Source organism: Myxine glutinosa, chromosome 9 (assembly GCF_964187855.1).
Source record: "Myxine glutinosa chromosome 9, kmMyxGlut1.1, whole genome shotgun sequence".
Taxonomy (NCBI): Eukaryota; Metazoa; Chordata; class Myxini; order Myxiniformes; family Myxinidae; genus Myxine; species Myxine glutinosa.
This window is the reverse complement of record NC_136269.1, coordinates 24402744-24546922: the sequence shown is the minus strand read 5'-3', so window position 1 is coordinate 24546922 and position 144179 is coordinate 24402744. Positions and strand designations below refer to the sequence as shown.

The window sequence follows — 144179 nt, the reverse complement described above, 5'->3', positions numbered from 1 at the left end:
CTATGCAGAGAGAGGGGAAAGATACCACCACTTTTTGTATGGATGGAGAGGGGAAGATACCACCACTTTTTCTATGCAGAGAGAGGGGAAAGATACCACCACTTTTTGTATGGATGGAGAGGGGAAGATACCACCACTTTTTCTATGCAGAGAGAGGGGAAAGATACCACCACTTTTTGTATGGATGGAGAGGGGAAGATACCACCACTTTTTCTATGCAGAGAGAGGGGAAAGATACCACCACTTTTTCTATGGAGAGAGAGAGGGGGAAGATACCACCACTTTTTCTATGCAGAGAGAGGGAAAGATACCACCACTTTTTCTATGGAGAGAGAGAGGGGGAAGATACCACCACTTTTAGTATGGAGAGAGAGGGGAAAGATACCACCACTTTTTGTATGGATGGAGAGGGGAAGATACCACCACTTTTTCTATGCAGAGAGAGGGGAAAGATACCACCACTTTTTCTATGGAGAGAGAGAGGGGGAAGATACCACCACTTTTTGTATGGAGGGAGAGGGGGAAGATACCACCACTTTTTGTATGGATGGAGAGGGGGAAGATACCACCACTTTTTCTATGGAGAGAGAGGGGGAAGATACCACCACTTTTAGTATGGAGGGAGAGGGGAAGATACCACCACTTTTTCTATGCAGAGAGAGGGGAAAGATACCACCACTTTTTCTATGGAGAGAGAGAGGGGAAGATACCACCACTTTTTGTATGGAGGGAGAGGGGAAGATACCACCACTTTTTCTATGGAGAGAGAGAGGGGGAAGATACCACCACTTTTTGTATGGAGGGAGAGGGGAAGATACCACCACTTTTTCTATGGAGAGAGAGAGGGGGAAGATACCACCACTTTTTGTATGGAGGGAGAGGGGAAGATACCACCACTTTTTCTATGGAGAGAGAGGGGAAAGATACCACCACTTTTTCTATGGAGAGAGAGGGGGAATATACCACCACTTTTTGTATGGAGGGAGAGGGGGAATATACCACCACTTTTTGTATGGAGGGAGAGGGGGAAGATACCACCACTTTTTGTATGAGGGGAGATGGCGAAGATATCACCACTTTTTGTATGGGAGAGGGGGAAAATACCACAACTTTTTCTATGGAGAGAGCGGGGGAAGATACCACCACTTTTGGTATGGAGGGAGAGGGGGAAGATTCCACCACTTTTAGTATGGAGGGAGAGGGGAAGATACCACCACTTTTTCTATGGAGAGAGAGGGGGAATATACCACCACTTTTTGTATGGAGGGAGAGGGGGAATATACCACCACTTTTTGTATGGAGGGAGAGGGGGAAGATACCACCACTTTTTGTATGAGGGGAGATGGCGAAGATATCACCACTTTTTGTATGGGAGAGGGGGAAAATACCACAACTTTTTCTATGGAGAGAGCGGGGGAAGATACCACCACTTTTAGTATGGAGGGAGAGGGGGAAGATTCCACCACTTTTAGTATGGAGGGAGAGGGGAAGATACCACCACTTTTAGTATGGAGGGAGAGGGGGGAAGATACCACCACTTTTAGTGTGAAGTGAGAGGGGGAAAATACCACCACTTTTTCTCTGGAGAGAGAGGGGGAAGATACCACCACTTTTTGTGTGGAGGGAGAGGGGGGGAAATACCACCACTTTTTCTATGGAGAGAGAAGGGGAAGATACCACTACTTTTAGTATGGATGGAGAGGGGGAAGATACCACCACTTTTAGTATGGAGGGAGAGGGGGAAGATACCACCACTTTTAGTATGGAGGGAAAGGGGGAAAGATACCACCACTTTTAGTGTGAAGGGAGAGGGGGAAGATACCACCACTTTTTGTATGGAGGGAGAGAGGAAAGATACCACCACTTTTTCTATGGAGAGAGAGGGGGAAGATACCACCACTTTTTGTGTGAAGGGAGAGGGGGGAAAATACCACCACTTTTCATATGGAGAGAAAAGGGGAAGATACCACCACTTTTTGTTTGGAGGGAGAGGGGAAACATACCACCACTTTTTTATGGAGGGAGAGGGGGAAAACACCACCACTTTTTATATGGAGAGAGAGGGGGAAAATACCACCACTTTTTCCCTACGTAATTTATTTTTGTGGAAATGGCTCCGAGGAGTTAATAATGTTTATTATAGAGCAGTTATTTCCTTATCGTAGTATATGTCTCAGCAAGGCACAAAGTAATTAATTGTGATATCATATATGTATTGCTCATGTAATAGTTAGACATTGTCCACCCATCCCAATGTCTGTCTCCAGAATTATCAACCCTTTGAACCCATTTTCACTGTTTAAACCCACGTACTCAAAAAGCGGGATTAAGCAAGCGGTTCATGTTTGTCCATCTGTCTTACCAGTTTATGATCGAGGAACAACTTATTAGCCCGTCCCCCACACCACGACGGAGAAGGGGGGTTGCCCTCACTTCTGTGGGTCTTGTATGTCTGTGTATCTGATCTATCCAGACCATGAGTTTCTTTTACCATTTGAGCTATTGTCATCAAAATTTCAACAAGGCAGGATTATTAGGTCATCTCATCTCGATGATCAAAGAGATGAACTTATAAAATGGGTCGTGATGTCGGATGTCTGTCCGTCCAGGCGTTCGTCCGTCCATGAAGTTTCTGCTATTTTTGCTACTCCTCCCTTGCCATCTGGCTGATTGTTCTGAAACTTGAAAGATGAATACAAGACAGTATCCGGTATCCCGCACAATCGCTTAGGCTTCAATTTTTCAATTTCAGATCATGGGGGCTCCCAGGAAGGAGGGGGTTACCCCCTGAAATTTCAGATCCCTACTCATCCCATATTTACCAACCAATTGCTCTAAAACCCGATACAGCCCTTCTACTTGATTGTCCGCATGTTCACCCAGTCTTAGATTTTTAAATTTCGTATCAGGGGGCGTCCCAGGGGATATAGGATGCTCCCAGGGGGGCCCCCTCTGAACTACAACCTCAAGGGATAACTGCCAGGGGCTATTTTGATAATATGGAGAAGACAAATTCAGAATTTGATTGAAAGGTCAAAGGTCAATTTTGAAAATTTTGGAAATAATTTTGGAAATCAGCCAACATGGCCGCTTTACACAAAAAGGTGCAAAAACAGATCCTTGCAACTACAGACCAATCAGCCTGCTCCCAATAATCAGCAAGAACATGGAATCAATCATCGCTTCTGACATTAAATCCTTCCTCTTCTCTAATGGCTTGATCTCAGATCATCAATTTCGATTCAGACCAAGTGCCTGACCGCCAAGTGAAGCCCGAGCAACTCGCGGTCGAAGGTACTGTAACGGCGTTCGGGTGGGCGAAGCTAAAGAACGCCAGCGGTTGCCAAGCTCCACGCACCCATTGCTCGTGCACCGCGCCCACCGCGTAGTCCGAGGCGTCGGTGGTGAGGGCTATCGGTGCATCGGGCGCCGGGTGCGCGAGCAGGGTGGCGTTAGCCAAGGCGAGCTTCGCGCCCGTGAACGCCGTGTCCATCTGCTCGGTCCAGGTAACGTCGCCTTTGCCCGGCTTACCTCGGAGAGCTTCGTGCAGGGGGCGCAGGAGCTGGGCGATACGGGGCAGGAACCGATGGTAAAAGTTCACCATGCCCAGGAACTCCTGCAGCCCTCTGATCGTGCGGGGGCGCGGAAACCCCTTCACCGCCTCCACCTTGGCCGGCAGGGGGACGGCTCCATGCCTGGTGACACGGTGCCCCAGAAAATCGATTACGGCGACGCCGAACCAGCACTTTGCGGGGTTCACAATCAGGCCATGCTGGCCCAGGCGTTCGAAGAGCGTGCGGAGGTGGCGTAGGTGCTCTTCGCGGGACGCGCTGGCAACGAGGATATCGTCCAGGTAGACGTAGACAAAATCCAAGTCGCGCAGGACGCTGTCCATCAGTCACTGGAACGCCTCAGCCGCATTCTTCAGACCGAAGGGCATCCGCAGGAACTCGAAGAGTCCGAATGGCGTGATGACCGCCGTCTTCGGGACGTCCTCCGGCCTGTCGGGGACCTGATGGTAGCCGCGTATGAGGTCCACCTTCGAGAAGAAGGACATGCCCGCCAAACGGGCGGAAAAGTCCTGAATGTGGGGGACGGGGTAGCGGTCGGGAGTGGTGGCGTCATTGAGACGGCGATAGTCCCCGCACGGTCGCCATCCCCTGCCGGGCTTTGGCACGATGTGCAGCGGCGACGCCCAAGCACTCTCCAAGCGCCGAACGATGCCGAGTCGCTCCAGGGTAGCGAACCCCGCTTTTGCCACTGCCAGCTTCGTCGGCTCGAGGCAGCGTGCCCGGGCGTAGACCGGTGGCCCGACGTTGGGGATGTGATGGGCCACCCCGTGCTTGACGGCCCCCGCCAAGAAGGTGGGCCGCGTGAGGGCCAGGAAGCCGGCGAGGAGGCGGGTGAATTCGTCCGCTGCCGGAAGCGTACAGATCAACGTGGCCGGAACCGAACCGTTCGGCAAGCCGCTTGGCAAGCCACTCGGCGAACCGCTCGTTGAGCTGCTCGACGAGCTGGGCAGTGCACAAGCGAGCGAGCTGAACGTCTCGGCCTGGACAAGACGTCTGCGCTTTACGCCGACCAGGAGCCCATTAGCGCACAGGAAGTCCGCGCCAAGCAGTGCCATGGGCACGTCGGCGGTGACGAACGTCCATCGGAAAACCTGCCCTCCAAACCGCAGAGAGAGGCAGCGTTTTCCGTACGTACGGATGGGCGTCCCGTTCGCGGCAAGCAGCGCGGGGCCCCCGCCCGCGGCGTGCTTGTCTGATGTACCGGCGGGAACGACACTCACCTGCGCTCCCGTGTCGCACAGGTAACGGCGCCCGGATAAGGTGTCCGTTATGAACAGCAGGCTGCTCGAACGGCCGGCGCTCATCGCCACTATTGAGCGCCGGCCCGGGCGTTTCCCGACCTGTTGAAGGAGCATGGCGGATGACACTGCCGAGCCTCATGGCCAAACTTGGCGTGGAACCAGCACCAGGTGGTGGAGCTGGAGGAGTGCGGCTGGCTCCGCCAGGCCGGTGGAGTTGGCGGTTTTCCCCACGGTGGCGGTTTTCGCCGCGGCGGTGGGCGGGGCGTGGCGGCGGTCACGAGGTGCGTATCAGCATGCTGCGTATGCTGTGTAAGCTGATGCTGTGGATCAGCATCATCAGCAGCATCAGCCTTGAGGTCCGTGACGGCCGCACCGTCTCTCGCCCGCATGTCCGAAGCCGCGATGTACCTGTCCGCCTCGACTGCCAATGCTCGGGGTTCCGTTAGCACGGTCCCGGCCAACGCGAGGCGAACCTGCGCTGGAAGTTGGCGACGGAAAAGCGCCCGGAATAGAGGACCGGGGGCTTCGTCGCCCAACAGTGACAGCATATGGTCCATTCGGACCGACGGGCGCGTGTCGCCAAGCTCGGGGAGATCCAGGAGGCGGTCGGCCCGGGCGTCGTCCGTGAGGCCGAACGTGGCTAGGAGTAGCCGCTTGAGTGCCTCGTACATTTGGCCGTCCGGTGGGTGGCGAAGGACGGACACAACTCGAGCAGCCGTGCCGGGTCCGAGGGAGGCGACGACGTGGCATTAGCGCGTGTCGTCGCCGGTGAGGCGCCGAAGCTGAAATTGGGCTTCAGCTTGGACGAACCAGACTTCGGCCTGGGCCTCCAAAAATTCGGGAAGTTTAATCGACATTGCATTGTTGGCAATGGCGTCGTGTATGGAAGGATCGCTCCGGCAGATCCAACGTCGAGGGTCACCAGTAAAGCGCGGCGTTACACGCGCTGCTTGCGAGCAAGGAGGAAGCGGACAAGCGGTAACTTATAAGCGTCTTTATTTCAGGAGCTCACTGTAACACTAGCGCGCTCCGGGCTGCGCGCCCCGTGTATATCCTCAGGCCACGCCTACCCCTCGGGCGTGGCCGCCGCCCACTTGGTGCGCGGAATGATGTCACCACGCCAGTGGGCTTTCGTGTCCGCCACAATACTTACTCTCGCCAAAGGAGAGGGTATTGCATTTGAGTCCGTTTGTCTGTCTGCCTGTCTGTTTGTTTGTCCACACAGAACATGAGTATGCTTTTCTCTGCAACTGTTGGTCCGATAGACACAAATTTTCCACCACAGTAGAAGCGCCTCCTCCTGTATAATTGTTCTGCACGTCTTTCGGTGGGGGTGCTTGTGACACCGCAACAAAATGAGCAGGGTCAGGTTTCAGTCCTGCGTGTGACACCACATGACCTAAAAATGACAACTCCGTCTGTCTGAAGTGGCATTTTGAAAGGTTCGGTTTCAGCCCAACTGCATCGATACGTTGTAGTACCTCTCTGAGGTTTTTATCATGTGCTTCGGGAGTCCATCCAAAAACAATTACATCGTCTAGGTAACACCGAGCTCCGGGCTGATTTTTTTAAATGGCAGACATCATCCTCTGGAAACAACTGGGTGCTGAAGCGAGCCCGTAAGGGATTCGTTTGTAGCGAAACAGTCCCGCATGCGTAATGAAGGCAGTGAGGTCCCTGCTGTGCTCATGCAATACAACCTGGTGGTACGCACTTTGCAGATCCAGTGTGGAGAAAAGTGTGCTGCCTCGCAGCTCAGCAAACATCTCCTCCATATGCGGAAGAGGATCCGTCAATCACCACCGATGTATTTGGTTCTCTTAAATCCACACACAGGCGAATCCCTCCGTTTTTCTTCATTGTCACTACAATTGGTGAAACCCACTCTGAAGATTCAATTGGCTCAATTACATCCAATTTAACGAGCTTTTTCAACTCCCGAGAAACAGCATCTCTCACAGAAAAAGGCAAGCGGTGCAGCTTTTGCTGGACTGGAGTCACAATTGGGTCGTATTTTAACGACATGAATAAACCCCTTTGCACAGCCCAGGGTGTCCTCCTTGCTGTCACCTGTAACATTTGCGACTGGAGTTCGATTTGCCCTGTTTTGGGTGGTAGAAGTGATGCTACCATTCGGCAATTGCATGTCGAGTGCAGCAACCAGGTCTCTGAGAGATGGAAGAGAGGGGAGGAGTAATGGAGGGGAAGAGTAAGGGAGGGGAGGAGGAAGGGAGGGGAGAAGGAAGGGAGGGGATGAGAAAGGGATGGGAGAGGCAAGGGATGGGAGGAGTAATGGAGGGGAGGAGTAAAGGAGGGGAGGAGTAAGGGAGAGGAGGAGATGAGGAAGGGATGGGAGGAGTAAGGGATGGGAGGAGTAAGGGAGGGGAGGAGTAAGGGAGGTGATCAGGAAGGGGTGGGAGGAGTAAGGGAGTGGAGGAGGAAGGGAGGGGAGGAGGAAGGGAGGGGAGGAGTAAGGGAAGGGTGGAGGAAGGGAGGGGAGGAGTAAGGGAGTAGAGGAGGCAGGGAGGGAGGAGTAAGAGAGTGGAGGAGGAAGGGAGGGGAGGAGTAAGGGAGTGGAGGAGGAAGGGAGGGGAGAAGTAAGGGAGGAGGATGGCAATGGAAGGCATCGTGGGAGAAGACGAATGGAAGGCAGCGTGAGAGAAGGGGAATGAAAGGCAGCGTGAGAGAAGGGGAATGGAATGCAGCGTGAGAGAAGAAGAATGGAAGATAGCGTGAGAGAAGGGGAATGGAATGCAGCGTGAGAGAAGAAGAATGGAAGGCAGCGTGAGAGAAGAGGAATGGAAGATAGCATGAGAGAAGGGGAATGGAAGATAGCGTGAGAGAAGGGGAATGGAAGATAGCGTGAGAGAAGGGGAATGGAAGGCAGCATGAGAGAAGGGGAATGGAAGATAGCGTGAGAGAAGAGGAATGGAAGGCAGCGTGAGAGAAGGGGGATGGAAGCCATCGTGAGAGAAGGGGAATGGAAGGCAGCGTGAGAGAACGGGAAGGGAAGGCAGCGTGAGAGAAGGGGAATGGAAGCCATCGTGAGAGAAGGGGCATGGAAGGCAGCGTGAGAGAACGGGAAGGGAAGGCAGCGTGAGAGAAGGGGCATGGAAGATGGCGTGAGAGAAGGGGAATGGAAGGCAGCGTGAGAGAACGGGAAGGGAAGGCAGCGTGAGAGAAGGGGAATGGAAGACAGCGTGAGAGAAGGGGAATGGAAGATAGCGTGAGAGAAGGGGAATGGAAGGCAGCATGAGAGAAGGGGAATGGAAGATAGCGTGAGAGAAGAGGAATGGAAGGCAGCGTGAGAGAAGGGGGATGGAAGATAGCGTGAGAGAAGGGGAATGGAAGATAGCGTGAGAGAAGGGGAATGGAAGATAGCGTGAGAGAAGGGGAATGGAAGGCAGCATGAGAGAAGGGGAATGGAAGATAGCGTGAGAGAAGAGGAATGGAAGGCAGCGTGAGAGAAGGGGGATGGAAGCCATCGTGAGAGAAGGGGAATGGAAGGCAGCGTGAGAGAACGGGAAGGGAAGGCAGCGTGAGAGAAGGGGAATGGAAGCCATCGTGAGAGAAGGGGCATGGAAGGCAGCGTGAGAGAACGGGAAGGGAAGGCAGCGTGAGAGAAGGGGCATGGAAGATGGCGTGAGAGAAGGGGAATGGAAGGCAGCGTGAGAGAACGGGAAGGGAAGGCAGCGTGAGAGAAGGGGAATGGAAGACAGCGTGAGAGAAGGGGAATGGAAGCCATCGTGAGAGAAGGGGAATGGAAGGCAGCGTGAGAGAACGGGAAGGGAAGGCAGCATGAGAGAAGGGGAATGGAAGCCATCGTGAGAGAAGGGGAATGGAAGGCAGCGTGAGAGAACGGGAAGGGAAGGCAGCGTGAGAGAAGGGGCATGGAAGATAGCGTGAGAGAAGGGGAATGGAAGGCAGCATGAGAGAAGGGGAATGGAAGATAGCGTGAGAGAAGGGGAATGGAGGATAGCGTGAGAGAAGGGGAATGGAAGATAGCGTGAGAGAAGGGGAATGGAAGATAGCGTGAGAGAAGGGGAATGGAAGATAGCGTGAGAGAAGGGGAATGAAAGGCAGCGTGAGAGAAGGGGAATGGAAGATAGCGTGAGAGAAGGGGAATGGAAGATAGCGTGAGAGAAGGGGAATGAAAGGCAGCGTGAGAGAAGGGGAATGGAAGATAGCGTGAGAGAAGGGGAATGGAAGATAGCGTGAGAGAAGAGGAATGAAAGGCAGCGTGAGAGAAGGGGAATGGAAGGCAGCATGAGAGAAGGGGAATGGAAGATAGCGTGAGAGAAGGGGAATGGAAGATAGCGTGAGAGAAGGGGAATGGAAGGCAGCATGAGTGAAGGGGAATGGAAGATAGCGTGAGAGAAGGGGAATGGAAGACAGCGTGAGAGAAGGGGAATGGAAGGCAGCGTGAGAGAACGGGAAGGGAAGGCAGCGTGAGAGAAGGGGCATGGAAGGCAGCGTGAGAGAAGGGGAATGGAAGGCAGCGTGAGAGAAGGGGAATGGAAGGCAGCGTGAGAGAAGGGGAATGGAAGGCAGCGTGAGAGAAGGGGAATGGAATGCAGCGTGAGAGAAGGGGAATGGAAGGCAGCGTGAGAGAAGGGGAATGGAAGGCAGCGTGAGAGAAGGGGAATGGAAGGCAGCGTGAGAGAAGGGGAATGGAATGCAGCGTGAGAGAAGGGGAATGGAAGCCATCGTGAGAGAAGGGGAATGGAAGGCAGCGTGAGAGAAGGGGAATGGAAGGCAGCGTGAGAGAAGGGGAATGGAATGCAGCGTGAGAGAAGGGGAATGGAAGGCAGCGTGAGAGAAGGGGAATGGAAGGCAGCGTGAGAGAAGGGGAATGGAAGGCAGCGTGAGAGAAGGGGAATGGAAGGCAGCATGAGAGAAGGGGAATGGAAGGCAGCGTGAGAGAAGGGGAATGGAAGCCATCGTGAGAGAAGGGGAATGGAAGGCAGCATGAGAGAAGGGGAATGGAAGCCATCGTGAGAGAAGGGGAATGGAATGCAGCGTGAGAGAAGGGGAATGGAAGACAGCGTGAGAGAACGGGAAGAGAAGGCAGCGTGAGAGAAGGGGAATGGAAGACAGCGTGAGATAAGGGGAATGGAAGGCAGTGTGAGAGAACGGGAAGAGAAGGCAGCGTGAGAGAAGGGGAATGGAAGACAGCGTGAGAGACCCGGAACGGAAGGCAGCGTGAGAGAATGGGAATGGAAGACCGTGTGAGGAAGGGGAATGGAAGGCAGCGTGAGAGAACTGGAAGGGAAGGCAGTGCCATAGAATACGATGTAGAAGGGTTTGGCAAACTTTACAACAGGTGCAAAAGAACAAAACAAGAAGACGTCATGCGGAGCACGATACGTGCAAAATACGCCCCCACCCCCCCTCCCCTTCCCCAAGAAAAAATATTCCATTGATACAACAAATTGTCCATTTCATCAAGATTAAAATCGACAATCCTGATCAAAGCTCGGGTCAATAGGAAGAAAAGTGACGATTTTCCAGATGAAAAATGATGATTTTGGAAGGTTGACCTTGAGTTGACCTTTTGACCTCAAAAATAGTTAGTTTCCCTATTTGGTGACTCAATGTGCAAATGCTGTTCAATTTTCAAGTCAATCGGATGAAAATTGAGGATTTTAAAAACTTGGCCAATGTTGACCTTTTGGCCCATGTTGACCTCAAAAATAGTTGGTGGTTGAATTCAGTGGCCATATATGTAAATCCTCTTAGAACTTCAAGTCAATCAAATGAAAATTGGTGATTTTAGAAATTTCTCCTCTGTTGACCTTTTGGCCTATGTTGACCAAAAATATTTGGTGGTTGAATTCAGTGACTATATATATATATATATATATATTGTTGTGGATACGAGAATTGTGTTTTTTTTATTGTGTAATGAATTGTAAAGACCACCCTCCTTCCTCCAGTTGTTGTGTATAAAGGTCAAAGGGCGTCCCTTAGTTAGGTCATATACAATCACATAGCCAAATCATAGATTTCCTCCTTGTTGGTAGTTATCTCCTTATTGTGTGTATTAGATTAAGGCTGTGTCTTCCATTAATTGACACTCCATTGCACCGAATTCAGACAAGGTAGATTCCCTGCACATTCCCCTTTCCTCAATTGCCAACTGCATTGAGCGGTCCGCTGAATTCTGCTGCAGCTGTGGGTTGTTGTTTTCGCTGCAAGACTCCATTAGCCACGAGGTCGTCTCGGAGCCAAAGGTGGGAGGAGTCGGCCCAGCGCCGGGAACAAGGCGTGGCCTTGCCAACGCCTCCTCTAGGGGCGGGGTCGGTGAGCCCTCGCGACCAATCAGGGCCGAGGCGAGCTCACCGATGGGCGTGTCCTAGCGGCCGGCGGCTTGATCGCCCGAGGGAGATATAAGCACGCGGCTATATATATATATATATATATATATATATACGTATATATATATTGTCGCGATCCCGGCTGTTAAATGCTTCCAGCCCGGAATACGGACGTTAATGTCCGGGCTTCAAGTAGTCCACGGGGTGGACAAAGAGAACTCAATAAACACAACTGTGTTTTAACCGGCCTCTAGGGGTAGGCACGATGATTTATTGGCTCGATCTCAAAAACAATGGATGGTAACAGAGTGGAATACACAGCACAAAGCCTGCAGGAACTGTCGGCACCAGAAGCTCCAAACACGACACAGGCAATATGACTCACAGTTCCAATCTACGATATCCGGGAATCACTCGTTCTCTTCCGGAGTTACTCACTCTTAAAATACAGAACTATAAACGATCAGCACAACTCGGCTGTCGTGAGGCTTAAAAAATCCCCGTTTTTCTATTTTCCACTCGACGCCTTCGAGCCACGTCCGTCGCACAAGATGGCGGCCGGCTCTCTCACCGTCCACCAATCGCGTGCCGAATCGCCACCCAATCGCGTGAGGCTGAAAGGAGGTCACGTGACATGGTGGGCGGGGCACTAATTTGGTGAGAACAAGGTTGTTTCTCACAGTCCTCCCCACCTAAGTAAAAAACCCGTCGGATAGACGGCGTTTTGAAACCAGTATTTGTAGTAGGTGCAAATCACATGGCAATATGATGGCGGTAATTGTTAACAGGCTTATACAATGAACAAGGTTTATCCACAACACAATATTAAACACAATACACCACATTAATATCTACCCCACAAGAGTTACACTTCACACAAAGCACAATAGAGAGACAAGGGGGCCAAACTCAAGTTGGGGAAAGCGTTTACAGGAGGGAAAACGGACCGAGGAGCAAGTCTCGCGACATGGCGGCCATATGAACTGATTCTTGACCTTGGCTAAGGTCTTGGCAGCTCCGACATGACCCGAGGAAATATTGTCATGGGCCAATTGCATGACTGACTGACGATGCCTCCCCGGTACGACAACTCGGTGTCGAACCTTCCACGTCTGGGTGGAGGACATGTTCTTTGGGGAATACTTATGCATCAGCACACCTGCACCATTCACATAGTAGCCTGTTCGTCCCGGCTCGGAGTCGTCTCCCATTTCCCAGAGGATGGCAAGGGTGGGATCGAAGTGCTGATCCTCCACTAAACTGGTTACCGCAGACAATGCGGGAGTGACTTCCGGCCCAAAACTGAGGTCGCTAACCGCCTCGGAGGACTGATCCTCCTCCCCGGATTCGCCGACCGGCGAACACGTAGCTGGGGTCCCCGTGTTACAGGCGGGAGCGGTCCCTGAGGAGCACGGCACCTGAGGTTGGCTTGACGGGAGGCTCGGGTGGACTTCAACTGACGCAACGTCACCGTCGGGAACTGGAGTCGAGGCGCTAGGCTCCTCGGGCCAAAGTGAAGATATGTCTGACTCCGCCACTCTCTCCGCCTGTTTACTCTGGGATCTAGTGACCACCCCACAGGTCAGAGTCAATGACTCCTCCCTGGCCATGGCATCATTGCCAATCAGCAAGGAGACCCCGGGTACCGGGTAGTAGGGTACCACCGCACAGGTCATTGGACCCGTAAAAATGTCACTCCGGACCTCGAGGAGGGCAAGGGGATACCGGCCAGGAACCTGGTTAATGCCCCGAAGGATGATATACTCGCCGGTATAACGCATCTGAGAGGCCGGAACTACCCCCGCCCGGAGAACACACAGTGTCGCCCCAGTATCCCGAAGGTATTGGGCCTCAAACTTCAGCACCGAATCAGGGCCACCCACTAAGGCTGTCCCTGAATAATCCTGATACAGAGGATGAATGGAATTAGCCTCGGTGGCAGTGACCTCTGTCACCGATGCCACCGTCGTGTGCGAGGGCCCAGTTGATGACCTCCACTGACCTCCCTCCGATTTAACAGCAGGGTTGCCTCGGTAGGCCGGACTAGCGGGGTTAGAGAAGCAGCGGTCTCCACCGTGCCCCACGCGTTTGCAGAAATCGCACCAGGGCCGTGCCCTGGCCTGCAGCTCGCGACCGCCACCAGTGGAGGGCATCGGAGAACCCTTCCCCTCGATCCAGCTGCCGGGCAGACGGGGGGCGGTCTCGATCGCAGAATCCTCCGTCTTACGACGCGACTGCGTGACTTGCAACATTTTGCACGCCAAAACATGTTTATCAATAAGGTTGACGCAGTCTGACAAGGAAACAGTGTCTTTGTCGACAAGAAACAACGCTAAGTCAGGCGGAAGCTGTTGATTGATACGGTAACGCACCAGGAGTTCCGCAACCGCTTGAGGTAACTCAACCTTGCTCCCCTTGAACCATCTCTGCAGCTGTTCCAACAAGACCCGCGAATGTTCCTCATAGGTTTGACTGGACTGACGAGTCCAACTGAAAAAATTACGCCTATAAATACACGCGGACATCGCATAGGCGTTCAAAATCTCGGCCTTCAATTTCCTGTATTTGTTTGCGTCCTCGGTTGCCATCCTCGCATATACCTCCCTCGCCTTCTCAGATAGATGGCTAACAAGATGGCCGACCCACAAGCTCTCATCAATGCCACCGGAAGCCAACAACTTCTCCGCCATCTCCAGATACGCTTCTGGCTTCGTGTCTCCCGTCCAGTCCGGCAAACGAACATGAACAGTTTCCGGGACGCTTGCAGCAGACACCTCTGCCCGCAGTCGTTCAGTCAACATTCGCAACTCATGCTCTCTGACGCATTCAGCTTCTGCTGCCGCATGCTCTCTCTCTGCTGCCGCATGCTCTCTCTCTGCTGCCGCCTGCTCTCGGTCTTCTCGCTTAATACGCTCTGCCTCTGCCCTGTCATTCTCCCTGTTATACATGTCGAGTTGTTGAACCGGAGTCAGCCCGGTCCAGAAGGTCGAACGCATGCATTTAGTCATGATGGGATCGCTTCCTAACATATCGGGTTTAGTGACCGGGTCAAGGCTGATTGCGTCGCTCACATCGCCACCCACGTGACTGTCAACATGATCAGGTTGAACTCTCACTTCTCTGGTCGACATAGCTTGGCTACGAGTTATCATAAGACAAGGCACAAAACACTGAGTCTAAAAGGAGGCTGGATCGAAATATTTCAGCAATATCTTTCACCACATGGGACGGCAATTCACCCAGGGGAGGCAAACAATATTGGGGTGGTACACGTAATTCAAACACAACGCTCTGTTGGGGAAATACGACACGAACTACACAATATCACCAACGCACATCAAATTGCCAATGAGAAAAATGCAACGTACAAATAACTCACGTTTTTTTTTTTTTTTTTTTATGTCGGTTTGTTTGGAGGGATCCGGAAACTATTCACTTATCCGGTAGTGAAGTACCACACAAGATAGCGTCCTATGGTGAGAAAGTTCCTCCAAGATGGCGTCTGCTGGTGAGAAGGTTCCTCCAAGATGGCGTCTGCTGGTGAGAAGGTTCCTCCAAGATGGCGTCTGCTGGTGAGAAGGTTCCTCCAAGATGGCGTCTGCTGGTGAGAAGGTTCCTCCAAGATGGCGTCTGCTGGTGAGAAGGTTCCTCCAAGATGGCGTCTGCTGGTGAGAAGGTTCCTCCAAGATGGCGTCTGCTGGTGAGAAGGTTCCTCCAAGATGGCATCTGCTGGTGAGAAAGTTCCTCCAAGATGGCGTCTGCTGGTGAGGAAACGATGAGCAGATGCAGGAAGATGTCGTCCACTGCAGAATTCCCGTCTCAGTTCGAATGTCTCTTACTTGAATGATCCTTGGACGAGCAACCCATTTGTCGCGATCCCGGCTGTTAAATGCTTCCAGCCCGGAATACGGACGTTAATGTCCGGGCTTCAAGTAGTCCACGGGGTGGACAAAGAGAACTCAATAAACACAACTGTGTTTTAACCGGCCTCTAGGGGTAGGCACGATGATTTATTGGCTCGATCTCAAAAACAATGGATGGTAACAGAGTGGAATACACAGCACAAAGCCTGCAGGAACTGTCGGCACCAGAAGCTCCAAACACGACACAGGCAATATGACTCACAGTTCCAATCTACGATATCCGGGAATCACTCGTTCTCTTCCGGAGTTACTCACTCTTAAAATACAGAACTATAAACGATCAGCACAACTCGGCTGTCGTGAGGCTTAAAAAATCCCCGTTTTTCTATTTTCCACTCGACGCCTTCGAGCCACGTCCGTCGCACAAGATGGCGGCCGGCTCTCTCACCGTCCACCAATCGCGTGCCGAATCGCCACCCAATCGCGTGAGGCTGAAAGGAGGTCACGTGACGTGGTGGGCGGGGCACTAATTTGGTGAGAACAAGGTTGTTTCTCACAATATATATATATATATATATATATATATATATATATATATATATATATATATATATATATATATATATATATATATATGTTAGCCATTAGGGTTTAAACCCCATGACTCAATTGATCATAACATCTGAAATTATATATTGTGCTTCTGAAAACTGATTTGAACTCAGCTGCAGAGGCGGGTGAACAAAATGTGGTTTCTAGGCTCGAGGTGCAGGATACAGGAAAAACCTGTGGATCCTTAGCCCAGTAAACAAGTCCTTGAATGTATGTGCCAGACAGAAGAGAAATAGCCCACAACCCACGTACAGGGAAAAACATGTTGCCAAACGCCTTCTTCACAAAGGGAATAATTAATTATATATCTTTGTAGTTTCCAGTGTGTCTCCTAAATCAAGGACGTAACCAACCTTGGAAAAGAAATATAGACATTACATATCCTTTGATTGTTATGTATTCAGCATGTGTATTCAATCATTAATCTACTATTATGCCTAGTGTCAAGAAAACCATTGAAGGTATTATGAGAACATTTCCTTCGGCCTGCGCTCGGGTCTGATGTGTTTAGATAAAGAGCCAAAAAAGGTCACCCTATCCTATGCTTACATCTTTTCAGTCTAAGTTTGGCCTTCTGCAGGAAGGGACGATGGTAGGTGGGTCTTTACGGCCCAGTTTCCTTTGTCTTTAGCGCAGACTCTTATCTGATATTTTTGCTATATATGAAATGCCTATTTGCTGATTTTGCAGCGAGTGTCTTGAAAATGCCCGCTGCGTGTCAGGCGGTGCATTCTTGAGCCTTGCTCCACACTGTGTGTTTGTAATCGATTTTATTTAAACATTGCTGCTCTGATCCTTGTCCTCCTTCCTTCCCTTGAGGTCATTGACCCCCACAAACCTGGTGGCAGCGGTGGGATCATCCAGGTGTGCAGACGAGGTGGTCCCTCACGTTCCAGGTCGGGAAGGAGGCCCTGCCGGCCGGCATCTAATTTGGGTAAGCTGCCTTTGCACATCGAAATTGAAAGCCTCCTACCTTACTTTGGATGTGTGGACCTCTGTCGGCTGTACTACCTGGCTTGTATTCCGAACCATATTTCGTTTAACCAGAGCAGTAGTGGGTAACGAATCGATTATACAGGGCGCCCGAGATAAGGAGGGATACCCCTCAGGTAAGCTCCCTGCGTGGGAAGCAGGTAGACCCCTATGTGGGTGATAGATATAATAGGTGTTAAGTTTACTCCGGCGTGAGAACTGTGTTTAAGGTTAGAGATCGGGGGGCGACCCGATCTTAGGACTACCAGGAGGGATTAACCCAAGAAGGTAGAAAGATGGGTAATAAGGTAGGAAAGGAGGGAGAGCCTTTGAAGAACACTCCAGCATTTTACATGAAAAGAGAACATGGGTATGCTGCTTTGCAGCCGGGCAAAGCATGGGCTGTATTGACCAAGGGTCTGAGTACGCCTTGGCCAGAGGAAGGGTCATTTGCAATAGACAAGTTGGATGTGCTATATGGGGTTTTAGATGCCCTAGAGAAGAAGAAGAAGAGACTCCCACCTGATTCATGGAAGGTCTATAGTTGGTGGAAGGTGGAGGCCTTGAAGAGACAGGCAGCCTCCAGAGAAGCGAGTTTGCGAGGAGAGTTGGGGAAATACCAGGATGAGCGCAAACAGGGTCGAAAGAAGCAGGATAAACAGATGAAGGCGCTCGCAGCGCAGACAAGCCAGAGGCTAATGGTAGCCCGGATTAATTCCGATGAGGAGGAACAGGATGAGGAAGATGAAATCCCTGTTTCCTATTCCCCCCATGGTCCAGTCCCAGGATCTAAGGCACGTACCCGACACCAGGGCGCTGTAGGGGAAACAAATGGGAGACCCCCTCGAGTTCAAAAGACCCCACAACCATCAGCCCCTCAGGTCGAGGACGATGGAGATAGTGGCACAGACACCCCGGGGTTTCCACCCCCGATAGGTCCAGGTCAGAAAGTATACCCTTCACTAGTGGAGTATCAGGCACCAGTGGAACGTGCGATAGAAATAAAGGGGGTGTTCCCCATGCGATGTGCGGGACTAAATGCAAACGGCGTGGTAGTGAGGGTACGGATGCCTTGGAAGGAATCTGATTTAACGGCCATGCAAAGGAGGGTTCAGGAAATGTTAATCGACCAACCCATGGAGATAATACACTTGCTTCGCGATTGGGTTACAGATGATGCCCCGGATTGGAGAGATATTTGTCATTTGGGAGCATCCGTCTTACCACCAAGGGTATGGGAGAAGGCCAAAACTCTTTCATTATGGCCAGCAGACGACCCCATAGCTCGAGTGCCACCCCTGGGAGGACCCGAGTGGGTCACCCTGAAAAATCTTCTCCTGACTAGCATTGGTCAGGCGCTAGCGCCACCTGGAGGACCAGATTGGGGAAAAATTGGCAACATAAAGCAAAAGGCAGGAGAATCAATCGGCGATTACCGAGAGAGAATAGAAAAAGCAATAGCTCGATGGGGCGGATTAGGGTTAATCCAAATCGGGGACCTACCCGCTCCCCTGGTGAACAATTACCTAGTAGAAGGGCTTCGGCCCGCACTAAAGAAACAAGTGCACGCCGTCCTTTTCGGTTGGAAAGGAATGGGGACCAATGAATTATGTACGAAACTTGAACAATGTCCGGGCTCCGCCTCGGAGGAAAAGAAGGAAATTAAGGAGGAAATGTTGCAGATGTTGGTAAGGGAAAAATTGGCCCAGCAACAAGCAACAAGAACAACGGGGAGCAAGAAGAAGAAACAAAAGGGGGCAGAAATAATGGGAAGTGACAGTGAGAGTGGGTCAAGTGATGACGAGACACTCGGTCCGGCACTGCAGGCAGCAGTGATGCAAGTACCCCGGGGACCACAAGGACCTAGTGGGCCAGGGAATCAGACGTGGGGACAACCCCAACAACCCCAACAACCCCAATGGGCCGCTCCACCATGTTCTGTGCTAGGTCCCCCGCCGGCCTATTGGCCACCACAAACACCCATGCCAGGATGGGCACCGCAATGGGGACCCTCCAATATGGGCCCCACCCCATGGGTTACCCCCAATTCGGGCATGCCATACGGGCCTTGTGCCCCAGGCCAACAGATGCCGAGGGGAGGGCAAGGGCGCCCACCTCCCTACAAAGGGGGGCGAAGGCCAAACCAACAAAACCAACAGGGGGTTCCAGGACAGGGACCCCCAGGGAGAGGGGCATGCTTTGAATGTGGACAAATGGGCCACTGGAGACGGGATTGTCCAAATTGTCCAAGGGGACCACGAGGGCCCCAGGGACAACAAGGGCCGTCATATGGAAACGCCTATTGACGGGACGAATGCGGGCCGCCAAAGGAATGTCCATTGATAACGATGACCCCAGATGAGGAACCGACCTTGACGTTAGATGTAAATGGACAGCCACTAGAATTCTTAGTGGATACTGGTGCGACTCGCAGTTCTATCAATAAGGGACAACTACCTACCTTGAAACCCACACACAAGAGCGTCCAAATCCAGGGCGTTTCGGGAAAATTAGAAGCTCTCCCCGTATCAAAAGAGGCCCGAGTAATGTTCGGACCGCTAGAAGCTAAGCATGCATTTCTCATGACCACTACTGCCCCAACTAATTTACTAGGACGGGATTTGCTGTGTCGATTAGGTTGTAACATTGCGTGCACCAAAGAAGGTGTATACGTCGACGTCGGAGAATCGAACCGCGATTTGTTAATGATGGCATTACAGCGAGCCAGCCCCACCGTGTATTGGTGGCGGTTGGAGGAAGGGGCTCTAGCAACATGGACCCATGTGATCAACATGATTGGCGCGCAGACGCAAGAAATTCGCGATTGGCTAGAAGAACACCACATAGCCACAAAATTGAAATACAACCCGCCGCACTGCACCGCATGTTATGACGCGACTGGGAGCGATGATTATTATTTAGACATGGTTGCGGCAGCCTTAGGGGAAACCTCTGATCTTCAATTATCACACATATGGATTGGCCGAGAGGGAATTGGGATTACGGTAACCTTGTCGCCGCGCCAGAGATCGAAGGCTAAGTACCCCGAGGGGATGGAAGCGCATGTTACCCTTAGCACCGCCAGAGGATGGCCACCCGAGAGCATTGGATGGATGATGGACCGACTGCGGAAAACGCCAGTAAGTCGTCGATACGATGTTGAACACCGAACGGTCCATGTGTTGGACAACAATGAAGGGTTCATAATTAATTTGGCACCTCAGGACAGACGAGTTAGATTTGAAATGGTGGAACTACCACCCAAAGCGGCACACATAGTTAGAGTGGTCCCCACGACCCCAGGGGACTCCGATGGGTTGCTCGACACCGTCACCCCGTCACTATGGGCGCAACACGAGAATGAAGTAGGGCGCATTAGGGATCTTCCATTAGGAAGGGCATCCGGCCGTAAAACATTGCTTCAAAAAGGGGACCGAAAAACAACAACAACCACGGTCCCCGAAAAAGGCCAACCCCCGCTTTGCGGGGAAAAATTGCCTCTAAAGGTGGTTTTAATGCCAGAAATGCTTGAGATCTTAGGGTCTTAAGTTTGAGTCCCTATCATGTCGTTGAATTAACACTAGGTGGGTTGACTCAGCCTGTCATCCTTCCAAGGTCGGCAAAATGAGTACCGGTGGACTGGTAATGGGGCACTGTGTCAATGGCACAACCGTTCCCCCAGAAAATGATGCAGCCAAGCGGCCTCAGGCTGCATATGAACCACGACCACCACCGTAAATCCAAAACGATCTCGTTCAGATCAAAATAATCTCGGTTCAGAGCACATTGCGTGGTACCAGCAACATCCTCGCTCTTCCCTTTGTCTACTTTCTTTACATCATTTTTTTAAACAATCCTCTGCATCTTTTGTCAACTGCATACAAACTACCCAGGGCAATGCATGGTATTGTCGCGTCTACGGGGTCCGCTAATGGGCCCCACAGTAAACATCAGGTCTCGCCCGATGATGCCAAACGGTTATAATCTCCTTAGGAAGCGTGACTTTATAAAGCCAATCCCGGTGATCCAAATGACACGAGCAAACAGGACGATGAAGGTGAGTGGCACGTGTTCGTTTACTATATCGTGGATTCCAGCAAAGGCAAACCCCCTCAGGCACCACACATACATACACACACACAACAGCAATTCATTCCCCCTTTTCTATAAGAAGTGCACCACAGGATAGAGAGAGCGCGGTATTGTGTCGTGCTGGACATGGACAGCCTTTAATCCAACCACCCGTGATAGTCCAGCACATTCACTCTCCTCACATTCCAAACCCGGGCACACTCCATCACTCGTCTCTCTTTCCTCCCTCTCTCTCTCATTAGTCAGGGCCCTTAGGGATATTTTGGGGCCGTTTGGTTCAAATTCTTCCAAAAGCACCAAATCTGGCCCAGATGTTGCCCATGCCATACTCTTTCGATTTTTGACGGGCGCCAAGACGGGCGCCCACCCCCCCCCCCCCCGGGGGCCCCATATTGGCGAAATACGAAATGGCCGCCACCCGGATTAGAGGAAAATCAGTTAAATAACCAAAAGGGTTGGAATCATGTATGATACTGAAGGAGCTGGGGCTCCCACGTCGATCGGAAGAATGGACGCGACAAAAAGCTGGAATTCATCCGAGTTGCTTTAATCAAACCAAACACTCAGGCACTCTGAAAAGCCCGTTTATCGGGCAGCAATATATATACATATTATCCCAGAGCGTTTGCCCAGGAAAGGCGAGAGGGGGCGTGGCCCAGCGTCCTGGCTGCGGCCTGGCAAGTTGAGGGCGAGCCTGCCCGGCGGGCGTCCCGACCGAGGCCTGGCAAGTTGAGCGCGGGCCTGCCCGGGCGTCCTGGACGAGCCCGGCATGGTGGTCGCTCCGCGTCCTTGATAGGTGTGTGGAAGTGTAACTCAGTGTAACTTATTAATTGGCACTGGTAACTTATTAATTAACACTGGTAACGAAGCAGATACATTTTACCTGCAAACTCTGTGAAAGGCGAGTTCGTAAATGAGTGTCAGGAATGTGCCCGAACACGATAATCTCTTGTCCACCTGGTCACAGCCCCTGGCTGAAGCACCCCCCTATCGTTTGGTAAACGGAACTCACAGCAGGAGGGGAGCGAGCTGATGCCAGGACTTGGTACATGCATGACCTCGGGGCATTAGCGGAGAAAGGATTAACGTTCAGCGGACAGGGGATTAAGTTCAGTTTGTCCATATAAACGAGAGCAAACATTGAGTCGACAGGACTTGTCACGAGGAGCTCTGACCGACGGGAGTGGCGGAGGAACATCGGCCGAACGAGAAGGACCATGGAAAAGAGTTAACCTGGTCCATTGAATTAAGCGGTATTATTTGGTAAATGGAATGAAGTGAATAACCAGTTAATAAACCAGACCTTTTGTAAAACCTGTGTCCGGTCATTGGAGTCTTGAGTCTCAGCTACAAATTCCCCTACAATCTGGAGGCACCGCTGGGATTTCGAGTGGACGTCGTCAAGGTAAGCATGACGTCTTGGGGATCTGTCCATTATGAAATATGAATTCTGAAGATGGTGGATTTGGTGTGTGGGACTTGCGATTGTCCATAGGTAATACAAGGATGAAACGTTTTAAATGATGCTATTCGTGTGCTTGCGAGGATATGATTTATTATACGCTGGGTATTAAAAGCCTTACTCTGGTCTGCAGGCAAATCGGCTCATGAAGTGCACCATGAGACGATTTGTTTGCCGGTTCGGTAAGGTTCGGTAAGGTCCGTACACGTGTACAATCGTGTACACCCGTTTTAAATAGAGAATTTTTTTTTTCAGTTTTCCCGCCATGTCTAAAACTCGTTCGATCAACAAATAAATTCATGACAGACAATCCCACCTCATGCCGGTCCAGAATTATTGTGAAAGATGGCGATTGGATAAAAATTGCATACCAACACTCCCTCACTGTTCCTCATTGTCCCTCATGTCCATTCCGGCACCCTGTCTCTTGCTCCCGCTCCTTCTCCCTCCCCTCCCTTTACTTCCCATTGGCGGACGTTTTGCGAGAAGCAAAGCGTTTTGCAGGAAGCTTCCAGGAAACAAAACCAGTGCTGTTGTTTTTTTTGACGAAATTTGCCAGATAGATAGCATGGGTGACACGGACGAAATGATTGGATTTTGGTGAAGACCCAGGTGCGAATCCGGCTACGAGAATTGTTTAAAGTGATTCTTCACCATCAAGAGATCGGGTGAAAAGCGATATACATTATATTTAACATAATATACTTAATGTTATTATTTTAATATTATTCATATATTAAAAAAAGTTATGGATGAGTGAATGAACCTGGTGGATGAGTTGGGGAGGTGACAAAAACACGCCGATTCCATTTTGGTTCAGGTCCGAATCCAGATCCGGCCTATCAGTGGGATACAAAACATAAACTGTTCACCAAGGCGGAGATATGCTCTCTACTGAGCGTCGTTCTAGTTGTGTGTGTGTCGGTCTGTCTGTATGCGACCGCTGTTTCTCGACAACTACCGGTCCGATATACTTGAAACTTGCCAGGTATATTGCTGGGGACCCGAGGATGTGCCTTTTCAAGGTTTGAAATTAATCGGACAAGTGGGTCCCAAGGTATGGTCACCGTACTCGCAAGCCGTTCGCTTTGGCTTTGCGAATGGACCAAACCATTTCATGTAAATAGAAGGGGGGGTTCTGTGGTCGTTCGCTTTGGCTTTGCGAATAGACCAAACCATTTCATGTAAATAGAAGGGGGGGTTCTGTGGTCGTTCGCTTTGGCTTTGCGAATGGACCAAACCATTTCATGTAAATAGAGGGGGGGGGGTTCTGTGGTCGTTCGCTTTGGCTTTGCGAATGGACCAAACCATTTCATGTAAATAGAGGGGGGGTTCTGTGGTCGTTACTGCCACGTGGTTTCAAAGAAAATTTGTTGTTGTTGTTTGCACGCATGTTTTTTGCAAGCACGTACGGGCAAGCACGTACGTGCGGGCACGCCCTAGTATATATAAATTGAGGTAATATTGAGTTATGGAATTAATTGCTTTCAACAATGCAAAGGGTGACAAGATATGGGATTTTAATGGGATTTAATGGGATTTTAATGGGATAAATTGGGAACATTCAAATGTTGGGTTGTGCTAACGTTTCCACAACGTCACTACAACGTTTCACTTTCGTTGTTGCAACGTTTTGCTCCAACGTTTTGGGAACATTTAAATGTTGGGTTTTGCTGACGTTTCCACAACGTCGCCACAACGTTTCACTTTCGTTGTTGCAACGTTTTGCTCCGTTTTGTGAACATTTAAATGTTGGGTTTTGCTGACGTTTCCACAACGTCGCCACAACGTTTCACTTTCGTTGTTGCAACGTTTTGCTCCAACGTTTTGTGAACATTTAAATGTTGGGTTTTGCTGACGTTTCCACAACGTCGCTACAACGTTTCACTTTCGTTGTTGCAACGTTTTGCTCCAACGTTTTGGGAACATTTAAATGTTGGGTTTTGCTGACGTTTCCACAACGTCGCCACAACGTTTCACTTTCGTTGTTGCAACGTTTTGCTCCAACGTTTTGTGAACATTTAAATGTTGGGTTTTGCTGACGTTTCCACAACGTCGCCACAACGTTTCACTTTCGTTGTTGCAACGTTTTGCTCCAACGTTTTGTGAACATTTAAATGTTGGGTTTTGCTGACGTTTCCACAACGTCGCCACAACGTTTCACTTTCGTTGTTGCAACGTTTTGCTCCAACGTTTTGTGAACATTTAAATGTTGGGTTTTGCTAACGTTTCCACAACGTCACTACAACGTTTCACTTTCGTTGCTGCAACGTTTTGCTCCAACGTTTTGGGGACACTCAAATGTTAAGTAAATCGGATAAGAATTCACGACTTATTTAATTATGAGCGATTAATGAAGTACTTATTTAATTAATTACATTTCTTATTAAATTACAGTAATTACATTACAGTAATTGCCTGAGGTAATTACAGTAATTACAGTTCCGGTAATTACAGTAATTACAGTAATCATTACAGTAATTGCAGTAATCTTATTACAGTAATTACATTACATTAACTCAGGCACCTTTTGAGTAAGGAAGCTGATATTTGGACATGACACTGACCAAGTGATGTGGCTGTCAAGGAAAATATTGATTTATTGATTAATCATTTAATAAATTAACTCGTTGATTTATAAATGACTTATTTAATTAAAAGTCCTCAGAGATACATCTTCGGATGAAATACTTACAGATTGATTATGCTATGAGCCAATTGATTAAGGAAAATATTTTGTGATGGCCATATTGGCAATTTCGTGGCCATATTCGTGGCAACTCAGTTAGTGCCACTGCACCTTTAAAATGCATCCCTGCGTTCATTTTTCGATCGATTGAGTTGAAATTTTGAACAATCGGATCTGGACTGTCGTCGTTAACGACTCTAGCACGCACTCGTCCAATCAGGATGGAGCGGTATGGTCCCCGGATCATCACTGCCCGCAGTGTTAATTCGTTTTACTTTTTTTCTCTTGGTCATATAATTTTGAAGACATGCATGTCATGATAGAGGAAATGTTTGTTCTGTTGAACGGAATAAATGTTGTTTATTTGTGTGGGTGTGTATTTTTGTGTATTTTGGATATATTTTTCACGACTAATTCCAGTTAACATCCTGCAAAATTTGCTCGTTTGCTGGCCGAGTCGAAATTGCGTTGAGGTCCTATGGCATGCGCCATTAAAAGCGCTGTGTAATGGTTGAGCTCCCTTTATTTCGTTTTGGTCATGCGGATGAGCAAACAAAGTGACAAATGCTGCGGCTGGAGCAGTAGAAGCGATGTTTTTTTAAATGGAAACGATGTAATGAGTAATTAAAAGTGGGAGGGGGCAACACCACGCATACCTCTTTTAAGGTGTGTATAAACCCTGGAATAAACGTGGGAGGGGGCAACACCACGCATACCTCTTTTAAGGTGTGTATAAACCCTGGAATATTTCAGCAATCAATACAATGCTGAAACTATGTAAGTTAAGTTAATGAGTAATTTAATGAGTAACTTAATGAGTAATTTAATGAGTAATTTAATAAGTAACTTAATGAGTAATTTAATGAGTAACTTAATGAGTAATTTAATGAGTAATTTAATAAGTAACTTAATGAGTAATTTAATGAGTAATTTAATAAGTAATTTAATGAGTAATTTAATGAGTAATTTAATAAGTAATTTAATAAGTAATTTAATGAGGAATTTAATGAGGAATTAAAAGTGGGAGGGGGCAACACCACGCATACCTCTTTTAAGGTGTGTATAAACCCTGGAATATTTCAGCAATCAATGCGATGCTGAAATGATGTAATTTACTGTGTAAGAGGGTCGACCTTGGGTTTGTTTGGGTTTGTTGTTTATTTTTGTGGGTGTGTATTTTTTGTGTATTTTGGATATATTTTCACGACTAATTCCAGTTAACATCCTGCAAAATTTGCTCGTTTTCTGGCCGAGTCGAAATTGCGTTGAGGTCCTATGGCATGCGCCATTAAAAGCGCTGTGTAATGGTTGAGCTCCCTTTATTTCGTTTTGGTCATGCGGACGAGCAGACAAAATGACGAATGCTGCGGCTGGAGCAGTGGAAGCGATTTTTGAATTGTTCAATGATTATTCGATGTTGTTATGACTTATTGTCAATAGGTATACTAAGTGGCCATGAGGTAGCCTGTTGCTATGTACAGTTTTATTCTATTGTTGATTATACCACATAGCTGTGGTGATAAAGGAAATGTTCGTTTTAAATAGATGATTATGATAGGACCATGACGATAAAATCATGATGATTATTATGAATGATATCATAGGGTTCAAATGCAGAATGCTGCATGAACTTGGGAAAGAACTTTCAAGCCCTATGGGATAAATTGGGTGTTACAAGCGATGGAGTTTTAAAATTTAGCATGATTGAAGGAATTTTACAGTCTTATTTCAGGAGTTTTACGAAATTTATATTGCCAAGAGATTTGGGTACTATTAAAAGAAAAATGATGAGATATTTTTCCCAAAGAACTTTAATATCTGCCATCCATTTTGGCTGTCTCACGATTGAAGGATGAGTTGCCTTTAGTGGTTGCAAAGAAAATTTGTGGAGACCAGGCAAAATGGGGAAATATGTCAGATATGACCCTAGGACAGGACGGTGATTCATCAATTAACATGAGGTACGAACCAGAGGTGACGACCGATGAGATTCGATCTCAGTCAATGGATGGACCTGTCCTGACATCATTGGGGAAAGGGCTTATGCAAGGAGTCATCCAAAATGATTAATTTGATTTATTGATGAATATTGATGAATTAATTGAAATTGAATAATTGATTGAATTGTTAATTGATTGAATCTAATTGATTGAATTTAATTGAATAAATTTAACTGAATAAATTGAACTGAATAAATTGAATTGAATATATTGATTGTTTGATTGATGAAAATGCGGTCTCAAGAAAGAAGCTTTGATATCTTTGCGAGATATTATCAATGTGGAGACAACCTGGGAAAATTGAGCAAGGTGGTGAGTTTATATACAGATATATATGTGCGGTTACCATTGTGTGATTTCCCCGTCAACAGAGCGGACACCTGAGGATTCACCCATTTCATACTGACCCTCCGGCTCATCTGCAAATACTGATCTGTGAGATTGGATTGTGCAAAAGCCACAGCTGAGGGAGATTCTCTGGAAATCACCGTGTGAACAGGTGAAGAGACCCTTCCTGGAGGTACGAGTGAAGCTTTAGAGGAACAAACTACAACGCATCCAACGCTACTTTGATAAAAGGTGGAACAAACTCCAGTAGATTTTATTTATAGGACATATAGTACAGGTGTGTACAGGTGCATTCAAAAGCGCAGATCCTAGTAATCTACCTGGTACATTGAGTGAATATTGAGTGTTATTCACATACAGGCAAAATGGGAAATGGAGTCTGCAAGGGTAAACAAGGTCAGCTGGACTTGTCCCAAAGAGGTGCTTGCGTCAACCACATGTATCAGCAATATGGTCCACATTCACTTAAAGATTTGGAATCTTGGCATGAATGGACAAAAGGGAGAAAGAAGGAATTCCCCAAGGATGGCACGTTTGACAGGAACACATTGGAAACACTCAGAGAAGAATTAGAAGCAAGAGACAGACAGAAGTTGAAGGTGGATTGGAAACCATTTTATTACTGGGACATCGAGTCTAGAGACAGGGAGACCAAAACGAAAATGGGGGGTGTGAAGAAAGAAATGAAGCAGATACAACATAGGTTGGAAAAGGTATCCACTCAAATGCCTCTTGAAGTTAGCAATGGAAAGCGATCCCAGTCCAGATTGTACCCAGACGCAAGGTCATATGAGATAAATGAACTAGAAGAGGAAACTCCTCCACCCTATCGGCGACATATTGTATATCAGCCACAGGAAGTACAGGCACCCGTACCTCTACCTGCCGAAGGGCCAGTACAGAGTGAAACGATTGGCTCTAGCCGACAGAAGACAGGTGAAAGCAGTGCCCCAGTTGAGGTAACTACCCCAGAGGGTGCAACTGGAGGACAGGAACCGACTCAAAGTGGGCAAGCAATACAACCAGCTGCAACAACTTCAACATACGTCCCATACCACCATACAAGGAGTAAGGGTTCTGTGATGAATGCCAATCTATCCAACGATCAATATGATCTGCCAATGAACATTCAAAACTTGACTCTCCCACAGGGAGGTTTTGAACAATGTGGCGTTATGAATTTCCCGCAACGGCAATTTCCAGGGGCAAATGAGGAACGCCCAGATTTGATGTATAGACCTTGGCAAATACACCAATTGAAGGCATTACAGAGCGGTATGCCATCAATCAAAACAGATCCACTTCAATTCGCAGAAGAGCTACGATTGATTGTGGAGACGCAATTGCCGACTATAAGAGACATGGAAATACTCTTAAAGTGGGTAATTCCTAATACCACCACTTTGAAGACATTAATGAGTGAGGCAAACTGGGTACATGCAGTAAATGGACAATTAGACATACCCGCGGAGGCTAAAATGGCACAGATAAATAAATTAATAGAGGCCATACAAAAATTGCCGCCTGTGACTGATTGGAATAAAGTGGTTACGTGCAAACAGAAAACAAGAGAGGATGCTAGTGATTATTTAGACAGATTGCGAGATGTTTTTCGACTATATTCGGGAATAGACCGGGCACAAATCGACAATGCACTAAAACCCCTTTTTATTAATGGTCTGTTGCCGAAATTGAAGAGTGAAGTGGAAAGACAGTGCATTGCTTGGGAAGGCAAGCCGATGCAAGAAATATTGAATTATGCTTTGCATCATCAGCGAATTCAGGCCAGGAACAGTGCTATAAATGCCGAAAAATTGATGCAACTACAGACACAAGCCCTGATGACTACGAACCAACGCAATAGGTTTTCTATGCAACAACGCAACAATGCAACTGACAACAACTGTGTTTTAGGAGACAACGAGAGATTGCAGTGGCAACCCAGGGATGTAGAGATGCAGCCCAGCAATACAAGTGCACAGGTGCACAGCCCAGGCAACGACAGAAACCGGTGTTTCAAGTGTGGACGGATGGGACATTGGAAAAGAGGATGTCCGTATACCAAAAGGAAGACAAGTTAATAGGGTAAACCAAGATCAAGGGTACCAGTGCTGACCGATACCTCAGACAATGATTAGGCCTTCATTGCGACAAATCCCAAATGACGATTGGCCTCAACAAATTAGATTACTGGACAAACATGAATAACCGTCGATGATTCTTGGGTCTGAAAAGTTTTCGGAGCAAGAATTATTCATTCTTTCTTTTGCTTGTAAGCAAATTAGTAATTAATTGATCAAATGCCGAAATTGGATCTTTTATGTTGGGCACACAATTTTAAATTTACAAAGTTGGAACAATTGCTTTGCAAATTTTTGAAACTAAGTGACAAGAGTCACATGATGATCAGGTGGGAATTTCGGACTAGTGTTCCGCATGATTGATAGGTCAGTGGTCGACTGACATGCAAATGGGTGTGTAGTCAAATTTGGATAAATTATGATGGGAACTGAAAGGGTAATTTCAATGTGACATTATAGGGGTTTTCTAAGAATAAACTTTTTGGTCTATTTGTGTATTAGCATTTATAAAATTGAAGGACAAATTTTATGAAATTGAAATAAAATTGACACCCATCTTGATCTGTAAATAATGGTTCCAACGCAAACAAATACGCATAATGCATGTGTGTGTGGTTTATGTGTGTCAATGTTAGTGTTTTTGTTTTTGTTGTTTTGTATATCAATCTTACAAGATTGTTGACACCGACAGTGTGCCTGTCTGGAAATGGATAGTTTTATGTGGATGGGATTGAATATCCAGAGAATCCGTAAAATAAAATAGAAATATAATTTGATTATGAACATTATCTCTTTTGTCAAGGGAAATGGAATATAAAGATTTGATGTGCTGGGTTATGAGCAGCCATTAATTAATAGTAAAATTGTAAGTAATTTTGGGATTCCATTTTTGATAGAATTTATATGAGAATAACATCTATTTATGGATATGAGCTTCATAAAAAGAAATGAGGGAGTACAAAATTATCCAAATTTGGGAGAGGTCTTACACTGACTTCCCAGAATACTCTGCTCATGGATTTATATATACTAGGGCATTGCCCGTACTATATCCATATCTAAAATTATATCCCCCCCCTCTATTTACATGAAATGGTTTGGTCCAAAGCGAACGGCTTGCGAGTACGGTGACAATCCCCCCCCCTCTATTTACATGCAATGGTTTGGTCCAAAGCGAACGGCTTCCGGAGTTTGGTAAAGAAATCGCCATCGCGTGCACAAACGCGCAGGAAAGCGAATGAATCGCAAATTCGGTTTTATTAGTTTTAAAACATAGTTTAACGCCAACATAGTTTGCAAACGTGAAATAAATGAATACGCTCTCAAATGTGCCATCCGAGGCAGAGTGTGTCCTCCACGTTCGGCACACGCGATCGTTCGCTGCTCTCTGATTGGTTGAATCGTTTTTTGGACATAGCTCGGTAAGTAATTGTCCGATTAATATGAAACCTTGAAAAGGCACATCCTCGGGTCCCCAGCAATATACCTGGCAAGTTAAAAGTATATCGGACCCGTGGTTGTCGAGAAACAGCGGTCACAGACAAACAGACGTACAGACGTACAGACGTACAAACGTACAAACGTACAAACAGAGATTACTGGAATTATAGATAGATATATATAAACTTGAATTTTATCAGCATATAAATTGTGCTGCATGTATGGATGTGTATTAGGCATAGATGATATGGGAAAATAGTAAAGAAAATCTTGCTGATTTGAACTATTGTGAGTTTTAAAACGGAATGCATTGTGAATCTTAAACCAAGGGGCAGCCATGAACGCGCTGTTACGTTATTTATACTCAGAACGCGATGTCACGTGTACCTGCAACATATTTGTTAAACTCGCACACCTATATTGGCATACTGGTGTCAGTAGTACTCACTGGGTGCATAGAAATGGATGAGCAACAGTTAAGGGGGTTTAAAATAAAAACACTTACTTGGATATTTTCTACAAAAGTATGGGTTTCAATAAGTGGTAGCTGTACACATGGGATTCATCAAATTAAGTTTTGGAGTTCAAACAAAGCCACTGGTTAACAGATGGGAATGGATAGTAAATAAATTCTTCGATGCTGGGTAAATGAAGTGAGATATTACAAAGACTTATTCGAGCTATTGTTCTTCCTTGCAGCAGTGGGAGAAAATTTAGATCCAACATAATGAATCTATAAATGAATGTGATAGGGATAATATCCTCAATTTGTACTAATTATTTGATTGTGGGTAAAGGAATTAATTTATCGTAGTGGATTGTTAACAAGCAGCCTGAAATGTCCTGAGAATGTGCATCCATGTAATCAGAAATCCCAGATTTGTTTTTTACAAACAACATTTTGGTAGAGATCTTATGTGGACGAATACTTGCTTGGTAGATAAAAACGGTACTGCATGTTGGCAGCCACTTCGGTGGCCATTTAGGCCGAACAAATAGGAAAAAAAAACTGTAATTGAATATGTAATTTACAGATGAGTATTTGGGAAGTAAAAAGGGAATTTATTGATTTGGGAGACATTTTTAGAAGGTTTATTAAAGTGTTGCAATATGACATTTGGCAAGGAAAATTATTGGATGGGAAAATTAGATCTGTTTATAAAATGAATTTGTTGACCCATTGAAGTTAATTCTTTGAATTGTTGTTTAATTAGCATTTTGAGTTCAAATTGGAAATAGTTTGGTAGAGCTTTGGTTAAAACCTTTGGTTGCAGTGTTTTGGAACAAATTGATAAACCGAAGGAGGTTGATAAGAATAGAAACAAATATGGACCTAAAATAGAAAGATTGTTATGATGATATGAATAATACCGAGATTAAAAGAATGAATCAAGTGATGTTGCAAATGAATAGTGAATACAGTAGAATTAAGATAATGGCATAATGACAATGTTATGAGTTGTGTCAATTACAATATCAGTGAACTCATATCACCACGAGTGACACACTGTTAGAAAAAAGGAGGGAAAAGAAAAAGTGGAGAGGAATTATGGTAATAATACATTATGTTTAATTTGTTGATTTGGGGAAATTGTTGTTGGGAATTAGGTATTCCCGTTTGTGATTGTAATCATATACAATTTATTTTCTTAGAGTAGTGCTAAAATACCTGCATGAGTTAATTTTTGAACTATATTAACCTGAAAGCAATTGTGGATGCTATTCTTAGTTTAGTAATAAAATACATACCTGATTGAATATTATTTGTGTGACGCATATAAATGAATATAACTTTTGTGTTAAGGAAAAACAACAAATTGTTGAATGTGAAACTGTCGGAAGATATACATGATTATGCTGATTTCATGGTAAGATGTACCCTATCTGATTCAGTGTGTGCGGAAAGCAGATTCAGATGTGACTGAGCATAAGGATAAGACGAGATCACATTTTGAAGGGAGTGCTAACGGAATTGGGAAGAAGTTCGAGAAAGAAAATTTGTGGCTAAAAAATGAAGTTAATCATGGCATACACCCTCTTTCTCAAAGAATGATGAAGACATTCTCCCGTGTAACTTGGAGATGAATGCTTACCTTCACCAAGGAAATTAATGTGACCATTTGCCTGGATCACACTGCAACATATGAAAGAAAGGCGATCACTTACTCTTGTTCGAAGGCTTCGAACATTCACCACATCAGAAGTTGCAGGATAACGACATTTTACCTGCAACCTCTGTGAAATGCGGGGACATATGTTATTACTTCACCAACGTCCGGGGAACCAGCATGGAGCTGCAAAAAACGGCTGTGCCCTTGTCACAACAGCTGTGCACGATTCTGCTGGTTGCTCCTGGTAAGGACCATGAATGACCTGAACACCATGGTCCCAACATCATTGTGGATGCATCCGGCATCCCTGTTCCACATCTTGCTGGCCAATCAACGTCACACCAATACTTGCTGCCCACTCACAATGAGGGAGGAGGCAAGTCGACTACAACTGGGTGAAGGCCTTGTTCAGGAATTACTATGGTTTACAGCAAAAAGTGGCAAGAATGCTACAAGGAGAGCAGGGTCAGTCTATGACTCCGCAATGTTACCACAACAGCGAAATCCTACACGAAGTAGTGCAGGAGCTATGAAGACATTAGGAGAAAATGTTTCATACCAGGATTCAAACACAAGTGATCAGCCCTTCCTTTCAAACAAAGTCAACATTTGTGTGGAGCAAACGTTTTTTGCCAGATGGTGCAGATGCTTTACAAAACTTGAAAATGAAGTGAAATTGTTGTATCTTGGTGATGGTGAAGTGTTGTTTTGAAAATATATTTGTGATGCAAATGCAATAGATTGAACGATATGGAAGGAGTCAATGACCAACGAAATGTTTTGTGATTCTTGCAGGATGACGGTGTATGCCCAAGGGAATTTGATTACCAAAGTGATTGATTATTTACTTATACTTGTAATGATGTTTACTTGTAGTGATTGATTATTTACTTATACTTGTAATGATGTTTACTTGTAGTGATTGATTGTTTACTTATATTGATGTTTAGATTAATGGTTAATATAAACAAAAACAAAAAGATGAGGGAATTGTGGAAGTGTAACTCAGTGTAACTTATTAATTGGCACTGGTAACTTATTAATTAACACTGGTAACGAAGCAGATACATTTTACCTGCAAACTCTGTGAAAGGCGAGTTCGTAAATGAGTGTCAGGAATGTGCCCGAACACGATAATCTCTTGTCCACCTGGTCACAGCCCCTGGCTGAAGCACCCCCCTATCGTTTGGTAAACGGAACTCACAGCAGGAGGGGAGCGAGCTGATGCCAGGACTTGGTACATGCATGACCTCGGGGCATTAGCGGAGAAAGGATTAACGTTCAGCGGACAGGGGATTAAGTTCAGTTTGTCCATATAAACGAGAGCAAACATTGAGTCGACAGGACTTGTCACGAGGAGCTCTGACCGACGGGAGTGGCGGAGGAACATCGGCCGAACGAGAAGGACCATGGAAAAGAGTTAACCTGGTCCATTGAATTAAGCGGTATTATTTGGTAAATGGAATGAAGTGAATAACCAGTTAATAAACCAGACCTTTTGTAAAACCTGTGTCCGGTCATTGGAGTCTTGAGTCTCAGCTACAAATTCCCCTACAGGTGCAAGGCGATTGTGAAAACCCAGCGGTAGCCGCTACAATACCACTTTTCAGGGGTTTTCGAGGTCGAGGAATCCAATTATGATGTTATTTTGATGATTCGAGGTCAAGGTCAACCCTCAAGGTCATCTTAAAGGTCATTTTTGAGTCAAACATGTCGGTTTTTGAGTTTTTTGTTAAGATTTACGCGAGGTTGACCATTTTATGTTTCTGGGTTGGGTAATCGAACACTGACCTTATTTTTGACAATTAGTGGAAATATTTACATGTCTATTTCCTAATTTTCAGGCATATGCAGTTCATCAGTCTAATTACAAAGGTACGGATTTTGATGTTTTATGAACTGTATGCCATATCCTTGTGTTTAATTTTTGTGCGATCATGATCCAGGTTCATGTATACATGATTGTATACATGTCATAAATATGACGTCATATGTCATGTGACCTGGTGGCCATATTGGTTTTTATGAAAACCTTAAAAATGGATCCCTGCCTTTATTTTTCGATCGATTCATTTTGAACTTTGACCACTTATAGTACGCCATGTGATTGGATGCATATCCTAATTATGACGTCATAGGTCAGGTGACATGGCGGGATGGACCGGTATGGTCCCCGGATCATACCGCCCTTGGCGCCCGTCAAAAATCGAAAGAGTATGGCATGGGCAACATCTGCGCCAAATTTGATGCTTTTGGAAGAATTTGAACCAAAATATCCCTAAGGGCCCTGACTACATCCTCAGAGTCTTGCTGCGTCCGTGGCCGTCGCTCATTGGCCGAAGCTCCCCTCCCTGGCCAACCAGCCGAGCTCATGCTGGGGAGGTCGCCGGCCCCTGTATCCCAGCGCCCCATTGGCTGAAGCTCGCCGTCTATGGTCAATAGAGCACCGAGATGGCCTTGTGTTGAGACAGCATGCCGCCATTAACCACAGAGCAGTGTAAACTGGTCCTGCCTCCTTTGGGTCTTTCTACCCATCTCTATTTTAGCTTGCTATGCTCCTATTTAAGGAGAAACTCCATAAAACAACTTACTCAATCCCTTTCGATAGCTCCTAACAATTAAACATTTACCCCTTATAGAAATGCACATTTACCAAACAGATTAGCACTTCTATGTTCCTAACTTAATACAATGAGATGCCACCAGCTCCAACGAATGGCATTCCCTAACTACACATTCTAACTCCCCTTTGAATACATAAGGCCCCCCGCTCCACTTAAACACAACAGTACGAATGGGTGTACGTCGAGCTTTGGTGGAATAAAGGACCCGGGTTTTCTTGGAGTGATGAGAGCCAGACAGGGATAGCGGCTAGTATAGAAAAAAGACTGAAAAAAACGCCTACGGCCTTCACTCTATTAAACGCCCCGACTAACGACTCCTCAAGGCCAAATTTTAACACAAACCTAGTACCCCACTCACATAGTAACGACAAACGTTTAATAGTACCCTAGTAACCTAATGAGCTTTTCACACTAACCTAGTAACTAAAACTTTTTAGACAAATAATCATGCAGACGTGATTAAACACATGAAGAGAAACACCTTTGCCATTGTTTTCTTCAATACTGTAATTAAATTGAATTAAGGTAAAACTAGATGGTATTCATAGAATACTTACCCTGTGCAGTCAACTTGGTGAGAGCCAACCCTTCTGTTTTCTCAGGGGTTTTTTAATTTGATCCAATATGGCTACCAGAACACGTGATCAATGACATCATAAATTTATATTCTCTAATATAATTTTTGTCTAGCTCACGCTAAAGAGATTTCAAACCAATCAAACAAAGCGTTGTGCCTGTCGAATTATGACGTCATATTTATGACACCAATGACGTCATCGTCAGCAACACCTATTTCTCTCCCCCAAATCCCACCCCCCTCCAACCCCCATATGGAGTTCTTTACAATGAGCCACATTTAAAAAAAAATCCATGGAGCCGTTTTGGAGACATAGAGGTGTAACGTTTTTCGGTTTTTCCAATATGGTGCCTGTACCACATGACCTATGACATCGGGATTATCATTAAAATATTCTACAGGAGGAGGCGCTCCTATGGTGAAAATTTCACGTCCATCAGACTAATAGTTGCTGAGAAAAAAAAGTCATAATGATCAGATGTGTTGTACTTGTGGAATTATGATGTCATAACGAAAACACCAATTACGTCATCATTAACATATATTATTCCCCATGGGGAGTACTTTACAATTAACCATGTTTCAATTTTTTCCATGGAGCAGTTTCGGAGATATAGAGGTGCAACTTTTTTCGATTTTCCAAGATGGCGCCTGTGCCGCGTGTCCCATGACGTCATAATTATCATTTTAAAAATTATACAGAAGCCGTTAATATTCTGAAAATTTGGTGTCCATCGGACTAACAGTTGCAGAGGGAAAAAAAAAATTCATACTGATCAGATCAAGCGTTGTACTTGTCGAATTATGACATCATAATTAAGGCACCGGTGACATCATTAACATATCTTATTCCCCATTGCGAGTACTTGACAATGGCCATGTTTCACATTTTTCCCATTGAGCAGTTTGGGAGATTATAGAGTTGTAACGTTTTTCCAAGATGGCGTCCGTACCACGCGACCTATGACGTCATAATTATGAATAAAAAATTAACAGGAGGAGCCACTCCTATGGTAAGATTTCGTGCCAATCTGACCAATGGTTGCCGAGAAAATGAATTTATAAAATGCAGACACGCCACACGTACGGACGCAACAGAATGTTTAACCCTGCTTTTCGCTTCGCAAGCGCAGGGTAATAAGAAAAAGCAAAAATTATTTAAAACACAAAATGTAAGCAGTAAATGGAATCAAGTGCAAAGCAAATCTTTTTTTTCCCAATGTCAAAGTCCTTTGGAACAATTTTACTTAGAATATATTACACGAAATATAAGGAATCTTGGTGCATCGTACACTTGTATGTATAGTGCTCACACATAATATCTGTCTTCTAATTTATTGGCAATATGAAACAGACATCATCACAGTATTTGGCATTTGAAGTAGAGTTACAGCATCTGGAGGTGCAAGTGCTCAGATGGGAACAACAAAGAAGCCAAAGTAGCACTGTTAAGAGAAAAACTGAAATCAGATGCAAGACCTGCTGCAAAAAAAGCACAGAAAAATCTTCTGAAAGGAAAATTGCCGATTTTTGCAATTTGGGTTCCAATATAATATAACTTTATCAGGAAGTTCAATGCAGGAGGTGGCCATTAGGCCTTTCAAGGCCTGCACTATGATTTCAAACTTATCATTGTTTGTCCGTGCTCTATCATTTTCAAATACTGAGCATCAAACAAGGAAGCAGCAAGTACCATTTTTAAAGTATTTGGTATGACTCGGCAAGGGTTCAAGCTGCTGACCTTACAGACTTAGAGTGTCACCATTATGCTACCAAGTCTGGTATGTCTAATTATTTGTTATATTCAGCAAATCCATCCACCAATCTTGTCCCAGACCTGTAAGGCCGTAGGGTCCAACAATTAAAAATGTGTTCGTTATGTCTAAGTACAAAGACTAGGTCACCACTCTGCTTGTTTTCAGGATGGGGGCATGATTTTGCCCAAGTAGATAACTCACCAACTCTTTTTTTTAAAATCCAGATTCATGGAAGAGCAAGAACATTGAACGGATCAGGATGAAACAACACAAAAGGAACAGGAGAGAGAGAGAGAGAGAGAGAGGGGGGGTTGACACCAACAGCAGGGTTGAAGTACAAAATAGAGGGAGATGTGGACAAATAATTAATTAGTGTGGGGAGGAATGAGGGATAGGGGAGGACACACAGGGTGGACAAGATGGATACAGAAGTAAATTTCAATGGACGTGGGCCTAGGGGTTAGGGTGGAGGGTTAACAAGGATGGAAAAGATAATGGTTTTGGACGTGGGGTGATCTGAAATAGTGGCGAATAGCCATCTTGAAGACTTGGAGGGAAGAGTGAGATTGAAGAGAGTGTTGGAGTTGGTTCCACAGGTGGGAAAAAAGAGGAAAAAATGAGTGGAGGTGAGCAATGATCCTGTATTTTGGGAGTTTTAGCAGAAGGGGGTTGATGGAGGACCGCATGCGGTCTACAGAATCCTGGAGACAAAGCATGAAAAGAGCAGAGGGTGCAAGACCAGAAAGGAGGCAGAAGAAGACAGCGACCACTGACCTGACTGCAATTGGAAAGTGCTATCCATAGAATCAGCTTCATTGAGGGAGATTCCAATAAAGATTCCACGGGAAGCTCTTCACTAAAGGCACTGGGATATTTAACGTCTACCAAGAACCAGTGCTGGCAGACGAATCCTCCAGTTTAATGTCCATTCGATGGACAACACACACCTTGTTATCTCACCCGGCCTGCAAAACACCATGGTTCGAGTTTGTATTTAGGCTGAGATTTTTAACTCGGGCTACAACTCAAAGGTGAGTGCGCATTCCTCGGTTATCCCGCCAGCCCCGAGACCATTGGCAGGATGGTTCAAATACTGAAAGCCAAAGGTTGAATTTCTACAAGCAATTGACTCCTGATTCAAATCCTGTCTCTCCACCACCACAAGGTGGATTAAAGATTGAGAAGGACACGTACGAAGGCCATAAGCAGTTTCTGCCAAGAAGTACCTTCTGCCTTAACAAGCTAACATACTACCCAAAGGTTGCAGTGTAAGGAAACTTTAACCAACGGTTTATGTCATGGTTCATGAAGTTAAAGACTGCAACAAAAACTGGACAGTTTATAACACTCATCCCTCCCATGGAGGTGTTCTGTCCCGATCGCAGGTACAATAGGGGAACGTTCCACAACACATCTGTAACCAGGGCTTCCACAATATGTTATTGAGAGACAGCTGTGAAGGAACAGGAAAAAGACTCTCCTTATGCTTCTCCACAGCCTTGTTCACAGCATCCAGCACTCTTTTCTGAGTTAAAAAGTCCTTGGGCTCCAGAGGATGAGATTCCTCAGGGTCTTGAATTAAATCAAACACAAGGGGAGGCTCGTGCTGCTCCACAAAGTCACCATAGCAATAGCACACATGGGTGTGGTAACAAGCATTGCTGCCCGGTGGATAGAAGATCGGTGAGAAGTAAATGACCTTCCACACGGATTTACCTGGAAATGAAAAACGTATCCGTTGTTCATTATGGACCGCATATCAACAAGTCGACACAACGCAAAACTTAGCATTCGATGCAATGTAACATCTTTCACAGCAGCACTTGAGATTCTGCATTGATTAATATATCAGGTGCACTAAATTAAGCATGACAATGTGACCAGAACAATTAATCACAAAGGCACTGAAATTGCAACACCTGCTGATTTATTAATTGAGCATGAATGGTATACTGATATGGAAGTTGGAGATCTCGCGAGATCTTGGAGACGGCGGCAGGGATTTTCGAAGCTCCACACGGTCTCCACGTTTTTCGAAGTTAAGTCTGTTCACAATTGTATTTTGTCGAAACTGTATTTATCTTTCGGTGTGTGAAGTTATTGTGTGCAACTTTGGTTGTTTCTCGGTGTTTATCTTTCATAAATTGATCGTCTGTTTGCCGTGTCGCGAGCAAGGCCTTGTACAGTGTGCACTGTACAACCTTGAGGCTTTGTTTTTCTCTCAGTGGTCCGTCGTTTGTGATCCAATAACTTTCGTTCTCTGTATTCCCAGGCTTTTCACCCATAGCCTACCTACTTCCTTGTGTAAATCTCAACTCAAAAAAAAAAAAAAAAAAAAAAAAAAAAAAATTTCCTTCTCTGTTCTCATTCGTTTATTCATTCTTATTCGTTCGTTCGTTCTTCGACCACGTGTTTCTCCCCCATTTCCCCAGATAGTTTTCACTCATTAACCTTCAATGTTTACACTTTCCCCTCAAGTTATGTATTCCGTCATATTTTATAACACCTTTTTCTTCTTCTTCTTTAAAAGGCTGCTTTCGACTTGCTCACCAAATCAATTCATCCCCAAAAAAATATCCATCTCCTATAGTGCCTTTGTTCTACATTCCCTAAACTCTCCTGCACTCCATCCTCCATCCAGCGTCCTTAAACGTATTTTTAACTCGAAGGTCACAAGAAACTCATTTTGCAATAAATGTTCGTTTCCCATAAATCGTACACTTTCAAAAATCCAATCTCACCCCTCCCCTCCAAATCTTCCCCATAACCCCTCCCCTCCAAATCTTCCCCATCACCCCTCCCCTCCAAATCTTCCCCATCACCCATCCCTTTCAAATCTCCCCCCTTGCCCCCTCCCTCCTAAACTACTCCCTCACCCCTCCCCGCCAAGACGCCCCCTCGCCCCTCCCCTCCTAGACTCCTGCCTCACCCCTCCCCTCCAAATCTCCCCCATATCCCATCCCTTTCAAATCCCTCCCCTTGTCCCTTCCCTCCCAAACTCCCCCCTCACCCCTCCCCTTCAAATCTCCCCACCCTCATTGCTTCTCAATTTCCCCCCGCTCACTCCCCCTCCTCAAAGCGTCCTCCCCGCTTCTTCCCCCTTCAAACTCTCACCTCCATCTCCCCCAACCTTCTGCCTCGCTCTTCCCCCTCCTCAAATAACACCTCATTGTGGCTCACCCAATCACCATCAAACCTTTTGTCCGCCCCATCCTTCCCTTTCTCCGAGCTATTCTGAAATCTCTGACACACCTTCAACAGCTCTCCCTACCTCTTCCACCTCTTCCACATCTTACCCTACCCCTCCTCCCCCCTGTTCTGTATCTGATGCTCCCCCTTCCTCTTCATTAACGGTATGGACCTCAAACATCCGGGGCCTTCGTTCAAACTTAACTGATCTCTCCATACAGGTTGCTTCTGTCAAACCAGACGTGATCTGCTTAACAGAAACTTTCCTCCTTTATGATGTCTCTGATTCCATAGTATCTCTCCCAGGCTACTCCCTCCTCCGGTATGATAGACCTGAGCCTCGTCCTGGAGGCGGGGTTGCTATCTTTATCAAAAACTCTCTTCCTCACTCGCCCTGCACTGCACTCTCTCCACCTCACCCCCAGGAATACCTCTGGCTACGGCTTCCCCTTCGCTCCCACCTCTTGTTCATATGTGTGTTGTACCGTCCACCAAACAGTGATGACTCCATCTACATCTCGCTGTCTGATGATATGGACCAACTTCTATCTACTCATCCCAACTCTCTCTTCCTCATATGTGGTGATTTCAACTGTCATCATGCCAGTTGGCTGGGTGTGGGTACCTCTCTCACCAGCCATGGCTCCTCAGCAAAGGACTTCTGCGACTCACTGGGACTGACACAATCTGTCAATTTCCCGACCCGGATCTCAGTCAACGGAACATCTTCTCTTCTGGACTTGGTTATGACTAACTTCCCTGAAAATGTCTGCTGCTCTTCTTCTGCTCCGATCGGATCATCTGATCATGTCCTTGTTAAAGTGGACATCTCTCTGACCATCCTCAGGGAGCCTGCTCAGCGTCGACGAGTCTGGCATTTCACTCAGGCCAACTGGCACGGTCTTCAAGCAGCCATCAATCATCTGGACTGGTCTCCCATCTCTACCACCTCTGACATCAACTCATCCTGGGAATTCTTCCAAAGTAAATTGCTCTCTCTCATGCACAGATTTATCCCATCTCGTCTTCAGTTGTCATACCCTTCCTCCCGTCCATGGTACACGGAATCTTGTGGTGAGGCTGTTGCCCAGAAACAACTTGCCTTTGTCTCCTGGAAAGCAAATCCAACGGAAGGAAATCTCATTTCCTTTCACAAAGCCCGAAACAAGTGTGTGTCCACCCTCAGGAGAGCCAGGAAACAATATCTCTCCGTTCTCAAGACCGAACTCTCTTATCTGTCTCCCTCTTCCAAATCCTGGTGGCGTCTGGTCAAATCCGTTTCTGGTGTTTGTTCCCCCTCCATCCCCTCCCTTACCTCAAACGGCTACACAGCTGACTCCACACGTGAAAAAGCTGAATGCCTCAACTCTGTGTTTGCCTCTAAATCTTGTGTCCCAAACCCATCCCTCTCTGTACCCACCATACCCAGTCGTACCCTGCTGCTCCTGGACTCCGTGTCCTTTCCTCCTGACAAGGTGGAAAAGTTTCTGTCAACCCTCAACTCTGATTCTGCAACTGGACCCGACGGCATCAGCCCACGGGTCCTAAAATCCTGCTCTGCTGCTCTATCTCACCCTCTCTCTGTTCTCTTCACCCTCTCTTTTGCTCAAGGTCAACTGCCATCTGCTTGGAAATCAGCCAACATCACCGCTTTGCACAAAAAAGGTGCAAAAACAGATCCTAGCAACTACAGACCAATCAGCCTTCTCCCAATTATCAGCAAAGTCATGGAATCCATCATTGCTTCTGATATGAAATCTTTCCTCTTCTCCAATGGCTTGATCTCTGATCATCAATTTGGTTTCAGACCAGGTCACTCTACTCTGGACATGCTGCTTCTGCTGTCTCAACAATGGATGGAGGTCCTCAATGCCAAACAGGAAATTAGAGCTGTCTCCCTCGACATATCACGTGCCTTCGACACGGTCTGGCACCCCGCTCTGCTCACCAAACTCTCCTCCTTTGGTATCCATGGAAATCTCCACGCATGGCTGGCGGACTTCCTCTCTAGTCGTCGTCAACGTGTGGCCCTGAATGGGTTTCTCTCATCTCCTCTTCCTGTTCAGGCTGGAGTTCCCCAAGGCAGTGTTCTGGGCCCCGTGCTTTTTCTGGTCTTCATCAATGATCTCTCTGACTCTCTCGAAAATCCTCTCTATCTCTTTGCTGATGACTCCACTCTCTGCCGCTCCATTCCTCTTCCCTCAGATCGGCAGTCTGCTGCCTCCTCACTCTCTGAAGACCTGGACAAAATCACAGACTGGTCAAACAAGTGGAACATGTCTTTCAATCCTGACAAATCTCACACTCTTACTATGTCTCTCCGAAAAGATCGACTGGACAACCCTCCCATCTACTTTCTCAACAATCCTCTCCAAGAAGTTCTGTCGCTCAAGATTTTGGGTCTCACTATCTGCCATGATCTTTCTTGGGAAAACCACATTTCCAAGCTGGCCTCCAAAGCCAGTCGCCGACTGGGCATCCTCCGTCGTGCGAAGTCCTTCCTCGGCACACCTGAGCTCCTCACCACATACAAGGCTTTCATCCGCAGCTCAATGGAATACTGTTCTCCCCTATGGGCCGGTGCTCCTGCCTCACACCTAGCTCGGCTTCACGCTGTTGAAACCAAAGCTTTCAGAATTATTGGAATCTCCCGCGATGAAGCTATCTCTGAGGGCCTTTCACTCACTCACCGCAGGCAGGTAGGTGGTCTTTCTGTCTTCTACCGACTCCTCTCCGGCCTTGCACCCCCAGCTCTCTCTGTGCTCTGTCCCCCAAATATTCCTACAGGTCGCACAAGATCTGCCAGCAACCCTCTGATGGTTAAACTGCCGAAATCTCGGCTCTCCGCTCACCTTCACTCTTTCATTCCTCTTTTCTCCCGCCTCTGGAACAAACTCCCTCACTCCCTTCAATCCCACTCCTCCCTCCAGGTCTTTAAAACAGCTGTTCACCACCATCTCTTATCTTCCCCCATCCAAAACCTTGATCTTTTCTACCCCCGCTAATTCACCCCAGATCCACCTTGTTTGAAATTCCAACTTCTTTCCTGGAAGTCCTGGCAGTGTCCATATGTTTTATACCTCTCCCACTGCCCCCTTCCCACGCGCCCCCCCCCCCCAAAGCCCTCGCCCTCTCTCAGATCTCTCGATGTCTCCATGTCTCTCGGTCCCTGCTCTCAAATGTTGTGTTTGTGTCCTTCCCCCTCTCTCCCCATCTTGTCTACCGCTCCCTATGTTATATGTTTTATGTGTCGGTTTGTCTTTCTGTGTGATTAATGTTCGCTCTTTCACGAGCCTCGATATTGTATCCACAAAAAAAAAAAAAAAAAAAAAAAAAAAAAAAAAAGTGGAACATAAGCATGATGGACATGATTATCTTTTTTCTGCATCTTCATGTTACTTGCATTTCTTTACAACAAGGAGCCAGTATTTACTCCACAAATCAAGATATTATCCAAAAATCACGATATTAGTCGCAAAAGGAAAAAAGACAATCGTAAATGCTCCAAGAAAAGAAAAACCTGTGACAAAATCCGGTAACGGGCCGATTGGGAAACGGGTATTTAAAGCACCCTTAAAAGATGAACAGTGCGATTGGGAAACACACATTGAATAAAAAAAATTAAAAAACACCTTTAGAGGCCATTTTTCCCCGCAATGCGGGGGTTGGCCTTTTTCGAGCACCGTGGTTGTTGTTGTTTTTGTTGGTCCCCTTTTTGAAGCAATGTTTTATGGCCGGATGCCCTTCCTGCCGCCAACCCTTTTTGTCGCCTTTTTTACGACAAACATTGAATGCGCTATTAAATAATTAATTTGACAACTCATCCATGTCAGCCTCCCCACAGTTATATCAGAACGAACTGATTCGTCACACGGTCACAGATTTCTTAACTGCAATATGGGGCCGTTCAAAAATTACATAACGCTATTTTTTTTTTAGGGAGGAACGTACCGTGCGTGCTGACAGACTTGATTAAACCTTACTGATTATTAATTTTTATTCGACATTGATTAGATTTTTCAGGGCCCCTCATCGTGAGTAACACTCGACCCAAAACAAAGCTCATGGAAATCTGATGCAACAAACCCGGGCAGTTAATAATCTGCAGAACCCTACAGGCTTGATGTCTTCGGCCGACCAGAAAACCAAGATGGCGGCCATATTATTTTGTCTGGGAGCCATGGTAGGTAGAGTCAGTGACAACACATGGGTGAGGTCTGGCAGTTGTCTAACCAATGGGTGCACATTTCAAAAATCGACCCCCAACAATAACAGCAACTCGGAGATCTTGTAAACCTGCTATTCTCTTGTATACATGACGTGCCCATCTGTATCTTGGCCAAATTCCTGCTCCAATTTCCTGGGGGCACTGAATCAGCAGCACACCTGCACCTCAGTAACTATGCAACTAGCAGAGAAAATTAATATTTGAATCCCACTGAAATAGGCATTTGACAGACGAAATGAGAAGGAATGAATATCATTATTTCCACACGAAAATATCAAAAATAATAATGATGTAAACTTACTATTTGGTGGAGTCCATCGTACAGCATTTAAATATAAGCTGCAGTAATGGAAAAGAAATTCATGCTGAGATGCATTCGTTTCTCCTTGAAGTAAAGGGAATAGATCTTTTCCATCAATTATTCTGTGAAAAGAGTAAGAGACAGTACCTGTAAAAATGATTTGATTAAAAACTCTCAGGATTATCGAGAGAAAAAAAACTCTTGTCTAGATTTTTCGCCCAACCAGAGTTTGTACTTCTATTACAATATTCCAAAATAACCATTTCTATCATTTCTTCTTCATAACAACCACCCGACTAATGGTTATTCTCTCCATGATTATTATCAGAAAATATGGTATGATTTCCTTTATCAAGAACTTTCTTCGACTTTGCAAGTTAGTTTTCGTATCGTGTATTATGGCTGGTCAGGTGTAACACCTGTTCTATAACGAAATTATACAGTACAACTTCACTTGTTTGCTAAACCTTGCATTATTTGAAAATTTAAAATCCATCTTCATAGCATGGTCAAAAAATTATTGAGAACTTTTTACCTCGTCACCAAAGGTGAGTGGAGGTTATGCTTTCATCCCTGTTTGTCTGTCTATGAACAGGATATCTCAAAACTGTTGTGGACGGATTCAAACGAAACTTTGTGGGAAGCTTTGGTGTGTGACAAGGTTTAATATTCATTAGATTCTGATAGACTAGATGGATTTCTGAGAAATGTGAATGTTAGGTGCATTTTTGGGTAGAAGTTGGGAACCTCACTTTTTAACATAATTAGCGTATGCTGAATTCGATTAATCCGGTTCCCAAGCCGAATTTTGAGTTTTTGACCTTTTAATTAGCATAAACAAAATGGCCGCCAAATTGCCATTTTTGGACAATTTCTTTGAACAAGCATTTATATATCATGTATATACATGCAGCTCGTTTACTTTAACTTTACAACTTTTACCCCAAAATGCACCTAGAAGCTTATACATGGCCTTTTTTCATAAATCCGTCTAGTCTATATTATGGTTGGCGACATATTTTCCCATAAAATGGGAAATGGTTTTAATAAGACAATGTTTCATACAACCATTTATTCTAAAATTAAGTATACATGGCCATGAAGCACAAACATTCAGGGATGTCACACATGTTGTTTTGCCAAACTACATCAAATTCACACAAGGGGTCTGATCATCACTCTGTTGCTGACAGGCACACATTGACGTGCACCTCAACTCTGAAGAGGAGCTATTCAATCATCATGAATAGCGACATTTGCAGCATCGAGTCTTGCATTGCTTCTGGCATGCACAACAACTCATCTCGAGGCAACTTTCTGGGATTGGACTCGGTGATATCAGAATAGGTTCTCGTCCTGAATCACCACGTTTCCATCCCATTTCCAAAGGTGCAGGAAGGTCAGGTATGGCACAATGAGCATTTCTCCATACCATGGCTTGATAGTGTACTCGCATCAAATGGAAATGAAGAGCATCACTTGTCGGTGACATTGCTTCTGGTTTACCAGTCTTGGAGAACAACATGTCGTGCTGAATCAACAGAGGTTGTTCTGTGCACATGAACGCTTCTGCAGATTTGATTGACTCCTCTGTGAGTTCACCAATGCCCAAGTTCTTCAGCAGTTTATTCAAAACTCAAACAAAAAAAACTCAAAATTCGGCTTGGGAACCGGGTTAATCGAATTCAGCATTTTAGCTCTTTCACGAGCCTCGATTCAGTATACAAAAATACCCTAATTATGTTAAAAAGTGAGGCTCCCAACGTTTACCCAAAAATACACCTAGAAGCTTATACATGGCCTTTTCCCATAAATCCATCTAGTCTATGATGAAAATCTGGATCTGGATACGAGAATTTCTTTAATTCTCAAAATGATTCTTCACCATTGAGAGATGGGGCCAAAAGTATATATAGCACGATATTTCAAAAAGTTGTGGACGGATTATGACAAAACTAGGTGGACGAGTTGGTTAGGTGACAAGAACAAGCTGATTGGATTTTGGTTCAGGTACGGATGCAGAACCGGCCTATCAGTGGGATACAAAACATAAACTGTTACGCCTGGTGGAATTATGTTCTCTCCTGAGTGCCGTTCCAGTTTTTATTGAAACAACACCAATTGTTCTTCATTCTTTACCGGAAATGGAGGCATCCCCTTTACAGTAACCATGAGGCCGAGTTTCCAGCTGTGATTGTGAAGATGGCAGCATTTCTGAAGTTTGCAGTATGGAAGACTATGATTAAAGCAACTCGCTCTTTATTCGACTGAAGCCGAGTGAAGCGAAGTCAAGGCCGTTTATTTTATTCCTGATACGTGAAACACCTTGCAACCCATGCCTGCAGAAAACAGATGTTTTGGAACGCCGGCTGCATTTTCCATCCAATCATCATGTAACTTCTTTTTTTTTTTTATATCGATGGGTATGCGCTCCTATCTATGTTGAAAGTTTTGTATCAATCGCTCAAGCGGTTGTGGAGAAGACCAATTTAAAAGCGAATAAAGTTTGAAAAGTGAGGGCGGAAGAAAAAAAGGTGAGGGTCTCCGCCGACGTTCCATGACATGGTCAAGGATGCCTATTACTAGTACAATGTTCAAGGAAGTGTAGAGAAGTGCAGAGGGGCAATAAAAGTTCAATTAAATACAAAGGTTAAGGCTCATGGAAAAGCAGTGATTAAAGGGGTAAAAACAATCTCACTTATGGCTTCTGTGTCCATTAACCCATGGCTGCACCTGTGCTGCTGTGCATCTGTTTACATTATTTGGATTGTTGTCTGTGCTTAATTGTCTGGTTCCACTTGTTAATGAATCCTGGAGGTCATTGACTGTTCCATACTCAATAGTTGATGTACCTAAGATTTCAAACATTATACAAGAACCTTTTTGCCTCACCATCTCAATGAACTTCTCTATGTGTAAGCTTTTACTTTTACAAGTTTTCACCTTGCCAAATAAATCAAGCAATACTGTTAAAAGTCATTTTTATGATGCTGACTAATGGAGGTTGTCTGCCTTTAGTTGAATTTGGAATGATCGCATGGGACAGGAGATCCATACAAGACTCGGTCCACCTCCCAAATCACGTCCAACAATTCAAATGAAGCAGATTGGAAAATAATCGTACAGTAGGCTACATGTCACCGCGGCATTCATCAGTATTTGTGTGCCGGTATATGTCCTCCGAAATTATGTCCCATGCTTGTGTCCTTTCACTTGAATAAGTCATTATTCATAAGTTGTGCGTGTCAACTCAACATAAAACCGTATCCTGTGCATCACTTGTTTTGATGATATTGGCTTCTCCTTGTGGTATCTAAATTCCATTGAAATCCTGATAACCGGCATGGGGTTAGCTCACACTCAGAATACGATCGCTCGTCTCCACTCAGGTGAGCAATCACCTCCAAATCGGCTTTATATAAAAGCCAGCCATTCTCAAAGCACATCGCTTTGGCGTGGCCAGAGTATCCCAACAGCGTGACATTATTTATGTGGAATAGGCCCTCCTTTCTGAAAATTGCATTTGAATCGAGTGCTGCACTATTTCTGAAACAAGCCAAACAACCATCTGTGTTATTGGTGTCACCATAAAGGTAAAGTATGTCATAAATGCCCCTGACGTGTTTAGTCATATAAATCAATCAATCATAGTACAGCAACATTGCAGCAAATTAGTATGGTATGTCTGACCTGTCCTGTGGCAAAGAAATCCCAGCTAAAGCCAAGACGGTGGAGAAGATATCCATGTTACTCGTAGCCGAGTCAACCCTACGAGAAGCAGGGAGCACCCCGGGCCAGCGTACAATAGCAGGAACTCGAATACCACCTTCAAATCCTCCCATTGCTTTCCCACCTGAAAAATGAATTGTTCAGAAGATTTCCCCAATGTCACAAAATAGTAAGCCTTTCTTTGGACACACTAAAATAATTTGCTTGACACAGAATTTAAATGCCAATTCTCATTACTATTCATTAAGCTAAAGGAATCATCGTTTCCTTTCTGAGCATTGCAACATGTAACCATAAAAAAAAACGAATTTAAGGATTTCTACATTTAGAGAGCATTTCCAAAAGCACGAGTTATGGTATTGGATTTTGTGTAGGAATGAAAAAGCATGCACAGAGGACATTGTACTTACATTTTAAGACAAAACAGAATCAGAAGACACAAAATGCATGGAAAGTAGGATTTCTGAGCCCTATTGGTAAAGCTTTCCTTTAAAGCTATGATGAAACATTCTAAAATCCCAAAAGGATGAGACTTCAAGTTTGCATCATTCCAGCATTAAGAAAGCTGCACGGTTATGCGAGGCAGGGTTGAAGAGAATAAAATAAACATTATTATAACTAAAGCAATGCGACTGTGCCGCCAATATGCCTCCGCATAGTCCCACAATGGGTAGATGCCCTCGTCACTGTCCGGAAAATAACCAAGTTTGATTTAAATCCCTTCAGCTGTTTTCAAGTATCATATTTTCACCAGCCATGACAGCTTTCACATCGATCGGTGAAGTGGTTTCAGAGAAGGGATTTTTTTCAATATCGGCTTTCAAGCTAATATGGCTGCCATACCACGTGACATATGACCTTTAATAATATACACTCTCCATATGTATGGGTAGGGGATCACGTTTGTGAAGTTTTGTGTTGATCGGATAGGTTCGTTTTTCTATCCAAGATGGCTGCCAAACCACGTGACCGATGACATCATCATTTTCAAAATATATGCAACAGTGGTGTTAGATGATATATGTAAAATTTCGCATCGATGTGGTAAGCAGTTTCAGAGATAAAATTATTTAATATATTCCTTCAATCCAATATGGCTGCCAAACCATGTGACCCATAATGTCATAAATGTAATATTTCAATACAAATGGGTCATGGATCATGTGCATGCAATTTCAGATTTTTAGGATAAGGAATTAGATGAAAACATTTTTGGCTGGTATACCACTTCACCTATGATGTCATCATTATCATGCTTTTATTCCCCATTGATCGTACTTGACAATGTGCCATGTTTAAAAATTTTCCATACAGCGGTTTCCGAGAAATAATTTTTTAATTATTTGCATTTAATCCAAGATGGCTGCCATACCACGTGACCGAAGACATCACAATTATCATAAAAACATTCTGCATGGGTGTCACTCCTACCCTGAAAGTTTCGTCTCAATCGGACACATGGTTGCTGAGAAAAACTGGGTTTAGCCCGGACAGACAACCCGAAAACATACAGGACAAAGTCACCGGAGGCATAAAAACATGATTAATTGGAACGCAAATATATACAATAAAACTTTAAAAGGTCTGTTTATCTGCTGCATGAACATAAACTTATGTCATTAATACATCGTTTACACACTACAAAAACATAAACACAGAGAAAACAAACACCACTCAAAATACACCATGAAACAAGAAGAAAAAGACATAAAATGTCTGAGCCCCTGTGGTTTTAGCAATTTTGCTGTAAGGAGTTAAAGGCTGTCAGTCGGCCATCTTTGTTCGGACAACAAAACAAAATCTTCTGGGGGACACGTTTAAGTAACAAAATGGCCGCCAGTTGGCCATATTGGATCTGATCTCGAAAAAAAATGACATGCATATGTTACCCATCATTCCCTTTGTGTGTGCCAAGTTTGAACAAGATTGGTAAATGTATGTCCGAGAAAAGGTTGAGGACGTGTTCAATATAGAATTTTTTTTACAACTAAAATGGCCGCCGGTCTACGAGTCGGCCATCTTTGATCAGACTGCTAAATAAAGTGAGGACCATGTGTATGCCGTCATGTGCTGTGCTTGTTCCAAGTTTGAACAAAATCGGACCATGCATGTTCAAGAAATGGTTGGGGACACGTTTAAGTGAAAAATGGCCGCCAGTCGGCCATCTTGGATCTGATCTCGAAAGAAAATGGTGTGCATATGTAAGCTATCATTAATTATCTGGTTGCCAAGTTTGAACAATATCGGTGAATGTATGTCCGAGCAATGGTTGAAGACATGTTCAACATCGGGTTTTTCACAAATAAAATGGCCGCCAGTCGGCCGTCTTTGATTGCGTCGCGAAACAAAATGATATGATGTGCATATGTATACCGTCATGTATTGTCTTTGTGCCAAGTATGAACAAAATTGGTTCATACATATCCAAGATATGGTTGTGGACGGACGGACGGAAGAGACCCAATCCATAAGTCCCCGTTTCGGACTAAGTCCAACAGTGGCTAAAAAACACACAAAACAAGTCTTGGCAAGGATATGCAATCTCGGATTGCTCTTTTTGCTGACTCAATGGATTGTTGGCTGCAGCCATGCATGAAATCATAATAATTTAGTTTCCTCGTTTGGAATAACATGTCCTCAGCAAAAAAAAAACATTTATAGCCTACATCTGACATTTTATGACTCATTGAGTATGTTGAAAAGTAGGTGGAAAGTGAAAGCTCACCCTTGTAGATGCCATTATTCCCTCCCAATACCACTCCTGTATCAGATATTTCCTCAAGATGTCCTCCTTGATCAGATGAAAAGTACACTAAGGTGTTCTGGCTCAGGTGCAGTCGGTCCAAAGCTTTCACTATTTCACCTGAGACAAAACAAAACAATTTTACCCATTATGAGATTTACCCAAGACAGATAACAAACTTCCAACCTTGCAGACAGGATGCTGCACCATTAATCTTCCAAATCTTGCTGCGGCCTGTTTAATTTGCCCATTAAATCACACAGCTCAAGATGCCTGAACTGCAGGTTAAAATCCCATAAACTGATTTGTGTACATATTCTGATGTAATATATGTAGAAGCTCCCCCATGAGCCTCAGAACAATGTTATTTAAAAAAACAAGGCCAAAAGTCTAACAACAGCGTAGCCAGGCTTGTTTGATACTGTGGCGGACACGAAAGCACTGATGTGGTGACATCACCCCGCACACCAAGTGGGGATGGGCCACGCCAGGGAGAGAGGCGTGGCCTCACGATATACACGGGGCGCGCAGCCCTGAGCAGCTTAGTGCTGCAGTTTGAGTACTTTCAATAAAGACTTTTATGAACCGCGTTGTCCGCTTGCTCGTTGCGTAAGCATTAGCGCGTGCAGCATCGCGCTTTATATGGTGACCTCGACGTTGGATCTGCCGTAGCGATCCTTCCGAACACGACGCCATTGCAATGGCAAACGACAAGGCAATGGCGATTAAACTTCCCGAATTTTGGGAGGCCCAGGCCGAAGTCTGGTTCGTTCAAGCCGAAGCCCAATTTCAGCTTCGGCGCCTCACCGGCGACGACACGCGCTACTGCCACGTCGTCGCCTCCCTCGGGCCCGGCACGGCCGCTCAAGTTGTGTCCGTCCTGCGCCACCCACCGGACGGCCACAAGTACGAGGCACTCAAGCGGCTACTCCTAGCCACGTTCGGCCTCACGGACGACGCACGGGCCGACCGCCTCCTGGATCTCCCCGAGCTCGGCGACACGCGTCCGTCGGTCCGAATGGACCATATGCTGTCACTGTTGGGCGACGAAGCCCCCGGTTCTCTATTCCGGGCGCTTTTCCATCGCCAACTTCCAGCGCAGGTTCACCTCGCGTTGGCCGGGACCGGGCTAACGGAACCCCGAGCATTGGCAGCCAAGGCGGACAGGTACTTTGCGGCCGTCACGGACCTCGAGGCTGATGCTGCTGATGATGCTGCTGCTGATGCTGCTGATGCTGATCCACAGCATCAGCTTACACAGCATACGCAGCATGCTGATACGCCCCTCGTGACCGCCGCCACGGCGAAAACCGCCACCGCGGGGAAAACCGCCAACTCCACCGGCCTGGCGGAGCCAGCCACACTCCTCCAGCTCCACCATCTGGTGCTGGTTCCACGCCAAGTTTGGCCACGAGGCTCGGCAATGTCATCCGCCATGCTCCTTCAACAGGTCGGGAAACGCCCGGGCCGGCGCTCTGGGCTGCGTGAGGCCAAAAGCAATAGTGGCGATGAGCGCCGGCCGTTCGAGCAGCCTGCTGTTCATAACGGACACCTTATCTGGGCGCCGTTACCTGTGCGACACGGGAGCGCAGGTGAGTGTCGTTCCCGCCGGTACGTCAGACAAGCACGCCGCGGGCGGGGGCCCCGCGCTGCTTGCCGCGAACGGGATGCCCATCCGTACGTATGGAAAACGCTGCCTCTCTCTGTGGTTCGGAGGGCAGGTTTTCCGATGGACGTTCGTCACCGCCGACGTGCCCATGGCACTGCTTGGCACGGACTTCCTGTGCGCTAATGGGCTCCTGGTCGACGTAAAGCGCAGACGTCTTGTCCAGGCCGAGACGTTCAGCTCGCTCGCTTGTGCGCTGCCCAGCTCGTTGAGCAGCTCAACGAGCGGCTTGCCGAACGGTTCGGTTCCGGCCACGTTGATCTGTACGCTTCCGGCAGCGGACGCATTCACCCGCCTCCTCGCCGGCTTCCCGGCCCTCACGCAGCCCACCTTCTCGGCGGGGGCCGTCAAGTACGGGGTGGCCCATCACATCCCCACCGTCGGGCCACCGGTCTACGCCCGGGCACGCCGCCTCGAGCCGAGGAAGCTGGCGGTGGCAAAAGTGGCGTTCGCTACCCTGGAGCGACTCGGCATCGTTCGGCGCTCAGAGAGCGCTTGGGCGTCGCCGCTGCACATCGTGCCGAAGCCCGGCGGGGGATGGCGACCGTGCGGGGACTATCGCCATCTCAATGACGCCACCACTCCCGACCGCTACCCCGTCCCCCACATTCAGGACTTTTCTGCCCGTTTGGCGGGCATGTCCTTCTTCTCGAAGGTGGACCTCATACGCGGCTACCATCAGGTCCCCGTCAGGCCGGAGGACGTCCCGAATACGGCGGTCATCACGCCATTCGGACTCTTCGAGTTCCTGCGGATGCCCTTCGGTCTGAAGAATGCGGCTCAGGCGTTCCAGCGACTGATGGACAGCGTCCTGCGTGACTTGGATTTTGTCTACGTCTACCTGGACAATATCCTCGTCGCCAGCGCGTCACGCGAAGAGCACCTACGCCACCTCCGCACGCTCTTCGAACGCCTGGGCCAGCATGGCCTGATTGTGAACCCCGCAAAGTGCCGGTTCGGCGCCGCCGTAATCGATTTTCTGGGGCACCGTGTCACCAGGCACGGAGCCGTCCCCCTGCCGGCCAAGGTGGAGGCGGTGAAGGGGTTTCCGCGCCCCCGCACGATCAGAGGGCTGCAGGAGTTCCTGGGCATGGTGAACTTTTACCATCGGTTCCTGCCCTGTATTGCCCAGCTCCTGCGCCCCCTGCACGAAGCTCTCCGAGGTAAGCCGGGCAAAGGCGACGTTACCTGGACCGAGCAGATGGACACGGCGTTCACGGGCGCGAAGCTCGCCTTGGCTAACGCCACCATGCTCGCGCACCCGGCGCCCGATGCACCGATCGCCCTCACCACCGACGCCTCGGACTACGCGGTGGGCGCGGTGCACGAGCAATGGCTGGGTGGAGCTTGGCAACCGCTGGCGTTCTTTAGCCGGCAGCTTCGCCCGCCCGAACGCCGTTACAGTACCTTCGACCGCGAGTTGCTCGGGCTTCACTTGGTGGTCAGGCACTTCCGCCATCTGCTCGAGGGCCGTGCGTTCACGGCCTTCGTCGACCACAAGCCGCTGATCTTCGCGATGGGCAAGGTCACCGAGCCGTGGTCGGCCCGGCAGCAGCGTCACCTCTCGGCCGTGTCCGAGTACACGACGGACATCCGGCATGTCGCGGGGAAGGACAACCCGGTGGCGGATTGCCTTTCCTGGGCCGTCGCCCACGCAGTCCACCTCGGCATCGACTATGCCCGGATGGCAGCGGACCAGGCCGCTGACCCCGACGTCCAGGCCTTGCGGACCGCCGTCACGGGCCTCCGCGTCACCGAGGTGCCGTTCGACGGCGCGGGCGCGGCCCTCTTGTGCGACGTCTCCCTCGGGCGTCCTCGCCCCATCGTGCCCGCGGGCTGGCAGCGCCAGGTGTTTGACGCCATCCACGGCCTGTCCCACCCGGGCGCGAGGGCCTCCCAAAGGTTGATCGCCGACAAGTTCGTCTGGCATGGCCTCCGGAAGGTCGTCCGCGGCTGGGCTAGGACGTGCCTCGCGTGCCAGCGCGCCAAGGTGCACCGGCACACCCAGGCCCCGTTGGCCCCGTTCACGGTGCCGGAACGCCGGTTTGACCACGTCCACGTGGACCTGGTGGGACCTCTGCCCCCCTCGCGGGGTTTCACCCACGTCCTCACCATGGTGGACCGCACCACCCGGTGGCCGGAGGCCATGCCCTTGGCGTCGACGACGGCGGCGGATGTCGCGCAGGCTTTCATCGCCACCTGGGTCGCCCGGTTCGGTGCCCCCTCAGACATCTCGTCCGACCGCGGCCCCCAGTTCACCTCGGAGCTCTGGGGGGTGGTCGCGCAGGGGCTCGGGGTCCGGCTGCACCGAACCACGGCCTACCACCCCCAGGCTAACGGCCTGTGTGAGCGATTTCACCGCTCATTGAAGGCCGCGCTCCGGGCCACACTCCGCGACGGCGGCTGGGTCGACAGGCTCCCCTGGGTCCTGCTGGGCCTCCGGACGGCGCCCAAGGAGGACCTGCGCGCATCCGCGGCGGAGTTGGTCTTCGGGCAACCGCTGCAGGTGCCGGGCGAGTTCCTCCCCGACTCCACGGCACCATGGTCCGCGGCACAGCAGCGCTCCGCTCTGCAAGAGACCACCCAGAGGTTCGCCCCGGTGCCAATGGCATGCCATGGGCACCCACCGACGCACGTCGACCCGGAGCTTCGCACGGCGGAGTACGTCTTCATCCGCCACGATGCCCACCGGACACCACTGCGGCCCCCGTACGACGGGCCTTTCCGCGTGCTGGAGACCGGGGCGAAGCACTTCACCCTGGACATCGGCGGTACTCCTGACCGCGTTTCTGTAGACCGCCTCAAGCCGGCCCACCTCGACGTGGACCATCCACCGCCAGTGGCCCGACCCCTGCGTCGGGGCCGCCCCCCTGCGGGCGGACCCCCGGCACCGCCCAGCCCCACCGCCACGCCGCCCCCCGGTCCTGCAGCCGGAGGCATCCCAGATGGCATCCCTGCATCCCAGACGCCGCCAGTCGCCAGGGGGCGCTTCGGCCGGGTCATCCGTTTGCCCCGCAAACTGACCCTTCAGGTGCGCGGGGATTCTGGGAGGGCGCGTGTGGCGGACACGAAAGCACTGACGTGGCGACATCACCCCGCACACCAAGTGGGGATGGGCCACGCCAGGGAGAGAGGCGTGGCCTCACGATATACACGGGGCACGCAGCCCTGAGCAGCTTAGTGCTGCAGTTTGAGTACTTTCAATAAAGACTCTTTTATGAACCGCGTTGTCCGATTGCTCCTTGTGTAAGCATTAGCACGCGCAGCATCGCGCTTTAATACTTTAGTTGAAGAAGATAGTATGATCTGGATGGGGATACCAGTTAGCAGTTAGCAAATAATGTAAGTATTGTTGTGGATATGAGAATTGTGTTTTTTTTATTGTTGTTGTAAAAAGATCACCCTCCTTCCTCCATTTGGTGTATAAAGGTCAAAGGTCGTGCCTGTAGTTATTCCATATACAATCACGTAGCAAATCATAGATTTCCTCCTTGTTCAGTAGTTATCTCCTTATTATGTGTATTAGATTAAGGCTGTGTCTTCCATTAAGTGACACTCCATTGCACCGAATTCAAACAAGGTAGATTCCCTTCACATTCCCCTTTCGTCAATTGCCAACTGCATTGGGCGGTTTGCTGCATTCCGCTGCTGCTGTGGGGTTGTGGTTTTTCGCTGCAAGACTCCATTAGCCACGAGGTCATCTCGGAGCAGAAGGTGGGAGGAGTCAGCCCAGCGCCGGGAACAAGGCATGGCCTTGCCAACGCCTCCGCTAGGGGTGGGATTGGTGAGCCCTCGCGACCAATCAGGGCCGAGGCGAGCTCACCGATGGGCGTGTCCTGGAGACCGGCGGCTTGATCGCCCGAGGCGATATATAAGCGCGCGCGGAAGCCTTTGAAGAGTCCTGAGAGTCCTGAGAGTCCTGAGAGCAAGCATTTTGAGAGAGATACGGCAGAGAGACAGCAAGCCTTTGAGAGAGAGAGAGAACCCGTCACGCAAGGCCCCCACGTCAGATGCGGCACACCACAGCAGCTTGAACCGACGGAGCTTTGAAACCACCGCAGTTTTTGACCACGGCAGCTTTGAGCGGTGACGGCAGTTGCAGCTTCAAAGGAATCACCATACGAGAGACGGTTGAGGAGAGCCGGCGGCTGCCCAACTCGAGCCGTGATCATCCCAACCACCCGGATCCTTCCCGCCATTCGTTCCTGCCATCATCCCCCGTGTAAGTCTGATTGTTCGTCCGTCTTCTGTGTTGTCCTGGGGTTGTAAGTAAGACTGCCATAGTTAAGTTAATTTGCACTGTGTCCTTCTGGTCCGTCCCTCTTTCTGCATTATTTTATTATCCTTCATTCTTCCTTGGTTTCTTTCATTGTGTAAATAGTAGTAATAAATAATATTCGTATTTCCTACCTTTGTTCTGCTTCTTCTTCACATCCGTGTCGTCTTAGTGATTTCCTTCATTGAATACCTGTGGCACGATTTGGCCAACGTTCAAGGATCGGGTCTAGTTTCTGTTAATAGTTCGTGCCGCGGTTGCTAAAACCGCTCGGCAATTAACATCTGTCCGCGGTACGAACGGGGCTGTGCACCGACCTTTCCGGAGGTCGCTGGGCAGCGTCAGGGACCACGTCGGTCAGTTATAGAAGAGGGGATTAATCCCCCCTCTAAGGGGAACAGAGGCCGACGTTGGGTTCCGTAACAATATTAAATGTTTTTTGACTTCAGGCATGGACAGCCGATTCGTGAATGACTTGGGTAAAAAAAACAGTGAATGGCAAACAATGAACCAATAAATTCCACATTCCTGTGCCACCTTCAATCGAATGTCAGGTATTGACAGCAGGTTCGTGAAGGACTTGGACAAAAAAATGTACCGTCTGAATGTTGCTACATCCAGTCAATGGTGAAACTGGAAATGGGGAATCCGCGAATGTCACGGATGGAAATCCTTACGCCTCTGGAACAAACTCCCTCACTCTCTTCAATTCTACTCCTCCCTCCAGGTCTTTAAAACAGCTGTTCACCACCATCTCTTATCTTCCCCCACCCAAAACCTTGATCTTTTATACACCCGCTAATTCACCCCAGATGCACTTTTTTTCTTCTTGTTTTTTTGTTTGTTTGTTTGTATACAAGATCGAGGCTCATGAAAGAGCGAACATTAATCACACAGAAAGACAAACAGACACATAAACAAATAACATCAGGAGCGGTAGACAAGATGGGGAGAGAGGGGGAAGTACACAAACACAACCAATCGAGAGCAGGGACCGAGAGACATGGAGACATCGAGAGATCTGTGGGAGGGAGAGGGCTTTGGGGGGGAGGCATGTGAAGGGGGAGGGGGGGGTGGGAGAGGTATAAACATATGGACACTGCCAGGACTTCCAGGAAAGAAGTTGGAATTTCAAGCAAGGTGGATCTGGGGTGAATTAGTGGGGGTAGAAAAGATCAAGGTTTTGGATGGGGGAAGATAAGAGATGGTGGTGAACAGCTGTTTTAAAGACCTGGAGGGAGGAGTGGGATTGAAGGGAGTGTGGGAGTTTGTTCCAGAGGCGGGAGAAAAGAGGAATGAAAGAGTGAAGGTGAGCAGAGAGCCGAGATTTCGGCAGTTTAACCATCAGAGGGTTGCTGGCAGATCTTGTGCGACCTGTAGGAATATTTGGCGGACAGAGCACAGAGAGAGCTGGGGGAGCAAGGCCGGAGAGGAGTCGGTAGAAGACAGAAAGACCACCTACCTGCCTGCGGTGAGTGAGTGAAAGGCCCTCAGAGATAGCTTCATCGCGGGAGATTCCAATGATTTTGAAAGCTTTGGATTCAACAGCGTGAAGCCGAGCCAGGTGTGAGGCAGGAGCACCAGCCCATAGGGGAGAACAGTATTCCATTGAGCTGCGGATGAAAGCCTTGTATGTGGTGAGGAGCTCAGGTGTGCCGAGGAAGGACTTTGCACGACGGAGGATGCCCAGTCGGCGACTGGCTTTGGAGGCCAGCTTGGAAATGTGGTTTTCCCAAGAAAGATCATGGCAGATAGTGAGACCCAAAAGCTTGAGCGACAGAACTTCTTGGAGAGGATTGTTGAGAAAGTAGATGGGAGGGTTGTCCAGTCGATCTTTTCGGAGAGACATTGTAAGAGAGTGAGATTCGTCAGGATTGAAAGACATGTTCCACTTGTTTGACCAGTCTGTGATTTTGTCCAGGTCGTCAGAGTGAGGAGGCTGCAGACTGCCGATCTGAGGGAAGAGGAATGGAGCGGCAGAGAGTGGAGTCATCAGCAAAGAGATAGAGAGGATTTTCCAGAGAGTCGGAGAGATCATTGATAAAGACCAGAAAAAGCACAGGGCCCAGCACACTGCCTTGGGGAACTCCAGCCTGAACAGGAAGGGGAGATGAGAGAAATCCATTCAGGGCCACACGTTGACAACGACCTGAGAGGAAGTCCGCAAGCCATGCATGGAGATTTCCATGGATACCATAGGAGGAGAGTTTGGTGAGCAGAGCTGGGTGCCAGACCGTATCGAAGGCACGTGATATGTCAAGGGAGACAGCTCTGATTTCCTGTTTGGCATTGAGGACCTCCATCCATTGTTGAGACAGCAGAAGCAGCATGTCCAGAGTAGAGTGACCTGGTCTGAAACCAAATTGATGATCAGAGATCAAGCCATTGGAGAAGAGGAAAGATTTCATATCCGAAGCAATGATGGATTCCATGACTTTGCTGATAATTGGGAGCAGGCTGATTGGTCTGTAGTTGCAAGGATCTGTTTTTGCACCTTTTTTGTGTAAAGCGGTAATGTTAGCTGATTTCCAGGATGCTGGCAGATGACCTTGAGCAAAAGATAGGGTGAAAAGAACAGAGAGAGGGTGAGATAGAGCGGCAGAGCAGGATTTTAGGACCCGTGGGCTGATGCCGTCTGGTCCAGTTGCAGAATCAGATTCGAGGTTTGACAAAAACACCTCCACCTAATCTTTGAAATACCAACTTCTACATCCAGTCAATGGTTGAAATACCAACTTTGCACATCTTTGAAATACCAACTTCTTTCCTGGAACTCATTGCAGTGTCCATATGTTTTATACCTCTCCCACCCCCCCCTCCCCCCACCCCACTTCCCATGCCTCCTCCCCCCAAGCCCTCTCCCTCCCACAGATCTCCCGATGTCCCTGCTATCAAATGTTGTGTTTGTGTGCTTCCCCCTCTCTCCCCATCTTGTCTACTGCTCGCCTTATATGTTTTATGTGTCTGTTTGATTTTTTGTGTGATTAATGTTAGCTCTTTCACGAGCCTCAACCTTGAATACAAAAAAAAAAAAAAAAATCTGCCTTCAACTCAATATTGTCATTCCAAACAGCATCATTCATCGTAAAATCACAAGTTAATACTATAATATTAATATATCAAAATATAATGTTAAATCACAATTGTATTGAGATATTAATTATCAAACCAGCGAACCGTCCTAGTCTCTTCACTTCCTAATTCGGAAGAAAGATCCGTGTCGATCGCATTTCAAAATCATAATTGTATTGAGGAATTTCTGAAACCTCATACCTACCTTAACGACACCCGCTGGGACCCCAAAACGTTCCACCGAAAGTTATTCTATTTCCTTTTAGTCGAATATGCAACTGCAATGGTTACTAAATATGTCCCCCTGTCATGTGACCGGATCCTCAGCTCTGATTAGTGGATGTTTGTGAGGGACATACATACATACAGACAGCCAAACGCTGTTCTAGACGGTATTGCCCTACGGGCTACGCCATAAATTTTTTATTTCATTTAACCAAATTAATTTCCTGCTTTAATGTAAAAACATTCATGACAAGGTGATACTTGATTGAATTTACTTACCGACTGCCCAGTCAAGTTCATGCACACTGTCCCCATATACACCATGCTTGCTGCTTCCTCGGAATGCATTGGCTGCAAAATGTGCAGTATGGACGTGTACAAATGGAACATACAAAAGAAACGGTCCTTCAACATTGCTGAAAGGAGGAGATAAAATAAGTTACGCTGTGCATTGCTTCATGCTTCATGCTTGCATGGTGTGTGAATAGTGGATAAAACTTGAGTAATAATCATACCTTTCAATAAACCTGATGGCCTGATGCACAATCCTTTGTGTCAGGTTCTCAAAATTAATCGGCTGTTGAATTATCTCATGGTTTTCCATCAAAATGCAGTTCCAGTTTTGAAATTGGCTGAAGAACAGCACAAGCAGTCCAAGCAGTGCACACAAGGTGATGATGGGCAACAGCAATATCCGTCCACGAAAGGGCAACACACCACACAACCAGGAGGCCAAAACGGCAAAGATAAGGCCTAGGACATATGGGGACTCATCCTTAATCATCTGCTTTGTGCCAGATCCAAATACGCTGCCTTGCCCGATGTGGCAATCACGCACGTTGTTGAGTGGGATGCCATAAAAGTAATCAAAACCATGGTTAAGAGGGTGGTAACAATGATCATTTGCTGTTTCACAGTTCATCCCCAAATGCCATTTTCCTGTAGGGAGAGGCAATGAAGAAGACGTCACAATATCAATGCAAGTGAAATGGCAGACTACTTGTATTCATCAATTACCACATTTAATATCACTTTTCTGTTCGCAAACAACTTATTCATTGTGATACAAATGATAAATGAACATACATTATAACGTTCAACATACAATGAACATATGTTATAACGAACATACATTAATTATATCTATACTATAAGAGAGCCGTTTGTCTGTCTGTGTGTCACTATGTTTCGCAGAGATGGCTGAACGGATATTCGTCCAACTTGCAGAGGTTCATCAGTGTGTGCCAGGGAGTGTTTTTCGCAAAAAAAACAAATTTTTGAAAAAAAAAAATTCCTTTTCGGGGGGTATTAAAAAAAAATTGTTCTGTAGTGCCTAATACTTTGTAAATTCGTCAAAGGTAAGAGTAAATGATCCCTGACCACATTCCATAGTGGGTGCTGGGAAGTGTTTTAGGCATCCATAAAAACAAAAATTATTTCTTCAAAATGCCAACAGGATTAGAACAGCATCATGTTACGTGGTCCCCTCGGTGACTACCTGGTCTCGGTGACCCCCGGACCGTGAGAGGACCTTCGCCAGCAAGTAGTATTATCTATGCGCTTTCGCCACGCAATCCCTATGAATTCCACCCACGAGAAACTGATGTTCAATGATATATTTCCAGGGTAAGGATATCATACAATTTCAAGGATACAATCACGGATATATTCCCCGAGCAATCACCAACAAACAACCATCAACAATTCCCAATCCACAATCAATTCCCTATATGATTAAGATGGCCATCTTATATATGTGTGTCCACTTCTGTACTCACGACCCCCCTTTTGGTCTCTGCCCCTCACAATGTCTCTGGGCCCCTCCTGACCAAGATGCTGGTCGGCGTCGCCGCACTCGGGCGGTTGAACGAACCCCGGGTGGACGTGTTTCCACCGGGCAGGTATCGTACCAGGCACCGCGGCTGCAGCCCCTCGTGGCCACGCGAAGCGGGTACGGTAAAGCAAGCCAAAAGCCCCACGCCGCTTGCAAGGCGTGTTAGGCCCCAACGTGCGACCCGTACGCGTCTGTTTAGACGGTGCCGCGAACGGTGCCAGACGCGGGGTCGATGCACGGCCCCACGTCAACTTGACGTCTCCACCGGGTAGGTACCCGTCCCGGTAACTCCTCTCGCCAGACGGGCTTCGGAACGCCGCTTTTCCACGCAGCGCAAGGTCGATCCCACCTTTTGTCGGAGCGGGGCGAGGAAGAAGAATACTCGTCGCTTTTCTTCCTCGTCTTTTTCTCTTCCGTTTCCGGTCACTTCCGTTTCCGGACACTTTTTCAGAAGGGCTCCTGACCCTCCAACCACAACAACCCTTAATCTACTACACACGGATAAGCAAAGACCTGAATGGTAATTCACATACATTCACATAAATATGTAACAATCAGGCAATGCCCAGTACTCCTGCTAGTAAACAATAAATGTCAGGAGTAAAGTATTATTACATTTGTGGGAGTAGATGATGGAATCTCATAGAAAAGATAGGATCACATAGGAATAGCATGGACCATAAATGCGTAGGAGATATCTCGATGTATTAAGTAGGGAAACTGGAGCTTAAGTTGTTTACATGCTTCACATGAAGGGTGAAGCTATGGTAATTAGATGGGGGTTAAGATTAGTTTTCGCCCAGTATGTGATTGCCCTCGGTGGTTTTTCCCTACGATTTTACAATTACAACAAAGCCGGCCATAAAACCATCCATAAAACAACACCAACCTTCCACTACAAGCAGGCAGAGCCATTCGTCAACTAAGCCCCACCTCCAAAGAGGATCGTAACTGGCAGGCCACGCCCCCGAGGTTCATGATTGGTCGGTGTGACGTCAGGAGAGAAGCTTCGAGCAGGAGGAAGAAGAGTCGCTCTCTCGGTCGCTTTTGTCTCTTGGCACGAACAAGAAGCTCGCCATTGTTGGTGCATTTGGTGTGCTGGGATTTGTGTGCGCTTTTGAAGGGGTGTGGAGCTTTTGCTCTACCGGAAGCATCTCAGAGGCGAGCTATATTTGGGCTTACTCGGGAGCTTGGAGAAACCGAGGAGAGGGAGGGGCCGTCTTCGCCTCACGCCTTCGGCGCCTTTGTCGGCCGTCGCCATCTTGTTCGCTCAGGCGTGGGAAGGGCTGAACCTGACCATCGTAACCACTCGCTGAAGACACCCCTTTGGAGACAGGTAAGGCCGGCACGAAAAGGAAACATTTTCTTTTCTTTTATCCTCCCCTTGTGTGTTCGTATTTGTGACTGAGTGGAGGAGTCTCAAAGTAGAATTTTGGTTTTTACTTCACCCTTTATTTCACCACCTTCGTATTACCTTTACTTTCATTAAATTCTCGTGTTGCATTTTTTATTTGTCATGTCGTGTCTGTTCATTGTGGGTTTGCAGATTAAACCCTTGTGCTTCCTTACATTCAGGTAAGCTTTTGGTTTCCTTCACCCGCGCATGACCGACCAGCCACCAATTTCGGCTACATGCCTCTAGTCAGGGGACATAATCTCAAAAACCACCCTGATTGTTCAAATCGTTCCACAAGCACCATTTTTGGACCAGTGGGAGATATGACCATAAGCTACCAATTTCTCAATATTGGACAAATCCAATATGGCCGCCACAGAGGGAATACCAGCTTGGCTCCCTCGAGAAATTGGTAGCTTATGGTAATATCTCCCTCTGGTCCAAAAATGGTGCTTGTGGAACGATGTGAACAATTATATGATTATGCCCCCTGACTACTCGGAATTAAAGACCGTCCGGCTATTCGTCCAAGGCTGGTGTTCATCAGCTACGGACTTGACAGTACAGTATTCTCTTTGGACTCAAAAATGCACAGCTAGAAATACAAATCAGGTCAAAGGTCACAACTTGTCAGATTTGGGGTCAGCAAGAGACTGTCTTTTTTGTACCACAATTCTCCTTGCAGAACCATGTAGGTGCATGAGCTTTTCGATAAGCATCGGGTTATAGTTCTCAAAAATCTTTTGTGTTTGTCAGAACTATCACCCTTGCTGCAACTTTCATTCTGCATCCTCTTCTTACAACACCCTGTGTGGGATTACTGTCATTACTTCCCAACAATAGTTTGCTTTGTTGTGTGGCTAGAATTTGAAAAAAATAGTGGCTATTCCCATCAAGAATGTGTGATGGGATGGCCATAAAACAACAACACCAACAACAATCCCATGAGCAACTATCGGAATGCCTCTTCATGGTGGTTGTACCAGTAACACCCAAAGCAAGTCAAGGGCCAAATCTTCCCCATTCGTCCCTGATGCCCGGATTCATCATGGCAGCGTGGTCACGGTCCCATAGACCAGCCCTTTCCCTCTTGTCTGTCTCTTCTCCTCACTCTCTCTCACTAACTATGTTGTGGCCCTGACGTCATGAAGGCGGAGGTACACCACCCTGGATGTGGGGGACCTCTGGGTCGCTCCCGGGAGATTGATTAGCTGTCTCCGTGCCATGGACTTTTTTGAGAGACCTGCCTGGGACTATACAGCAACAACAACAACAACAACAACGTGATAATTGGGCTTGAAGCATCGCCCATCAGATTGCCGTTATGTCATCTGGCCTAGCAAACGATTGAAGAAGTCCACTTTTGACTTGGCAGAGTGGCATAAATGGGGTCGTTGTAAGTAAATTTTCACGACCAAAACATAAATGTAGGACATTGTTGATTATGCCTATGACGTATGGTGACGATGCGTGAAGCGGTGACAGAAGAAAGAGAGGAGATAGGAAGCATAGTTTGACACAGACAGACACCATCTTTGCATTTATTAAAATCAATGGATGGATTGTTCTTCACTAAGTTCTATATTAAAAGAGATGGATTGTTCTTCACTAGTTCACGATGTGAGTGACCCTTTGAAAAGCTCCAATTCATGAAAGCCACAATGGAACATACTTACCTATCATCCCTGTTGCATAGCCATGGTTCTTTAGCAGCTTGGCGAATGTTATTTCGCTTTGCGGAAGCCCACCAGAAGAGGCAGCAAACAAAAACAGACGGATTCTTGTTGTGGAAATTAAGCCTGAGAGGTAAGCAAAAGAAAACATGAGTGTAAAATCAGTGTTTCCTTTCAGGTTCAAAGTATGATTGGCTAATCGTGTTGAGTGACGCATGCAGCATTGATTGCATTTCAAACAAAATAATTTGTAACATTTGTATTAACGAGACCAAATACAGGATTGATGGGTTTGATTTGACTCGTAATACCCGCTCCCACCACAAGCGAAATATGGCGTCAATAACCTCTCCCTGCTTGAGGCCCTGCATATTCTTCATGTGACGGACGGACGGAAGTGTCTCCTTTTCGTAATAGTAACACCTGTTCCCTCCGAGAGCAAAAAGAAAAGGCGCAAATACCCACTCCCTCTGGCAGGGGTCAGTAGTGAAATCACTTGTACTGTTTGTTCTCTGTGTACAGGCGAAAATCGCAAGTTGTCTCCCCATTTTCGCCGGGCGAGGGGCGAGGAGGGAATTATTTTGGGCCTCTGACCTGACCCTGGGTACCCAGAGCTCGAATGCAATATTTGGTGAAGATTGACCAATATATTTTCAATTCTATTGTGGCGGACACGAAAGCTCACTGGCGCGAGGGCATCATTCCGCGCACCAAGTGGGCGGCGGCCATGCCCGAGGGGTAGGCGTGGCCGAGGGGTAGGCAAGCAAGCGAGCTGAGCAGCTCGTTGAGCGGCTCACCGAGCGGCTCGCCAAACGGCTTGCTGAGCGGTTCGGTCCCGGCGAGGTTAGTTTGTACACTTCCGGCAGCGGACGAATTCACCCGCCTCCTCGCCAGCTTCCCGGCCCTTACGCGGCCCACCTTCTCAGCGGGGGCTGTCAAGCATGGGGTGGAACACCACATCCCCACCGCCGGGCCACCGGTCTACGTCCGGGCACGCCGCCTCGAGCCGACGAAGCTCGCGGTAGCTAAAGCGCAGTTCGCTACGCTGGAGCGGCTGGGCATCGTGCGGCGCTCCGAGAGTGCTTGGGCGTCGCCGCTCCACATCATGCCAAAGCCCGGCGGGGGATGGCGACCGTGCGAGGCCTACCGGCGCCTCAACGACACCACCACCCCCGACCACTACCCTGTCCCCCACATCCAGGACTTCTCCGCCCGGTTGGCGGGCATGTCCTTCTTTTCAAAGGTGGACCTCATACGCGGCTACCATCAGGTCCCCGTCAGGCCGGAGGACATCCCGAAGACGGCGGTCATCACGCCATTTGGACTTTTCGAATTTCTTCGGATGCCCTTCGGTTTGAAGAATGAGGCTCAGGCGTTCCAGCGACTAATGGACAGCATCTTGCACGACTTGGATTTTCTGTACGTCTACCTGGACGACATCCTCGTCGCCAGCGCGTCCCGCGAAGAGCACCTTCACCATCTCCGCACGCTCTTCGAACGTCTGGGCCAGCATGGCCTCATCGTGAACCCCGCCAAGTGCTGGTTCGGCGTCACCGACATCGACTTTTTGGGGCACCGCGTCACCAGGCATGGGGCCGTCCCCCTACCGGCCAAGGTGGAGGCGGTGAAGGGGTTTCCGCGCCCCCGCACGATCAAGGGGCTCCACGAGTTCCTGGGCATGGTAAACTTTTACCATCGGTTCCTGCCCCGCATCGCCCAGCTCCTGCGCCCCTTGCACGAGGCCCTCCGAGGGAAGCCGGGCAAAGGTGATGTTACCTGGACCGAGCAGATGGACGCGGCGTTCGCGGGCGCGAAGCTCGCCTTGGCTAACGCCACCATGCTCGCGCACCCGGCGCCCGATGCACCGATCGCCCTCACCACCGACGCCTCGGACTACGCGGTGGGCGCAGTGCACGAGCAATGGGTGCGTGGTGCCTGGCAACCGCTGGCGTTCTTCAGCCGGCAGCTTCGCCCGCCCGAACGCCGTTATAGTACCTTCGACCGCGAGTTGCTCGGGCTTCACCTGGCGGTCAGGCACTTCTGCCATCTGCTCGAGGGCCGTGCGTTCACGGCCTTCGTCGACCACAAGCCACTGGTCTTCGCGATGGGCAAGGTCGCCGAGCCGTGATCAGCCCGGCAGCAGCGTCACCTCTCGGCCGTGTCCGAATATACAACGGACATCCGGCACGTCGCGAGGAAGGACAACCCGGTGGCGGATTGCCTTTCCCGGTCCGTCGCCCACACAGTCCACCTTAGCATCGACTATGCCCGGATGGCGGCGGGCCCGGCCGCCGACCCCGGCGTCCAGGCCTTGCGGACCGTCGTCACGGGCCTCCACATCACCGAGGTGCCGTTCGACGGCGCGGGCACGGCCCTCTTGTGCGACGTCTCCCTCGGGCGGCCTCGCCCCATCGTGCCCGCGGGCTGGCAGCGCCAGGTTTTTGACGCCATCCACGGCCTGTCCCACCCGGGCACGAAGGCCTCCCAGAGGTTGGTCGCTGACAAGTTTGTCTGGCATGGCCTCCGGAAGGCCGTCCGCGGCTGGACCAGGACGTGCCTCGCGTGCCAGCGCGCGAAGGTGCACCGGCACACCCAGGCCCCATTGGCCCCGTTTACGGTGCCGGAACGTAGGTTCGACCACGTGCACGTGGACCTGGTGGGACCTCTGCCCCCCTCGCGGGGTTTCACCCATGTCCTGACAATGGTGGACCGCACCACCGGTGGCCGGAGGCCGTGCATTTGGCGGCGACGACGGCGGCAGCGGACGTCGCGCAGGCGTTCATCGCCACCTGGGTCGCCCGGTTCGGCGCCCCCTCGGACATCTCGTCCGACCGCGGTGGCCCCCAGTTCACCTCGGAGCTCTGGGGGGGCGGTCGCGCGGGAGCTCGGGGTCCAGCTGCACCGAACCACGGCCTACCACCCCCAGGCCAACGGCCTGTGCGAGCGGTTCTACCGCTCGCTGGAGGCCGCGCTCTGGGCCACCCTCCGCGACGGCGGCTGGGTCGACAGGCTCCCCTGGGTCCTGCTGGGCCTCCGGACGGCGCCCAAGGACGACCTGCGTGCATCCGCGGCGGAGTTGGTCTTCGGACAACCGCTGCGGGTGCCGGGCGAGTTCCTCCCCGACCCCACGGCACCATGGTCCGCAGCGCAGGAGCGCCCCGCGCTGCAGGTGACCGCCCGGAGGTTCGCCCCGGTGCCGACGGCGCACCACGGGCAAACCCGCCTACGCACGTCGCTCCGGAGCTTCGCACTGCTGAGTACGTCTTCGTCCGGCACGACGCCCACCGGACACCACTGCGGCCCCCGTACGACGGGCCTTTCCGCGTGCTGGAGACCGGGGTGAAACATTTCACCTTGGACATCGACGGTACTCCCGACCGCGTCTCAGTGGATCGCCTCAAGCCGGCCCACCTCAACGTGGACCCCCGGCACCGCCCAGGCCCGCCGGCATGCCGCCCCCCCGGTCCTGCACCCATCCCGGGTGCGGCCGGAGGCATCCCAGCTGGCATCCCTGCACCCCGGACGCCGCCAGTCGCCCGAGGGCGCTTCGGCCGGGTCAGCCGTTTGCCCCGCAAACTGGCCCTCCAGGTGCGCGAGAATTCTGGGGGGGGGGGGGGGGGGGGAGGGGGCGTGTGGCGGACATGAAAGCTCACTGGCGCGAGGGCATCATTCCGCGCACCAAGTGGGCGGCGGCCACGCCCGAGGGGTAGGCGTGGCCGCGGGATATACACCGGGCGCGCAGCCCGGAGCGCTCCAGTGCTACAGTGGAGCTCTTGAAATAAAGACTCTTTAAACCTACCGCGTTGTCCGCTTCCTCCTTGCGAAGCAAGTAGCGTGCGTAGCACCGCGCTTCACTATAATGAATACGGATTAACATGGACCGCTCTGAGCCAGATGTCAAAATCGACCTCCAAATCCAAATCAAAGAATCCAAAGAAAAAAAAGCCAAAATCGACCTCCACGAATGCCGAAACAATCTTTCAACTTACTTTACTTTTATTGATTCAAACTGCATTCAGATTTGCGATTTCCAAATGTTTGCTCCAACGAAGGCCGAAACTGGTGTTGTTCACGTGCGAAAGGCAATGTAATGTTGGAGCACCGGGTGGACGCAAGGTCAAATCCACTACCTGTATGATCCCTCACTTAGCGACACATTGTCCTCAGGTCTCCGATAGTTTTTTTTTCTTTTACAGATACATAGATCGTTTTCGTACGCCATCCTCCAGCAAAGCCGAACAGATATTCAATTTTGTTTTCAGCTTACAGACAACTCATATGAAAATCTGTGGCTATAGCTGATTTGTCTAATCTTACTATAATTCACCAAATGTCCATCTGTCTGTCTGTCCGTTCAAAGGTACCGCAAAAACGGCTCAACCAATCGCAACGACATTTTGGGTGGGTATTCCTGGGACCCCTGGGAGTAAAATAGGCTATATTGTTTTTCCAAGTTTTCCAATTTTTTCAAACACGATGGAATAATATTTACCGATATGAACAGTGATGTTTATTGAAATTTTACAAATAATGTTTCGATTTTGATGAGAATTACGAACCTGCCGCGAATGCGGAAGTGGACAGATGACGGCAATGCGAGGGTTTGATAATATACAAATACAACCGTCATTCAATCGTAATGTTAAATCGTTAAACGTTAATCGTGTTAATCGTTTTGTTAAAGTATCAATTGATGATTGGAATTGAGTGAATACAATTACGATTTTGAATTCGTAATTTTATTCACCCAAATGTACAGAACTTCACATCAGGATTTAAATATTTGTTTATGTCACGAATGTTGTTAAAAGTTAATTTTTTTATATTAATTTTATTTCATGTGATTAGCGTTATGCTGTTTGGAATGAAAAAAGAGATATCGAGTTCAAGTGAATGACGGAATGCCATGATGGTTTCTACTTTCTAAACGTGAAATTCGTGGATCGCCATATGCAGATTCGCCATTGACTGGGTATGGAACAAACGTACCAGTTTGTTTGCCAACGGGTGCGTTTTTCATGGAAGTCCTTCACGAACTTGCTGTCCATGTCTGACGTGTGACTGAAGGTGCTACAGGAATGTGGAATTTATTGGTTTCATGCTTTAGCATTTGCCGTTTCTGCATTGTCTGTTTGCTTCTGGCCTCCCACCCGTGCGTAGCACAGGTACCTCACTAGTACATCTCATAGGATGTCTGTCCAAGCTCTAATGGGATGTTCCAAGTGATCGCATCCAAAACGAGCCAGCTGTGGTTTTAATATGACCTCCTATCGAGGTTTGGCACCAATTCCCAACGGTCATGGACTTGCACACAATGGGGTTAGAATTACAATTTCTGAACCACGTTAGGCCAACACGCAGATGGTAAAAACAGTTTCAACTGGAACGCCCCTCGGCCAGAGCTGGATCCGGACCTGAACCAAAATCGAATCGGCTTGGTCTTTTCACTTACCCAACTCATCCACAAAGTTTAGTCAGAATCGGTCCATAACGTTTTGAGATATCCTGCTCACAGACAAATAAACATACAAACAGCAAAGGCCTAACAAACTTTTGTGATCAATTTATCAGAGGCTTCCGAGCATGAGGCAGCGGTGAGTTACGTATTATATGTCCAGGGCTTCCCTGGTGATTCTTGCCAACTCGGTTCTACCGAGAAACTCCACAGCAACTCCAGCAATATGTGTGTACAAAAGAAAGGTTGGGGGAGAAGGGGGAAGAGTCCAGGTCAAGTAGGAGGAATAGAATACATTTTAATATCTGGAGAGAATGTGGGTGGATTAGACCACCTTGTTTTTTTGTCTTGTCCTCCCAATTTCAAGATAGATTTGTTTGTGTATGTCAAGAAAATGTGCATCAACTAGAATGGCACTGGGTAGGGAGCATACCTCCGCTAGGCTGAACAGTTTACATTTTGTATCCCACTGATAGGCCGGATTTGGATTCGGACCTGAATCAAAATCTAACCGACTTGTTCTTGTCACTTAACCAATTCATCCCCTAAGTTTTGTCATAATCCATAAATAACTTTTTGAAATATGCTATATATCGGTTTTGGCCCTATCACTCAATGGGAAGAATCACGTGGAAACTTTAAAAATTCTCGTATCCAGATCCAGATCTTCACCAAAGTTGAATCAAATCTTCCTGGTCACACACCCAACTTGTTTAAATCCATCCACAACTCTTTGAGATATCTGTCCACATTCGGTGGCAATGGTAATTATAGTTTCGTTGATAATTAATTTACACTTGGACTGTGAGCTCATGTGCATCGGAATCCATTACATTTGATCGGAAAAGGTACAATGCCCAAGTTTATTTCTCTATCAAAAATGTTCTTGCATTTCCGTTCAACTGTGTTGTGCAACTGCATTTCGACGGCACAATTACAATGCATCCATTCCATTAATCTCGGGATGACAGAAACATGATCACTTTGGATCCAAAGATGTGTTTTATTACCTCTGCCACCGAAGTTGGATGGAGGTTATGTTTTCACCCCTGTCTGTCTGTCTGTCTGTGAACCGGATATACGTTGTGGACTGATTCAGACGAAACTTGGTGGACAGGTTGGGTGTTTTACAAGGACAAATCGATTCGATATGTTTAAGTCCGATTAGAAAGTTTTTCTCCAACGATGGACTGTCAGCAGCTGCGTGTGTGACATATTTATCCCGATTCACAGTAAAGTTTGTATTTTGTTTCGTGAATTATTACCGAAATAGAAAGACAAACATACATTTCCTATTCGACTATCTTTTAATTCACTGCAAAATGTCACCATGCCAGCTGGCTGGGTGTGTGTTGCCTTGGCAATCAACCAATGGCATTGCAGTAAAGGCCTTCTGCAACTCTGTGTGTCTAACCCAATCTGTTAACTTCCAAACCTGGAATTATCCCAATGGTATGTCTTCCCTCATGGACCTAGTGGAGCATAATGTGCTTTACAGTAATGGGCAGATGGAGCGGGGTTGGGCTTCCGTGAGGGGGTGGGGGACAGAGTGGGCAAGATGGCGGCCTGCATTAAGTTTGCGTGTTGAGCTGTGATTAAATGCTTTGCCTTTATCAAACGAGCCTGCGTGTGATACATTTCAGTTGGCGAAGAAGATAAATCAACAAGTATATGAACTTTCTGTGAATTTTTTCTGGGTGAATCGTGGCGGAATTCAGCAAGATTAATGAATTCAATGCGGACACTGATAGACCATGGGATGACCACTAAAATTGTTCATTTTCGTAGGGCTTCAAGCAAAACCACCATTTTTATGGCAGAGCCTTCTAGAACAGTGTTTGTCCGTCCGTATGTCCCCTCAAACATATACCAATCAGAGCTGAGGATCTGGTCACATGACAGAGTGATGTGATTACATCTGATGTCATTACGGCGGCTGACTCCTCACACCGCCATTTTGATTCCAATTTCGTTCAGGCGGAACATATCGTCGAACCTGTCATATATCACAATCGCCATGCTCTACCTTTACGTTTTTCATTCAGTGTGAAACACAAACAAACCGTTTGTTAAAATCACTATCAAATATCGAAAGCATCGGCATTACGGCTCTTGCAACAATACGGTATGTATAGGCCTTAGGCTTCATGCCTCCCCTTCGGAACGCTTCAAACAAATTAAGCCCAGGTTTCTTAATACAGTAGTGTATCGTTTCAGTAGTATCATTTTCGTAATAATAATAATAAAATAGCAAATATAACCATAACACTTTAATCCCAATGTCATGAATGGAAAGTTAATGGGTTGAAGCGGTGTATGGTTCATGAATCGATGATAAGCAGTGTAACCGCGGAAGTAAGGAATTAGCCTCGGTTTTTTTAATAGTAATATCATTTTCGTAATAATGATAACGTATCGTTAATATTATAATAAATGTAATCGTAACACTAATCCCTTTGTAGTGACTGCAAAGTTACTAGAGGCTAAAATATATCTTCTATATATTAAAGTAGCGGCAGCTTTGCGTCACGCTACGTCATTACGTCTATTTTCAACTAAAGCATCAAACAAGCCTGGCTACGCCGCTGTTGGACTTTCGGTCTCGTTTCACATGTCGACATTTTAAATAATATTGTAAAACTCATCTGATATGTTGCCACTCCCTTTTTTTTGCTCCTGATTCCAGAATATTTAAAAATATGCCCGAAATTACTACACTGGAAAGATCGCCATTCGCCGCGTGTATTCGGCTCGTGCGTGCGATCCTATAGCGTGTATTGTACAGGCCCGTGTCATGATAATGGTTTGTATTGAGTTTGGATACTTTTGAATACATGTTACTCCATTGTACTGCAACAATGCTAGGATACAACAACAACAACAACAATAACCGGAAGGGGGGGGGGTCTATATATGGCTGATATGTCAACATTGTATGTCAACATTGCATCCATCATGGCGATGAGCTCGATATCGTCGAGTGCAGATGACTTGGAATCAAATGAGCAACCCTTGTGTTGCATGCATGTTTTGATGGAAGAGACTGGAAAACTAACGCATTTCCAAGAGAAAAGAGGGAAAACAAAGGCACTCAAGTTGATGCTGTCTGATGAGAAGTGGCAGAACACATTTAAGAATTTAGGCCAGTCATTTGATGCGTTGTGTCCCCACAGTTGAATAAAGAACTTGAACAATTTGTTTGCACTCTGTGCACCGGAAAGAAAGGAGTGGATAATGTCAATGTACTAAGGTACAACATGTTCGGGATGGAGTGTAAGTTTGAGAGCTCCACTTACACCAAATCAAGACTCACTTGAGCAGCATATCAACAGAGCAAACAATCAAGCTGCAATTCACAGGAGAACACTCCAGCAGTTTATGAATGTACCAAACCCAACCCAGCATGGTTGGGACATGGACAACGGAGAGCTGGTTATCAAGTGGGACACTTTGACACCAGCTCCAGACAATTTGATTGCAGCAACAAAGTGTAAATGCAGAAAGGGGTAAATGTCATACAAGACAGTGTGAGGGTGTCAAAAATAAAATGACCTGCACAAATCTGTGCAAATGTCTAGAATGTAGCAAGCTAGAATGGAGGTTACTGCTAAAAATGCAACAGATATTCAGGCAATCAATGCCTCTGCTTTTCCCCAAGGGAAGGAAGAAAAACAAAGTTCAGGCCTTTAACCACCAGTGCAAGCATTTCAGGGGTACGGCCAGCTCTGGCAGCCGTGGTAACTGGGACACCCAACATGAAAGTAGGAGACAAAGTTCAAGTGGAAATTTCACGAGATGTTCCAGTACATTCCATTCATCTGATTAATGCGTAAGCCAATTTGGAAAAAGGAAGGGCAACGTGCACATAATGTGTGCAGCATGATTCTGAAGTCGATGGTGGGGAGGTTTCGGACAACATATACCCCAAGTGTAGTGCCAGTTTTGGGAATAGGGGAATTCACCCCCTGGTAGCAGAATTTGACAAAGATGGAAAAATGTCAAAATGCAGGTTGATACAGGAGCCTCCATTTCAGTGATGAGTGCCAAGTCTTTCAAAGACATTTGGTCTAAATATCCAGTGGTGCATAAATCTGGGGGTTGTTCTACGCACTTACACAGGGGAGCTGATCAAAGTTGTTGGAACTATTGATGTTGATGTTCAATATGGTGGCCAGAGATCCACCATACCTATCATGATCGTGGATGGTGTCGGGCCAAGTCTCGTGGAGCGGGACTGGCTGGAGGTGTTCAAGCTGAAATGGATTGAGATTTGTCACATTGGGATATCAGCATCCCACACACCCGTGATGGATCAGTACCCAGAGGTTTTTCAGAGCGGACTAGGCAGAGGGAAGAACATGACTTCCAAAATTCATATGGTCCATTCGCTCAACCAAAGTTTTTCAAACCGCGACCGGTGACCTTTACCATAAGGGGGAATGTCGACCTTGAGCTTGAATGCCTGTAAAAGGAAGGAATTTTAGAACCAGTAGAGTTCTCAGACTGGAAGCTCCAATAGTGCTGAATTCTGGATGCAGTGCTCCAGAGGCTGTCAGGTGCGGTGTGCACAAAGAAAAAACCATGGATGTGGAGCGGGGTGCACATATTTCTTTGTACACAAAGAAAAATGTGTTTTGCAAACCAAGGACGTGGAGTATGTGGGCTACAGGACCGATGCAGAGGGGCTGCACCCTGTAGTTAGCAAGGTTCGGGCAGTGTTGGAAGTGCCAGTTCTGAACTGAAGTCCTACCTGGAGCTCTTGAATTATGATGAGCGGTTTCTACCCAACCTGTCAACAGTACTTGCGACAACTATCGGAGACGCTTCTTCGTGGTGGTTGTACCCCACAATGCTAGACGGGGCCAAGTCTTCACCATTCTTCCCTGCTGCCCGGATTCGTCAGGACAGCGCAGTCACAGTCAGAGTGCCAATCGGTCAGCTGCAGACTCAGCCTCCAGTCCCAAATCTTTCCTTGGTAAATCAGAGCTACCCACATTCCACAACACCTTTGTTCTTTTGACCTCAATTGAATACTGCACTCAACTATGAGATGGCACCCCAGTATCACACCTGTCTCTCCTGTATCCTATGGACAAGGCTGAAGTACAATATCGGTTGCTCTCACATCATAGACTTAAGCATAGCTGGGTGGTCTCTGTTTTCTACCATCTAGTCTCCAACTTTGTTCCCTCTGCTCTCTCAGTCCTCCGACCCTCCTCAGCACCTGCAGGAGGCACGCGTTCTTCAAGTAACCCCTTCCAAGTTGAACTTCCAAATTCCAGGCTGTCTGCACCCCTCAACTCTTTTATTCCTCACCTTCCAAAGGCTGTTCTGTCTTACTCTTCCCTCAATAACTTCACACCAGCAGTGGACCACCATCTCTTGTCATCCCCGATTCTGACCCATAAATCTTATTACCACCAAAAACCTTTCCTACCTCAACCATCTTACTTGCTACTTTCAGTGTTTCTCCTCTTTTCCTATTCATTCCTTCTCTCGATGTTCGTGTCACTGTCGGTTCTACCTTGCTCTTCCATGACCCTCACTTATGTAACAAAACATATATTTTTTTCTCCAAAAATATACCAAGCATGCAATTACATGCAACAAAAATATGAATAACATGGGGTCGCAAAAGACCCTATTTTTAACAAACGTGGAACAAATTTTTTTTTCATCATCCGTATGTTAAAGAGGTGTAAGCCGATGGAGAAGGCAAGCATGGTTAGATGTTGGTTGTGAATTTGGGAGTGTTGTTGCCATCAGTTTCTCACCGTTTCTGATTGGATATCGCCCTGTGAGGAATGCGGCCCGACTTGGTGTACACACCGAGGCAGCCGCTATATGTTGAGTCAGCAGAACTCCTTCCGTGGCCAAACGGTCTATGGCTGGGGTTCTAGTTTGTGAGTTAACAAAACAAAGTCTGTGAGTTAACAAGATAGATCGATCTCGTGTTCAACAAAATAATGGAGAACAAAAATGCACGACGCAGTGTTTGTGTGACCTCAACGTGTCATTGCCATAGCATCCAACATCTCCAATCCCCAAATCGTCGGCAAGGAACAGCACGTAGTTGGGCCTTGGAGCAGCCTGGCTGGCCACATGCATCAGCATCGTCAGTAGAATGCACAACGCACGCAAGAGCATCTTCGGTAGTCCTGAGAACACGCAAGGCCATATCAAAGCATTCAGGCTACATCTTACTATAATTCACCAAATGTCTGTCCGTCTGTTCCCAGGTACCGCAAAAACGGCTGAACCGATCGCAACGAAATTTTGGGTGGGTAATCCTGGGACTCCCTGGAGTAAAATAGGCTATGTTGTTTAATCCAATTTTTTCCCAATTTTCCAAACACGATGGAATAATATTTACTGATATGAACAGTGATGTGGCTTTTATTGAAATTCTACAAATACTGTTTAGATTTTTATGATTTGCATGTGATATGATTTAACGGATGTTTATAAAAATCGTTTAAAATAAAAAAAGCCTTCAATTTCTGATATTTTGCCTTTTCATTTGGGCCTCCCAATTGAAGCCTCACCCGTACAGCGGGTACCGTTGCTACTAGTGGTAAATTCATAGGCAGAAATGTAACAACAACGGATTTACATTCACCGGTTTCCAACAAGCAACACAAGCTCGAAATACCACAAACATTCCCCATCATCATCAATGATTCAGTTCGGTTCCATATTCCAATGTCCTCCCAGCCCATTAACATGGATGTTTACAAACTACAGAATCCATCATATCTTTTTTTATAAATGGATGCAGTACAATGCAGTAAAAGTAAGGCTGTAAAGTAAGCAGCTGTGGATAGTTTGGGATATGAACATTTGCAAACAAAAATTTAATTCCTGCCACCCTGATAGCACGTTCTCACCTAAAACGAGTGCCAAGCCAAGGGACTCCTTCCCTATCCCTCCACCCCATGCGGTATATGCCAGGGGCTTTTCCGCACCAAGTTTACGCCGTGCGAGTTAAAAGACAGATCGACCGACTAACGTAATATTGTATTAAACATTAACTCCGCACCCCTTTATTCACGCCCCACATCCTTCTTGCTTACCCTTCACCCAATGACGGATTAGTCATTAACAACACTCCAGGCTCCTCGTCAGTGCACACCTACCCACGGGTGTGCAATCCCCTGTCGCACACCCCAATCATGCGCTCCACAACCAACTCAGGTGTGCATCCTCGCACACTCACCACAACCAACTCACTCTCTGTATCACATTCATCACACATACACTCCGATGTGCATTCATCCACACTTTCACACTCTGTAACACACTCACTCTTCGACGCACACTTTTTTCTTACACGCGCGCCATTTCCACTCACGCAGCACACAAAGGACCTTTCACGAACGCCCGGGTGCCGTCTGGATCCCAAGCGCGCGAACAATCCTTTCGTGCCAAACACTTTTCCGCAAAACCTCTTAGCACCATATACCGCCCTTCTCACCTTGGCGCTTCCTCCTCTTCGCTCCACCACCTGCAAACTTTCCATTTGGTTAAGCACGGCATCACGATGTGAACATGGACTTTGCACAATTTTCATTCCTTCCTTCCACGAGTGCTGTTCTAAGTCCGCCGTCTCTCCAATTTCCACTATTATTAATTCTTTAATTTCTTTTTCCTCGACGACCGCTGGCGCTAATGAAATAAAATCTTCTAATTCTGCGGTCGCCGGCTGCCCCATACCCCGGGTCGCGATTTCTATACCCGTCCAGTTACCTGCGCCTTGCTCAGCCTCGCTCAACCCGCGCTTCTCGAGTCGCGCTACCTCGTCGCGTACTCCCGCAACCTTTCCGCCCGATCTGCGGTCAATGTCTCTCCCATATTTTTCTATGTGGCCACCCATTCTGTTTTCAAACCCAGTTAACCCGTCCTTCATTCTTTTCATTTGGTTTTCCCGGGTGTCCATCTTGCTTTTCACCCTCGTTAACCCCTCGCTCATTTCGCCACTCACGTCCTCCAATTGGGCCCATAATTTGTACTCTAATCCCCCCAACTTACTTTCTAACCCCCCAATTTGACCTCCCAATTGCTCACCCAGTCTATTTTCCATTTGTTTATTATCGGCCCTCATTTCTCCCATTTCTCTACTTAACCCCCCAATTTGGTTTCCCATTTCCATTTGTATGACTGCCTGTAGCTGCGCCATGAGGGCCTGCATATCTATCCCTCCCGCTTGCGCAGCGGGCGCGGCCCTCGTCGCCATGTGCGAGGCGCCGCCATTTTGTGCGCCTGCAACCCCTGCTACAGCATTCTTCATTCTCCTCCTCCATCTCTCCCACTTCTTCCCTGGGGTCCTGGGTTAGCTCTATCTCCTCTTCTACCCCCTCATTTCCCCCCACTGGCATCCGATCGCCTTGATCATCCATGGCACGATTTTAATTTTGTTTTTAATACTAAATTTTGGCCGCTCGAAATTTTGACCAAATTTTTCAGATATATTAAAATTTGGTTCGGGCTTCAAATCCCACTCCCAGACACCAATTGTTACAGATTCGGGGGTCGGCGCTCCCCTTATCAAGGGGGGGGGGGGTTAATCCCCTTGTCCTTTTAAGCTGGCCGTCCCGAGTCCTGGAAGCTACAATGCTCCTCCCGGTCGGTCTTGGGTAGGGTGATTGGTCAATTTGGGTCACAAATACCTAATTACCAACACCGACCGCGAGCAGGGAAATAACTCCCGCTCGAACCACAGATAAGATGGAAATTGCCGAGCGGTTAGCAATCCGCGGCCTGAGCCATTAACAAATGACTAACCCGATTCTGAGCAGTTGCGATCGTGCCACAGGTACTCAATGGAAAGAAAGGACGGAGGCGATCGGATTAGGGAAAAACCAAGAAATAACAGGTGAATTTATTTACAATCAAGAAGAAGAGGAAACGAAAGGAATATACAGGAGGAAGAAGAAGAAGCAGGACACAGGACAGGCTTACCTATACAGTCTTAACTTAACAACCCCAGGACAAACAGACACACTCACACGGGATGGTAGCTGGTAGGGGAGGAAGGTCCAAGCAGATGTCCAGGCTCCTTGTCCGGTCCCGACTCGTGCCGTGGTGGTGCTGGAAGCGGGCCGGCAGCGCGTCGTTGTCGTTGACCGCGAGCGGACCTTACAGATATCGGGGGAACTGGGATGTGGCGTACGTAATACGGGTTTCGTGCCAACGCTCTCTCTCTCCCGATCAATGTTCTTATCAAAGGCAGTTCATATCAAAGGGCAGTTCGTATCAAAGGCAGTTCGTATCAAACGAGCTCCCTCACGCAGTTCCTCAAGTCGCCAAGTCCGTGGTAATCAAGCTCTCTCCGCGCAGTCCTATACAATCAGCAGTCTGTGGCGCAGTCCTTCAAAGGGATGGCGCGTGCGCTTATATAATGCACTCAAAGATCAATGCGCGCTTCATCAAACCACACCCGCCAGTGAGCTCACCTCAGTCCTGGTTGGTTGGCGAGGGCTCACCGGCTCCGCCCTTGATGGTGAGTTGACGTGGCCACACCTCGTTCTTGTGTCCCGCCCCCTTTTTCCTCGGCCTGAGACCGCATGTTCAATGGCGTTTGGAGCGAGCGCTAAGGCGACGAAGGCTCAATGCAGCGAACGCTGTGAATCAAACCATGTGACAATTTGGGGAGAGACAAGCCCCGACTGTAGGGGCGCATAATGGCGTAGCTTGGAGAGAGCAGCTGCAAAATGAACGAAAGGGCCGACTCCTTATTTGATCGATTGATGCAACGTAGATTCAACTATTGGGAATGTCCAGGCTTATCTGACATTCTATCTATTGGCCTTATCTGACACATAATAAGGAAATAACTAAAGTTCCTATGGTGGCCTACGTGTTGCATATGGACTAACAAAGGGTGCAACCTTTAACCTTTTAAACGATGGAATATTTACAAGAATTATTTACAAAGTGAGGGTTCTAAAACCGCAACAATATATATATATATATATATATATACTAGCAGAAGTACCCGGCATTGCCGGGCGGGGGAGGGATGGGGGAGGGGAGGGGAGGGGAACGGGGGGAGAGCGAGCCCCTTGGTAAAGCGAGCGATTTTTTTTTTTTCATAGCATCATAGCGTTCATAGCGTTCATAGCGTCATAGCGATTTTTTTTTTCATAGCGTCATAGCGTTCATATCGTTCATAGCGTTCATAGCGTTTCATAGCGCCATCGCGATTTTTTTTTTCATAGCGTCATATCGTTCATAGCGTTTCATAGCATTCATAGCGTTCATAGCGTTTCATAGCGATTTTTTTTTTCATAGCGTCATAGCGTCATATCGTTCATAGTTTCGTAGCGTTTCATAGCGTCATAGCGATTTTTTTTTTTTCATAGTGTCATAGCGTTCATAGCGTCATCACGTGATCGCTCTGAGCGAATCAGCGCCCACCTGCTCTGATTCCGTGCGCTGAAATGCGCTGAGGTAAATATGAATAAAAAATATGGATCGTCAAATATTTTGAGTTCGGCCATGTTCGTCCCAGGCTCAATGGCCATGTCTATGCCAAATATCAAGCACGTAAGCCTCTCCGTTTAGGAGTCTATCGGTAACATTACACACACACACACACACACACAAACTGTGTTTTATATATATATATATATAATATATATATATATATATATATATATATATATATATATATATATATATATATATATATATATATATATATAATATATTGTTGCGGATATGAGGACTGTATTTTTTTTATTGTGTGCTTTATTATTATTATTGTTTATTCTGTGCCTCCTGCCTCCGGAGTTGTGTAAAGGTCAAAGGGCGTCCAATAATTAGTCCAAAAGCATACACGTCAGCCAATCATAGAATACCCCTGTTCGATAGTTATATCTTATTATGTGTTTTAGGGTAAGGCTGTGTCTCCCATTAATTGAAATACTCCATTGCACCAGTGAAAGAGATAGATTCCCTTCATTCCCATTCCCAAAAACCTCCATTCCCCCTTTCGTCGATTGGCAATTACCTCCCCTCCAATTGCCGCCATTGACCACGAGGCAGGGTCGGAGAAGAAAGGCGTGTCTCCACCACGTCATAGAGGGGAGGAGTGAGCCAGTCCCACTCGACCAACCAGGAGCCAGGTGTTTGGCTTGAGAGGGCGGAGAGAGAACGTTTGGGGGAGGTTCGAAAAGGTTGAGGGGCGGGGCCTATATAACCCGCCGGCGGGGCGTTCCCAAGTGCAGACGAGAGGGAGTCCAAGCAGTTGAGACAAGGAGGGAGAGACATGAGATGGGCTGAGAAAGGAGAGGAGCTTTTAAGAGAGTCGCAAAAAGGTCCAAGGCAGATGAGCTGAGAAGAGAGAGGGTCCAAGAAAGAGCTGAGTTGTGAGGTCCAACAAGCAGAGATCATCCAAGGAAGCACCAAGCCTGCTATTCGTCACCTTGCTCGCGAGCGGCAGCGTCTACAGCAGCAGCAGCAACAACGCTCGCCAGCCGCTTAGGGGCCTGGACGGCAGTTCGGAGCAGGGCCGCAAAGGAACGGTGGCTGCCCAACGTGCGGATCGTGCTGCCGGACCCAGTGGACTTTCCTCTCCTTCCAGCCAATTCCTGTCATCATTCCCCGTGTGAGTCGTCTTTGTTTGTTCTGTCCTGGGTAGGTAATTAAGTCTGTATAAGCTAAAGATTTCACTGTGTCACCTGCGTCTCATGTCCCTGTAAATAAACGTGACTGCTTTCTTCTTGCTTATATGTGTGTAAATAATAAACCCAGTTACTCTTCTGTACGTCTTCTTCCTCTTTGCATTCGGTCGCTTTAGAGTTTTCCCGATTGAATAGCGGTGGCGCGATCCGGCCAAAGTTTGGGGTAAATCGGGTTTTAGTTAGGGGAATAACTGTTCGGTCGCGGAGCCTCCGCTCGGCAAACATACCATCTTTAAACGCGTACCGTAACAATTGGTGTCGGGGAGTGAGATACGAGGCCCGAAGCGCGCTTAACGCGCTCAAAATTACGAGCTGCTGAAAATTTGTGTTTTAAAGGAAAACCCGAATTTTGAAATCGCGCCATGGCTGGTCAAGGCGACGGGATGTCGGTGGGAGAGATAAACGGGGTGGAATCGACCCAGGACCTCGGGGAAATGTATGTGGAGGAAAGGGAGGAGGAGAACATTGGCGATGTGGTTGAGGGGGTATCAGACGCGCAAAATGGCGCTCTCGCGCACGAGGTTTCGGGCGCGCAAAATGGCGTCCTCGCGCACGTGAGTGTAGCGGCACCAAATTTTGCCGCGCCCGCGACCGTAGCAGCGCCACCGGTGGATTTGAATCTTTTCATGATACAAATGAAGGCCCTTATGGAAAAGAATAGTGAGCAAATGGGGACCCAAATGAGGGCTCAGAGTGAGCAAATGAGGGCTCAGAGTGAGCAATTGGAGGGCCGAATGGGAGACCAAATTGGAGGTTTGAAACACAGTATGGGGGTAATGGGGGGCGAAATGGGGGGCAAAATGGGAGAAATGGGGGAACGGCTAGAAGCTAAATTTGAGGGGTTAGACAACGGGATAAAAGAGGTAAAGAATGGGTTAACGGGGGTGGAAAATAGAATGGCTGCCCAGGAGAATCAGAGGGGGTGAAAAATGGGTTAATGGGGTTAGAAAATAGGATGGAAGACAAATTGCGGGAAATAGGGGAGCAATCCGCCTGGGAAATCGAACAGATGGGGAACCAGATGGAGGAGATGAAAGAGGAGATACGACGAGGTGTAAGTGAGGTCTCGGGGGTACGCGAGGAGGTAAAGCGAGGTGAAAAGCGTATAGAGAAAGAGGTGAGAAATGGAACGGCTAGGTTACAGGGGGGAATAGAAGATCTGACGGAGGAGGTGGAACAGCTGACAGAGGGACAAACGGAGTTAGTGGAGCAGGTTCAAAGGAACACTGCGGTACTAGGAGGGTTAAAAGCGACACGAAACGACATAAAAAAGGACTTGATAGCGACACAGAGGCAATGTCAGATGGTACGTGAGGGACTGACAATGAGGTTGGACGAGGTGACAGAGGTAATGGAAACGAAGGACCGGCAGGTGAGGACGCACATAGAAACGGTCAAGGTAGCCTTAGAGGACGAACTTGAGGAGACGCACCGGGAAATAAAAGAGGTGAAGCAAAAATTAGAGGAAGTGGAAGAAGAGGTGAGTGAAATTAAGAAGAGACGGACAGAAACTAAAAGAGAAATACAGGAGGAGGTGATGGAATATGTACAAGGTCGGTGCTCAACTCATAATGGTATGCTCACGAACCAAATAAAGAGTTTGCAGGTGGCAGAAGAGGTGCGACGAAGAGGTGCCAAGGTGAGTGGCGATATACGTGGAAATGTACATGATGTGAGAGGAGCTTCAGTCGGCTTGGGGGTTGTTGTGGACCCGGGTGTTCGTGAGAGGCCGTTGGTGAAGTGTGCGACAGGCCTGGTGTGCGAAAAAAGAGGTGTGCGAGAATGTCAGACTCTGAGGTGTGTGAGGAAAAAGTGCACGCCGAGGAGTGAGTGTGCTGTCGAGAGTGAGTCGGTCGTAGCGCGTGTGCAAGGGAGCACATGGAAGCGTGTAGTGAGGAGTGTTACGGAGGAAGTAACGAAAGAGTGTGTGCAAGAGGATGCGCGAGAAAGGTGTGTAACGGACAGGTGCATGGGGAAAGAGTGCGCTGTCAAGAGTAAGGGAGAATGCACGCCTGTGGTGAGTGTTACAGAGGATGTAACGGGAGAGTGTGCGCAAGAAAGGTGTGTAACGGACGGGTGCATGAAGGAAGAGTGCGCTGTCAAAAGTAAGGGTGAGTGCGTTGTCAAGAGTGGTGGTAAAAGTAGTGAGAGTGACACGGAGCATGAGTTGGTTGTGACAGGTGAGCGAGGATGTACACCTGGAATGGAGGGATGCACACCTGGAATGGTAGAGCGTGTGTGGGAATGCACACTTGAGTTGGTCGTGAGGCACGTGGTTGGGTGTGCGAGTGAGAGCACACCTGTGATTGTCACAGGGGAGGTGACCGAGGAAGGGGCGCGAAGAGGGTGTTGGTGAGGTGTGCGAGCGACGAGTGTGTGCAAAGGTGTTCGGTGGTCAGGTGTGTGACCAAGTCTGTGAGCGGAATGAGTGTACCGAGGTGTGTAAGGAAAGGTACGAGGAGCATGGGAACAGCTGGAGGTATGAGCAAGAAAAGGGTAGCGTATGCGTGTAAGCATGCAGGTGAGGCATCGACGGTAACCGGGTTAGCGGTTAGAACGATATTTAGCCGAATCGGGCCCTCGGTGTGCGTCGGGCAGCTTCGCGTGCCGCGAGGACCAGCGGGGATCCGAACCACGGCGGGTTCGAAAGGACCGCCGTACGTGATCCACGCTGGGCCGCGTTTCGAACGGCCACGTCCGTGCTCCACTAAGCGGAGCGGGCATCCCGATAGGGAGGGTCGTCATGGCGACCCCTTTTTGTTAAGGCGTTCCGGCAGGTCGAGATCGGGCAATTGGATGGCTCCACGCCGAGGTGGTGCGTGGGATCTCAGCCCGGGTAAGCGTCCTTCCCTGCACCGAGTGCCGGACGCATCCAGCCGCCGGCGCCAACCAACCCGCATTCATTGCTCGGCTTTACGAAGCCAGGCTGTGGAAGTGAATTGGCGCACCGAGAGGCATTAGTAAATGGACTGTGATGATGGTGATAGTGATAGTGTTTTGATCCAAAATTTAGAAAAGTGAATAGAATTGGCAGTAAATCGAAAATTTTGGATTTGTTGAATTTGGACGAGCAAAATTTATAGTGAGAGACCCCCGATGTGGCGGGATGGCAAATCCACCATCCCTCACGGGGGGGGGGGGGGGGGGGGGCAAAGGAGCACTAGTTTTATGGGGTTGATGGCAGTGAAAACTAGCCCGGGTGGGTTAGGATATATCGTGTGTAGGGATCTAGCGAAGATGACATTAGGTAACGGTAAGGTTAGTTAGTGACAATGACACCTGTAGTGGGGACGCAGGTAGATTAGTGTGGATGATAATGACGTGGTATGTGCTTAGTTTAAAGGGACGACAGGGAGCACTAAGTTAGCAGGGCAACAGGTAGTTCAGATGATGCCGTGTGTTTGAGGATTGAACAGGTGTGATTGCACAGGTGTGCAACTGGACAGGTGTGTGGAGCAGTGTATGAGGGAGTAGTGGTGATTGCATGTTGTGTTGACCAAATGGTCCAGGAAGAGAAGGAGGGTGCAGGTGGCACCAGGTGTGAGTGCACAGGTGTGCAACAACAGGTATGAGGAACAGGTGTATGGAAGACATGGAGTATGGAATATATGGAGTCTTGGAATGGATGGTCGTGGAGTGAGTATGGTGGAAAACTATGGAGTGGAGTGGATGGTGCGAAGGTGTGAATGGGGGAAGAGTGGACCCCCATCACGAATACCCGGGGCGGGTAGTGTAAGTGTTAGGTAGAGGGTATAGGTAAATTGTGGTTGGATATTGGCATCTGTGGTGCGGGTGACAGAATGGTATTTGGATGGGTGCATTAGTGTTGTGGAAATGGCTGGGCGTGTAGCCTGTTAGTGTGTGTAGTTGGTTTGGGCACTCCACCACTGTGAGGATGTCGGCCAGGTGAGGCCGCAGGTGGGCTCTGGGAGCCAGTCGAGTTGTTGTGGATGGGGCCCGACGATCCGGAGGACGGACCCGGGTAGCCCAGTGCCAGAGGGCACCGAGGGGTGACAGAGCCAGGAGGGGCCTTCCCCAGTTAGTTAGGTTAGGGTGAGGAGCTAGGTAAGCTCGGGTGGCAACTGCAGTGGTGGAGGTGTGCAGGTGGGTAGACCTGCTGGGAGAGCTACACGTCACAGCCCAGAAATTGTGCAAGGGCACCGGGGAATGAATCGGGGGAGTGAGACCCCAAATTGCGCAGCACCACAGTTTGGTCAATGGGAATTGGTTTTTAGAACCCATCGTGTAAGTTGGCCAATGGATTGGCAGGGAAAGACCCCGGGTAGTGTAAAGTGTGTTAATGTCATTTAGAGGATAGTTAGGATTGGAGTCTCCTCGCACCATCTGCATCCACTCACCTGAGGTGACAGGTACTCCACACCATGCCATGTTTTGATTATTTTTTATGATGCAAATGTTTGGATTGTGAGACGCATCATGACGTGGGTGTGACATTGTGCTTTGATGTTCCCTCTTCCTCCTTATGAGGATTGATGATGAATTGGGTGATGGCAAATTTTGAAGTAGAGGGATTGTGGAGACGAATTTGGTCTAAGGGAAATATGGGGAAGACGTGACAGTAGTGACGAATTTGTAAATGTGTAGATTTTTGTAAATATGGGGTAAGGGCAAGGGTAGTGTAGGTGACAGGGGGGTGACGTACGGTAGGGACGAGCTTTCTCACTTCGCCCTCCGTACGCATTTTGCCTTGCATTGCCTTGTTTGATGTGTACCCTTTTGACCTTACCCCTCGCTCATTTGTCTTCCCCCTTTTGTCTCCCACATGACCTGTGCGCCATTGGGCGCCGAGGGGAGTGTGCGTGAGTCGGCCATTGTGCGCCCGGCACTCTCAGAACCAGCTGTCTGCATCGATGCACCACATTATGGACCACATGTCTGTGGCCGAGCACCACTTATGGACCCCATGGGTTGGGGCATGGCCCCTCTGCTGGAACCGGCCATGAGGGCCCGAAATCTTGCTGGCGGACCTTGGCCACAGGGCACCGATGCCCCACAGGTGAACCACACTAGTCGGTCCTGTGGGCCATAAATAAAGAAAATAAAAGGGACACATTGGGTGCATTTTTCAGTTCAAATAGGCCGCCAGTAAGAAAATGAAAGAAAGACAACAACGGGAAGAAATAGTAATAGCCAGCAGAGGGAGCCGAAGAGCAAGAGATCACCTGCAGGGTTAGGGGTTGTTTGGTTATTTTCATGCATTGAACACTGATGAGCAATGGTGACTGCACCGATTGGTGCTTGAGGGTGTGTTGGTGCGTTATAGGTGCTTTCATGGTGCATTGATGCAGAGCAGACTGTCTCCCCCGCCAGAAAGAACAATTACAGGTCCTGGGTTAGTTTTGTAAATAAAAGCAGAGTCATTGTAAATAATGCTCCCCACCGTCAGTGTGTAGTTTGAAGACCATTCCGCAATTCGGTTAACTGTGGGCGTAAGTCTGTTAGGCAGGGTGCAATGGAGCAGCGGGACACATTTATTTATGTTTTAAAAACTGTCGCACTCAGGGTCAGGTTAAAAGTAGAGGGAACTACACCTACGTGTCACACTAAATAAAAGTTGTAGGCCCGGGACGTGCCTAAGAGGAGGAGGGTGCAGTGTTGCGGATATGAGGACTGTATTTTTTTGATTGTGTGCTTTATTATTATTATTGTGTATTCTGCGCCTCCTGCCTCCGGAGTTGTGTAAAGGTCAAAGGGCGTCCAATAATTAGTCCAAAAGCATACAGGTCAGCCAATCATAGAATACCCCTGTTCGATAGTTATATCTTATTATGTGTTTTAGGGTAAGGCTGTGTCTCCCATTAATTGAAATACTCCATTGCACCAGTGAAAGAGATAGATTCCCTTCATTCCCATTCCCAAAAACCTCCATTCCCCCTTTCGTCGATTGGCAATTACCTCCCCTCCAATTGCCGCCATTGACCACGAGGCAGGGTCGGAGAAGAAAGGCATGTCTCCACCTCGTCATAGAGGGGAGGAGTGAGCCAGCCCCACGCGACCAACCAGGAGCCAGGGGTTTGGCTTGAGAGGGCGGAGAGAGAACGTTTGGGGGAGGTTCGAAAAGGTTGAGGGGCGGGGCCTATATAACCCGCCGGCGGGGCGTTCCCAAGTACAGACGAGAGGGAGTCCAAGCAGTTGAGACAAGGAGGGAGAGACATGAGATGGGCTGAGAAAGGAGAGGAGCTTTTAAGAGAGTCACAAAAAGGTCCAAGGCAGATGAGCTGAGAAGAGAGAGGGTCCAAGAAAGAGCTGAGTTGTGAGGTCCAACAAGCAGAGATCATCCAAGGAAGCACCAAGCCTGCTATTCTTCACCTTGCTCGCGAGCGGCAGCGTCTACAGCAGCAGCAGCAACAACGCTCGCCAGCCGCTTAGGGGTCTGGACGGCAGTTCGGAGCAGGGCCGCAAAGGAACGGCGGCTGCCCAACGTGCGGATCGTGCTGCCGGACCCAGTGGACTTTCCTCTCCTTCCAGCCAATTCCTGTCATCATTCCCCGTGTGAGTCGTCTTTGTTTGTTCTGTCCTGGGTAGGTAATTAAGTCTGTATAAGCTAAAGATTTCACTGTCACCTGCGTCTCATGTCCCTGTAAATAAACGTGACTGCTTTCTTCATGCTTATATGTGTGTAAATAATAAACCCAGTTACTCTTCTGTACGTCTTCTTCCTCTTTGCATTCGGTCGCTTTAGAGTTTTCCCGATTGAATAGCGGTGGCGCGATCCGGCCAAAGTTTGGGGTAAATCGGGTTTTAGTTAGGGGAATAACTGTTCGGTCGCGGAGCCTCCGCTCGGCAAACATACCATCTTTAACCGCGTACCGTAACAATATATACACTATATATATATATATATATATATATATATATATATATATATATATATATATATATATATATATTGTTACAGACGCGGTTTAGATGTTACTTTGGGCCGAGCGGATGGTCCACCGCGACCGTTACAGGATCCCCAATTGGCCCGACTCCCCCAACGTTGACCAGATCGCACCACAGATATTCAATCGGGAAACCTCTAAAGCGACCGAAAGAGAAGGAAGAGAGAAGAAGACAGAGTACGGAGGAATAACAGGATTTATTATGTATTTTCACAAGCCAAAGCAACGAGAGCAATCGGTTATATTCAGCGAATGGAAGTAGCAGATACACAGTGCATCGTTAGCTTATACTAGTCTATTTACTTAACCCCAGGACAACGATTAGGACAGACGACGTTCACACTTACACGGGGGATATTGCAGGCAGGTATGGCTTGAGGATGGATGGTTGTTTTTGGGAGGCAATGGAGGGTCCAGCGTCGATTGCTGCCTGGCGCGTCCTTTTCGTGGCCCGCGGCCCCTTAGCTGCCCCGTTAGCTGCAGCGCAGCTGGTCGCACGATGGCTCGCACACACCTGCTCGTTCAGGCGTCTTCCTTCTCCCCAGCAACAACGAGGGACAGCAAGCAAGAGGACGGGGTCAAAGCAAGAGCTTGGAGGACGCAAGAGCAAGAGGAGCAAGAGGGTGGAGTGCGTCCCGCGGCGACTTATATTGGTTTCCTCACCGAACCTTCGCGCACTTTCTCGGGGGTTCCCGCTCCGCCCTCTCTTAGCCAAACCCCTTGTTCTGGGTTGGATGAGCGGGGCCGACTTACTCCTCCCCCCTATGACGAGGGGGGCGACCCGTCTTCTCTAGCCACTCCCCTTGTTCGTAATGGCCGCAAATGGCGAAAACCGGTCAGCAGCTGCAGGTACTGCGCCGTCACGTTGCACAGCAGTTCAGTACTGCAATAAACGTTTGCTGTGAAAGCTCAAGTGGGGGAATCCCTGGCACTTGAGCTGCCATGGATCATCGGAGGGGCCTACGCTTTATTTCGTTTGATGCAATGCAGAGTCAATCTAGTGGGAAACACATATTTAGCCTACATAGAATAAGGAAATAAACTATTTAAAAAGATATATCGTGGCCTGTGTGTAAGTTTCATGGAATTAACTAGGAGGACGGCTGCGACCATTATTTACATTACGAGGGTGTTACACACAACAAAACCATACTTTTCACATTCGTTACACTTTCTCCAAAATTGTTACACTTCTCAAAACCGTTACCCTTCTCAAAACCGTTACACTTCTCAAATTCGTTACAATATATACAGACTTGGCATTTAATATGGAAATTTTTTTTGTGGGGGTGAACTTACTTTTCAAGATGTCTTAGAACCAAAAGTTCATTGGAATTATGTTGAAATTATTCTAGATTTTGTTAATGTGACCTTTAAAAGAAACAAAAACCACATTTGACATTTCGAAACAAATAAATTGATCCTTGAAAGTGATGTAAACTCATATCGAACTCAATTCATGGACAGGACTGTGTTAAACTTCTGTACGTTTTCCAGAAGTATCTCTTTATTTTGCACATTAGCCAAAATTTTTTTTAACAAAAACAAAAGTTAAATTACGACTGGGATTACGGACAGTAAAATTACAGTTCAGTCCTTCGTGTAACCCCCACGAGCATTCAGGAGAGCACGTACACGTTGAGGCATGCTGTTCACGAGATTTGCCAAGGTTTGGACAGGAATCGCTTGCCATGCAGTGACAATAGCCTGCTGCAATTCACGCACAGAGGTCGGCTGCTGGTCCAAGTGGTCGATTTGACGCGTTAATTCTGCCCACAAGTTCTCTATCGGATTCATATCCGGGGACATGGCAGGCCACTCCATATGCTCTACACCACGGTCAGCAAGAAAGTGTTGGATCATGAGAGCACGATGAGGCCGTGCATTGTCATCTTGGAAGACAAAGTTTCCTCTAAAAGCTGCACGAGCAAATGGAAGCAATGTTTCTTCCAGAATGGCCCTATACTTGAACTGGTTCAGGTTTCCATTCAGAACAACCACGTCAGTTTTGCCCCCTGCATGAAAAGCAGCCCAAACGGTCACCCCACCACCTCCAGCTTGGACTCTTGGCACTATACAATCTTTGTTGTAGGCTTCATGCACTTGTCTGCGCACTCGGACGTGGCCATATTGACGATAGACCAGAAATCTAGACTTGTCACTGAAGATCACGTGATTCCAGTGTCCTGGCTGCCATTGACGGTGCTCTCTGGCCCACTGCAATCGGCGCTGGCGGTGTTGTCTGGTCAGGCGTGGCTTTCTCAGGGGACGCCTGGCATGATAGCCTGCTTGAACCAGTCGTTGGTTGACTTGCCTTCTGGATACAGGCACATTTGTCAGTTGCTGCCACTCAGCCCTAAGCCGATTAGCTGACTTGGTGCGGCCATTGCGGACTAAAAGGTGCAGCTGGTGATCATCCCTCCTTGTGGTTCTGCGGGGATGTCCTGGCCTCGGTATTGGAGTAGGGACACCCCTCTGAGCATTTCGTTTCAGGATCTTTGACACCTGACCTTGAGTGATGACATACTGCCGAGCAACAGCACGCTGTTTCATGCCGTAATTTCGTTAAGCCACCACTCCATGACAAACAGCATGGTCGAGTTGACGGACCATCTCCAGAGGAAGCGGCAATAACTTTTGGAGTCGTGCAGCAGTTGTTTTCCACTGATACAGAACGCAACAACCCTTGTATACCCGACTGTGAAGCCAATCATCAAATGCACCTGTCCATACATTTTGCCACGCCACCTGTGATATAATCCTGTTGTTGACTTCTTGCTGCGACAGACAATCAGTGACATGGTTCTTTTAACAAATAAATCACCAAAGTGTGAAAGAAACTCACCAGATTGATATACTGAGTTAAGAAAGTAAACCCGTCAAGAAAAAAAAAAAATTCCATATTAAATGCCAAGTCTGTGTGTGTATATATATATATATATATATATATATATATAGTTGCGGTTTTGAGAACCCCTCACTTTGTAAATAAATAATCACTTCTTGTAAATATTCCATCATTTAAAAGGTTAAAGGTCGCACCCATAGTTAGGCCACAGCAACACGTTTAACACCATAGGACTGTCAGTTATTTCCTTAGTATGTGTTTCAGATAAGACTGTGTTCCCAATAGTTGAATCTGCGTTGCATTAATTAAATAAGATAGGACCCATTCCGTCCATTTTTCCAGTCTCTCTCTCCAAATTGTATTACGCGCCTCTGCCAGCCGCAGCCGCCTCAGCGTTCGCTCCAAACGCCATTACGCACGCGGTCAAGCTTGAAGAAGAAGGGGGCGGAGCACCAAGAACGAGGCGTGGCCCTGTCAACGAGCCGTCAAGGGCGGAGCCGGTGAGCCCTCGCTAATCAACCAGGGCAGAGGTGAGCTCGCTGGCGGGCGTGGCCTCAAAGTGCACGGATTAATATAAAAGCGCGTTATATAAGCGCAAGCGAGAGGACTGCTTTGAGGACTGCGCGGAGACGGCTGATGATAAGAACTGCGCAGGGGACCATCGTTATTAACGAACTGCGCGGAGGTCGGGCGAGCGAGCACATTGTTTCTGAAGAACTGCGCCGAGAGAGCTCTTTGTTACGAACTGCCTGTTTGATACAGACCTTGATTGATCGGGAGAGAGAGAGAGCGTTTGGCACGCTAGAGGTATGCAGCAGTCCAGCCCCTTGCATATGTAAGGTCCAGTCGCGTGCCAACGACACGCGAAGCTGCCTGCCGTTCTTTGCCCGCGGACCCGGAGCCTGGACGGAGTCGACCTGCCTGGACCCATCTGCCTGGACCTTCCTCCCCTACCACTACAATCCCGTGTGAGTCTGTCTGTTTGTCCGGGGTTGTAAGTAAGACTGTATAGATAAGATTGCCCTGTGTCCTTTTGCTATTCTTCTTCTTGTATATTACTTTCGTTTCCTCTTCTTTTGGTTTTGTACATAATTAATAAACCTTTCTTTGTTCTTCCCTTACTCTGGTTTCCTCTTATTCGATCACTTTAGTATTTTCTCGATTGAATACCTGTGGCATGATTTCGGAACCGCTTTAATTGGGTTTAGTCATTTGTTAACGGCCCGAGTCGCGGCTCGCTTCGCTCGGCGTATCCATTAACGCTGCGGCTCGGGTGGGAGTTATCTCCTCGCTTTACGGCCGGTGGTAGTACTTAGGTACTAAGACTCATTGGGCTTACAACCCTACTTACCACCGACCGGAAGTGACGTCATAGCTTCCAGGATTGGGGGACGGCCAGCTTAAAAGACAAGGGGATTAACCCCCCCCCCCCACCCCCCACCCCCCTTGATAAGGGGAGAGCCGACCCCCGAATCCGCAACAATTTATATAGAAAATATATATATATACCATTGGGGTCACTCGTGGGAATCCCACAGGCATGGACATGTGTCACATTTGGACATCTTCATTCAGATGCTGCACATTCAGTTTTACAAAATGGTTACTGGCAATTTATCAGATCCACAAATGATGTAATCTACACAATGTATTTACTTTTGATAACATGTGAATGCATGTGCATGCACATGGGAAATACAGTTTGAAATGTATGATTACATCTCATGTAAAATGTGACTTCAAGAGCCCAAATCTTCTCCCTCCCACATCATGCACACTGCAACGGGGAGTGCGTCACGCATGGGGGAGTGGGTTATGCACAGGGGAGTGGGTCATGCACGGGGCAGTGCGTCACGCACGGGGCAGTGGGTCACGCACGGGGCAGTGGGTCACGCACGGGGCAGTGGGTCACGCACGGGGCAGTGGGTCACGCACGGGGCAGTGGGTCACGCACGGGGCAGTGGGTCACGCACGGGGGAGTGGGTCACGCACGGGGGAGTGGGTCACGCACTGGGGAGTTCGTCCAAAATCATTCATAACGTTTTGAGATGTCCTACCTGCTCATATCACAGAAAAACAGACAGACAAGGGTGAAAACATAACCTCCATCCACTTTCAATCGCAGAGGTAATCAGTGCCCTAATCCAGTCCTATCATCGATTAATAAAATGACGAATGTGCAACAATTACTTTACTGTTCCTTTTTATAACTTAAATATACGAGTAAATAAACAAACAAGAGTTCCCTTACAAGAAACTTCAATGGAGCCACGAGGACGATCAAAGCCTGTGCAATGGTTCCCAACCTATGGCTGTTTGTCCATGTTCTATCACATTAAATGCTGAGCGTCAACAAGGAAGCAGCATGTACCCATTTTTAAATAATAAAGTATTTGGTATTTGGTGACTCGTCTGGGAATTTTAACTTTCTCGTTATTTTCTTCTTGCCGTGACAGAATTCTTTTTTAAAGGTACAAGCGGCGGACAATACAAGACCACCCCACGCCAAAAAAAACACCGAATCGAATAGGTATCGAAACCTATACGTATATATATATATATATATATATATATATATATATATATATATATATATATATATATATATATATATATATATATATATATATATATGCAAGAAACCGACCTTTGTGGCCAGGTGCGCCACCTCTGCTGCCAGTTGTACCGTGTCGAGACTCGCGCAGTGAACTCGTTTCTCAATCCAGGCAGAAAGGGAGGAACGAGCACATGCTTGGACTGCTAACGAGCCCCTACAGCTGGTGTTGTGATACCCAGAGTGGTCCTCGCCGTCGTTTCTTTTTCACCTCTAAAACCACCTCAGTCGGACGATCCGCCACTCCTGGCATTGTCATCGTCACGTGGCAATACTGTAAATGGATTATTACTCATGTCAGTAATTATTCTGTGTTTATCTCTTTATCTTCGTCTCTGAAATGACATCACAGCAATCTACTCTCTCTCTCTCATGCACAGATTCAGCCCATCTCATCTTCAGTTGTCCTACCCTTATTCCCACCCATGGTACACTGTTGCTCCGAAACAACTTGCATTTTCTCCAAGGAAGGCAAATCCGACCGAAGTCAACCTTAGTGCATCGTTACTATAATACATAGACCCGGACCAGAGTTTGTGTGTTTGTTTGTTATGCTCCTCCTCCTACAGTTCTGGCCCAATTACATCCAGACTTGCTACATAGGATCAGCATCACCCAAATTAGTGTATAGGGGTGTTTCATCTTTGCCGGTGGTCTTGGGGGGGGACGGTGGAGGGACACAAATTCTCGATTTAAATGTGTATCGTGTATTGCCGCCTACAGGTGGGAGAGGGTATTAAAAGTCCAGTATTTCCTTAACAGTACAGTATTCCTATCCCCACATTTTATACAATTCCAAGCAGTAGGCATGTGTTTGCTTCGTGCACGTAACTGGGTTATTTTTAAGCGGTGAAGCCGCTTCAATATTTGCCTATGTCCTTCCTTCCATCCGTCTGTCTGTCAAAAAATGAAGAAGAACCTTTCTAACCAACCGTGTTTAATTCTAAAGGGTTCTAAAGGGTAATTCGACAGCCTGGCGTTGGCTTAGCAGTTAGGGTGCTGGCTTGGGATCCTCGGATCCTGGGTTCGATACCCGGTTGATCGCTGAATTAACGCCGGGGGGTTGACTCAGTCTGTCATCCTTCTGAGGTCGGCAAATTGAGTAAGTTCACTGGTAATTTCCTGCGTGTTGTAAGAGGCGACTAACAGGGTTGGTGGCAGCAAGGGCATCCGGCTGGAAAACATTGCTTCAAAAATGAGACCACGGTGCCCAAAAAAAAGGCCAACCATTAAATGGCCTTAAAAGGTCGTTCTAATGGCTTCTAAAGAGTGATTCTAAAGGGTAATTCTAAACGGTAATTCTAAAGTGTTTCATTCGTTTCTAGGCTTTGCCTATTTCATATTTAAAATGCCAAACTTGACCGCTTCCTTTGGACATGGGTGCGATTTCTTTTTCGGGAGCGATTGAGAGAGCTGTCAGTTGCCAATACACCACCCATAAAAAGGTATGTCAGAAGAACGTGTTGTATGCTTGGGAATCCGTAGTGTGGGTACTCTGCTACTTCAAAAAAATTCGCTACTTCAAGAAAAGTGTGCCCCCTCTCAGGAGAGCCAGAAACCAACGTCTATCCAACCCCAAGATTGAGCTTTCAAACTTGTCCCCCTCCTCTAAAACCTAATGGAACCTTGTTAAGTCTGTCACTGGTGTATGTATGCTCCCCCTTCATCCCTTCCCACTCTTCAAATACCACCACGACCGACCCAGCTCATGAGATGGCCGAATGCCTCATTGTGTGCTTGCTTCCAAATCTTGCGTCCCCAACCCCTCACTCTCGGTACCCATCCTTCCCTGTCATACCCATCTCCTCCTGGACTCTGTCTTTTGGACCTGAGAAGGTGAAGGTTCTTTCAACCCTCTACACTGACTCAGCTACTGCACTGGACGGCATCAGCTTATGTCCTAAAAACCTGCTCTGCCACGCTTGCACATCCTCTCTCTGCCCTTTTCACCTTGTCATTTGCCCAAGGTCATCCATCTGCTTGGAAATCTGCCAACATCACTGCACTACATAGAAAGGAGCAAACACTGATCCATTTAACCACAGACCTATCAGCTTACTTCCAATCATCAGCAAATCATGGAATCTATCATCACAGTTGATATGAAATCATTCCTTTTCTCCAAAAGCCTCATCTCAGATCATCTATTTGGATTCAGACCAGGTCACTCCACCTTGGACATGCTGCTTCTACTCACCCAACAATGGATGGAGGCCTTCAATGTCAGACATGAGTTCAGGGTTCTCTCTCTGGACATATCTCTTGCTTTTGATACAATCTAACATCCTGCCTTACTCTCCAAACTCTCTGCCTATAGCATCCATGGCTTACTGAGTTCCACAACTCTGATAGCCAGCATATGGCTCTCAACAGAATCCTTTCATCTCCTCTCCCTGTCAAGACTGGTGGTGCCCCAGGGCAGTGTTCTGGGCCCAGTCGTGTTCCTGATCTTCATCAATACCTCTCTGACTCTCTGGAAACCCCCTATATCTATGTATTTGCTGATGACTCCACCCTCTGTCGTGACATCCTTCTGACAGACAGGCCGCAGCCTCTTCCCTCTCCTCCGACCTTGACAAATTGACAAACTCAACAAAAACTTATAATATGTCTTTCAATCCTGAGAAATCCCACACAATCTGTCTCTGTCTGTCTGTCTGTCTGTCTCTCTCTCTGAAAGCACCGTTCCGCAATCCCTCTCATCTGCAGGGTACACACAGTCTACCATCAACCCCTTTCTAGTGAAACTACCACTACCTATATCCAGAGTCACTGCATGTAAACTGTCAGCCATGTGTTTCACATGGAGGGTGATTCATCAATGTGCTTGCCGTCCTTCGGATGGATGCTAAATGGGCGTCCCGTCTGCCAGCATCCGTTGGTAGACGTTAAAGATCCCATGGTGGCATTCCTGAAGAGAAGGCGAGCTATCACCATCACCATGGCCAAATTACATGCGGGCCGCTTCCGCCCATAAGATCCACGTCCACTCAGCCCGAGTGGCAAAGTCAACTTTGCCACTAACCGCCGAGGACGAATTTTGGCAGTTTGGATTGGAGGCTGGAGTGCGGACCAGTGGGAGGACCCAGTGCACAATTGGATGAGGGAAGGTAAAATACCTAGCGGGGAGGAATTCTCTTCTTTTTTGGCACAAACAAAGACTTACTGGGCTCACTGGAAGTCTTTGGAATTGAAAGATAACAACCTGGTTGCCAATTCCTCTGAACAAACGTACTGACTGGTGATAGTCCCCACAAAACTTAAGACCACAATTTTACAACAAGTGCATATGGTACTCTCCCCAGCGGACATTTGGGCAGGGAAAAGATAACATCTCGAGTCCACCAGATGTTCTGTTGACTCAACTTATGGTTCAGGATTGGAGCTGAGCCCGGCACACTTGCGCCGCCAAAAAGGGACCTCCACGGAGGATGAGTCGAGCACTCCTGCAACTTTACCAAGTGGGAGCTTCCATTGAGCGGGTGGGGATGGACATATTGGGCCCTTTACATGCCAGGGGAAAAAGTACATCCTCTTGTTCCTGGACTATTTCGCTGAATGGCCAGAAGCTTATGCGCTCCAAAATCAGGAAGCAAGGGTAATAGCGCAAGCCTTTTTGGAAGGGTTTGTATGCCGGTATGGGATTCCGGAAGAGGTGCACACTGACCAATGGTGAAACTTTGAGAGCCAGTTGCTCAAATAGGTGTGCAGTCTCTTATCAATTCGGAAAACAAGGACGATGCCCCCAAGTCTGCAACCTGATGAGATGGTGGAAAGGTTCAATAGAACCTTGTTACAACAACTGGATGGACATTGAGAGACAACGACGGCGAAACTGAGCGGGTACGTCAGGAAAGTGACGTTGGGTAATGGAGAAAGTGCTTAGAAACATCGCGGCAAAAAAAAGAAAGCACAAGTATAAGGTGGATTAATTGGCTTAGAGTAGGGCGCAGCACCACCATCTTTTGTGCAGGCTAGGAATTGGACGGTGAAAGTGGGGGAGTGTGGAAGGAACTGCAAGAATGATGAGGTGAGGCTGAGTGAGTGTGACCCAAAATTGTGTGGCGTGAAGGTGCGAATGGTGAGGAAGCCAGATCTCTGCTGAAAGAGATCCTGGGGGTGCAGCATTAGAGAGCAGGCAGAGGCCTGCAGATGGAGCGACAGCGCCCAACCATGAGATTGTGAAAGGCACAAAATGAAAATTTGAAGGCTGGATCCAAACTTGAGTAGAGTACCATCATACGGGAAGGTGAGTAAGTTGGACGATTAGAAAATTGGTAAATCCATTCCACCTTCTGAAACCCTTATATGCAGATAACAACCAATGACACACAATGACACACACACACACACACACACACACACACACACACACACACACACACACAGGGGTGGATATACTTTGAGTCCTGGGAGGGCTCCGTTCCACCTTCTGAAACCGGAGATGAACATAATAACAAACAACACACACACCACTCCCCCTCCCTCACACACACACACACACACACACACACACACACACACACACACACACACACACACACACACACACACACACACACACACACACACACACACACACACACACACACACACACACACACACACACCAAAAGCATGCCATTGATCCATCAAATTGTCCATTTCATCAAGATTAAAATTGACGATCTTGATCAAAGCTCGGGTCAATAGGATGAAAAGTGACAATTTTTCAGATGAAAAATAATGATTTTAGAGGTTTGACCTTGAGTTGACCTTTGACCTCAAAAATATCTGGTTTCCCAATTCAGTGAGGCACTATACAAATGCTGTTCAATTTTCAAGTCAATTGGATGAAAATTGATGGGTTTTCAGATGAAAATTCTTGATTTCGGAAGTTTGACCTTTGACATTTTGACCTCAAAAGTAGTTGTTTTTCTAATTTAGTGACTTAATATACAAATGCTGTTCAATTTTTAAGTCAATCGGATTAAAATTGATGGGTTTTCAGATGAAAATTTATGATTTTGGAAATTTGACCTTGAGTTGACCTTTGACCTTTTGACCTCAAAAATAGTTGGCTTCCCAATTCAATGAGGCAATATGCAAATGCTGTTCTATTTTCAAGTCAATCAGATTAAAATTTATGGTTTTTCAGATGAAAATTTGTCCTTGAGTTGACCTTTGACCTTTTGACCTAAAAATAGTTGGTTTCCCAATTTAGTGACTCAATATACAAATGCTGCTCAATTTTCAAGTCAATCGGATTTAAAATGGCGATTTTAGAAATTTGACCTCCAGATGACTTTTTTTTTTCTTCTTTTTTTTTGTATACTGAATCGAGGCTCGTGAAAGCTAACATTGATTTCACAAACAAATCAACCAGACAAACAAAATATATAAAAAGAGGGAGCGGAAGACAAGAAGGGGAGAGAAGGGGATGCACACAAACAACATTTGAGAGCAGAGAGATGTGTGGGAGGGAGAGGGCTTGGAGGGAGGAGGCGTGGGAAGGGGGGAGGGGGGGTGGGGGAAGTATAACACACAAGGACACCAAGGACTTCCAGGACAGAAGTTGGTATTTCAAAAAAGTGGATTTGGGGTGAAATTAGCGGGGGTAGAAAAGATCAAGGTTTTGGATGGGGGAAGATAAGAGATGGTGCTGAACAGCTGTTTTAAAGACCTGGAGGGTGGAGTGGGATTGAAGAGAGTGAGGGAGTTTGTTCCAGAGGCGGGAGAAAAGAGGAATGAAGGAGTGAAGGTGAGCAGAGAGTCTTGATTTTGGCAGTTTAACCATAAGAGGGTTGCAGGCAGATCTTGTGCGACCTATAGGAATATTTGGGGGACAGAGCCCAGAGAGAGCTGCGGGGGCAATGCCAGAGAGGAGTCGGTAGAAGACGGAAAGACCACCAACCTGCCTGCGGTGAGTGAGTGAAAGGCCCTTGGAGTTAGCTTCATCGCGGGAGATTCCAATGATTCTGAACGCTTTGGTTTCAACAGCATGAAGACGAGCTAGGTGTGAGGCAGGAGCACCAGCCCAGAGGGGAGAGCAGTATTCCATTGAGCTGCGGATAAAAGCCTTGTATGTGGTGAGGAGCTCAGGTGTGCCAAGGAAGGACTTCGCACGACGGAGGATGCCCATTCAAGGAAGGACTTCATCAAGGAAGGTGTGCCAAGGAAGGACTTGGCACGACGGAGGATGCCCAGTCAGCGACTGGCTTTGGAGGCCAGATTTGAAATGTGCTTTTCCCAGGAAAGATCATGGCAGATAGTGAGACCCAAAAGCTTGAGTGACAGAACTTCTTGGAGAGGATTATTCAGAAAGTGGATGGGAGGGTTGTCCAGTCGGTCTTTTAGGAGAGACATCGTAAGAGTGTGAGATTTGTCAGGATTGAAAGACATGTTCCACTTGTTTGCCCAGTCTGTGATTTTGTCCAGGTCTGCAGAGAGTGAGGAGGCTGCAGACTGCCGATCTGAGGGATGAGGAATGGAGCGACAGAGAGTAGAGTCATCAGCAAAGAGATAGAGAGGATTTTCAAGAAAGTCAGAGAGATCATTGATGAAGACCAGAAAAAGCACAGGGCCCAGAACACTGCCTTGGGGAACTCCAGCCTGAACAGGAAGAGGAGATGAGAGAAACCCATTCAGGGCCAGACGTTGACTACGACTAGAGAGGAAGTCCGGCAGCCATGCGTGGAGATTTCCATGGATACCAAAGGAGGAGAGTTTGGTGAGCAGAGTGGGGTGCCAGACCGTGTCGAAGGCACGTGATATGTCAAGGGAGACAGCTCTAATTTCCTGTTTGGCATTGAGGACCTCCATCCATTGTTGAGAAAGCAGAAGCAGCATGTCCAGAGTAGAGTGACCAGTTCTGAAACCAAATTGATGATCAGAGATCAAACCATTGGAGAAGAGGAAAGATTTCATATCTGAAGCAATGATGGATTCCATGACTTTGCTGATAATTGGGAGAAGGCTGATTGGTCTGTAGTTGCTAGGATCTGTTTTTGCACCTTTTTGTGCAAAGCGGTGATGTTGGCTGATTTCCAAGCAGATGGCAGATGACCTTGAGCAAAAGAGAGGGTGAAGAGAACAGAGGGATGGAGTGAAGGAGCGGAAGAACAGGATTTTCGGATCCGTGGGCTGATGCCGTCAGGTCCAGTTGCAGAATCAGAGTCGAGGGTTGACAAACTTTTCCACCTTGTCAGGAGGAAAGGACACAGAGTCCAGGAGCAGCTGGGTATGACTGGGTATGGTGGGTACAGAGAGGGATGGGTTTGGGACACAAGACTTAGAGGCAAACACAGAGTTGAGGCATTCAGCTTTTTCACGTGCGGAGTCAGCCGTGTAGCCGTTTGAGGTGAGGGAGGGGATGGAGGGGGAACAAACACCAGAAACAGATTTGACCAGACGCCACCAGGATTTGGAAGAGGGAGACAGATAAGAGAGTTCGGTCTTGAGAACGGAGAGATATTGTTTGCTGGCTCTCATGAGGGTGGACACACACTTGTTTCGGGCTTTGTGAAAGGAAATGAGATTTCCTTCCGTTGGATTTGCTTTCCAGGAGATGAAAGCAAGTTGTTTCTGGGCAACAGCCTCACCACAAGATTCCGTGTACCATGGACGGGAGGAAGGGTATGACAACTGAAGACGAGATGGGATAAATCTGTGCATGAGAGAGAGAGCAATTTACTTTGGAAGAATTCCCAGGATGAGTTGATGTCAGAGGCGGTAGAGATGGGAGACCAGTCCAGATGATTGATGGCTGCTTGAAGACCGTGCCAGTTGGCCTGAGTGAAATGCCAGCCTCGTAGACGCTGAGGAGGCTCTCTGAGAATGGTCAGAGAGATGTCCAATTTAAAAAGCACATGATCAGATGAGCCGATTGGAGCAGAAGAGCAGCAGACATTTTCAGGGAAGTTAGTCATAACCAAGTCCAGAAGAGAAGATGCTCCGTTGACTGAGATCCGGGTCAGGAAATTGACAGATTGTGTCAGTCCCAGTGAGTCGCAGAAGTCCTTTGCTGAAGAGCCATGGTTGGTGAGAGGTACGCACACCCAGCCAACTGGCATGGTGACAATTGAAATCACCACATATGAGGAAGAGAGAGTTGGGATGGGTAGATAGAAGTTGGTCCATATTATCAGACAGCGAGATGTAGATGGAGTCATCACTGTTTGGTGGACGGTACAACACACATATGAACAAAAGGTGGGAGCGAAGTGGAAGCCGTAGCCAAAGGTATTCCTGGGGGTGAGGTGGAGAGAGGGCAGTGCAGGGCGAGTGAGGAAGAGAGGTTTTTATAAAGATAGCAACCCCACCCGCAGGACGAGGCTCAGGTCTATCATACTGGAGGAGGGAGTAACCTGGGAGAGATACCAAGGAATCAGAGACATCATGAAGGAGGAAAGTTTCTGTAAAGCAGATCACATCTGGTTTGTCAGAAGCAACCTGTATGGAGAGATCAGTCAAGTTTGAGCGAAGGCCCCGGATGTTTGAGGTCCATACCGTTAATGAAGAGGAAGGGGGAGCATCGGATACAGAACAGGGGGGAGGGAGGGGTAGGGTAAGATGTGGAAGAGGAGGAAGGGGTAGGGAGAGCTGTTGAAGGTGTGTCAGAGATTTCAGAATAGCTTGGAGAAAGGGAAGAATGGGGCAGACAATAGGTTTGATGGTGATTGGGTGAGGCACAGTGAGGTGTTATTTGAGGAGGGGGAAGAGTGAGGCAGAAGGTTGGGGGAGATGAAGATGAAAGTTGGAAGGGGGAAGAAGCGGGGAGGATGCTTTGAGGAGGAGGGGTGAGAGAGGAGTCTCGGAGAGGAGGAGCGAGGGAGAGTCTCGGAGGGGAGGAGTGTGGAGGGAGTTTAGGAGGGAAGGGGCGAGGGAGAAGATTTGAAAGAGATGGGTGATGGGGAAGATTTGGAGGGGAGGGGCAAGGGGGTAGATTTGGAGGGGAGGGGTGATGGGGAAGTTTTGGAGGGGAGGGGTGATGGGGAAGTTTTGGAGGGAAGGGGTGATGGGGAAGATTTGGAGGGGAGGGGTGAGATTGGATTTTGAAAAGTGTACGATTAATGGGAAACGAACATTTATTGCAAAATGAGTTTCTTGAGACCTTCGAGTCAAAATACATTTGAGGACGCCGAAGGAGGGGTGGAGTGCAGGAGAGTTTCGGGAATGTAGAAAAAAGGAACTGTAAGAGATGGATTTTTTTTTTGGAATGAATAGATTTGGTGAGCAAGTCGAAAGCATCCTTTTATACAAGAAGAAGAAAAAGGTGTTATAATATACGACAGAATACAGTTCTTCAGGGGAAAGTTTAAACATTTTTAACAACGTGATCACGTGATCACGAACAACGTGATTGAAGAATGGACGAACAAATAAGAACAACGAATAAACGAATAAGAACAGAGAAGGAAATTTTTTTTTTTTTTTTTTTGAGTTGAGATTTTAAACAAGGAAGTATGGGGTGAAAGATTGGGACAAAAACAGGGAACGAAAGTAATTGCAGCGCAATCGACGAACCGCTGAGAGAAAAACAAAGCCTCTAGGTCAGACACGGAAGCCTACTGGGCCTCAGAATACGCGACACGAATTAACCGACGATTTTGTATACAGGTATGAAAAATTAACACCGAGAATCTTACTAAAGACACACTATAGGTACACACACTGAAAGATAGATAGTTTCGACAAAAACACAATTGTGAAAAATTACTTCACTTTGAAAGCGCGAGCGCACAGACAGCTTCGAAAAAACGTGACCTCCAATCTTGCGCATGCACAAAAGCCTTTTCAAAGGCTTTGTGCAACTCAGTTGCACCTTTGACCTCAATCAATAGGCTTCTCAATTGTGACGACCTTTACAACTTGGTGAAGTTTCGCGATGATCGGTTTAGAATTGTGACCGGTAGGCCGGTGACAAACAGACAAAAGGACAAAGAGACAAAAGGACAAACAGAACAAGAAAGAGCAATCAGATTGCAAACCCTCACCAGGATGTATTTACAGTGGTTTTTAAGGCTTTTGTGTTAAAACAAATATTGCGGCCGAACCACGTGACCGATGACGTCCTCATTATTTTTTTTTCTAAACTAATTTATTCCTAGATTATGCTCAAGAAATTTCATTAAGATCGGATGAAGTGTTGTACTTATCAAATTATGATGTCATAATGGAGGCACCTATGACATCATCATTAACATATTTTATTCCCCATTGGGGGAGTTCTTTACAATGAGACATGTCTCAATATTTTCTGTTCAGTGCTTTCGGAGATATAGAGGTGCAATGTTTTTCGGTTTTTCCAAGATGGCGGCCGAACCACGTGATATATGACATCATAATTATCATTAAAACATTCTACAGGTGGAGATGCACCTATGTTGAAAATTTCCTGTCAATCGGACCAATGGTTGCAGAGAAAATCATTTATTCTGTGCGGACAAACAAACTCAAATGCAATACCCTCTCCTCTGGCGAGGGTAATAACAAACACAACCGACCAAAGTACTTGAAAAATCTTTGATTTTGCAAGTAACAAACAGACAGACAGACTGGGGTGAAAACATAACCTCCATCCACCCTTGGTGGCGGAGGTAAAAATAAATATCAAGAAATATACACCAACAACTGGGAGAATGGAAAAAAGAGCAGGAAAATTCAAAAAAGAATTGGACGGTGTGGGGATAGACAAAGAAGGCTCATTGGAATGGCTAAGAAGAGGTCAGCTCAACGGGGACGGAGAACAAATCATAATAAATGCCCAAGATCAAGGACACTGCACCAATGGATTTAAAAAGATGGCAGGACTGAGCCAGACGGACAAGTGCAGATTATTCTGCAAGACAGAAACACAAAGTACTAGTCACCTGCTCTCGGGATCCAAAAAACGATTATCAAAACAACTTTACACACAACGACACAACAAAGTATGCAAAGTGATTCATTGGCATATCTGCAAAAAATTTAACATCCCAGTTCCAGAAAACTCATGGAAATACAAACCAAGGGCAATCATTGAAAATGAGGACGTCATGCTCATGTACGACCTGATGATTCCATCGAGCGTAAACATAGAAAACAAAGCATTGTGTCCGGACATTGTGCTCAGGTACAAAAAGGAAAAGACAGCATTGATGATTGAGATATCAGTACCCAGCAATTTTGGCTGAAACACAGAAATCAAGAAAATGACCAAATACCAGGACCTCAAAAATGAGGTCAATATATCTTGGAAGCTGAAGAGCATCGAAATTGTATCAGTGATAATTGGGCAACAGGAATGATGAAGAAGAAACTCACCGATATTTTGAAAAACATCATTGGAACATTACCACAAATTAACTACAACTGGAGGCAATCCAGGGTTCGATGACGATTCTGAAAAGAGAACTTGGAACAAAACTCTGAAAAAGCTGAACAGCTTGATCCATGATCCGTGATCCTTTACTGGAGAGGTGGATACTTTGGATTCTGGGAGGACTCTGTTCCACCTCCTAAAACCCACAAATGGAGATGACAACCAACACACACACACACACACACACACACACACACACACACACATATACACACACAAACACACACACACACACACACACACACACACACACACACACACACACACACACACACACACACACACAAACACGAGCAAATACACACACACAAACACGAGCAAATACACACAAACACGAGCAAATACACACATACGCACATATATACACACACACACACAAACACGCACATATGCACACACACACACACACAAACACGCACATATATATACACACACACACACACACACACACACACACACACACAAACATGCACACACACAAACACGCACATATATATACACACACACACACACACACACACACACACACACACACACACACACACACACACACACACACACACACACACACACACACACACACACACACACACACACACACACACACACACACACACACACGTTGTAATTGTCTCGCATCCCCGACTGACTGTAATGTTACCGTTAAATATGAATAAAACCGATAAAACTTTGATGTCTCGAACAACTGTTCGCACTTATAACATTATAGAGGAACCGTTCGTAAAGTTTTGCGTCGGATTACGAATATCCCATTACTATTACTATTAAACGGTGAATCATGTGATCAGCGAGAAATCTTCACATTTATATAAAACACGTCTATCATGAGTTGTTGTATACAAAGCAGGACGTACATACGCCGGATACACGTGCTCACATTTACCTATTGCTACCTCTATCTTTATTTCTACAAAAATTCCTTGCGTTACCGACCGGACGAGCAGTCCTACCCCGAGGTGTATGTTCGTCGTTCATTTTGCTCAGCTTTTAAAATCTCCCTCTCACCTTTTCAATTAAACGTACGTTAAATTATTCGTGCATATCTAAAAGCGACGTGGAGGAAAAATTATTCCTGAGGTAAGATCGTTTGGGTAGTTGTTAAAGCGTTATTAGAACAACAACAGCGCTTGATGAAGCGGGCGAGGCGGAAACGGGTTGCGCGCCGGAAGTGGGCGTGGCGCCTTTGTGTGCGTTCGAGAGAGTCGGATCCGCCATTGGTCAAGGGAACGATCGAAACTGTACGTTACCGACTGTCGATATGTCGTGTTGAGTGCGTCCGTCTTACTCCGGGTCTCGCGATAGCGTCGGTGAGCACGGCGCAGCTCTGAGAGACGGCACGGTGTCGAGATTCCGCAATGTCTGCGATCGATCGGACAAACACGCCGCGCTTAACGATTGACGCCCACCCGTCGTTGTCGTGAACTGCACCGTTACACCTTTTGCTGAGCGCGGGCGGCAAGAGCGACCTCAACCGTCCGTTGGCGCGAATCGCCGCAATGGCGTCGTTGGACAACGGCGAGGGCGAACAACGGCGCAGCTCCGGCCGCCGGCGGAAGAGCCGCTTTAAAGGCCACGAGAACGCCGTTCTCATCAAAGAAGTGCTGAGCAACCAGCTCGCCCTGTTCGGGCCGCGGAAGGCCTCGGCGAACACGCGAAGGGCCATCTGGCAGGACATCGCCACCAAGATAAACGCCCTGGGCGGCTGTCGCCGGCAGGCCACGGACATCCAGAAGCGCTGGCACGACATCCGCGGCGGCGTCAAGAAGAAAGCGGGGCTGGCGCGTCGGCCCGGCAGGTTGGGGGCGCAGTGGTCCATCCTGACCCCGATGGAGGAAAGGATCCTGGCCACGTTCGACCTTCGGACGCAGCTCGGGAACGGACAGCTTCCCGCGTGGACCATGGAGCAGCAAGCCAGTGAGTTTACACGTGTCGGTTAAGTTTACATCCACGTCCACCTCGTCTGAGCCAAGTCTTTAAATACTTAAAACTCGTTGTTTTTTAAAACCGCGCGAAGCACCACACCGCTTTCCTGTCAGGTAAACGTTTTTATTTTAGGCCGCGTATTTATATTAAAATAAAATTAACAAAAATTATCTCGCCGGAACCGATAACATTTACCTGAATACTATTTTACCGATAAAATGTCGTTATTTGATGTCGGTGTCGTCACTTCCGGTCGTGACGTCTTTCAGACTAACCAATGAAATCGCTTGCGCGGTTAAATAATTTGATGGTGAATGCTGTTGATGGTCGTGCGACTGAGGCAGTGAATTCCGAAGTAAAAGATGCGTTAAAATTTTTTTCTTTTTTTTCCCTTTCCCAGGATTGTAATTTGGCCAGGATACCGGCACACAATGGCCTACTCTTCTCTTTCTTTCATTATTTTTTTATTTTTCTTTAAAATTTCTGTGGGATTATCATCCAGCATCCAATGCTGGCAGGCAGGTCACCCGGCTAATTGTCTCTCAAAAGGACGGCACATACATTGATACACCGCCTCTACTCGTAACATGTGAACATCCTTGAACCCCCCCCCCCCCCCCCCCAAACCTGCAAAGTACTGGAATGATCGTTTGGTCTAATTTGATCTGAACAAGTTTTTTAAATTATCGAGGAAACACTACAAATCAGAACACAAGTTTGTCGTCTAACAGTACTTTGGCTCTGAATTTGTCCCGATCGCACATGCGCAGAGGGGTGAGATATTTTTACCGTCTACCTGCCTGGCAGGTAAACAAAATTGAAAATCATTCCAAACAGGAAACTTTGTTTTTAAGGACGTAATAAAGGATACAAACAACAGGCACAAAGAGCTAATGTAATGTGTAGATTGAGTGGTGTAATAGCCACTGCGTCAATGGCGGTTAAAAACCAGAATTCATTTATTTATTTATTTATTTTACAATATTTATTTTATTTATTTTTTTACAATATTTATTATTTTTTTTTATTTACAATATTTTTTTTTTTTTTACAATTTTTTTTTTTTTTTTTTACAATTTTTATTTATTTTTTTATTTACAATATTTATTTTATTTATTTTTTTACAATATTTTTTTTATTTTTTTATTTACAATATTTATTTTATTTATTTTTTTACAATATTTTTTTTTTTTTTACAATATTTCTTTTATTTATTTATTTACAATATTTATTTCATTTAAATTTAATCACATTATTGAACACTATAGAACACAAATCGCCTTCTTATCACTTCCAATAACCTCCAGTTTTACAGTTACCTCCAGTTACTTAGACATGTTAAATAAGGTGGTGTATAAGACCGCTTCAACAGCACTAAACTTACGGACTTTTTCTAACAATCTTTAAAAGCATTATTTTATATACTTGAACACTGCGTGCGGTTATGGTGTTCTGTGAACGCTCTCGTTTTATCAATTCTCGTCAAAACTTTTTAAGAGTAATCTATGTCTTTCCTTCCAAATTGATAATTACATCCTAAAGGTACAAGTCCTGACAGGATGGTATATAGGTAACGCACTTACCTCTGTGTTGTGTACGCTGGGTTATATTTCCTCTGTCTCGACTATAAACTGTCACATCGGTATTTTGCAGGCAGATCGTTGCATCACAAAGTGCCCTCGGATCCTGCATGTTAAGCTGGGTGTCCTGGCTCCATGCATTAGTTAGACTTAGATCCCACGGTGTCTTTCATGAAGAGTTTCCCAGTTATTGCCGGCACCCTGAACCAATTGCTAATTATTTCCAGCATTACTCAAACATTTGGTGTGGTTAGCCGATTCATGAAAGAATCTGGCCAAAGTCGTTCCCCGGCTGACCACGCAGCTGACCACACAGCGAGGCCTGAAGTCATGCCTGGGGTATGCTCTGACCCCTAAACCAGTTCGTGGACGGGTACACACACACACGTGCACACACACACACACACACACACACACACACACACACACACACACACACACACACACACACACACAAAGGTGGATATAACGCGTCCAGGGAGGGCTCTGTTCCACCTTCTAAAACCCGCATTTGGAGATGACACACATGGACGCACACACAACTGGTGTACGAGATATTCTTAACTTTACATCAAAATAGGTCGGGCCCGTTTCTCGTGTGGACCATACACAAGACAACTTATCCCAACACGTGTCATTGATGCATGATCCAACTTCCTATTCATGAAACAGTGCTAAGGTTTTCAATTTTAACTCCAGAACCCTCCACCCAGCCCATCCGCTGCCCATCATACATGTAACAGTACCTACATGTATGTAACATTGCTTGGCTGTCAACTCTGATGGAGGGGGCTTTGTTCTAATATTTACATTCACCTATCCTTTTAAAAATATGAACCACCTTGTATATTAAAGTCACACACTTTGCCCACCTTGGTTAATAAAGTGATAACACATTCAAGTATTATTTATTGAGAAAGTATTCCCTTGAAATAAGGCAAATTGTGTGCAAATTGTGTCAAAATCGGGCAGTGCACTTCAAGGAATACTGCTACAGGTGCAGCTGAGTTAAATTGGCTCTTTTTCACTGCGCCGTTGTTCGTTGGTAGCCAAGGTTTCCAAAGAAGCTTCCTGGGATATTGTCCCGCAAAGCTGCTTCCCTGTTGTACTGACGCGCATGTTCAAAGGCAGGACCAACCTCTTGGTTGCATTTGTTTGTGGTTTGGGCACCAAGATCATCTTCCTTGCCTGGCTTTGGGGGCGTTGGATGTCTTTTGTGATTATTACCCTGCGCTCGCCAAGCGAAAAGCAGGCTTCGGCGTTTGGTTGTGTACGTGTGACGGCGTGTCTGCATTTTTTAAACTTTTCTCTGCCACCGTTGGTCTGATTGACATGACTTTTTTTTACCATAGGAGCGCCTCCGCTTGTATAATTTTATTTATTCATAATTATGATGTTATAGGTCATGTAGTACAGTCACCATCTTGGAAAACCGTTTCACCTCTATCTCCAAAACCGCTCAATGGGAAAAATTGAAACATGGCTCATTGTCAGGTACTCCCCATGTGGAATGAGGTATGTTAATGATGATGTCATCGGTGCCTTCATTATGACGTAATTCGACAAGTACAACGCTTGATCTAATCAGTATGAAAAAAAAAAATTCTCTGCAACTGTTAGTCCGATGGACACTAAATTTTGACAAGAGGAGCAGCGACTCCTGTATAATTTTTTATGATAATTATGGCATCATAGGTCACGTGGTACAGGCGCCATCTTGGAGAAATTGAGAAAAGTTGCACGTCTATCTCCAAAACAGCTCCATGGAAAAAAAATTAAAACATGGTGCGTTGTCAATTACTCCCCCTCCGGAATAAGATACGTTAATGATGTCATCAGTACCTTAATTATGACGTCATAAATCGACAAGTACAATGCTTGATCCCATCAGTATGAATTTCTCTTTCTCTGCAATTGTTGGTCCGATTGATAGGAAATTTTCACCGTAGGAGCGCTTCCGCCTGTAGCATTGTAGTGATAATTATGACGTCGTAGCTCAAGTGGTATGGGCGCCATCTTGGAAAAACTTCGCACCTCTATATCTCTAAAACCGCTCCATGGAAACGTTGAAACATGGCTCATTGAAAGAACTCCGCATGGGGAATAAGTGTTAACGATTACGTATTTGGTGCTTTAATAAGACGTCACAATTAGACAGGGACAATGCTTAGTCTGATCAGTTTGAATTTTTTTTAGTGTGATCTACACAACAATTATATTGGAGAATATAAATTTTATGATGTCATCACATTGTCTGGCAGCCATATTGGATCAACAACAACAACAACATGCATTTTAAGGCCATTTTCCCTGCTAGAGCGGGGGTTAGCCTTGCGGTCCCCATGACAATCTTCTCCATTTTGCCCTATTTTCTGCATCTCTCCTTGTTAACCCCCTTGCCCGCATTTCTTCTTCCACCACCTTTAGCGAAGTCTTTCTCGGTCTTCCCCGTCCTCTACTTCCTTCTGCATTCATTTCCATCACTCTTCTCAACCAGTCACTTTCATCCTTCCTCAACACACCAAACCATCTCAACCTGTTCCTCTTCACAGCATCAATCACAGGCAATATTCCCAGCATCTTTTGCAATTCATCATTTGTCTTCCTCTCTCTCAACGACACTTCGCGCATCCACCGAACCATTCGCATTTCCACCCTTTCCAACCTTCGTTGCTGCTCTACTTTCATTACCCATGTCTCGCTCCCATAAATCATAACACTTCTCACACATGCAGCATACATCTTTCCCTTCAGCTTCAACGACACTCCCCTCCTCATCAGCACGCCACTCAGTTCCCGAAACCTCTTCCATGCACATCTCACTCGAGCAACCGTTGCCGAGTCTGATCCACCTTCTCCATTCAGCATGTCTCCGAGGTAGCAAAATGTTTTCACACCTTCCAGCTTCACTCCGTCTCCAAGATCCAACTCAACATTTCCTCCATCTGCAGCTCCCTCTGTGCACACCTTACATTTGAATGTAGCTGCCACACTGGTTAATGACCCTCTCAGACCACTACATTTTTGATGAACCCATTCAGCGCACATTGTACATTGAATGGAGTTCACTCCGACACCCTTCCTGCACACAGCACAGGGCCACTTCCCAGTTCTTTCCACCTCACCACATGCTTTACCACTTGCCATCACCTTCGTCTTTCATATTGAATCAAAGAAAGAAAAAAAAACCCCCTTCAAAAACAGAAGAGTTGGCTCGCACCAAGTTGACTGCGCAGAGTACGTATTCTATGAATACCATGAGTGTCCCTTGTACATCTTCCGTGTCGTCTCCATCATCCATTTTGACGTGTTTAAAGCCTGTCCTATGGAACAACCTTGTTCGAATACTTAAATATACAAGCAAATATTTGTGGTCTTGTTGGCCTGCCTGGTGATGTCGTTTTGAACGCTATGGGGCAGTACAAGTCCATATTGTATCGTTATAACAGGCAGCATAGACATCTGTAGTGTTGACTTTTTAAAAAATCGAAGTACTATGTACTGTTTGTAGGTGTAAACATATCCTTCATTAGCCATGTTTACTGTTTCTCTCGCAAGTTTTTGCAGTGATACATAGAGGGTTTATCGGACACACATTCACTGTTATGCTGGACTTGGGACATACGGTCAGGCAGGACAATGGATGACTTTGACTTGAGTACTAGGTGGGATAATTGAGATTTTTCCAGTGATGTGAAATATTCTCCTTACCATGAGGTTGTTGTTGTTGTTGTTGTTGTTGTTGTTGTTGTTGTTGCTGCTGTTGCTGTTGTTGTATAGCCCCAGACAGTTCTCTTCAACAAGCTTGTGATAGAGACAGCTGATCGATCTCGCAGGAGCGACCCAGAGATCCCCCATATCCAGGATGTTGTACCCCCACCTTCATGATTTCAGGGACACGACAGAGTTAGAGAGTTGGAGAGAGAGGGAGAGAAAAGAGGGAAAAGGCTGGTCCATGGGGACCAATCGGCACTCTGACCATGACCACAGGGAAGAATGGTGGAAGATTTGGCCAAATGTAAAGTTTAACTGATTCGACTTTGGGGTCAAAGGTCAAAGTCTGTAATAGGTCTACAACTTGACAACGGCTGAAGTGATCTAATTCAAACTTGGTACAGATATGTATGATGATGTAAAGATGAAATGATTCCATTTTGGGGTCCCAAGGTCAAAAGGCAAAGGTCAGAGGTCATATCAAGTAAAAATGTGATAACATGTGAACAGCTGAAGGGATTGAAATTAAAATTTGGTACAGGTATGTATGATGATGTAACCATGAATTGATTATATTTTGGGGTCAAGAGGTCAAAGGTCATGCCAGGTAAAACTGTGATAACTTGAGAGCAGCTGAATGGATTTAAATCAAACTTGGTACAAGTGTTGCTCGCATAATGATGTAATAATGTGGGCTGAGGCACATCGGTCGCCGTCGAGATGTCGAAGAGTGTCGTTCTAGTTTTTCTTTGTATGGAAGCCTTGTACCTATCACAACCTCATTTGCAGGTTAATGGTACATTTTCTCAAACATACAGAATCAAAGGATTTATAATAAAATGTTTAGTTTTTGATCATTCCCTTTGAGTAACAAAATCACAAATGTTGTTTGAGCTCCTCAGCCACATTTCAATTTGGGCTTTCTTTTAGAAAAGGCAACGACCATGATGGGTCAATAAGAAAAACATGGTAAAAAGACTCGGTTGCGAGAGCAAAATAGATGGCATGCCATTTAGTCTAGTAGGAAGACTAGGTCCCCCTGCACCCCCCGGAGATATACTTCTAATCAGTGTTTCTAGATTGGAAAAAATGTGTAGAAAATGACTAGCTATGGCCCCAAGCTGAAAAAATGTCCCACATACCATTTTTATGCAAATTACTGCTGCCATTATCAAAAAAACGATTTTTGACATATCTCAGCCAATATTGCAGATAATTGAAAAATGAAGGTGTCTAGACCCATGTTTTGAAGGGCATAGATCATGATAGAACTATTCATAACATGATTACATGTGTCTATGGTATACTAGTATGCATATTAATGCTGTAATTACAAAATAATCAGTTTTACAAATGATAAGGATACGTTAATACTGCAGATAACTTAACATGGTACATAAGGGGTCTAAACCCAGGTATTTTCAAGGTTAAATGTCAACAAGATGCTCCTGAGTCTTGCATAGGGGCGGGACATTGGCAGTAACATTGGTACCACTCAACTTTTCTTCCCACCATTGACTTTGTATTGCGAGAGATTTTCACTTGCTTATTTAAAGGTTTCTCACCCAGCCCACGTAAAATCTACCAACTCCTGCTGTTAACTCCCAAACATATTTTTTTATGTTATCCAATCACAGTGCAGAAATGACAGACTAGAGATCCAAATTAGTGCTGCTATAGCTGCCATTTTACATTTCCATCCATGTAACATGCGCGCTCGCGCGCTCGTATCAATTGGTAATGTCGCGCGCTCGTATCAATTGGTAACGTTGATGTTATTGAATACCTCAGTTGAAAGTTCAGTCTTCCATTCCATCTGTGTGTTGTTCTTGGTATTCATCCTCCAATCTAGCCAGGTAAGATGCTAACTATAATGTTACTCACACTCTTGACTTCAGTTTCTGCATGAAATCATAAACAGGCAGAATAACAGCTGAGCCAGCTAGCACCATGTTAGCTAACGTTAAAGCTAGCCTCATCTATGTACAGTATGTTCCTAATGTCGGTGTAACTTAAACTTTTGTTAATGCCAAACATGAGACATATCTGTTGACTTCTGTATATGAATTGAACCAGAAAGAGGCACGACAGCTGAGCTAGCTACAGTAACTTAGCACAATGTTTCATTGGCCTAGATAGCTAACGTTAGTGTGGAAGAATTTAGATGTTTTAGCTATTAGCACTTTTGATGCCACTAAACATGGTTTAGTCAGCTAAAAAGTACCCTAGTGTAGAACATGACTCAGAACCTCTGTTACCTCACTGAAAACTCAGAGCCTCCTTTCACAGGCACTTTTAACATCATTCGTGATTTCTTATTTGTCATTTAACAGTGATGGTAGACATCGACAGCAAGCATGCCCAAAAGAAAACGGAATGTAGAACCTGCAGCCCAAAGCTCTCCTCCTACATGCATCCTTCATGTACCATCCATGTCTGATCATGGGGATTTCACGCCCCTCCGTAAAATTAAAGGATCTGCTTCAGAAAAACTGCAACTGCTTCAAAAGATCCGGGATAGACGTCTCAACCAACCGCATGACTCCCCATGTCGTATGCAATCAGTATGTGATCAGATCCCGGCAACTCTTCCTGATGACCTAGAAAGAGTAGGATATCACAGCAAGTGTTATAAGCACTTTGTCCGCCACTTTCATCGTCTGGGAGATGATACAGAACCAGGGCCATCAACCTCATCATGGCATCACTCTCCTCGTAAACCAGGAGGTTCTGCTGAACCCATCTTCCCGCCAGAGTGTATATTTTGTGAGAAAGTTGAGACCAAAGATGCTCATCGCAATACTGAGAGGCCTACAACCTTCCCATCCTTTAAAAACAAAGAAAATGCATGGGAGCAAATCGAAACACGGGCTGAGAAAATGGGTCTCTATCGACTCCATCGAAAGGTGAAAAACAAAGACCTCTTTGCATGTGAGGCCAAACACCATCCGTCATGTTTTAAAGCTTTCCGCACAGCATTCTACAACTATGAGCGTGCGATTCACAGAGCCGAAGCACCAAAGGAGCAGGCTTGCATGTCAGCCGCCCATGAAAAGGCATTCAACTCAGTACTGGAACACATTCAAACCCAGGTCATCCAGCAGAATAAAGTTCTACAGCTTTCTTCCTTGCGCTTGCTCTATGTCGAGGAACTGAAACTGAATGGATATGAGAACTCAAATTATCGGTCAGAGAAACTACTGAAACGCCTACAGAATGACCCAATCAAGGAGCATATCCACTTCACGAAGGTTGATCATGACAAATGTGATGTCATTTCTTTCTGGCTTGTGCACAGCTCAAACATAACAGTTTCCAATGCTCTCGCACGAGCATTCACACTCGGAAGCACAAACAAGAACCAAAATGTTGCCCTCCAACTTCGCCAGGGTATTCTACAGGCTTTCAGAGAGTGTAAAGACCAACCATGGCCACCAACAGCTGAAGACATGGAGCTCAATCCTGAAGACATCCTACCTCCAGACCTTGTCCGCTTTCTCAGCGTGCTAATGACTGGCAAGGAGGGCATCGAGACAGAAAAGGTGAAGCGTCTGGTCTTCTCCATTGGACAAGATCTGTGCCGTGCAGTGTCAGATGGAAAATGGAAGTTACCAAAGCACATTCTCCTCTGTGTGACTGTAAGGCACCTGTTCCGAAGCAAACAGCTCACCACAATACTACACAGGCTTGGACACTCTGAGAGCTACGATTTCGCCTTGGAGTTGGAAACTGCTCTCGCCAAGGTCCTGGATGAAGTCTCAACTTATCGTACACCACAAATTGTGACAGGAGAGGGCAACCTTGTATTCCACTGTGAGTGGGACAACTTGAATAAAACCACTACCAGTGTGCACGGCAGCAACATTGTAAACAGTGCTGGAGGAATCATGGTGCAGGAGGTCAAGCCCGGGTTCGAGAGCAGCAAGGACCGAATGCTACCTACCATCAATAGGTCACAACAGCGTAGCCTGAAGGTCGACACACCAAAAACTCTCCCACCCTTGCACTTTACTCGCGTTGGCCCGAAGTTCCCTGAAGGCTCATCATTCACACCGCCAGCAGAGAATGACACAGTCTATGCCACTACGATGCAAGAGTACTACATCTGGCTCTTCATCAGATACATCGGAAGCTGTGGCCTGCAGCCTGTGCCTGGGCTAGGGGGTTTCACCTCTGCAACTGGTTCTCCCCCACCCAGCAAATCAACAGTCGACTACTGCACGCCTATCCACCAACCGATCACAGACAACGCAGTTGTTCGTGAGCTACTGAAGCGTTCCGAGGCAGCAACTGCTGAGGTGGGTCAGAGATGGGTCCTGAATACATTTGATCTGGGTGTCTGCATGAAAGCCCTTCCCATCATCTGGCGCTGGCCAAATGAATTTGCTAGTCATGTAGTAACGATTGGACCCTTCCACACATCCATGAACTACATCGGGATGCTCACTGGACACAAGATGCGTGGTTCTGGATATGCAGAGATTCTCTTTGAGGCACAACTAGTAACAAGTGGATCTCTCAAAGGTGTTCTCAGTGGAAAGGCCTACGCAAAGTCCCTCTTTTGCCTCAAAACAGTGTGTGAGGCAATGGAGAGGCTGTTGATGGAGAGATTCACTGAGGAGGAGAACATCATGATCTCTGACCCTGCTGTGCTTCTCAGAATGACCCAGTCTTGCAACCGAGAGCACCTCGATGAAGCCCTCAAAGACCCCTCAACTCTACTCCTCATCAAAAAGTACCATGCCTTTGAGGAAAAGGTGCGCAAGGGCCACCTGGGGAAGACAGCTGCCTTCTGGATGTCGTTCATTACCCACTGCCATCTTGTCTTCATGCTCCTCCACTCTGTGAAGACCAACAACCTCCAGCTGTTTCACAAGTGTAACGGAGAGATGGCAGATATCTTCTTCGCCTTTGACGGACACAACTACTCCAGGTTTGTGTAGCATACATGGTAAAATGTATAACCATCACTGAGTAGATTTTAATTGATACTTGGGTTCATGTATTATGAGAGGAGCTATTCCAATAAATGTCTACAGTATTTCCCTCTCTGTACTGTAAAACTGTGATTATTTTGTAAATAAAGCACTAATTAGCATACTAGTATACCATAGACACATGTAATCATGTTATGAATAGTTCTATCATGATCTATGCCCTTCAAAACATGGGTCTAGACACCTTCATTTTTCAATTATCTGCAATATTGGCTGAGATATGTCAAAAATCGTTTTTTTGATAATGGCAGCAGTAATTTGCATAAAAATGGTATGTGGGACATTTTTTCAGCTTGGGGCCATAGCTAGTCATTTTCTACACATTTTTTCCAATCTAGAAACACTGATTAGAAGTATATCTCCGGGGGGTGCAGGGGGACCTAGTCTTCCTACTAGACTAATTGCGTAAATCACCATGCTTCCCACCTAAAGCAATTTAGAAAGATGGGAAAAGGTTCCACCAGGAATTACCCAATATCAAATTTAGAGTTAAAAAATTATTTCCCCATTTTGACCCCTGTGGACCGGTCTCCACCCCCTCGGACATGAACCAGGGAGTCGAATCAAAAAAAATGTTGCATATTTAATGCATCCTCCAATGCTGATTGCATATACAAAGTTTCATGAATAAAATGTGAAATTGCATTTTTTTTGTTAGTGGACCTTTTGACCCCACCCCAGAGGGTGGGGTCAAAAATGACACTGCTCTTGCACCTTTGTGCCATGTGGTGATCATAACTATCAAGTTTGGTGAATTCCTGCCCAGAGGAGGAGATAGCGTGCCGGACGGACAATTGGACAGAGCCGATTCCGATTACTCCCCACCGCCCCCGCCCCCCCCCCCCCCCCTTCCTCCTTTTTTTTTTTTTTTTTCAAAAAACGTGGGGATAAAAATCCTTATCTTTGGTCGATAGTTTGCCACAATCCATTAGCCTGATGTTTTGAGTGTGGTTGGAGACCCTGTATGTATTGATTGGAACTCAACTTTAGCTCACCTGTGCTTATATGATCGAGCAGTGTCCATAGGTAAGCCAGCCGGCCAGTCAGTGAGCGAGTCTGTAAACACTTCAGTCATTATCACTTGAACCAAACACATGATTTTGATGAAGCTTGGCCATAAACTTCATATCTGATGCCTAACAAAGGTGTGTTGACTGCATCAAAATCTGCGCTCTTTAAGAGGGTATATGGGGAGGCGCTTCAACCCCCCCCCCCCCCCCCAAATATATATTTGCTTCTCCAAAACTACACACGATTGTAAAATGAAATGAAAAGGTTTTGATGAAACTTGTTTTTGGGTGGGTCTTGATCCACAAAATAGGTACCTAGAGATATTCAATTGAACTAACTTTAAATTGAACTAACTTTAAATTTCAGATTGAACTAACTTCTCCATTTTGGTTTCGTATGTGCTTTATTATCTGAAGCTACACACACCATTTCGATGAAACTTGACCACGACCTTCATCGACCGTGATGCACCAAAGTTTGTTCACGGCATTAAAAACAAATCGGGTCGGTTTGCCCCCCAAAATAGGTATTTCCTTTCTTCGTCACATAATTTGTGTGTCATCCACACCTACCAGTGGTTCCATAGTTCTACCAGGTGAGCCCAACTGCATTGCCCCTATTTTTGGCTTGGCTCTAAAAGGAGTTCTGTGATCACTCTGCCACTCTGCATTTACAAATTTATGTTATTGCCAACAGATAACATGGAAAGTGTTTTCATTTATAATTCCCCCCCCCTCCCCCCCACCCCTGCCGATTCCAGGTGATGAATCTGTAATTGATGACAGAGATATGCAGCACCACCAGTTACAGAGCCAAAGATGGTCATCTGCAGTTAACATGGAGGAAGAAGGTGATGACGACGAAGAAGATGACGATGCACAAGATACGGATGATTCGGTGGAAGAGGATGAGGATGAAGATGGCAATAGTTTGGGGCAATGGCGAACGTCGTCGAGGCAGCCCCAGGCTGATGACTGCAGTTTGCTCACTCAAACCCTGCAGTATGTTCTCATTGCTCAAGAGAAAAACAACACAATTTTGCAGCGGTTAGAGCAGGCAGTGGGTCGCGTGGCAGATGTCTTGCAGTCCCTTGTGGAGGTAACCAGACGTCCTACTGCAAGGCTTCGCATGGCGGACAAGGCTACAATGCCCGAACCTGCAGGGTGGGAAGGGATGCCAATGCCCACACGTAGTGTGAGGAGGGGAACTCGTGGACGTAGGGGAAGGTGCTAGAACACCATTTGATAGGGAAACGTTTTTAAAAAAAATAAATAATGACTGCACATATTTAGTTTGTTCCATGTTCTTGATGTTGCAGTGGCTGATGCAGCATTTTTTTAACTTGCATTTCCTGTTTGTTGAACAGATGTTCATGCTGTTTTAGGATCCCTACTGCTTCTGAAAAGCTCCATATTGTATATTAGGCCGGTATGTCTGACAACAATCTACACAAACTACTTTGTAAATAAACGATACTGTCGTAGTTTACAAGGGAGTAGCCCAATGTCGTTAAATCGTTCCCAACAGGGTGTCCAGAGAAATGGTTCCAACATATGTCGATAATTTCAGATTGAACTAACTTCTCCATTTTGGTTTGTTAGAGCTTGTACAAGTGTTATTTTAATAACAATTGCAAATGCCATTGGTGCCACAAAATTAAATTATCCAACCCCTACTTGTACCCCTCCCAGCCCATCCCCTCTCCCTGTTCCAGCAAAATTAATCAAACATATGGAATCCTTACTTCCTCTTCCTCTGCTGTCTCTCCTCCCCCATGTCACACTGACCTTATTTCTGTGCAGCATGGGGATTTTGAATATCTCTCGGCTCATTCGAAACATAAATGACAGAGCAACCGCTTTATTGACTGACAAAGTGAAAGGAGAACAGGCAAGCAAACAAAAAAGAACCAGACACTATTTAAACAAGCAGTTTATTGGTCAGAATGAAATAGGGGGAAAAGGCATGTGGGATGCTTGCTCCAACAGGAAGGTGAGCTGGAAGCTGCGTTCTTCCTTTTCAGTCAATGTTGATTCCGATTATGGTGAGGGTGATGAGGGTGGGGGAGTGGGCGGAGCGGTTGTAGTTTATGGGTGGGATGTTGCGATGTCATCGGGATTATTAGTGCCATTTAAAGCTACTCTGAATTTTGGCAAAAACATTCATGCTCCCAGCAGATGACCGTATTGAGACTTTAATATCGTAGAATCTCTGCACAAAGTGTAGTAAACGGAAGGTGTGGTGCGATAGGAGTTGGTCTTTTTATTATTACTTTTTAAGCATTGGCCATTGGGCAGGCTATCAATCGCAGCTTGGCCCAGTTTTTGCATTGATAAAATCTGGCTTGACTGAATCTTTCGTTTATACAAGTTTGCGGGCAATTTTTATTATTATATTAATACAGGGTCTAAGGCTTATGGAGGAGCTATAACACAAACCACGCACAGTCATGTGTAGATGACTAAATGAGACAAAACTGTACTTTACCTCAAACAAGCAGCCACTGAGCTTGAGGAAAGTGACATAACTTCTTGGGGCCTCTGGGTACCAGTGACACTCTTTATTATGTCTTTTTTTTCCCCTCCACACTCAAGGGAAGGGGGCAATTGAGGAGAAATTTCCTCCTCTCCGTGGATGGTAACTGATGGGGTTTAGATGTGCTCTATCCTTTCAATGCTGAGCATCAAGCAAGGGAGCTGCATGTACCATTGTAAGGTTTTTGTTACGACTCGACTAGGGTCAGAAACGAATCGCTGAATGCCAGACTCAGAGCGGATGCTCTAATCATTGTGCCACTGAGCGTGTTCACACTAAGCATTTGTTCACGCCATTCATTGCTTTAATCATTTGCATTTTATTGATTCGTAACATCTTGACCACTACTGTGAAAATTGGTGATGTAGCAACTGCTGGAATTGTTGATGCTTGTCAAAGCGTTGGTTAATGTTGTAAAAATAATGAATCCTAAAGGATTCTCAGAAGATGTAATGTCGTATCTAAATAGCGTTGCTTTACTTTTTTGAGAAAAGGCTCAAAGGCAACTATCTGCTTTGTCATGATTCTGCTGGCGGCAACTGAAGAGCCAGTGATTGCTATAATTTTAATAGCTTTCCCAAAAACAAAAAGTGCCTTTTCCATTTACAAAAAAACAAAAACCAAAGTTTGGTTTTTAAAAAAAGAACATGGTTCGCACAATCCTTGGAAGTCCTGGAAAATCGAGAAAATTGCGCAAACATAAATAATCTACCGCGTTTCCGGTCAGAATTGTTAATCCCCCTGAGCAAGTCCACCGTTCTTTTTAAAGAGAATGTTACCAATTTTGACTTCCTCCCAGGGATTTACCAAAGCTGAGCTGAAATGGTTTCTCATGCGTTATATAGATATACTGTGTATATATATATATATACACACACACAGACTTGGCATTTAATATGGAATTTTTTTTTTTTCTGGACTTGGGTTTACTTTCTAAACTCAGTATATCAATCTGGTGAGTTTCTTTTACCCTTCGGTGATGTCTTTGTTGAAAGAACCATGTCACTGATTGTCTTTCGCAGCAAGAAGTCAATAACAGGATTATATCACAGGTGGCATGACAAAATGTAAGGACAGGTACATTTGACGATTGGCTTCACAATCGGGTATATAAGGGTTGTTGCAATCTGTATTAGTGGAAAACAACTGCTGCACGTCTACAAAAGTTATTGCCGCTTCCTCTGGAGATGGTCCGTCAACTTGACAATGCTGTTTGTCATGGAGTGGTGGCTTTATGAAATTCTGGCATGAAACAGTGTGCTATTGCTCGGCAGTATGGCATCACTCAAGGTCATGTGTCAAAGATCCTGAAACGAAATGCTCAGAGGGGTGTCCCTACTCCAATACCGAGGCCAGGACATCCACGCAGAACCACAAGGAGAGATGATCGCCAGCTGCACCGGTTAGTCTGCAATGGCCGTACCAAGTCAGCTTAGGGCTGAGTGGCAGCAACTGACAAATGTGCCTGTATCCAGAAGGCTAGTCAACCAACGACTGGTTCAAGCAGGCTATCGTGCCAGGCGTCCCATGGGAAAGCCACGCCTGACCAGACAACACAGCCAGCGCCGATTGCAGTGGGCCAGAGAGCACCGTCAATGGCAGCCAGGACACTGGAATCACGTGACCTTCAGTGACGAGTCTATATTTCTGGTCTATCGTCAAGATGGCCGCGTCCGAGTGCGCAGACAAGTGCATGAAGCCCACAACGAAGATTGTATAGTGCCAAGAGTCCAAGCTGGAGGTGGTGGGGGTGACCGTTTGGGTTGCTTTTCATGCAGGGGGCAAAACTGACGTGGTTGTTCTGAATGGAAATCTGAACCAGTTCAAGTACAGGGTCATTCTGGAAGAAACATTGCTTCCATTTGCTCGTGCAGCCTTTCAAGGAAACTTTGTCTTCCAAGATGACAATGCATGGCCTCATCGTGCTCGCATGATCCAACACTTTTTTGCTGACCGTGGTGTAGAGCATATGGAGTGGCCTGCCATGCCCCCGGATATGAATCCGATAGAGAACTTGTGGGCAGAATTAACGCGTCAAATCGACAACTTGGACCAGCAGCCGACCTCTGTGCGTGAATTGCAGCAGACTATTGTCACTGCATGGCAAGCGATTCCTGTCCAAACCTTGTCAAATCTCGTGAACAGCATGCCTCGACGTGTACGTGCTCTCCTGAATGCTCGGCGGGGTTACACGAAGTACTGAATTGTAATTTTACTGTCCGTAATCCCAGTCATAATTTAGCTTTTGTTTTTGTTGAACAAAAATTTGGCTAATGTGCAAAATAAAGAGATACTTCTGGAAAACGTACAGAAGTTTAACACAGTACTGTCCGTGAATTGAGTTCGATATCGGTTTACATCACTTTCAAGGATCAATTTATTTGCTTCGAAATGTCAAATGTGGTTTTTGTTTCTTTTAAAGGTCACATTAACAAAATCTAGAATAATTTCAACGTAATTCCAATGAACTTTTGGTTCTAAGTCATCTTGAAAAGTAAGTTCACCCTCACAAAAAAAATATTCCATATTAAATGCCAAGTCTGTGTGTGTATATATATAGATATATAGATATATATATAGATATATATATAGATATATATATATAATGCAAACATTTACGGAAACCTGTTAATCAGGAAGTAGCTACTTGGCATGCTCACTGTCGATTGTACAGGTAAAGTAAGATGATTTGCAGAATGTCAAAGCGTTGCTATTTTAATTCCTCATGATGGTCATGTTGGTGATTGGCTTGTGAAGGAGTCTATTCACATGGCCAGATACAGGGTCTGTGAGAAGATATTTGATATCAGGAATTTGAGGGAAAGCGCACTTCGGAATTACATGTGAAGCACCAAAGCAGTTGTCGCGTTGGTTTGCAAATTACCGGTCTAACTAACCCTAACCCTAACAACTCCCATATTTCGAATTTAAAAAATATATATATTTTTTGCCTCTAGGACAGGTGTTTATACTTTCGTTGTATTTCATTTATATTTATTGTCTGTCTTCCTGAATGTAATCCAAACATTCATCTATATCGATTTGGTCTTTCATAAAAACACAGTAGCTTAGCCAAATTTTTTTTTTTTTACATTTATGTACAAGTGACATTGGAAAAATCTAATATCACTTGCACATAAAACATGTCTGAAAAGTCCTGGAAAACAACTCTTTTGTCCTGGAAATTTGGTCTTCCATGGCTGTGCGAACCATGAATAAACTCAGTTTCATCTTATTGATTGAAAAAGCAATGTGCACTTTTATTGGGGGAAAAAATTGCATTTATTTGCCTGTGATTCTTCAGACTTGATTCCCACAGTATAATTAGCAAAAATAGTAAAAATATAAATACACTGGAATTCGTTACTCAAGGGATGCCTTTTATACCAGGAGCGTGAGCACAGCTGATATCAAATCTAATTACCTCTGCCACCAAAGGTGTTTTCACCCCTGTCTGTCTGTGAACAAGACATCTCAAAAAGTTGTGGACGGATTCGGACAAAATTTGGTGTAGCGTATGTGACAAGGACGAAATGATTAGATTTTGGTGAAGATCTGAATATGGATTTGGATATGAGAATTATTTAATTTTTTAAAGTGATTCTTCACCATTGAGTGATGGGGCTAAAACCAACATATCGCAAGATATCTCAAAATGTTGTGGACGGATTTGGACGAAATCCGGCGGACGTGGTGTGTGTGTGTGTGTGTGTGTGTGTGTGTGTGTGTGTGTGTGTGTGTGTGTGTGTGTGTGTGTGTGTGTGTGTGTGTGTGTGTGTGTGTGTGTGTGTGTGTGTGTGTGTGTGTGTGTGTGTGTGTGTGTGTGTGACAAGGCCGAATAGATTCAATTTTGGTGAAGATCCGGATCTGGCTAGTTTCACTTTGAGAAGGCTCTTCTGGGATTGGTATATGGATTTTTTTATTATTTTTTTTTCAGTACTACACGTTTTACCCGTCGCTTTGTGGACGGATTTTAATCAAAAGAAAACATGTTGTACTTCACAAACATTCTGCTCTATTCACTCGATAATTTGGCTGAGGTTATCTTCCATCTGCTTGGAAGTCAGCTGACATCTTCATCAACCATCCTTGCTGCTTATATACGGTGCGAGCAAAAATCACCCCGCTTTGCTGCAAAGCTCGGTGTTCTCTGCTTGAAATGAGTGAAATGAAACTTTTTGAAAATTTCGAATTCTTCTCGTTCAGATTTCAACATCACCGTAATGCATATTATTATCAAGTTGTTGAAACTTTTTTTTATTTTTTTTTATTACAAGATGATTGGTAATACGGGATACCACCGGGTGGCACACTACTATACCATACACATTTACATAGAGAGAATTGGGGTCTTCCCCTCACCTTGAACGCCCTCCCCCAGATATGTTACCCAGACAGAAACCATACTTGGGGTACCCTTAGGCAACATGCAAAACTTGGTTTGATTTGTTTCAGTAGTTATTTAGTTTCTGAAGCATATATGAAATATAAACAAACATATACAATTTCACTTTTAAAGTGTACATTTTGTGCCAGAGATCTAGATTCACGACGACGCTCGTCTGACGAGCGTCTAACGTCTGACGTGATTGCGATTGACGTGAGCAGAGCATGGGCTGCTCTGCTCACGTCACTTGGTATAGGTGGTATCCCTTGATTGTGCATCAAATTATGGTCGATTTTTTTTTTTGTACTTTTTGTAATTACGCTGTGTGAATCAAGTCTGTGAATAATTGCACAAACACAATTGGATAATGTAGTGAATATTTTATTTCTAATTCGACCATATCTTGACGAGTTTTACTGTAAATTTCTACATTCCGTTTTTTTTTTTTTTTTTGCCGTATCAGATTTGGTTTTCTGTTTCAAATTAATGATTCCATGAATCCATTTTCCACAATAATGGAAAATCACTGGCTCTACAACTATCTGCTAACACAATAGACTAACAAAATTTGCAATTGCTTTGATTACCCAAGTTGCAATCTAATTTGATTACCCAAGTTTGATTACCCCAATACCCCATCCTCCCCTATGGCCTATAAACCTTGAATGCAAATTTCTTAAAACTTTATTTTCTCAGAAATTCTTGTTATCACATGTTTATCTCATCTTGTCTTTTATCTTGATTTAGTGAGTCATTGGATGAACATTCTAACCAGTGCAGCAAAATTATAAAAAATTGTGGAAAATGTTGCATTGCTTTTGCAACATGGAGATGGGAATTGTTTTGTTTTGAGGGAAACGTCAAATCTTGACTTGAGTGAAGATACTGGTTTCTCTCGCATTGCAGGAAGGCCTCGGTCTTTTATTGCCTCACCTCCAGTCTAATTCCTTCTGCGCTCTCAGCCCTCCAGCTCCCTCCCCACAACTCCAGGACACACATGTTCTTGCAGTAACCACCTTCTGGTTAAACTCAGCAAATCAATGATTACTGCACACCAAGACTCATTTGTTCCTCGGTTCTGTTTGTGAAACTGCCTTTCCTGAGGCCCTTCAATCCTACTCTTTCCTTCAGGGCTTCAAGCAGGTAGTGCACTCATCTCATCTCATCTCATCTCATCTCATCTTCCACCCTTGCCTGCATAGCTTTCTTTCTTTCTTTTCCTTACCCCCATTAAACCTACCTAACTGAATCCTCTTACTTGCAGGTTATTGTGTTTCCACCCGTCTTCCTTCTTTTCATGCTCGTTCATTCCCTTAATGTCCAATTGTTTCCCCACTGCCAGTTAATTGCCTTTTTATCCTCAATTGCCTTGTTCTTCTATGATCCTCAATCTTGTAAATAATTTGTTTTACAAATGGCAGTGTTAGATTGGGCTACACATGAAAAAGATCTCGAGGCAGTTGTGGATGAGGAACCTAAGCAGTCATTGCAGTGCAAGACAGAAAAATGTAACGTGGCTTTAAGTTGCATTCACAGGTGGGTAGTTTATGGGTCTGAGTATGGAGTGATGACGTAGTTCTCCAATCCCAATTCGATGTCGTCATAATAACGGATGAGATGCAATTCATATTGAGAGGGATATTTAGCCAAATGTTGAGCAAATCCAGATGTCGTCGGGAATTTTTGCAAGTCAAGTGTCATTGTGACCAATCGTTGTAACAATGAATGGTGTGAACTAATGCTGTTGCGGAATGACTAATTTTAATTGGGATGGCAAATATTGCTACTCACCCCTTTCTTTCCATTCCAGTAACATTTTCCCCATTTAAGCTCAGCTTTGAAATGGCTACATTGAAGTTCAATTTTTCAAGAATGAAGTGGAATCTCCACAACGTATTTTCTGGTTCTGACTATATTACCACTAAAATGTATTGTTCAGCCAAGGTCGATAACACTTTTGGGGCATTCACTTTGTGAATGAGAAATTTGCATGCAAATGACATTGCTACATCTCTTGCATTTTATTTTTCTAACAAGCATGAGTCTAAATGGATCGAGGATATTTCGTTCACCTTTTTCTGCAGTGTTTCTGCTTCCCACACCGCTTTCAGTCCCTGATATAAACTTGTACTTTTGCATCACAGGATATATAGGTGAAACATCTCTTACCTGAAACTGGCTGTGCCATAACTTGATTGTCTTTTTTTTTTTTTTCTAGAAATTCTCTTCTTGCTACTGGACTCTATTTAATTCAATATTTTGAATTGCTAGGACTGAAGCACACAAGGGTTTGTTTTCATTATAGGGTCACCTACTTTTTCACCCATCTAATTTTTAGCCTCACCCATTGCTCCGCCATTGGTGTGGGCGTTGGTTTTTTTTTTGTTGGTGTTGTTTTTTTGGGGTTTTTTTGCACACAGATCAACATTGATAGATAATTCATTCTCATATCCCCGCAAGCCTCTCTGAAATGCTCCGTCTTATTCAATTTTGGTGTCCCTCAAATCATAGGTTACCCACATGATTTGAGCGACACCAAAATTGAATAACATGACGGAGCACCCTGCACATTACTTTTCATCCTGAGAAAAAATTGATGTTGCTCAGATTGTTTACATGATTGTGATTCACATGTTTTTATAACGGGTACAGTGAATTTTTGCTTTTTGTTGTCCTTTACTTTCATTCGTGGTTAAAAAAAAAAAAAATCCCCAGTCATGAAGATGAATTTGTAACATGAAACACATGTTATTAGTCCGTATTCTTTTTCAAGTATAGAACCTTTAATGTGCAGAAACTTTGAGGTTACATTGCAAGGAAAAGTTGCATCGTTTCAAGAATTTGATATCAAACGTTTCTCGAGCAATAATGTGCAGTGCTGTGACACGCTTTGCTCTTCATGCTTTATTTTTTAATGCGTGTGAGACCAACTCCAGAAACCCTTAACCGGTAATTTCTGAGATAGATGTGGATGTAGCGTGTCACGTCATTGATGCTTTTTTAATTGAACAGTTAATTAAGGTTAAAAGCCATTGTTGTACCCATCTTTTTCACATTGAGCAAAACATCGTCGTTTCTGCGGAGACTTTTCTTCCCGCCTCGTAATCACTTTTTAAACGTACATTTCCCCTTGGAATGAGATCTAATCACTATTGACAATATTGATGATGGACCTCGTTGGATTTTTGGGGTTGTTACTTTAATTTGGCCAACCTTTTTATTTGGATGGAACTTCTATCCAGGGGCCTGGATAGACAATGAGATGCACATCATCACGGCATCAGTGGAAGCATAATGGAGTTTGCAGTAGGGTCCTTTTACTCACTACTTTCTATTGCATTTCCCGTGTGGTCGTCTCACTTGACCCACGTGTTGTATCGGTAGTTTTTTTTTTTTTTTTTAAATACAATTTTGTGGTTTTCTAGATAAAATTAAGACTTTGTAAAGTAAACACTACACCTTTTGCTGTTCATAGTATTTCTTTTCAAGCAACTGATTGGTTGTTGGAAAAAAAAAATCTGTTTCTCCAGCCTCAGGACATGAAATGGTTTCTAATTGATTAGAAATCTGATAACACCTTAGGTTTCACGTGATTAAAGAAACAAATAATTTCACGTTTTAGATTGGTTGATGCATTTGTACAGTGAAAGCCAGCCAAGAATAAGAAAGCTAAGATAAATAATAATGGGGTGGGGATGTGGGAAGGAGGGGTTTTTTGTGTATGGCAAACAAGACTTGTAGGATGATCATGGATGAAGTGCACCTGAACATGCAGAATAATCTCAGCGCAAGGAAATGTTTGTCTTTTCATGCAAGGTGTCCAAAAAACCATTTTTGTTGCATTTTTTAAATTGTACCAACAATGTGGTTGAGCTGTCTTGTATGATGGCAGGTAAAGCCAAAGGTAAACTTTAACTTGCTGGGATATTAAGCAATATGCATGAGTGTGAGGGGAAGAAAGACTGATTCATGATGCTTTTTAATTTTATCCATTGTTGCCTGACTTTGGTATTAAGGTTTATTTAAACTTTTAGTGCCTGTATTATTTTAGATAATCTAGTAGAATACCTGTTGTGTTGAGGTAGGTATCCAACAATACATCCCACAAGTTGAATGAGGTACTGTTCTTGGATCCTTTTCCAATAAAGCTTTTTCTCCACATTTGTCATGCATTCTGAAATGTCTTGTATTTTTTTTTTATGCCTCCACCGAAGTCGCCAGAGGGATTGTTTTCGGGTTTTCCGTCCGTCCGTGGTCGGTTTTCATTGCTGCGATAACTTGAGAACGGCTGAAAGGATCTAAGTAACTTGGTACAGGTATGTATAATGTACAGGTGAGCTGATTAGATTTTAGGGTCATGAGGTCAGAGGTCAAGTTAGGTGAAAATGCTATAACAGTGATGACTTGTGAACCAGTGATGGGATTTTGACAAAAGTTGATATAAGTATGCAATATGATGCAAACATGAACTTATTTGATATTGGGGTCAAAGGTCAGAGTCTGTAATCGGTTTTCGTTATCGGATAACTTAACGCCTGAAGGGAACCAAGTCAAACTTGGTACAAGTTTGTATGATGATGCAAAGATGAACTAATTAGATTATGGGGTTAAGAGGTCAGAGGTCATGTCAGTTAAAAATGTGATACTTGAGAACAGCTGAATGGATTTAAATCAAACTTGGTACAAGTATGTATAATAATGTGTACGCAGGTATATCGGTCAATGTCGCGATGATAAAAGTGCCGTTCTCGTTTTATTATTTCGAATGCAGCCTGTTACATCGTTTCTGGAAGTGTGGCTGTGCTACCGATGCAGTGCCCCTGTTACCAGTAAGCTGGCTCTTATTTTGCCACCTCAGAAGGATGACAGGCTGAGTCAGCCCACCTGGTGTAATTTAACGGCTGACGAGCTCAAACTCAAGACCCTAGGTAAGATGTTAAAGCAGCCTCCTTAACCGTTGAGGCAACGCCAGGTTTATGTTTGTATAAAGGAAAGGTAAAATAATATTTACTTTTGAAAGACGAGGTGAAAATAAATCTGAATTTTCAAATTTACATTAATACATGAATTAACGCCATTATCATATTTTATTTGTTTAATTTACTCAGGATATAATAGGGGGTGGGAGCTTCTCAGGGCTGGGTTTGATCTGATTCTGCGCAGGCACAATGCAAACTCTGGAGTCAGGTGATCCGATGAAAATTGACGTGCATTTATTCAAATTACCGTTAATATTACTTTGTTTCATTATTAATCGTTGTGTCGTACTAAAATACGCCACTTAGTGTCTGACCACGATACATTCTGTCGTTACGTATCCAATCTCAGCCAAACTTGCTAGGAGCAGGAAGGGCACACACCGGAGATTGCAGCCACTTCATTCCCCTACGTTTCCACTTACGACAAATGCCGTGTTAAGGTGTATAAACAGCTTATCGTGGCGTTTTTCCAATGCCACTTGTACTATATCGGCAAACTCAACCAGCAAGGTAAAAACATACCTACTAGTACCCGACTGCAAAGCCGCAATGAGCCGGCGAAGCCAAAGCCTCTTGCCACTATTTTACCCATCACTGTGGCATCAGTAGGGTACGTAGTTGTAGTAGGTACCGTACCGAGTTCAAAATGACACCCTTCCCATTCTGGATGAGATTAAAATTTATAAAATTTCCTTCTTGATTAATTCGGTGAATTCCTTCTCAACTTCGGATATTTCCGGCCGTGAAAAACTATCCCCTATGGCCGCGAGATTTCTAAAAAATAATTGTTCGTCAATTTTAGAATATTTGATGCCAATTTCAGCCTCCGAAACGCAGTAGCGGTAATAAGCTTTTTTTGAAATATTTTTTCAAATGCTCGAATCTCATTGGTTCCGGTGTTTGGTGACGATTTTCGTTGAAGATAACCAGGGCCCATGCGGGCCCGGGGAACGAGGTTGGTTTTAAAGTATTTTAATTACAAATTAAAGGTGCATTAGATTGTGAATCTAAAAAAGACGGGTGAAACAAACTCCTATTGAACTTTTTCTCAATTTCTTTATGCATACTTCCGCATCCACAAGATGGCGGCCTCCATGGAGCGATTTGGTGCATCAACGCTTCGAAATTCTCAAAGGATTCAGCAAAATCTGGCTTTTCAACATAATACGTACGCGTTCATTAACAACACCGGCTTCGCCGGCTACTAGTACCCGACTGCAAAGCCACAATGAGCCGGCGAAGCCAAAGCCTCTTGCCACTATTTTACCCATCACTATGGCATCAGTAGGTTAGGTAGTTGGTTGTAGGTAGGTGTAGTAGGTACCGTACCTAGTTCAAAATGACACCCTTCCCATTCTGGATGAGATTAAAATTTATAAAATTTCCTTCTTGATTAATTTGGTGAATTCCGTCTCAACTTCGGATATTTCCGGCCGTGAAAAACTATGCCCTACGGCCGCGAGATTTCTAAAAAATAATTCTTCGTCAATTTTAGAATATTTGACGCCGTTTTCAGCCTCAAACGGTAATAAGCTTTTTTGAAATATTTTTTCAAATGCTCGAATCTCATTGGTTCCGGTAATTGGTGACGATTTTCGTTGAAGATAACCAGGGCCCGTGTGGGCCCGGGGAACGAGGTTGGTCTTAAAGTATTTTAATTACAAATTAGAGGTGCATGAGATTGTGAATCAAACAAAGACGGGTGAAACAAACTCCTATTGAACTTTTTCGCAATTTTTTTATGCATACTTCCGCATCCGGAAGATGGCGGCCTCCATGGAGCGATTTGGGTTTTGAAATATTTTTTCAAATGCTCGAATCTCATTGGTTCCGGTGTTTGGTGACGATTTTCGTTGAAGATAACCAGGCCCGTGCGGGCCGAGGTTGGTCTTAAAGTATTTTAATTACAAATTAGAGGTGCATAAGATGGTGAATCAAAAAAATACGGGTGAAACAAACTCCTATTGAACTTTTTTCAATTTGTTATGCATACTTCCGCATCTGCAAGATGGCGGCCTCCATTGAGCGATTTGGTGCGGCAAAGCTTCGAAATTCTCAAGGGATCCCGCAAAATCTGGCTTTTCAACATAATACGTACGCGTTCATTCACAACACCGGCTTCGCCGGCTATTAATTGACTGGATTTAATCTTCCATCAACTCCGAACAAGGATGCATGTGATTTCAAGTCAACGAGATGGTAAAATAAGAAAGTTGGAAAATCGCGCCTCAATATCCGGTGTTATGACGTCATGAGAACGTCATGGCATGAGGCTTCCTCGGAAGGCGATTGGTTTATATGTATTTGATCCACCAAACGTGGCTCGAGGAGGTTATGTATTTACTCCACTGATCTGAATGTCAATGGTTTGCTGAAAAACTGGTCACCTGCCGCCATATTCGTACTCAGCACATGAAAAAGCCGTATCAATTTTTTTTCAACCTGCTCTATGTATTCCCCACAACATGAAAAAGCCCTATCAAACATAACATTTATTTTAAAACCGGCTAATCTTTGATTTTTTTTTCACGTTGTTCACTGTGGAACCTTCGGTCGGGAGGGAGTTCCAATATGGCGGCTGCGTGCGCGCTCTGCAGCAAACGCACTCTCATCGGCCGGTAGTTACCCCCTATGACAGCTCAGTGCGTGACCTCTGTTTGTCTGTTAGCGGATATCTCAAAAATCATTTGTACATCTTCATTTAGTTGCTGCACATTCAGTTTTACAAAATGGTTACTGCCAATTTATCAGATCCACAAATGATGTAATCTACACAATATATTGTTGCTGTTTTGAGATTGTAAATATGACATCGTTAAAGGTTTGCCCCCCATAGTTAGTCCACAAGCAACACGCAGGCCCACTTAGAATATTAGTTATGTCATAGTATGTGTAAGAGTAGGCCATTTCCCTAGTAATATCTGCGTTGTGTAAAGACATGAGCTTAGGTCCTTTCATTTTGCGCCACCCCCCAATAACATCATGGGCATAATCGATCCCGCGCCCCATTTGGCATCCCTCAAGTTTGTTACGCTTTGGCTACCCGCAATTTGTTACGCTTTGGCTGCCAGCAGCGTTCGCTGCCCTTTGTTGGCTCGAAACTAGCCAAGTGACACGAGGTAGGCCTGGAAAGAGGGAGGAGCGCGAGGTCGGGGTGTGGCAGAGTCGAGGAGCACGTCAGAGGCGGTGACGGTAAGGGCTCCCAGCCAACCAGGGCTTGGAGGGCATGGCGTGGTAAAGACGCATCTGGCAAGTTCCAGAGGGTTCCATGGGCGTGGCAATAAAACCCTCTGCGCAAGGCCCCCAGATGAGTAGTGATGAGAAGGGATGCGCGGTGTTGAGTAGAGTTGAGAAGGGAGAGGCGCTTGTGAGAACTTATGCAAGAGAACTGTATTCAGAGGACCGGCGTGCACACGACAGTTTCGGGGAATTGAAGAGCGCATTGTGAGCACATATTGAACTATTCGCTTATTACGTACGCTGCCGCAGCCGCCAGTGTAACCGCCTGAGCCCAGCCTACCGTTCGCCCCATGTTATCCCGTGCGTGTCGAGCTCCTGGCCGCTGTATTCATCTTCTTCGCGGTGCGAGTTGGGGACCGGAGAGCGAGCTGCCTGGACGCCATCCATGGACGTGCTGACCTGGTCAACTGCAAACCCCGTGTGAGTGTGTCTTGAGTGTGAACGGGCCCGTTTGTCCAGGGATAAGTTAAGACTGTGATTAAGACTGCACTGTGTTTTCTTCTTCTGATTATTGTACAAAGTGTAAATAAATTCTGTTCTTCCTTTCTTCGAAATTCGACCGTTTCCGTGATTTCCTCCATTGGGTAAGCGTGGCACGGTTAATAACCGCTCGGATCGGGTTTAGTCATTGATAACGGCTTGGGTCACGGGTTCGCTACCGCTCGGCCTATCCACCAACACCTGTGATTCGGGCGGGGCTTATTTCCTCGTTTTTGGGCGGCGCGAGTACTTAGGTATTAGTGATTAGTCCTACGACCCTATTTCGCGCTGTCCGGGAGGGACGTCATAGGTCCTGGGTCCCGTCGGCTAGTCAAAGACGACGGGACTAATCCCCCCTTGGTAAGGGGAAAAGTCCGGCGCTGAGATCCGCAACAATTGGTGTCAGGAGTGGGATTTAGAACCCTAATAAATTTTTTTGGGACGAATTGGCTCCAAATTACAAGCGACCAAAAATTTAGTTTTAACATCCAAATTAAAATCGTGCCATGGATAACCAAGATGGTCGGATGCCGATGGGGGTAAATGAGGAGGTAGAGGAGGAATTAGAATCAATAACCCAGGACCCCCGGGAAGAATGGGAAGAAGAGGAGAACAGTGATGAGGGTAAGGCAGTAGGGGAAGAAAATGGTGGCGCCTCGCACGTGGTGGCGGAAGCCGAGCCCGCGGTGGCAGCTGGGGCCACTGCAAATCGGGTTTGACCTTAGACTATTCCTGACCCAACTGGATGCAAAAATGGACAAATCAAGAGCAGAAATGAAAGATGGGTTATTGGGGTTTGGAAACAGAATAGGTGGCCAAATAAAAAAAATGGGGAAGGACATCGAGCACAGGTCGAGCGAGAAAGTCGCATTGGTACGCGACGGGGTAGCGCGGCGTGAGGAACGCGTGGAGAGCCGGGTAGAGCAGAGCACAGTTAAGTGGACCGGGGTAGAAATCGCGACACGGGGTATGGAAAAGCCGACGGCCGCCGAATTAGAAGAGAAAATTTTATTAGCACCGGCGGTCGTCGAGGAAAAAGAAAATGAAAAAATTATAGTGGAAATTGGGGCCGAAGAAACGGCAGGTATAGAGGAATTATCACGGGAGATTGAGTTGGAATGTACTCAAAGTCCGTGTTCACATCGTGATGTCGTGCTGCCTAACCCAAATGAAAGTTTGCAGGTGCGGTTGGCGGAGAAGAGAATCCCGAAGGTGAGTAGGAACGTGTATGGCGCGAAAGTGTTTGGCGCGAAAACATTTTTCGCGGGCTTGGGATCGAGACGTCACCCAGGCGTTCGTGGAAGGTCCGTGGTGCGATATGTGAAAGTGAATGGCGCGCGTGTGCGAACGGCACCGAAACGCGAGTGAGTAACGGGAGAGTGTGTTATTGAGAGTGAGAGCGAATGCACAATGGAGTGTATGTGTGGAACAGAGTGTGACACAGAGTGTGCGATGGCCGAAGGGTGTGTGCAGGAGTGCACACCCGTGGTTGCTACGGAGTACGTAACGGGAGAGTGTACGCGAGGGTGTGCGATGGCCAAGTGTGTAACAGAGGAGTGTGTGATAATGGAGTGTGAGTGCGCTTGAGTGGTGTGCACCTGAGTGTGCAAGAGAAGAGTGTGCACGAGCGAGTGCGGTAACAAAATGTATGGGATGTATGAGAGGCGCTGGGACGCCTCGGTGTGCGAGTATGGAAAGGGTCGGGTGGTGTGAGAATGCGGCTCAAGCATCGACCCAGACCGGGGGATTAGCGTTTAGGCCGACGTATAGCCGACGCGAGCTCTCGGGGCGTGGTGCGCTTTGTGTGCTGTGGGGGCCGGCGGGGATCGTTGCCGCGGTGGCGTGCACGATTTGTCCCGGGCCCCGCCCCGTATGGTCGGTGCCGCGTCGTAGCGGCGATCGGCACGGTTCAAGGGGAGGTAGGAGGGGTCGGACCTTCGCCCCCTGGCGGGCGCGGTGCTCCGGCCGGGGGAAGGTTGGGCTGTTGTGCCGGAGACCGAATGGCTCCGCGTCGAGATAGCGCCTGGAGCCTTGGCCCAAGCATGCCTCCCCAGAATCGAAAATACCGGACGGACCCAACCAACAGACCAACCCACCCGCATGCATTGCTCGGCTTTACGAAGCCGAGCTGTGATGGAAATGTATTACCGCACGGAGAGGCTCGAGTATAGTGGATTAATAGTAATGGCGTTGGCGAATGGTAGCTTCACTATTCAACTTGGGGCACATGAGCTTTAGATTATGGGGTTGGCAGTGAAAACTAGCCGAGGGCGGGCTAGGACATTGTTAGGGATTTAGAAATGACAGTAGGGACAAGATTTAAGTAGTGACATTGGTACAGGTAGAGGGGACGTAGTCAGATTAGATGGATGATAATGACGAGGGTGTGCTTAGTGTAAGGGAAGACGGGAAAGCACGAGTATTAGAGGGAAGTAGTTATTTAGATGATGCTGTGTGTATGAGCTTGAGATTGAGAATCTTTGTGATGAGCTTGAGCAAATGAGGAATTGAATGAGAATCTTTGTGGTAAGCGTGAGCAAATGAGGAATTGGTTGGGGATGACCAGAGGTGATGTATTGAGGACGAATGGAATTGTGTTGAGTGAATGGACTTGCATGGTGTGCAAGTGGGAAATATTTGGTGTACAATGCTTGGTGGGAGTAAATGGTGTGGAATGAGTGGTGTGGAGTGCATGGTGCGAAGGAGTGGATGGGGGAAGATGGACCCCTTCACGAATACCCAGGGAGGGTAGTTTAAAGTCAGGTAGAGGGTTTAGGCAAATTGTTGGATATTGACACCTATGGTGCAGGTAGTGGTAATGAAGTGCTTTGATGGGTGTATGAGTCTGTGGAAATGTCTGGGCGTGTAGGCCTGTTGGTGAGTATAGTTATTGGGGCACTCCGCCACTGGTAGTCTGTCGGCCAGGTGAGGCCGCAGGTAGGCTCTGGGAGCCAGTTAGAGTCAGGGTAGTGTTCAGTGGAGCCCGAGGATCCTAAGAGAGGACCCGGGTAGCCCAATGCCAGAGAGGGCATCAGTGGGGTGAGAGAGCCAGGAGGGGCCTTCCCCGATTTAGGGTAGCTGTAAGGAGCATGGTAAGCTCGGGTGGCGACTTCAGTGGCGGAGGTGCGCAGGTAGGTGGACCTGCTAGTGGAGCCACACGACCCAGCCCCGAAATTGTACGAGGGTACAGTGAGAAAAATTGGGGAGTGAGACCCAAATTGGAAGGCACCACAGGGTGGGTCAATGGGAATTGGTTTTTAGAACCGCATAGTGTAAAGAGGCCAATTGAATTGGCAGGGCAAGACCCCAGGTAGTTTAAAGGAGTTAATGTTATTAGAGTATAGTTAGGATGAGAATCTCTTCGCACGATCCGCATCCACTCACCAAGGTGACAGAACTCCACACCAAGTTTTGCGAACGATTTGGATGGGTGAGACGCATCTCGACGGAGTGTGACATTGTGGTATTCCATCTCTTCCTTCTTGGGAGGGATTGGAAGACGGATTTGGCATAGAGGGGATATGGGAGACAAGACGTAGAGACAAATTTGTAAAGTGTAAATACAGGGAAGGGCAAGGGTAGTGTAGGCTGACAGGGGGGTTTACGAACAGTTAGGGACGAGCTTTCTCCGCTCGCTCCCCTCCTCATGCTCCTCATGTTGCATTGCCTTGCATGGTGTGTACCTTTGCGCCCTTTCCTCCGCTGACTCTCTGCTTTGTCTTCCTCCCCACCCATGGACCCATATTTTTGTTGAGGGGAGTGTGCAGGTACACTGAGCTGTGCAGCTACACCTGTGCAGCTGCACTCTGCTACCTCTTGCTGCACCAGTACACCTATGGACCACACGTTCTGTGGCCTGGCACCTTTTGCTGGGGCAGACAATTGCTGCAAGCGTTATCTTTCCCTGTGGACCACTGATTCTAAGTGGTGTAAATGTCACTCAGATGGACCATGAGATGGCCCTGCAAATAAAAAACGGACACGGTTTGTGCCTTTTTATCCTTTGGTGTCAGGAAAGAAGATCTCCAAGTTTATTATGGCACACCGAAGACGAAGCAGGAAGATGCAAGAAGCAGCAGCCCAGCAGCAAATGTGCCATTTATTATTGAAATGGGATTGTGCATTTTTGTGCATTATTATGGTGTATTGGTGCAGTGCATTGCTGTTCTCCCCTCTCAAATTTCTTTCCCCAAAAGACAGGTCCTGGGTTGTAGAGCTGTAAATAATTAGATTAGTCTTGTAAATAACATGCTCCCCACCGGCTTTGTGTATAGTTTGAGAATTATTTCCGCAATTCGGTTAGCTGTGGGTGAGTCTGTTAGTTAGTACACAACGCAGTAGGTGGCACATGTTTAGTGTCGTAAAACTGTCGCATACAGGGTGTTAGGTTAAATGAAGAGGGGAACCACACCTAAGTGTCACACGTAATTTTAAAAGTAGTCCTGACCCTTGCTCAAAACCGGTCGTGCTCACATGTGTGGGTTCGGCTCGGGAACGAGCCTGGCGAAGGAGGGGGGCAGTGTTGTGGTTTTGAGATTGTAAATATGACATCATTAAAGGTTAAAGGTTTGCCCCCCATAGTTAGTCCACAAGCAACACGCAGGCCCACTTAGAATATTCGTTGTGTCATAGTATGTGTAAGAGTAGGCCATTTCTCTATTAATATCTGCGTTGTGTAAAGAAATGAGCTTAGGTCCTTTCATTATGCGCCACCCCCCAATTGCATCATGGGCATAATCGATCCCGCGCTCCATTTGGCATCCCTCAAGTTTGTTACGCTTTGGCTACCCGCAATTTGTTACGCTTTGGCTGCCAGCAGCGTTCGCTGCCCTTTGTTGGCTCGAAACTAGCCAAGTGACACGAGGTAGGCCTGGAAAGAGGGAGAAGCGCGAGGTCGGGGTGTGGCAGAGTCGAGGAGCACGTCAGAGGCGGTGACGGTAAGGGCTCCCAGCCAACCAGGGCTCGGAGGGCATGGCGTGATAGGGCGTGGTAAGGGCGCATCTGGCAAGTTCCAGAGGGTTCCACAGGCGTGGCAATAAAACCCTCTGCGTGAGGCCCCCAGATGAATAGTGATGAGAAGGGATGCGCGATGTTAAGTAGAGTTGAGAAGGCGCTTGTGAGAACTTATGCAAGAGAACTGTATTCAGAGGACCGGCGTGCACACGACAGTTTCGGGGAATTGAAGAGCGCATTGTGAGCGCATATTGAACTATTTGCTTATTACGTATGTGGCCGCAGCTGCCAGTGTAACCACCTGAGCCCAGCCTACCGTTCGCCCCGTGTTATCCCGTGCGCGAAAACGACACGCAGAGAGCTCCGGTCCGCTGTATTCATCTTCTTCGCGGTGCGAGTTGGGGACCAGAGAGCGAGCTGCCTGGACGCCATCCCTGGACGTGCCGACCTGGTCAACTGCAAACCCCGTGTGAGTGTGTTTGAGTGTGAACGGGCCCGTTTGTCCAGGGATAAGTTAAGACTGTGATTAAGACTGCACTGTGTTTTCTTCTTCTGATTATTGTACAAAGTGTAAATAAATTCTGTTCTTCCTTTCTTCCAAATTCGACCGTTTCCGTGATTTCCTCCATTGGGTAAGCGTGGCACGATTAATAACCACTCGGATCGGGTTTAGTCATGGATAACGGCTCGGGTCACGGGTTCGCTACCGCTCGGCGTATCCACCAACACCCGTGATTCGGGCGGGGCTTATTTCCTCGGTTCTGGGAGGCGCGAGTACTTAGGTATTAGTGATTAGTCCTACGACCCTACTTCGCGCTGTCCGGGAGGGACGTCATAGGTCCCGGATCCCATCGGCTAGTCAAAGACTAGGGGACTAATCCCCCCTTGGTAAGGGGAAAAGGCCGGCGCTGAGATCCGCAACAATATTTACTTCTGATGACGTGCGTGCGAATGGGAAATGCAGTTTGAAATGTGTCATTACACCTCATGTAAAATGTGACTTCAAGAGCTCAAATCCTCTCCCTCCCCGCCCCCATCCTTCCCACATCACGCACTGTACCAGGGAGTGGATCACCCACAGGTGAGTGGGTCACACACACACACACACACACACACACACACACACACACACGCACGGGGGAGTGGGTCACACACACACACACACCCGGGAGTGGGTCACACACATCTCGTTTTTTTTTCATTTCTGTTCCTCACAATTCTGTGTCTCTTATTCACAGACACACACACATGGGGGAGTGGGTCACACACACACGCAGGGGCTCTGCCAGGGATTTTGGGCCCCATGAAAATATATCACAATGGGCCCCTATGAAGCACGTGCGCACATTTTTACCTAATGTTCTCAGAATTTTTAGGGCCCCTGTCAGTGCAGGGCCCTTGGAATCATCTTAAATTTCCCCCCCCTTACGGCGCCCGTGCACACATGGGAGGGGGGGTGTGTCACACACACACGGGAGGGGGGTGTGTCACACACACGGGAGGGGGGTGGGTCACACACACGGGAGGGGGATGGGTCACACACACACGGGAGAAGGGTGGGTCACACACTCACACACACACACACAACATCTCCTTTTTTCATTTCTGTTCCTCACAATTCTGTCTCTCTCTTATTGACAGACATAAACAACAAACAACAACATGCATTTTAAGGCCGTTTTCCCTGCTAGAGCGGGGGTTAGCCTTGCGGTCCCCATTAGTATAGGCTCTGGGGGGTTGCTTGTGTACATCTCTCTTCTACGGAAAAACTTTTGATTTTCCTGTTCTATATGTTGAGACCCTTGGAAAAAATCTGGGTAACACTCCCAGATCAAGTACGTTTTTTCTGCACACCCCAATACGTGATTATGACTTGAGGCCAATTAGCCGAAATAGCAAAATTCAGTTTTCATGGAATAATTCAAGAGTAGGCAGCTTTAGATTCAAATGTAACATTTATTTATCATGTTTAGACATAACTAACACATTTTTAGCATGGTTCAATACTATAAACTGTCTTTTTTAGGAAAAAAAACACGTCATTTAGCTTCTTTTTCTCCAAAAATCACTTTCAGTTTGAAAGGCGCTCAAAATCCGATCACCTCTCATACACCCAATTATGTAGATAAAGCAACCAAAATTTGTCAGAAGCTTCCTTATGAAGCCCTTTAATAATTCCATGCATCATATTTATGATTCATTATATTGTATAGTGACAGTGGGGTCAAATGTTAACAAAGGTTACCCCTACCCCAAAAAGCGGTATAAACCAAAATTGGTTAAATTGGTCTAACTTTAGAAGTAAGTGTGATATTCGGCTGATTTTGGTGTCTATGTATGGGTTTTTGATAGCAAGCTATTCATTGGAACCATAATCAACCCCTTTTGAATATACCTAATTTGCATAATTTCAAAATGGCCGCCAAACACCTCCTGGCAATGATGTTGACTAAATTTCGCTCAAAATTCAGCTTAAGCAAAACTATTACACTTACATAGCTTAAGGATTCATGAATTAAAATCATAACATGTCCACAAACCCAATATAACTGTCATAACAAGGAAGTGCGTGCTGTCAATTACCACCATTTACCACCCGTGCAACTTCAATACATGTACTCTTTATCAAGCGACAGGATTCTTGCAGGCATCAGGGGAAGCCTTTTTGCAATGACAAAAATTTACACATTTGACTATGGCGGTCCTACAGGGGCATGTTGACCTGGCACACTTAGTGCATGAACAGACAACTGTCCAATGTGATTCTAGAGTTTTCCACGTTGTCTCAGGTATCAGCTGTTCCTTGTCATGCGTATAACCACAATCCTCTGGCTTAAGTGCGATCACATTTTCAGAATCTTGATGAAGCTCCAAAGCATGCATGATATTGTAGGCATTGAAAAAGCTACGCTTCATATGTGGCAGGAGACCTTGGCTGGTTGGTGGCAGGTTGTGATGAGAACTCCCTTTGACATGATGGAAGATCTCCGCACGCAAGTTCGAAAATTTCTTCGCATCGCTTTTTGGTTTCAGTACTTTGACCAAGTAGGATTCTGCATTCTTGATCAAAGGCTGAGAAAGGGTCGGCAACCCTCCAAAGTGCTTCAATAACTTTTCTGGCTCGGCATTCAAGGCGGCTTTCTTGGTCCCAACTTTGCTAGTGATATCACATCCTGTAAGACTGTGTACGGCAGGAAGAACAGCACAGAGTTGACATCCGATGCGCTCGAACAAGGTATGAAGGGGCACATACCGAGTGCTATCTCCAACTCCAGCTCGTACCCACAGCTCCTCTAGGTCATGTTGGAGAAAGACAGGCATGTGGTGGAGCAAGGCAACAACTACATCAGTATCATTGGAGATGACAACACATATTTTGTGTCCTTCTTTGAGCGCGTCCAAAACATGAAGGAGTATGCGAA

At 46.6% G+C, this 144179-nt stretch overlaps 2 protein-coding genes across 8 annotated transcripts; one reads left to right on the top strand and one right to left on the bottom strand.

The window, feature by feature from the left end:
• Positions 1–37320: 37320 nt before the first annotated feature.
• LOC137435545 (steryl-sulfatase) lies at positions 37321–107953 on the bottom strand. 7 transcript variants are annotated; one of them, XM_068129434.2, is made up of 11 exons: positions 107909–107953; positions 95630–95870; positions 77550–77703; positions 77320–77441; positions 66094–66216; positions 61703–62126; positions 61467–61603; positions 51931–52068; positions 49167–49329; positions 45477–45598; positions 37321–39474 (listed from the first exon to the last, which is right to left on the bottom strand). In XM_068129434.2, exons 3-11 carry the CDS (start codon positions 77690–77692, stop codon positions 39107–39109), a joined length of 1740 nt encoding a protein of 579 aa, XP_067985535.2. In that variant the 5' UTR covers positions 77693–77703; positions 95630–95870; positions 107909–107953; the 3' UTR covers positions 37321–39106. The 7 variants fall into 7 exon arrangements, with proteins under 7 accessions (XP_067985535.2, XP_067985539.2, XP_078640324.1 ...); XM_068129438.2 differs by having other exon boundaries at positions 77556–77703; XM_078784198.1 differs by having other exon boundaries at positions 107892–107943.
• Positions 107954–108104: 151 nt separating this feature from the next.
• LOC137435547 (uncharacterized) lies at positions 108105–125039 on the top strand. The gene is made up of 2 exons (XM_068129439.2): positions 108105–108872; positions 120944–125039. The coding sequence occupies exons 1-2, from the start codon at positions 108455–108457 to the stop codon at positions 121414–121416; spliced, it is 891 nt and encodes a 296-aa protein (XP_067985540.1). The 5' UTR covers positions 108105–108454; the 3' UTR covers positions 121417–125039.
• Positions 125040–144179: the final 19140 nt, after the last annotated feature.

Bases quoted from the DNA above. Each gene is read 5' to 3' on its own strand.
- LOC137435545 (XM_068129436.2), bottom strand. From the start codon at position 107,933: ATGAACGACGAACATACACCTCGGG. The intron at 77,704-107,908 runs GTAGGACTGCTC...GCGTGTTCTCAG, and splicing joins CGACGAACATACACCTCGGG to GACTACCGAAGATGCTCTTG. The intron at 77,442-77,549 runs GTCACACAAACA...CTCACAAACTAG, and splicing joins TATGGCAATGACACGTTGAG to AACCCCAGCCATAGACCGTT.
- LOC137435547 (XM_068129439.2), top strand. From the start codon at position 108,455: ATGGCGTCGTTGGACAACGGCGAGGGCGAACAACGGCGCAGCTCCGGC. The intron at 108,873-120,943 runs GTGAGTTTACAC...TGCCGATTCCAG, and splicing joins GACCATGGAGCAGCAAGCCA to GTGATGAATCTGTAATTGAT.